This window comes from Martes martes (genome assembly GCF_963455335.1).
Source record: "Martes martes genome assembly, chromosome: 12".
In the NCBI taxonomy this organism is placed as follows: domain Eukaryota; kingdom Metazoa; phylum Chordata; class Mammalia; order Carnivora; family Mustelidae; genus Martes; species Martes martes.
The window spans coordinates 35,039,631-35,159,739 of NC_137900.1; the positions used below are offsets into that span (position 1 = coordinate 35,039,631).

At 37.2% G+C, this 120,109-nt stretch overlaps 1 protein-coding gene across 4 annotated transcripts; it reads left to right on the top strand.

Moving 5' to 3' along the window:
• The first annotated feature begins 27,448 nt into the window (after positions 1 to 27,448).
• Positions 27,449 to 112,322, top strand: UHRF2 (ubiquitin like with PHD and ring finger domains 2). 4 transcript variants are annotated; one of them, XM_080819598.1, is made up of 16 exons: positions 27,449 to 27,592; positions 33,941 to 34,174; positions 46,372 to 46,631; positions 64,119 to 64,337; positions 78,108 to 78,217; positions 81,108 to 81,294; positions 91,948 to 92,071; positions 92,382 to 92,489; positions 94,800 to 94,904; positions 100,879 to 100,985; positions 104,260 to 104,422; positions 105,092 to 105,232; positions 106,954 to 107,050; positions 107,371 to 107,528; positions 110,252 to 110,350; positions 111,299 to 112,322. In XM_080819598.1, exons 4-16 carry the CDS (start codon positions 64,219 to 64,221, stop codon positions 111,443 to 111,445), a joined length of 1,665 nt encoding a protein of 554 aa, XP_080675724.1. In that variant the 5' UTR covers positions 27,449 to 27,592; positions 33,941 to 34,174; positions 46,372 to 46,631; positions 64,119 to 64,218; the 3' UTR covers positions 111,446 to 112,322. The 4 variants fall into 4 exon arrangements, with proteins under 4 accessions (XP_080675724.1, XP_080675721.1, XP_080675722.1 ...); XM_080819595.1 differs by lacking the exon at positions 27,449 to 27,592 and adding an exon at positions 28,073 to 28,562; XM_080819596.1 differs by lacking the exon at positions 27,449 to 27,592 and adding an exon at positions 28,073 to 28,562 and having other exon boundaries at positions 107,371 to 107,523; positions 111,299 to 112,321.
• Positions 112,323 to 120,109: the final 7,787 nt, after the last annotated feature.

Genomic DNA, 120,109 nt, shown 5'->3' on the forward strand with positions numbered 1-120,109 from the left:
CTGCCTCCCAAATTGCAGAAGTCCCGCTGCCACTGTAAAACATTAGTCACTGTTACCAAGGAACATTTTTATAACATAAGCATCAGGGGCACTTGGGTGGCTGTCAGTTAAGCGTCTGCATTTGGCTCAGGTCATGATCTAGGGTCCTGAGATAGAGCCCTGCATCAGGCCTCCTGCTCAGCAGAGAGTCTGCTTCTCCCTCTCTCCCTCTGTCCATCCCCCCCACTCATGTGTGTGCATACTCTCTCTCTCTCTCTCAAATAAATAAATAAGTCTTTTTTAAAAAGTAGTGCAAGCATCATATATAAAGCATTCCCAATGGTTTTCTCTGTATGAAGGAGGGCACTTACCAGAGGAAGTGTTCTTGAATATTAATTGTCAAAAACAAATCCTTAAAATTTATCTATACTTTTTGTGCAATAGATTATCTTTAAGCAAGTATTTTTTAGAAGTAGAATAAGAATAATGCAATCTGCATAAAAATAGGCATGATATGTGACAGGGATATAGGTGCCCTGGTTGGGACCTGGCAAACAGAGGGGGACAGGTATGCACATGTACACGCACCTTGGGAAAGTAGCCCTGCTACCATCAGAGAGAGAGAGAGAGAAGCATAGTGTGTGCTAGTCCCTTTTCCAACCTTGTACAGAGGCTTGTTAATGTTGAAACCCTCAAGCCTGATCAGCTGAGCTAGCTTATTACATAATCCTCTCTTGAGGCTGTGGCTAAATTGTGGTGGAAGTTTGGATCATCCCAAACTCATTTCCTTCAGGATAGCCCATAAGATCTAGAGGTGTCAGTTCTTCCTCCTAGCAGATAAGCAATACCTGTCAGTTCTTGTGGGTGGACCTTGCTTGCGCCCCTCTGGACATGGCTTTTGGGTTTCAGGAGCAGAGCTATCACTCTCCACATCTTTTACAATGCAGTATGTTAGAAATGAAATCAGTTTGCACCCAGCACCACCCCCCTCCTCCAATTTCCAACCAAAACTTTGATATTCAATGAATCATTATGACTGATTAATTTCAGGGAATTCTGTTGAATTGCCTCTACATTTCTCTGGATGGGTAAATAGGGATGGACCTAGCTACAGTAGCTGCTAACCCCAGTATGTAAAAGCAGGGTCTGTATCTGCATCCCAAACTCCACTGACTGGGTGGACCCAGTAGGAACCTGTCCTTGGGGCTCTGAATTTTCCTTCGGTAATGTCATATTCTCCAAGCCCAGGGACTAAAGAAAAGCAGAGCCATTGCCTTGTTGCCAGGGTGTTCTGAATCTGGGGGTTCATAACAAAATGTTTAATCTCTCCTTGCTGGGAAGCAGAGGTTGTTCTAGCTAGGGCAGAAGTTAGATAGCAAGTGGTCAGAACTGGAACAGTGTTTGCCATGTGGCATCAGGAGGTCAGACAGGCCAGCTAAGTCAGAAGCCATTAGGGAAAGCTTACATTGGAAAGCTGGCAAGACAAAGAGCTAATACTTAACCCAAAGGCCAAAGGCTGGGATTGCAGAACCAGGATTTGAGATTCAGGCAAACTGGGGTTAAGTTTACAGGAAGGCAGAAAGAAGAGAAAGGTCTAAGGACAATGCTATAAATAACATCAGGGTGTTTTTAAGTAAGATCAAGACAACATGAAATGTAAACATTCTGTTTCCTACCCAGCTCTTAAGTGAGTTAAAATAAATCTTGTCTCTAGTTCCAGGCCCTGGTGTATACATGGGGAATTATAGTATGAAAAAGCTCTTTTTTCTGTGCTATGATATTACCTTGGCTCCATCAGAATATGTTGATATACTTTTACCTCTCCTTCACCACAGACTAGCTAAAATCTCAAGCCCTTTCTTTCAGTCTCCTGTCCCAAAGTTTTGAAGATAAGCCTCAGACAAGGTCCTGATCAGATCTTACTTAAGGCTTTGCAGACCTAATGTAGTCTGACTGGCAAACAAGCATACCAGTAAAACAAAAATCTAAATGCCTTGTCATGATCTTCAAAGCTTATCTGATCAATCTCATCCTATTACCATGGCGCCTCATGTTTACCTCCTTCCAGATTCACCAGTCTTTTTGTTCCTTGATCATGCCAACTTTCCATATCACTCGTAGACCCAGGCCCTGCCTCAAACCCTGTACTTTAAAGGGGCCCATCTAGCCTTCCTTCATCCATGCTCCTCCCTGTAGAATGAGGTCCACAAGTCAAGAGACTTGCCTACCAAGACCCAGTACCTCCCACCCTTCTAAATCACACATGGAATTGCTGGGACCACAGAAAGCTTTGTCCAAAGAGCATCCAGCTTTCTCCTAGAGTCTGCAAGGATCTCTCTCCCAGGTCTACCCTCCTGAGGCAGTGACTCCCACTGGTATGTACATCTGTAGAGCCTATGATACACAGCATATCCCTGAGTACAATGACATTGAAAATAATTATTAAGTAACATGTTTGGTTAGGTCTGCCCAGGGCGAAAAAAAGGTTAAATTAAAAGCAGTGCTTTTGAAACTGTGCCCTGAAGGTCTAACTATTAAGGCTTTGTTAAACCAGAAATGAAGGGAACCTCAGAGCTCAAGTTCCCCTCAAGACACATTTATTCTTGTTTCTTTGATGAAACTTCAGGAACTTGCTCCTAGTCTTCTAATAAACTCAGTGCCTATGAGGATTAAATCTAGCACTTCATAAGTCCCCTGCAAACTAATGCTACAACACAACCTTTACTGCTGATGGTCAAAACCATTTCCTTAAAATATTTTCCAAATCAGAATGTCAATCATACTTGGATTCTGGTGCAGAGATTAGAATATTCAGTACTTGCAATCTTAAAAGAGTTGCTCATAGACACTGGCTTGCTGACACAAACTAAATGATAAAGATAAATAAAAATGATCAGATGCTATGTGGCTATTCAGGTCTATAGCTCCAAGGGATATTAATTTTATTAATGAATAGTAAATTAATTTATAGTCTAAGCTGACCAGTTATTAAAGAGGTAAATAGAATTTATATTTCTGTTGTGCAAATATTTTTTAAAGACTTATTTATTTTAGAGAATGAGAGTAGGGGAGTGGGGTGGGGGTGCAGAAGGAGAGGGAGACAGAAAATCTCAAGCCATCTTCCCACTGAGTTCAGAAGCCAACACAGGGCTTGATCTTAGAACTCTGAGATCATGACCTGAGTCAAAATCGAGAGTCAGTCACTTAGACTGAGCCACTCAAGCACTCCTTTATTGTGCAAATATTTTTAAATGTAATCTGTAGTTAATTTTTAAACAACGTATTTGCCTTTTACTTCATCTTCTCCATTGATTTTCATAGAAATAATGCAGAGCAGCTGTCTTTCAAAACTAATATGCGCTTATCTACACATTTATGTTTCCCTTTCTAAGTTCAACCAGTTGGTATTAGGTTAAGTAGGGTGTGGAGGGCTGTTTTATTAGCTCAGATTCTTAGGAAACAACATGAAGCAAAACTCTGCTAATTCTTCCTTGGAGATTCAGTCCCAGAGAGGCAAGAACAAAGGGAAAATGTAAATGAGGCAAGGAAGGACAAAAAGGTAATACAATCTTGTGTATTTACTGAGCTGGGCATATTTATAAAAGAGACTTAACGAGTTCTTTGGTAATGGGGGATATCTCCAGAAAGGCATTTTGGAGTTACTGCATCTTGGAATCTTTGGAGGGCAGGCAATTTATCTTTCAGTTTTTTTCACCTCCCCTTTCCCATAAGTAAAAGTTTGCCCCATTAAGGCATTAACTCAATCCTACCCTATAAAGGCAAACAGATTTTGATACTCCCTACAGATGAGGATTGGAAGACAAGCATTCACTACACCAATACCCACACGACAAATGCCAGAGGATAAATTAATGTGCTTCTGTAAAGATAACCATATCCTGCCCACAAGCCATGACTAAGATTGTCGCTACTGAATGTATGGTGGTCCACCACCATCCACCACCATCCCTTGATTTTGAGAGAATAAAGAGGTGAGGTGAAAGGAATTACAATGGGGACCACAACCCCCCACATCTTTCAAGACTGATGGTAGTGCAAATCATTGCAATCCCTTCTGGGATAAGCCATTATTTATAATTTACATTTTTTACTCAGGGGTAGTCAGTTTCTGGCACTCTCACTTGGCCTTTCTGAAAATAATGGCCCTCAATCTACACAGTACAGGAAACCCATGTAAAAGTTCTGATACCCATTTTAGCTGATAACTATTCCATTTATATATTCAAGGACTAACAGGACAGGTCTCCTGACTCACTGATACTATTGTGAATTGGACTTCCGCTAATATTCAATTTATCATCTGGCTATCATAACTCCCATTCTAACTGGAAGACAGGATGGTATTCTGGGCCTCTTACTATTAATGTCAATGCCAGCTCAGACTTCATATCTAACAGATTTGGAAAGCCTGGTAATTGCCCTTTCCCCTGGCACACTTATAAGTGACCAAAGGTCCTCTTAGGGAAGAATCAAAAGAATATTTATTCTATATACTCTAGTGGCATTGCTAGGTTCTTCCTCAAAGAAATTTGGGTCTCCCCTTTAGTTAATGCCACTGGTCTCTGTCATTCTGGAATCCTATTGTCCTCATTTATATTAGATGGCCTAATTTCCATGCCACATCTTCAGTCATCGCCTGCAGAAAAGAGACAGCACTAAGCTTTCTAAAGAAACTGGCATACCCAGCACTAGTATATTCCCTATTGCCTTACAGATAGGAGTGAGATCTGAGTCCTTCAGGGACCTTATAATCAGAATCAGTGATAGGTCCTCAGTTTGTACATAGCAAATCCATTCTAGCATTCCTGCTTCCCTGATCCATATGTCTTCATTACTCAATATAACCCCAAGACAACTGTCAACTTCACCTCACATACTCTAGGCCATTGTCATGAACAAATTTCAAGGAACCAAATCGATAGTGTATTTAGAGCAACTCTAGGTCCTGGAAGGCAGCTATGCTCACCACTATACCACCAACGCATCTCTAGGTCCTGGAACATTGAATCCTGAGTCATAGAAGATATCCCCATACCTTTGACTTCTCCTCTATCCAGACTATCCTGATCTGATATCCTCAAAATCCACTTCTATACATATTCCCTTGTTGTCTGCTCATAAATAATGGCCAGATTCTGCCATTTGTTTAATAGGTAGTCTATTTCTTCCCTAAGCAGGAACTGTACCTTTCCTCTCAGGCTGTGCTAAAATATGATCCTGGTTATTGACCCAAAGGCAATGAGTTGTTATAGAGGCAGCTTTTAAAATAACAAGCATCATCTTATTAGCACCAGCTTTGGGTGAGGCCATTGTACAGATTCTAGGAAAAGGGAGGGTGTTTTCCTCTGGCAAAGAAAACAAGTGGATTCCACTGGCCCAGGAATATTCCAGGGAATTTTTTAGTTCAGTATCTTAGGTTTACCCATTCAAATATCCTCATCACAGCTCTTTTGTGCCCTCTTCCCCATCTGGGTCCTGGTTTTAATATAGTTTATATACATAGAATTTACAAATTTAATTTCCATTACATCTCTACTGTCCTTATAATTAGAACCTGGATCTGATTTTCAAACCAGTCTACCCTGAGACTGGACTGCCATTGACACCTCTGGTTTTCAGAGGATCCCTTAAGTATGCCATTAGCTGCCCTGAGTATATAATTTTCCCTTCTTTTCTTTTTTAGAGAGAGGGAGAGTGGGGAGGGGAGAGGGGGAGAGGGAGAGAATCTTAAGCAGGCTCCATGCCCAGCACAGAGCCCAACTTAGGGCTCAAACCCATGACCTGAGCCAAAATCAAGAGTTGGTGCTCAACTGACTGAGCCACCCAGGCACCCCACCTTTTCTTAAGAGTTCAGCTATTTTTTTAAATTCTATTTATTTATTTATTTGAGAAAGAGAGAGAGACAGACAGACAGTGTGCACAAGTGGAGGGAAGGCCAGTGGGAGAAGCAGACTCCCTGCCAAGCAGGACGCTGGGATCATGACCTGAGCTGAAGGCAGATCCTTAACCAAGAAAGCCACCCAAGTGCCCAAGAGTTTAGCTATTTATTGAACAGTTTACAGAAGAGGTTTAGTCAAAAAGACCAAAGCCTGTGTCATCATCAGACTCTTCCGATTCTTCTTTCTTTGCTTCTACTTTCTTCTCCTAAGCCGGGGCAGCAGTGGTGGAGCAGGACCTCCTGCTAGGGTAGCACCAGCTGATGGGGCAAGTCCACCAGCCCCTACATTGCAGATGAGGCTTCTAATGTTGACATTGACCTGGACCTTTGCAAATAAGCCTGACTGGAAAGGTTCGACATTTACACCTTCATTGATCTTAACCTCCATAACTGTCACTTCATCATCATGCACAATGAGGGCCAAGGAGATGTAGGTGAGCTCCTAGATGGAGGCCATGGTGCAGGCAAACGCTGAGTGGTCACTGCTGGGTTCAGTGCTAGTTGCTGGATTAAGTAAGGTCCTGACCCCAATGCCAACTTAGCTTCCTCAGAAGGACTGAGCACCTTAGTGGCAGCTGAGGAAAGTATCATTTTCTGTATATAAGATTTCCACTGCCATCAAAGGCAGTCACACCATGTGATAAGTCTTATAATTATTATTTTCTACATAATGATCTCAGAATGCCTTGCCTTATACCTTGCATCGCTGCCCAACTAACCACAGGAAAAACTTCATTGTGATTTCACTGTCAGGGGTCATTATCCTCCCACTTACCACCAGAAGAGGAGTCTCTATTGCCTTTAGTCAAGTAGGTAACCCAACTCCAAAATTCCATCCTGACAGCTTTCTTTTTAGGGCTATCCTGGAATCCATTTTCTTAGCCTCAATTAAAAAACAAAAACAATCTTGCCATTTGCGACGATGTGGATGGAACTAGAGGGTATTATGCTTAGCGAAATAAGTCAATTGGAGAAAGACAACTATCATATGATCTCCCTGATATGAGGAAGTGGAGATGCAATGTGGGGAGGTTGGGAGGGGTAGGAAAAGAGAAAATGAAAGAAGATGGGATTGGGAGGGAGACAAACCATAAAAGACTCAATCTCAAAAAACAGACTGAGGGATGCTGGGGGGAGGGGAGACGGGAGAGGGTGGTGGTGATATGGACATTGGGGAGGGTATGTGCTATGATGAGTGCTGTGAAATGTGTAAACCTGGCAATTCACAGACCTGTACCCCTGGGGATAAAAATACATCGTATGTTTATTAAAATAAATAAATTAATTTAAAAAAACAAAAACAAAAACAAACAGAGCCTGAGGCAAAGCTTTTGTGTTAATGTGTAATGTTAATGTTAATGTGTTATTGGGGAATATAATCTCAGAAATGCAAGAGTGAAAAATAAAAGAGAATTCATTCAGGTAAGGAGAGAAGGCAAACACAATAATGAATTACTAAACTGGTCATAGCAATAGACTGCTCAGTGTCACAGGACCCCTTAGAAAAAGGCCAAATGGAGCCACTCTGTCTTGAAATCTTCTGTTAGAAAGGGTGGGCAATTTATCTGCTGATTCCTTCATTTCCTATCTCTCTTTAGTCATGTTTGCCTATATAATATCAATGCCCCTGTAATTCCTCATTCCCTCTGGACATCCACTGGTTCCAGTGGGATCAGACAAGACCCTAGAGTTACTCTGATAAACAATCAAGAGCCATGGAACCTGAGGGATTGAATGGATCAGTGGAGCCCTGGACTTTCAGCCCGATGCTCACATATATTTATTTACTCCCCCACTTCTCTGAGCAAACTGAAGACTTTAATACTTCCTGCATGACTCACAAATGAAAGGCTCAAGCACCTTTAAATAAGACTCCTGCTTCAGCTTTCTAGAGCCACAGATAGCCTCTTCAAATTTCAACTCTTCCTTACCCTCTGACAATCTCTTCCTGATATCCATTGACTCCATCAGGCCAGCTGTGGCTCTTCAGGATCTCAGTGTCCTAGGGCCCTAAGTTGGCAAGAAAAGTTCAGAAAAAATTTCTTCCAGTATGAGAATCATCTTTCTTTGCAAACTCTCAAGCCTGAAAAATCTAAAAAATCTGATAAAAATCCCTGCATGACTCCCTTTTCTGCAAGACACTAGGTAGCTAAACTGTAATTTAGTTAAGATTAATGAAGCCCCTAAACATTTAAAAGTGTTAATAAATTAACTGTGGTTTTCTATTGTCAAAAAATTTTTCAATATTTTTTGTTGCTGTTGTTTTAGGTGATAATGGACATTAACTTCTTATTATAAATTCAGGTTGTATAATGATACTGGAATTTTAAAATTAATAAATAAAAATTTTAAATAAAAAATAAAAAATTTAAAAAAATTCAAGTTTTAGTATCATTGACTTACTAAAGGCATGGTTTTTAGAGAAAAAATTCCTTCATTACCTGGCTGTAGGTTTATTTAAATTCCATTTAATGGCAAAGTGACTTGGTAAAAACTAAGGTGAGATTGTCCCTATGAAGCTGTTTAATATATAGGCGAGAATCTGAGTTATCATGTTTGTCACATGGCTAAAATAAAAAGACAAGAAATAGCAAGTGTTGGAGAGGATGTGGAGAAAAAAGAACACTCATGCACTATTGGTGGGAGTGTAAATAGACACAGTCGCTGTGAAAAACAGTAGGGGGTTCCTCAAAAAGTTAAAAATAGAAATACTATATGATCCAATAATTCCATTACTGAGTATTTACCTAAAGAAAACAAAAACAATAATTTGAAAAGATATGCATACCCCTATGTTCACTGCAATATTACTTACAATAGACAAGATATAGATGCAACCTAAGTGTCCATTGATAGGTGAATGGATAAAGAAGATGTAATATGAGACAAAGTATTACACAGTCCTGAAAAAGGATGAGATCATGCTATTTGTGACAATATGGATGGACCTAGAGGGTATTATGCTAAGCAAAATAAGTCAGACTGAGAAATACAAATGTCATATGAATTCATTAAATAATGAAATCTAAGAAACAAAACAAATGACTAAACAAACAAAAAGCAGACTCAGATTTATAAATACAGAGGACAAACTGATGGTTGCCAGAGAGGGGGAGGATGGGGTGATGAACAAATTGGGTGAAGAGGTCAGAGATACAGTCTTCCAGTTATGGAATGAATAAATGACAGCATAGAGAATATAGTCTATGATATTGTAATAGCAGTGTATGGTGACAGCTATACTTATGATGAGCACAGCATAACATATAGAGAACTTGAATCACTATGCTCTACACCTGAAACTAATATAATATTGTATGTCAACTATACTCAAATTTAAAAATAAAAAAAAAAAAGCTGAGTTCCATCTGAATTATAATCCAACTCTCAAAAATCCTATATGGTGTGCTTTAGAGGGTCTACCCCCTTCTGCTAAGATGCATTTAGACTTTTTAAATATCTAGTTTTGATTTCTCAAAAATAAATCTGAATATTTAGATTGTCAAAATCTCTGTCATAGAAAAGCTGGATGGACCAAGAGAATTCTTTTCCTGAAAGTTATTTCTCTAGAATGAATAGGTTGGATCAAAGAGGTGAAATTACTTAAATGGATAATATTGTTACCTTAACCAAATTTTGTTAGAAGATTCTCTGTGGATTAATGAGAATCATAGAATCTCATCCTTCAATTAAATATTTTGACATGATCACCTTGGTTGACATTTTGCAGATTCTTGGGACTTGCCCCAAATCAAAATCTGTTAGAATGGTGTGTCAAGAATCTGCATTTTTAACAGGTTGTCTAAGTGATTCTTACTTTTTTTTTAAAAGATTTTTATTTATTTATTTGACACAGAGAGAAAGCACAAAGAGGGGGAACAGGAGAAAAAGCAGGCTCCCCACTGATCAGGGAGCCCAATGAAGGGCTCAATCCTACGACCCTGGGATCATGAGCTGAGCCGAAGACAGACACTTAACAAACTGAGCCACCCAGGCACCCCTGTCCAAGTTATTCTTATGACCACTAAAGTTTGAGAGCCAGAATGGACGGAGACACTCTCATATACTACGTATACTGCTGGAAGAGAGTAAGTCAATGGTACTTTCCTGAAAGGCAATTTAGTAGAAACTCTCTCAACCAACCCTGAATTAACTAAATTATTAAACTGACACTTTATTGATTCTATAAAACACACAGCTGGCCGGGACCCATTGAGTCCTTTACACCTTTACACCAGTAGTCTACTCTCTGATCTGCTCTTGACATTTTGGGTTTTTTGCTTATCAAGAGTCAGTGGTTTGGTTTCTTAAAAAATACATTTATGTCAACTATACTTGTTTTATAATTATGTTATTTAATCAGTATTACATAAAGAAAAGAAAAAAGATATGTTTCAGGAAAAACTAATTTGAATGCTTTGGATAGATTCTAAAGGCAGATCACACACATACAAATGCCAAATCAGTAGCAAAAGATTGGAGGAGGATTTTACACTTTTTCAGTTCTTGCTCCACCTTAAAAAAAGGGAAACTAAAAAGCCTAAACAATTCATTGCAGATGTCGTTCTTCCAAGAAGATTATGTGGAATTTAATCATGGGTCTCATTGTCAACAACAACAACAATAAATTCCTTAGTCCTAAAAAGAAATTTTAAAATTTCATCTAAATTAATGAATGAATATGCATTTATATTTTTAAGTAAAAATAAAATGCTTAAGATATATGTAAATGTTTACATATATTTTATACATATGTATGTGTGTGTTTATATATACATATATCATATTTTTATGATTTCCCTCTTTAGCCACTTATTTTGATTAATAGGGCATTTACCAGTTTTTATTTCTTTGGTTAAGAGGGCTTTTATCTGTCAAAATATGTAAGCTCTTTCATCCAGTAAATACATATCTAGGAATTTATTCCAAAGAAATACCATTTATCACCTATCATAAAGATAGGTATAGATATATAAATATATAGATACAGCTATATAAATGTGTGTGTGCATATGTGTGTGTTCACATAGGCATTGATTATACTAGCAAAACTTAGAAACTTCCCAAATATCCATCAATGGGAGTTTGTTATATATGTTATCCACTCAATGGAATATTATGCAGAACCATCAAAAATACCAAAATCTACATATAGTAACAAGGAAATGTTGTTCAGTTTATTCTGTTAAGTGCTAAGTAAAAGTTACATACACATGGAAAAATATCTAGAGTATTTATATTTTAAAAATCCACAGTGGTTTTCTCTAGAAGACAGAAGAAATTCAAGTAAGTTTCCCTAATGTCTACAATGTGTATGTATTACCTAGGTATTAAAGATAATAAAAGACAAATGGAAAAGTTTGAGACTCAAAAGATAATTTTTGTTGTTTTAAAATTCGCCAATTCTGATTCTTTGACCACTTAAAACCATATTTATCTTTGTGGATGTCAATAGAAATTACAAAAATGTTCCCTAAATTTTCTCCTAACAAGCAAGATACCACAATCTTCAGAAAGCAACTTATCATAATGGGGTTTCTGTGGGCATAGCAATAGATTCTTATCACTGCTTTATATCACTGAATGGTATTTACTTACCAATGTCAAAGGGAAAAGACTTTCTTTTTTATTTTCAGATGCCATTCTAGAAACTATTAAAGTTAGGCATACCATTATGTAAACATTTCTTTTCTCTCAGAAAACATCACTAAGCAGCTTAAACAAAAACATCTTACCTGGACTTTCAAGGAAGATTAAGATATTTACAGTGAATAAAACTTGTGGTTACAAGTACTTGAGAAAAGAAACAGATTGTAAATTTTTCTAACTTTAATTTTAAAAGTAAATTAAAATGTCCTTTATAACTATAACTTTATGTGACCATAATATCATATTTTAAGGGTTTAGAGTTTCAAAATAGGAAGAATTTCTCTGAGAACAAGTACATCAAAACTTGCTAACACACAGGATCCACTCCAGATCAGCAGAAAAACCACAGGTTTCCTTACTTGCATCCACACCATGTTCATTTTAAAAGTAGGAAAGCCAAGGGGCACCTGGGTAGCTCAGTGGGTTAAGCCTCTGCCTTCCACCCAGGTTATGATCTCAGCGTCCTGAGATGGACCTCTCTGCTCAGCGGGGAGCCTGCTTCCCCCTCTCTCTCTGCCTGCTGCTTGCCTACTTGTGATCTCTTTCTCTCTGTCAAATAAATAAATAAAATCTTAAAAAAAAATAGGAAAGCCAAATCAGAACAACAATCATCTTTCAAAATGATTTACCTCAGTACTCTTCCCTCTTTTTCTAAAAGGAATAACTATTCTTAAGACAAAACATACAGATCACTTCTATCTCTTACGGTTATATATACACAAAGCTCTCTTTCTTTTCTCACTACATATTTTTAGAACTTATTAATTTACATTTTTGGGTTCTTTGCTTTTTTAAGGAAAAAGTTGCATCTTAAATATTTAGCTTTAGAAAGCAAAGCTCTTTACCTTGACTATTTTAGGATTTAACATGATTCATTAAAAGGAAAAAGCCCTGTGGTTTCCACCTGGGTGGCTCAGTTGGTTAAGTGGCTAACTCTTGATTTTGGATCAGGTCATGCATGATGTTTGGGTCATGAGATTGAGCTCTGGGACAGGCTCTGCACTTAGTGGGAATTATGCTTAGGGATTCTCTTCCTCTGGCCCTCCCTGCTGGCTCACTCACTCCCTCTCAAATAAATAAATAAATCTTTTTTCTTTTTAAAGGGAAAAATATTGGAGGGTATTATGCTAAGTGAAATAAGTCAATGAGAGAAACACAATTATATCGTTTCACTCATGTGTGTAATATAAGCAATAGCCCAGAGAACCATGTGGGAAGAGAGGGAAAACTGAATGGGAAGAAATCAGAGAGGAAGACAAACCGGGAGAGACTCTGGATTCCAGAAAACAAACTGAAGATTACAGAAGGGAGGGGTGTGGAGGGATGGGGTGACTGGGTGATGGGTTTTAAGGAGGGCATGTGTTGTGATGAGCACTGGGTGTTATACACAATTAATGAATAATTGAACACTACATCAAAAACTAATGCTGTACTATATGTTGACTATTTGAACCTAACAAAAAAATGAATTAAAAATTAAAAGATTAAAAAAGGGAAAAGCTCTGAAAAAAACTCATCTAGAGTTTTCTTAAGTCTGCAAACGAAAAAAGATTATTGTATTATTTCTCACAGTTGTTATTTATTTGCCAATGAATTTACTAACATCTTAGATAACTGAATTTTCTAAGATTAATATTCAACATGTACTTATAATCATTTAGCTCTTAACGAGGCTAAGAGCTAAATGATTATAAGCTAAACGAGGCTCTACCTGGCTGAAGTAAATTTTAAAATCCCTAAATTAGTTTCAAGGGTTTTTCCAATAGCAATTCATCCTTTACTTAGGGTATTATGTTGTTTACAATTACCAGTAAGTTGTAATCTTAAAACAAAAGTGGGTAATGATAGAATTTCAAGTTCATGAGTATGGCCATCTGCCATGTACTGAATTGTATCCCCCTCCCCCCAGATTTAAATGTTGAAGTCCTAACCCCCAATATGATTGTATTTGGAGATAGGGCCTTTATTAAAGAAGTAATTAAGGTAAAATAGGTCATATGGGTGGGACCCTAATTCAATATGACTGATATTCTTCTAAGACGGAAAGACACCAGGAAAGCTCATGCACAGAAGAAAGACCATGTGAATAAAAAACAACTAGGTGGCCATCTGCAAGCCATGAAGAGAGGCCTCAGGAGAAATGAAACCTGCTGACACCTTGATCTTGGACTTCGAGCCAACAAACTGAGAAAATAAATTTCTGTTGTTTAAGCCACCAGTTTGTGGTACTTTGTTATGGAAACCATAGCAAACTAATACAATATCTGAAATATTCACCAAGTATTTTTAAGCTACAAATAAATGCCTACCAATGAGAATAGAAAAAAAAAAAACCACTTTAGGAATCTTGCAAATAATTTAAGAGAAAATAATAAACTGGTTCTATACACAACTGCAAATACAATGACCATGCAGGTTTGGATGCTTTAATGACTGATTACACCATGGTTAAATTGACTGCTCCAAAACTGGGCCACATTCAGGGTTACCATCTTAATCACTATATATGGACTGGGACTGAGTCCTGAAAAGATACAGGGAAATCATACTACTTCTAGTATTGGTCTGATTAGACTTTCTGATTCCAAGGAGACATTCAGAGGCATATATTCTATTTCTACTTACATTCCAAGACCATGGGACATATAAAGTTTTTCTTGTAATATTTTGAGTTGCTTTGTTGAAGTTGCTGAATACAAAATCTGACAAGTGCACATCCCTGCCTCAATTACATTTACTCTCCTTGGGTTTCTTTGACGTTTTTGACAATTAAAAAGTAGTTAGCCTCTCTGCTGACTTTGGATAAAACTGCTGAAGATACACACAATTTCAACTACATTTGTTTCTAATCCATGATTTTTTCCCACTGATCTATGAATAATTCAGAATAATTGAAATCCTCAAGGAATATATTTTAAGTATTATCCCACTTTTAAAAATTTGTATCTCGTTTCAATTTGTTCCCATACTTTCATATCAGGAAGCGAAATACAAATGTATTTTTGGCTTTTTTTTTTCTTAAAGATTTTATTTATTTATTTGAGAGTGAGAGAGAGAGCATGAGTAGGGGGAGGGGCAGAAGGAGAGAGGGACAGAGGGAAAGGGAGAGAGGCAGATGGAAAGGGAGAGAGATAGAGGGAGAGGGGCAGAGGGAGAAGCAGACTCCCCACTGGGCAGGGAGCCCGATGCAGGGGCTTTGACCTGAGCCAAAGGCAGACACTTAACCTATGAAGGCACCCAGACACACGCCTATTTTGGCCTTCTAAATTGTACAAATGGGGTATTTCAACACATTGTAAAAAATCCAATAGGTCTCTTTTGGACAGGTCACAACAGGACATGTGAATATCTCATTCACATGTCATTCCAATATTCTTTATCAAAGATCCTAAACCATACTGTGAGCCAAGTGTCTGCTCATTCTTACCCCCATTTCCCACCCCTGCCTTACTTTAGTGGGGTGGTCTCCCATCCCCTCCTGCATTTGTCCATGTTGCAGCAGCTTCTCTATTGTCACATAGTGGGGTTTTGTTCATTTCACTCCTGGTGGCCTCGTGAATTCTAGGATCACTGTCCTCCCTCTCTATACCTTATGGTTCCAGTTACATTAGTCTCAGGGAGAGGTGAGATGGTAAGGCCGCTCTTCCATTTACTGCTTTGTCTCTTAATCCCCTGCCTACTGTCCCAACACCACCAACATAAGGCAGCAGAATAGGTACTATGTTTTTCTGAAGAACTGAGAGAAAGCTAGAGAGAATAACAATGTAGGAAAAAAACAAAGAACTGGATGCTATAGGTCCAAAGAACAGAAATAAGATTCCTTTTGGGGGAGTAGCATAGTTCCTAGACTTGCTTCACCCTCCCTCAAAGGTCACTTCACCCCAGAGCGCCTCTCCTTCTATCAGTGAGATTCTAATACTACTTTATAAATATCATACTCCCTAACACAGGAGTGGTATACTAGTCCTAGGCTCTGTGCCTTGCGCCCACTTTCACCTAGAGCTATTCACTTGAGGTTAAATATTTCTCCAAGTCTGCATTGTTATATCTAGAATAATAGTACTTAGGATCTTCGCAAAATTTTGGGACTTAACTCAAAGCATACACCCTTTCATGAAACCTTTGATATTTTAGAGGAAAGCTATGCCTCCAAGCTCCTCCGAGGAGAATTCAGTAGAAAACAAAATGCACATACATACACAGTCATGGGCACAATGTGTGCACATTGTGCAGCATATGCACACATGGTCACACACATGCCTGTGTATTTATACACATGTGCATGTACACACACTATCATACCTTTCCCCAAAATATAGAACAACCAACCTCTCTCATCTAAGATCCTTAATTGCAGAGGTGCCAGGGTGGCTCAGTGGGTTAAGCCTCTGCCTTCAGCTCAGGTCATGATCTCACAGTCCTGGGATTGAGCCCTGTGTCAGGCTCTCTGCTCAGTGGGGAGCCTGCTTTCCCCACCACCCCCCTGCCTGCTTCTCTGCCTACTTGTGATTTCTGTCTGTCAAATAAATAAATAAAATCTTTTAAAAAATGATCCTTAATTGCAGAACCTGCAGAAGCTTTTAAATTTCATTTTTCTTTATCTTTGACCAGATCAGATTCTTATACTGGACTTTCTCCCTAATTAATCTCTGAAAAAGGAGGGAGAAATGTAGAAGGTTAATTTCTCTATACAGATCAATGCTAAAGCTAGGATTTATATTTTCATTTATATCACCCACAGATAGAAATAAAAAGTCCACTTTTTCTAAGAAGCTTATCAATATAACTGTATGAGTGTAGGTATGTATAAACATTCAATATACATAAAATGAACACCTCATAAGTAAAATTTTCCATATATAAACTCTCCTGTGACCACCATCCAAATCATAATTAGAATATTACTATCACGGGACGCCTGGGTGGCTCAGTTGGTTAAGCGGCTGCCTTCGGCTCAGGTCATGATCCCAGCGTCCTGGGATCGAGTCCCACATCGGGCTCCTTGCTCGGCAGGGACCCTGCTTCTCCCTCTGCCTCTGCCTACCACTCTGTCTCCCTGTGCTCGCTCGCTCGCTCTCTAACAAATAAATAAATTTTAAAAAAAAATTAAAAAAAAAAAAGAATATTACTATCACCCAGAAGTTTCTCTTGTACTCTCTTGGTCAACACTGCCAATTCCTTCATCCTCCAAAGTTTTGACTTCTAACATTATGGATTAAATTCACTTTTCTTGAAATTTATATAAGAAATCATACAATATATGTTTTTTGTGCCTGGCTTCATTTGCTCAACATAATGATTCTGAGATTCATTCATGTTGTGGCATATATTTGTAGCCCATTCTTTTTTATTTCTGTGTAGTATTCCATGGTATTAAATATACTACAATTTGTTCATTCATTCTCCTGTTTATATTTAGGTGGTTTCCAACTTGAAGCTATTATAATAAAGCTACTACACACATTCTTATATATATTTTATTGAACGTATGCATTAATTTCTATTGCATATATAACTGTGAGTAGAATTGCTCCTAGGGTAGATATGTAGAAACTCCCTAGGTTTCAAATTTGATTGAATCAATCTGTGCTCCCATTCTGCAAGGTATGAAACTCCCAGTTACTCTTTATTCTTGCTAACATTCAACATCGTCAGTCTTTGTCTTTAGTCTATTCTCCTGAGACTTGTGGTAAGTTTTAAGAAACTAAACATTGCTGTGATATTCTTAAAAACATTTTTACTGTTATGGATATAAAACAAAACAATAATTCCTAACCTCTTTCAGATAGTACCATGATATATTCTGGGGGGTTACTCAAGAAAGTATATAATTTGCCCTAGCTGGGATTAGATCAAATGATATTGGACCACAAATTTGAGGTAGATCAAAGTTTAGCAACACCAACTGGTCATGTGACAAAAAATTCAGGCCAAACCAGCAAATACACGAAGCACACTTATAGTAGCAATTTGTGGTTAGATTGAGAGATTGGTGGATTATGAGAAATGGAGTAACAAGCTTACCAATATTATAAAAGATTACCAATGGATAATCTATTATATCTAGGATTAATAGGAGATGGTGTTTTAGATTAATTAAAAAATTAATCTAAATATTATTTAGATTATATATTTATATATAATTATCATTATATTTATATATAATCACCATATAATTATTAATATATAATCATTTATATAATTATATATGAGTATTAAATTTTTAAAAATTTATACATTTTATTATTTATTGTATATTAATTTTATATGGTTATACATAATTTATAGTTATAATTAAGAATTTTCTGTTCATTATATATTTATTATATATTTATATTATATTTATTAAAATATAAAATATATTTATATATTATATAAATAATTATGGAGGACCATAATTATTTCCCTCCCTACCCCTTGACAATGAGTCTTTGCAGTTCCTCCTATCAAGAGGGGGAGTCAATTCTCCCTCTCCTTGAATTTGGGCTGGCTGTGTACTTGATTTGTTCAATAAAATCTGATAAATTGGCATTGTGCCAATTCTACGCCTAGGCCTCAAGAGGTCTTGGAGGTTTCCACTGGCTTTCTTAGAACCCTGCATATCTATCATGTGAATAAGCACAGGCTAGACGTGTATGGTTCAGTAATAGATCATTTCAGGTGAGGCCATTCTAAACCAGCCAGCTATCACCTGAAATTTGAAGAACCACTCAGTTGAGCCTAGTCCAAATTGTTAACCCATAGAATAATGAATTAAGTAAATGGCTGTTGTTTTAAGCCATTTGAGGTGGTTTGTTATGCAGCAAAATCTAACAAATACAGGAAGTATATCATAAGTACCTGGTGAAAAAAATTCTTAATTATCATTATGAAAAACTCCAACACAAGCTGCTTCTGAGTCGGCCGATAGTTGCTGCTACTGACAATGGTACTCAACATTCACTGAATGGTATGTTAAGTACATATATATGATATCTCATTTATTCTTACCATAAATCTATTAGGTAAATAATAGATAACAGTGGAGAAAACTGAGGTTTGCCTCACAGAATTGAATCCAGAGTAAAGCTTAAGCTATCAGCCTCCTTACCAGCTAATCACTAGTGGTTTATTCTAACCCAATACTACTTTTCCTGCTCATTACTATTTTAGAGATAGATAATCAATAGCCAAGAAAAACTATGATTTGCTCAAAGCAGTCCCAGCTAACTCCTCCTCTTTTGCTAAAATTTTGTGAGGTTTATGAGTTATATTAATGTTCATGATAAAAAATCTCCATGGTAGTTTATAAGGAAAATATGTAGGCTAAATATCCTCTAAAAATTCTCTTTCAACGACCTAAAAGGGATAACAAAACTTCCTCATTGTATGGAAACTTTATAAAATGCAATTTTAATAGTACAGTTTTATAGGGAGTACACAGATATATTTGGTTTATTTGCACAGTGTAAATATTTTAAATACCAGGAAGAAAATGAGAAAATGGGACTACTATATCACCATAAATATTTGTGTAATTGTATTGTGATGATTTTTCTTTTGGTTTTACAGAATTATTTTTTAGATTTTAAACTCGGAGTCTGGGAGTGAGCAGAGAGAAGTTAAATAGTAGATCTTTCTAAGTTTTGAAAATCCTCTGTGGTTTCATTAGAAGATAGAAAGCTTCTTAAAGTGCCTTATAAACATTATGATTCACTTGTTGAACTAACTAAACACAAAAATAATTTAGATATATGCCAATTTGCCAAGCAGAAGTTAGCACTTCATAATTCATCTCCATCTTAAGCTGACTGGAACCCTATCAGAAAGAGCTTTTTCAAGCTCATAAACCCAAATGGACTAAAAATGACAACACAGCTTTCCATTCCAAATTCTTTATTGTCTCAAATCACCAAAAGAATCATTTGAAAACCAGAATAAATTCTTTTGACAGAATGCACTCAGATATTGTGACAAAAACAGAAGAAAGTAACCATTATCAAGTGCCTGTGCAAAGAGATTTTGCCTCATTTGGTTCTTGTGGCACTCTATTTCAGATACAGAAATCAAGGCTTGGATGGGGTGCCTGGTGGCTCAGTCAGTTAAGCAGCTGCCTTCAGCTCAGATCATGACCTCAGGGTCCTGGGATAGAGCCCCTGCTCATGGGGAGTCTGCTCCTCTCTCCTTCTGCCATTTGCCCCTGCTCTATGCAGTCTCTCTCTCTCTCTCTAATGAATAAATACAATCTTAAAAAAGAAAGAAAAAGAAATCAAGGTTTGGAGAAATTAAGCAAGTTGCCCAATGCTGTGACAGGCAATTAGCAGACTGCAGAGTCAAATTGAGGTCTCTCCAATTCTAGAGCCCATATTCTTTCCATCATGCTACACACTTTCATGAAACCTTCATTAAACAAACTAATTACTAAACGGATATAGATCAGTTATAAAGGATTTCTTGCTCATGCAAATCAGCAAAATAATGTCAACATGTGTTTTCAATTGGAAAATGGGGGGAACCTTTCTATAGAATGTATTTATGTTAATAACCTTTCCTCGTTCACAGGCAGTAATTCTCACAGCAAACTAATTATATTAGTGAGATTGAAACACTATTTTCTTCTCTGTACTAGTCTAGACAAAAGTCTATTTTTTATTACCTCAATTTTCTTATCCTTCTTCATAAAGAGCAGTTAGTTTTAAAGACATTCAATCTCTTACAACCTGGAAATTTAGATCATAAGAAAATGTAAAGTTTTTTCCACACAAAAATTATCATTATCTGTATAACTACCTCCCTGCAAAGAGGAGGTAGGAGGGCCTGAAGAAATGCTCTAGGGTGAGGTGGAATAGAATGGTGAGGAAAGTGGTATCTCTACCTTTGGAGGGCTGAAGATTATGCAAATTTTTTTCTTGATCCAATTAGACATCTGAATAGACTCTGGTTCCTCTCTCCCTCCCTTCCATCCTTCAACAACCGCTTATTAAGTATATCTAGGTACCAAGCACTGACTTTTGTGTTGGAAACAAAGGTAAATAGACTAAGTCCTCGTCCTCTAGGGAATCAAAAATTTAATGGTGGAAAGACAGTCATGCAAACAAATTACAGCTCTGAGTTAAATGTTAGATTAGAGACATGAACTAAGTTTGACAATACAGATGAAGCATTTTCTTCAGCTGGGGAGTATCAGGAAAATCAGCCTGGATGAAGTGGCATTTGAGGGAAATCATGACAAAGGAGTTGAAATTTTCTAGGGAGAGAAGGCATGGTAAGAAAGAGCCTGGCCAAGTTCTAAAGAGGGTGGCTACAGGGGTCTAATTATAGGGGATTACTGATCTTTACCGTCAAGAATAAAAGGTGAAAACTAGAGCTCAATGATGCTTTCCACAAATCAAAATTTAGTAAATCTGCCAGTTTCACTCCTACGTCAGTGTTGCTAAAAATTTCTTAAGGTAAAGGAATATGATAAGGATAGGTTGGGGATGGGTTATAACCTAAAGCAACTTTTAAGGAACATGACATATCTGTAGTGTTATAATTTTTATATTAGTTCTGGGGTCAGCAATTGTGCACCCTGCCATGTATTTTCATAAAGTGTTATCAGAACACAGGCACACCATTCATTTACATATTAAGTAGCCACTTCTGTACTACAAGTGTAGGATGGAAAATTACAAGATATCATCTGTTCAGCTTAACATATTCCCATCTGAATCTTTAATACAGTTTGCACTATAGTTTATACATTAATGCAAATAAATCTCAGAAAAATAATATTGAGTTAAAATATGATTCAATATTACGAAGAATCATATTATATAAACTGTAAAAAGACCTCATATTTAGTATTTTTTTAGAGATACATGTATTAAAAGTATAAAGACAGGCATGGCAATAATAAATATTCAATTCAAGACAATGTTTCTCTCTGGAAAAGAGAGAATATAGGCAGAGAGGGATTTTAAATACTTGAAATGCTTTATTTCTAAAGCAAGTTAGTGAATACAAAAGTATTTATTATATTATTCTCTATACTTTTTTATATGACTGATGTATTTCATAATTTAAAAACTCTTTGGTTATACAAAAAAAGAAAGATGGAAAAAATTAGTGAAGAAGTTATATAAGTTTGTTTTCCTAAAATGGCTACAACAATATCGTCCATCCCATATCCTCTTCATCTAATATGACTTTTGACACCCCTCCCATCAGGAGATGGGGTATGTATCCCCTCCCCCTGAAACTGAATGGGCTTTTATAAATGCTTTGGTCAAAAGAGTATGGTACAGGTGATGCTATATGTCTTTCAAACAAAGTCATAAAAAGTGATGCACCTCCAGAGATGCTCACTGGAGTTCTCACCCTTGAAGTTTTCAACTACCATGTAGGAAGCTTGACTACTCTGAGGCAGCCATGTTGTGAGAAAGACCAAACTGGCCCACTGAGAGAGGTCCATGGAGAAGTCCTGAGACTTCCTAGCGAGAGATACCTAGATAGTTTCCAATTGCTCTAGCCTCCATTCTTCCAGTTTCAGCTGCATCTGATTACAATAGCATAATAAATTCTGAGCCAGAACTCGGTTTTCCAACTGAGCCAATTCAGAAATCCTGTGCTACAGAAAATGTGAAAGACAGGAAAGTCACTGTTGTTATTTTAAACCTCTAAAATTTGTTTCACAGAGCAAGCTGTAACTAGAATTGACCCCATCACTAGAAAATAGAGACTTACTTGCCTTCAGTGGGGGAAATCTGAGCTGAATTGATGCAAAGACCCTTAGAGAGGAGGACCAATTCTAAAAGACAGGAGGGGTGCCTGGCTGGCTCAGTTGGTAGAGCATGTGATTCTTGATCTCAGTGTTGTGAGTTTGAGCCCCATGTTGGGTGTAGAGATCACTTAAAAATAAAATACTTAAAAAAATTTTTTTTAAGATTTTATTTATTTCTTGAACAGACAGAGATCACAAGTAGGCAGAGGGGCAGGCAAAGAGAGAGAGAGAGAGAGAGAGAGGAGGAAGCAGGCTCCCTGCTGAGCAGAGAGCCTGATGCAAGGCTCGATCCCAGGACCCTGAAATCATGACCTGAGCTGAAGGCAGAGGCTTTAACCCACTGAGCCACCCAGGCGCCCTAAAAAAAATTTTTTTTTTAGGTGGGAGAAAGCATGTGACTGAAAACATGGATAAACTGTAAGTTTTTAGTGAGAATCCCAGGTTCCCACTTCTATCTGAGTCATCAAAGAACCAGAAGAACACACTGCAAGAAGGACAAGGATTATTCTCTCGACAAAGTGAATGGAGAAGCCTGAGAGAAAAAAAAAAGAGGGACAGCTGAAGGGTAAAGAACATTGGCAAAAGAGGAATGACACAGGGGTCTAAGCTCTGACACTGTTGTTCATTGATTACATGTCCTGTACAAATCATTTTCTTATTTGTTAAAGTGAAGATAGACTGGAATTATCTCTAAAGCAGATGTCCAAAGTAAAAATCTGTGATTCTATTAAAAAGGAACATAACCTTTAAATATAGCTAATGTAAGTAATGAGCCATAATAAAAAGTATTTTTTACCAATGGAATTTTAGTTCACATCTCATAACATGTAGTTCTTTTAGAAATAGCACTAGAGATTATAACAAAACCTTTGATTAAGGTACTTTGATGACACTCCCCACCCCCAACACACGCACATGCAAGGGATCAATGGAAAGGGTATGGGCCACGGTACAGAAAACTGAAGAAATATGTATGAATCTAGGACTGTAGAACTGTTACAATGTGTAGACCCAGAGCAATAAGAAAAAGGAAAGGTTATCAAAATATGAAAGTGGGTCATGTAGAGTAGGCTACTTTAAGAGTAGTAGTGACTTCCCAGGAAGGCAACAGAAGCTAGAGGTGAACTTTCAGGGGGAAACCCAGTGGAATAAATATACAGACCTCTTTGTTTTAGTTTTCTGTTTGTGCTTCCTTCCCTCTGGCCAGATTCAACTGGAAGCCTGAGAGTACTGATTCCATTGATGTACTCCTTGCCCTTGGACCCCAGGACAGCAAGCTGGTAGAGTGATTCTGGTGTACCAAAAGGAAGACCACCAAGTGGTCTTCGAAAAGGTGATAATCATAGCTTCAGAGAGCAAATTGAAATTAGCTTTTTTAATATATATGAAAGTTCTTGACTTTGGGACATTAAGTGGGAAAGTGGGGATATTCTGTGGTAGGAGGAGTCTGGAATAATTAGTTCAAAAATCAATTTTTTTCTGTTTTACCTGTTTTGACTTTAATAAATTTTGAGACATGACTGATGGCATAAATTTCAGTATTAGCTCTTTATCTATATAAATAATTCCTCTTTTCTTTGCCTGGTCACATCCAAGTTGTTTCAGCTACTCATGTGATAATAAAGCATGTTATGTCAGAACTGTCTGATATTTTGGTTTTTATCAAAGAACTTCTATCTTGCTTTTTCAACTGGGCAACTTCCTAAGTAAGCAAAAGCATATATGGAAAAAGGGGAAACCTTTTGTACTGTGTGGAGAAACGTGGAAGGGTGTATTTTGTTACATATAGAATTACTATTTGCAATCACTTATTTATATCCTAAGTAACTTACTACACACATAAGCTTATGTTTCAAAAAGTAATTAATTTGGTTTCCACAGGACAGCGTATCTTTTTGGATCTCACACCTTTAAGTCCTTATCCTTTGGGATCTATATTGACTAGATTAACACAAATCCTATATAGTCCAAGTAGATACCAACTTTGGCGGTTTTCTCCCAAAAGTTCACCCAAAAGAATATTCTTTTGAATATCCTTTCTCCCAAAAGAATAAATCCCCTCATGGGGGACAGTACAGAAAGTCTTGACTAGTTCCTCTTTCATAACTTTTCTACTTCCCTTCAAAACTTTGGGCTTATATTTCCAGTGGTCAGTTATACATCTCCACCTACTTCAGTTAAGAGCATCAACATCTATCCAAGACATTCATTTTTCTCCTAAACTAGAAACCCAGGAATTAGTCTCAGCATTTCACATTTCTACATCCCTCATATTCACACATTTTACAAGTCTGGTAGGCTTGAAGTTCTAGAATATTCTGGAATCTGCTCTTTCTTCTCTTATCAACTGCCACAAAATTTCACTGAAATTGACACAATTACCTCTTCACTAAACTTTCCGACTGGTCCCTTAGTTTTTCCCTAAGGCATCCTTCAAAATTCCTTCTGTTATCTTTCCAAATGCATATTTAATGCATCAGTGGACTCCTTAAAGTTTTAGTTTCTCCCTAGGGCCTGCAAAATCTCCTGCTTTGAATGCTAATCTTCACACTCTGCCCTTCTCTATCTAGTAAATCTTTCTCTGATACACAATATCTCCTGACCTGTAAAAATGCAAATCTTCTGTCTGTGTGTAAGCATTCTCTTCTCTTTGGGCATTCTCTGCTTATCTAAATCCTCTCCATAATAATACCATGAAAATACCTTATTGTGTACTACCAAGGGATGGGCGCTATGCTATACTACACTATACATTCATTAAATGTTATAAACACCATTTTACACTGAGGAAATTAAAACAAATTATTGGCCCAAGATCATATTTGAAGTAAACATCAAAACTGGGATTATATTCTCTTACACCATACATAAAGATAAACTCGAAATAGATAAAAAACCTCAGTGAGGCAGGAATCCATCAGAATCCTAGAGGAGAACATAGGCAGTAACCTCTTCAACATTGTCCACAGCAACTTCTTTCAAGATATGTCTCCAAAGGCGAAGGAAACAAAAGCGAAAATGAATTTTTGGGACTCCATCAAGATCAAAAGCTTCTGCACAGCAAAGGAAGCAGTCAACAAAACAAAGAGGCAATCCCCAGAATGGGAGAAGATATTCTCAAATGACACTACAAAGGGCTGATATCCAGGATCTATAAAGAACTCCTCAAACTCAACACACACAAAACAGATAACCATGTCAAAAAATGGGCAGAAAACATGAACAGACACTTCTTCAATGAAGACATCCAAATGGCTAACACACACATGAAAAAATGTTCATCATCACAAGCCATCAGGGAGATTCAAATCAAAACCACATTGAGATACCATCTTACACCAGTTAGAATGGCCAAAATTAACAAGACAGTAAACAACGAGTGTTGGAGAGGATGTGGAGAAAGGGGAACCCACTTACACTGTTGGTGGGAATGCAAGTTGGTGCAAACACTTTGGAAAACAGTGTGTGGTGCCTTAAGAAGTTAAAAGTAGAGCTTCCTTATGACCCTGCAATTGCACTACTGGGTATTTACCCCAAAGATACAGATGTAGTGAAAAGAAGGGCCATCTGTACCCCAATGTTCATAGCAGCAATGGTCACAGTCGCCAGATTGTGGAAAGAACCAAAATGCCCTTCAATGGATGAATGGATAAGGAAGATGTGGTCCATATACACTATGGAGTATTATGTCTCCATCAGAAAGGATGAATACCCAAGTTTTGCATCAACATGGACAGGACTGGAAGAGATTATGCTGAGTGAAATAAATCAAGCAGAGAGAGTCAATTATCATATGGTTTCATTTATTTGCAGAGCATAAGGAATAATACGGAGGACATGGGGAGATGGAGAAGAGAAGGGAGTTGGGGAAAATTGGAGGGGGAGACAAACCATGAGAGACTGTGGACTCTAAAAAGCAGTCTGAGGGTTTTGGAAGGGCGGGGGGTGGGGGTTGGGAGGTTGAGTGAGCCTGGTGGGGGTGTTATGGAGGGCATGTATTGCATGGAGCACTGGGTGTGGTGCATAAACAATGAATTCTGGAACACTGAAAAGAAATTAAAAAATAAATAAAAATTTAAAAAAAAACAAAAACAAAAAACTAGGATTATAATTCAGATATATCTCAATCTATTAGTTGAATATTTAAATGTTCAATTACATTACAATATGCCATCTAACTTAGGTCAAGTTGTACCCCATCCTTACACTTCCAGATCATTCTAGTCCCCCTTGTATCATTATTAATTGTTGTTTAAACTGACAACAAATTACTTAGTACTAAACAATTCTTTAGTATTTTCATCTTTTCTAAATCTTACCTGAACTAGGTAGCTAATTCTCTGTATGCAGGGAATTAAAGAAATTCTTAACATGTCTTCACAAAAGTATAGCACATTTTTATAATAGCAAATAGCTATTCCTTACTGGGGCAGGTTAGAAGTGTGCTTTACATATCTCCATCATCTCATTTACACATGTAACGAATATTCAATATTTGCTGTACTTAAATCAGGAGCAGATCAGATGAATTATATTTAGAGGATATAAGTGAATGTAAATTTTCAGGAAGGGCAGAGACCCAAAATATGTGTATATATTTCTTTTTTTTTTTTTTTCAATCTCTCCCTGTTGGGCCATCCTTCTTTTATGTTTCTTCTGGACTTCACCAGACTTATAATTATTTGAATTGGTTATTGCAAAATTGCTTCTCTACCTTTACGGTAATAATTAGCACCAGTCTGAATATTCAAGTTATGGATTTTGGCAAGTATAAAGTCCAAATTTTGTGATATGTATTATTTTATATTTATATCCCTCTATATGTCTCTTCTTCCATGTGTCCTCTTCCTTCTTATGAAAACATTTTCATTTTAAACAAACCCACTGTTAGGTAATCCTGCGTTGGGCCTATTTCCGAGAATTTATTCCTGGTAGAATCTTTTGAGTTTTTTCTCCTGAGGTGTGTAGTTCTGCATCCTTTATAAGTGTTTTCCATGACCCGTCAATCCCTTAGTCAGAGGCACACTAACAAGGAAGGTCCACAAAAAGAAACGTCCGATTTTGGCGAGCGGCCCTCCTAAATAGCAACACCAAACTTCCGTGGCCAAAGGTCCAGGCCTGAGCGCGTTGGGTCGGAAGGCGATACCAGCGGGACCCACGGCCTGCGGACCTGAAGCCTCCACCTAGGCGCAGCCGCGGGAAACCACAGGAAGCTGGTTTCCGCGCGAAGACAACATTCAGGCTCCGCGGGAAATTCCGGCCGGGTAGGAAGTTCGCGAAGCAGAAGGGTCCTGAGTCCTTTCCGGGCCGCGGGCCCAGCTAGGCCGAGACGGGCCGTGTTGGGCTAAGCGCGGAGGAGCAGCTCACTTCCTTATGTGCGCTCTCAGAAATTTAGGCCGCGCCCGCTTATTTTGGGTGTGTTATTGAGACCACAGAAACCGTATCCGCTTAGGCCTGAGGAGTCGCTAGCCCCCGGGTCCCAAAAGCAGGACTAAAACGGGGGGGGGGGGGCGGTTGTAACCGCGCGAAACCCGAAGACTAGAGGGAGTTTCCAGGTCCCAGGTGCAAGAGAAGCGACAAGTAACGGCTCTCCGCAGCCCCGCCCTATCACCCCGCCCTCCCCGCACCCGCCCATTTTAGATCTCTTTGGTTTCTAGCCTTCTCCTCCCTGCTTCCCCACCCCCGCAGCTTCCTCTTTAAGGCGGAGCCGGGCGTCGATCTCGCGAGATCCGGGTTGGCGCCGTGACCTCCATGTGGGAGCTAGAGCTCTATAAGTAAACACTCCGCGCGGCGCAGACAAGGCTTCTTCCTATTCGTGAGGTGGGGGCTGCGGTAGTGGCGGCCCGACTGGTTCCGGTTTCCTTCCCTTCTCAGCTCCGCTGGGCAGGCGCGCGGATTAGGACTCGCCGCTGCCTGTGGGGTCCCGGCGTCTGGTCGGTTTCCCTCATTTGTGCGCGCGCTGTTCCGCTGCCCGCGGAGAGCCGGAGCTGTTAGGGAAGCGGGCCGGGCCGGGCGGGGCGCGGCGTCCGGAACTCAGGGGGAGACAAAGCCGGGCCAGTCTCCTCCGCTCCCGCCGCCGAGATGTGGATTCAGGTTCGCACCATCGACGGCTCCCAGACTCGCACCATTGAAGACGTGTCTCGCAAAGCCACAATTGAGGAGCTGCGCGAGCGGGTGTGGGCGCTGTTCGACGTGCGGCCCGAGTGCCAGCGCCTCTTCTACCGGGGCAAGCAGGTGAGGCGAGCCCACCGCACCCCTCGGGAATCCTGGGGAGAGGGCTGCAGGGCGCCGCTAGAACGCGTGGGCTGGGCGGGCCCGAGGGCTTGGTGCGCCGCGCGCGTAGAAAGCACCTGGCTCCACTTTGGGTGTGCAGCGCGCGAGGCTCAGAGTGCAGGCCCAGGCCCCGCCGAGGGGGCGCAGCGGGGTCCGTACCAGCCCCAAAGTGCAGGTGCGCCTGGTAGGGTCAGAGGCGGAGGCGCCCAGAGCGCGGAGACCTCAAACCCCCCCCCCCTTTCTCAGCGGGGCGGTAGCCGCTGGCACAGCCCGCCGTAGCGCCTGGGATCCCTAGCTTCCCGCCCTCGGCGGGGTCGGCGCCCCTGGAGGCGGGGAGGGCAGCGGGCTCTGGCGGCCATGCCACAGCGCTGGTGGGGAGGGCCGACGGATCCGGCTCCCAGGAGCGCTAACCCGGCTAACGGCTCGCGTTGCTTTCGTGGCTCCTCTGCGCTCTTGGCTCTCAGACAGCAGGGGGGAAACTTAAAACTCATTTCCTCTTAGGCTTACGAGCCCTAGTTCTGACTCTCCACTGTGAAAGGGTTAGAGCACACTGAAGATCCGAAGGGTTTCCAAAACTTCTGGCTCCCTTCCCTCACCTCTTTTCTGGAATTGGAATCCGTCTTGAAGATTAGAAACTTGGGCTGAAGGGGCGAGCTATTGATGTAATTCGGGATCGGTTTTAAACTCCTAGGTATAGGCAAGAGAGGGTGATTTATTCCCAGAGTGGAAAGGAGTGTGAAAGACTGGTTTGCTCTTTTTGCTTCTCCCCTTCTGATGTAGTCCCCCTCACACAAACTTTTAAAACAGCAACTGGAGCATAGCCAGCGGTACATACTTGAAGGCTGAAAGTGGTTTTGGCAGTGAGGGTGTCTGTGGGTGTCTCTGGTAGTTGTATGGTATGACCGTGCTCTGGCCCATTAAAGATTTTTCTTATCCGACAAGTCTACACCTAGAGACCCAAGTGTACTCAATTTTGTCTTCCCCGCCCCCAACTAAAAAGGTGCATTCTCCGCTTGGTTAGACCACAGTTTGGCTTCATTTCTGTGGTTTGGAATAAATGTAGCTCTTTGATTTAGTGGAAGTACCATTTTCCTATAGCCACAAAGTATTTGAAAGGAATATTTTTCTTCCCTTCATAGGCTTAGCTTCAAAAACTGCCCAGAAACGTCAGTAACAAGATTATACTTTCAGAGAGAAAGAGCCAGGGTTTATTTTAATTTGTTTTTAAATAAATGATAGCATTTTTGATAGGTGTTTGAAGCTGTTTTGTTGATCCTTTACTGTTTGACTTAAAAAAAAAAAAAAAACCAGTGCTCAATTCAGTTGTAAACTTGGCTTTTGAAATCATACATGTTAAACACCACCTAGCTTTATATTGCTATACTTTCAATGACTGATACCTTATTATCTTTTGGTCAAAGATAAAAATTCTATGATCACGTCTTCTGAATTTTGTTTTTTAGCTAAGGATATAATAGTACATGAATTGCTGGGATACTTTGGTGACTTCAGCACAAGAAATAGAAATGAAACATTCTCATGTGTTCCTGGGAAACTCCCAAAGTCTAATTATCAAAAATACTAAAAACATGCACCTGGCTGTCTTGAGGAAAAAGTAGAAATTGGGTTAAATTCAGGTCAACAAAGTAGACTTCCAGTAAACCAGGAAACTCTGTTCCAGGTTAGGGAAAAACTGTTGAGGATAATTACCTTTTTGTACTTATTCTCCCAGGACAGTTGATTACTCACTACTTTGATTTCTGCAGCTCATTGATAAACCAGTATGGACCGTTGGTGCCCCATTGAGTTGAAGACAGAAGGAAGACAGCTTCAGCTGTGTATACTTTGTGAGCTGAGGAGTAGCCATGGCAGTGATTATTATCTCTCTTCTCTTTTACTCTTTGGAGTTCATAGTCTGTGGACAGGGTAGTAGGTCTATAGCAACTACTGGATTTGCATCACAGTGCTGCGCCTAGCTTATAGAATGCCTTTCTGCTTATTGGAAAAAGTCACCCCTTTACTGCTACATAGTGAAAAATGTAAATAAAAACAAATTTACAGCGTCTCTGACGTAAATGGTACCCTTTCCCCCTTATTCCTCACCCCTTTTATGTGAGGTTTGCTGCTGTTAGTTTTTGGTATGTATCAGAATCACTTACAAAGTCCCCAGGTGATCTCTATGCAAATTAAATTTGAAAAGCAGAGTAATTGTGTAATTGACTCCACTTTTGAGGGTCAAAATAGAGGGCAGCAATTCAGGGCTTTTAAAGTTCTGGTTAGAGTAACCTCACTTGGATATTACTCTGGTAGGTTGAGCATGCATCCTGAGGATTAGCTCTTTAAGGAAGAGTTACATTACGAATCTCTAAATATTTTGAGAATCCAGAGCTTTTCCTACTTTGAAAGGATTCTGTCACTTCCCCTCTTGCTTTTGTTTATACCACTATAGGTAGGACATGAATCAGAGCTGAAGGAAAGCTGAATAGTACCCTTTTGCCCCTGGAGTCTTAATTTTTACACGGAATGCAAAGTGAAAGCATTTGCCTATTTAAACAGGGAGAGAGAATGTGTGTCTTATCTATATTATATATATGATGTGAAAGGTACGGGAAGGTTGTTTAAGGGATGCAGGTCGAGGGCATTAAGTTGTCAGTAGCCCCTTCAGAATGACTTCTCTCACTGCCTTCTCAGTCATTGTCAGTTGGTGTTTGCTTCCTAGTTTTATTTTGCATCACTGTTGCAGTTCTTCCTATTACCTGGAATTTCTTACTTCAACCCAATACTAGACGGAAGACTGAAGTCTGGCAAAAATCAAAACACTCTAGGGCCATTTTTGCACCTATAGTATTTTAAATACTGTGCTCCCATCTTTCCTTGGACAGCAGTTCCCAAACATTCTGTCCTGTGAGACATTGATGGAATATTGTTACATGCCTGAAACTCACAGGTGTTTGTGATTTCTAAGTGACTCAGTCCCTTCTCCACTTGGGGTATAAGTGACAGTAACTTCCAACCAACACTTGTGCTAAATTTGGGAAAACTTCACTACTTTTCAAGTAACAATTCATTCCAACATTCTTTACAAAAGCCTAGCTGTGTGGAAGTTAATTATGCAATGGATAGTAATCACTATTTTAGGAAAACTGGAAGAATACCTTTGAATTAGGGAAGAAGTAGATAATTCGGGTAAAAGTGGCTGTCCTAGCAAGCATGAATAATTGAAGGAAATGTTGCATGTTAATGTGGGCCTAACTTCACCATTAGGGCCTCATGCCTTGATATGCAGTGTTTTCTGACTTAAGACATTGCTTTTCCTTTCAAACCAAATAACCATTTGAAGCAGCTCATGTGATTTTGACCAGTCACTTAGAAACTCATCAGAGGGATTGAGTATAAGAATGTCCCTGCGGTCACTCTGATTCTTGTGCCTCAGATTTCAAAGGAAAATTATTTGTGGAAGCACTTTGAATTTCCAGTTATTTTACCACCTTAACAGCTTGCTTCATTTTGGGAAATGTCTTTCCTGTTAATTTGCATAGTGTATTACTGGGGGTTTTTTTGTTTTGCATGTTCTCTACTGTTAAGAATTTGTTTTTATCTTGTACTTGGACACTCATAATGTGCAACAGTTGTGTGTTTAATCAAGCTGTGCTTTTTCAACAGTTCCAGACTAGTATGTTCTTACCTTTTGGGGGCAAAGGGGTATTGGAGAATGTCAAAAATGAAGGTGTGAATGTATAGGTTTTTGGCTCCTTGAACTTTTCTCCAGGAGTTCAGGATTAGGTGGGAGTTGTGTTGTTGTTTTTTTAATAAAGTAAGCAATGATGATCTCTAATCCCTATAAGGGTTTATCTGCTTATTGACTTGGGAAACTCCTTTGGGCTTATTTGGAATAAGCATGTGAACCAGCCTGTGAGATAGTGTCTGATTTCCCTACTGGGAAATTTGTGAATTGTTTGATCCTTTATTGTAGTTAAAACTGTGAATATGTATAATGTGTAGGATTGTGCTAGATGTGTTTTGGGACAACTTGAATTAAAATGATTTAGTATATTAGTAAGTTTATCATTTAATGACAAACTCATTCTTCCCTTTGGTGGACTTCGGAAATACCTTATTGTGTTTAGGGAGTTGAGAATGAGGATGGTTATTACATACAAAGAAGGGGAAAATGAACAGTGATTAAATTGGTAATGTTTCTAGGGAAATGCTAGTTTTGATCTTCAATGGAGTTTGGTTTTCTTACTGTATTATGGTAAAAAGGCCAACGGAATTTTATAAAGAAACAAAATGGGAGACTATTAGTTTTCAAGGATTTCTGTAAAAAAAAGGGGGGGGGGCACCAAAACCTAGGTGGCTTAAAACAGAAATTTATTGTCTCCTGTTTCCAGAGGCTGTGAGTCTGAATGCAAAGTATCAGTAGTGCCATGTTCTCTCTGATGGCTCTAGTAGAGAATCCTTCCTTGTTTCCTTCAGCTTCTAGTGTTGCTAGCAATCCTTTGTAAATTCCTTGGTTGTAGATAATTGCTTTAGTCACGTGGCTGCCTTCTCATCTTTGTGGTCAAATTTACACTTTTCATAAGGATGTCAATTACAGTGGATTAGGGCCCACCCAATATGACCTAATTTTAACTTGATTACTACTACTGTAAAGACCCTGTTTCCAAATACTCACATACTGAGATATTTGGGATTAGGACTTTAGTATAATGGGGCGGTGGGGTGGTCACAATTTAACCCATTGCAGAGACCTTGCCAAAATATGGGTAAGTTGCAAGATAATTTATTCATTATTCATCCTGGAAGACTTTTCATGATACAACTTGACTACCTTTACAAATGAATAGAATTAGAGAACTTTAGGCAAGTGGAATAGCATGAACAAGACGTGGAATTCCTGCTTGATTAAAAAAAAAATTGCAGTGCTTTAGAAACATAAAATTGTTAACTTAAATACGAACATAAAACCACTCACCTTCAAAATTCACCTTTCTTAACAGTGGATTCAGGTACTGTTAATTTAAATAAAACTTGGTGAGAAACCTAGGGTTTTTCTGCCTACATGTTGAAGTCACGTAAGCAATGATATGTTTTTGGTTTTGGTGGCTGTCTGCATTCCGGATAGCTAATGTGGAATGATTCTCAAGAATTTATTGAGGTTCTGAGATGCTGCTGCCATCAAAAGAGGCCATAAAGTAGTAAGAATGGTTTAAGTATCACTAAATTGCTTTGCTATTTTAATAATTGGGCTAGGACATTTGGGTGACTAAAGATGTGGAAAGATCAAGTTTTGAGAGAAGCATTTTAATCTTTTAATGTTTTTTATCCTTTTTTTCCAGTTGGAAAATGGATATACTTTATTTGACTATGATGTTGGACTGAATGACATTATTCAGCTACTAGTTCGCCCAGACCCAGATCTTCCTAGCACATCTAAACAGATTGATGTACAGGCCAAACCCTGTTCTAATAGCCCACCTAAAGTAAAGAAAACCCCAAGGGTGGGACCTTCTAGTCAGCCGTCTACATCAACTTGTGATTTTCTTATTGATCCTGGCATTGGGCTATATAAGGTATGTTGTCTTCTTTAGACTTGATAGTTGTGAAAATACAGATGTCTCTTCTCTTAAGGATGTTGCAAAAAAGTGAAGATTGATTGTCATTTGAAAGTAAAGACTGAGCTGTTAATACTTTAACTTTTAAAAGTCTTACAGAATTGTGCAATATGTACTTTAAATGTATAAAATGTGTACGTACAGCCTAAAAAATACAAAACAAATACCGGTGTAATTCCACTGAAGCTAAGTAGAATAATGCCAATTCCTTTTTAAAGCCACTATCAGAACATATCTTCCTTTCTCCTTAAGGAGTAAACTACTTACTCTGAGTATTCTGATCTTTTTTGTTGTAGTGTTATTACTTTTGTTACCTCTAAAAAAATGTTTTGCTTGTATTTGAAGTTTATATAACAATTCTTTTTCTCAGCTTTGATTCTCATTTTATTAACATACCATAACATATTTAATCAAGGATGAATAGATAAATTTGGGCTTTTCCCAGTTTTCACCTGTTTTGAACCTCCTTTATGTGTCCTGGTGCACTATTCTAGAATATCTTTAGGAATTTTTACCTAGAAATGGGAGTGCTTGTTCACTCCCAGGATACTGCCAAATTGCTCTCTACAGTGTTCTTTTGGTCTGCTTGTATATCACTGTGCTTGCTATTCTAAGTACTGTAGCCTAGTATACTGTTATCTCCCTATCCCATATCTCCCAAATCTAATCCTATTTAAGGGTGTTTTGGTGTTTGGCTTTTAAAACTTGCATGTAAAAATTTTAGAATTAGCTTGTCAAACTCTACAGATAAGTAATACAGGATTTGATGGGGATTGTGTCTGTAGAATAGCTTGGAGAATTGACAAGTCTACAATGTTGAGTCCTTCATTCATGGACATGATAGATGTCTCCACTAACTTAGATCTTTGATAGCTTTATCAGTTAGTTTTCTCTGCATATCTTATTTCTAGTGCCTGCGTTTTTAGTGCTATTATAAATGGTTATCTATTAAAATTGTGATTTGTTTGCCTACATATAGAAAGGCAATTGATACGTTTATTGACCCTTGTATCTACCAACTTTTTCAAATGCTAATAAATTTTGTAGAAATAATTGAATGACAGTTTTGCTTCATCCTGTCCTATCCTTAAGACTGTTTTTTCTTAATTCTTACCAGTTGGCACAAATTGGGACCAAGACTCAATTTTTCAGAGCATTTTTAAGGCTAAAATTAAAAATTAGCTGAAGTAATTACTTAGGAAAATGCAGATAGAGGTAATTTTTGATCTAAGGAAAAATGGAAACAAATCCATATATGTAGAATCAAAAAAATTGGCCAAGAGCTATATGTCAAAAGTACCTGGCCTAGATGGCTACAGTGATGAATTACCTTAAACCTCTAAAGAATAGATAATTATGTGGAAGTAGATGAATTTTTTTAAACCATACCAGCATCGTGCTTAATGGTGGGGAAAAGCCAGAAGCATTCCCATTAAAAGACAGGAGCCAGACAAGAAAGCAGCCACTTATTGCTGTTACTTAACATCTTTCTACATGATGGAGATAGACAGGACAACAACAAAGTAGAATTATTGGAGAAGGCAAAATTATTATTTGAGAGCACAAGTGAGCACAAGCAGGAAGGAGAAGTAGGCTCCCCACTGAGCTGGGAGCCCAACTCAGGGCTTCATCCCAGGACCCCAGAATCGTGACCTGAGCCAAGGTAGACACCTAACTGAGCCACCCAGGTGCCCCCAAATTTAGAATTCTTAATATTGAAAGCCCACTTTCCATATTGTCTACATTGATACTACCCCTTTGAGTAACCAGTATTTTCTGTGTTGTTTTCTTCTTCTTCTTCTTCTTTTTTAAGATTTTATTTATTTGAGAGAGAGAGAGTATAACAGTGGATTGAGGGGCAGAGGGAGAAGTAGACTCCCTGCTGAGCAGGGTGCCCAGTGTGGGGCTCGATCCCAAGACTCCAGGATCATGACCTGAGGTGAAGGCAAACACTTAATGGACTGAGCCACCCAGGTGCCCCTCTGTTTTCTAAATAAATTTGTTTTAGAACAATTTGAAGTTTATAGCATAATTGGGAAGATACTACAGAGTTTCCATATATCCAACTTGTGGTTTGCCCTGTTAACCAATACTTTACATTAATATGATACATTAGTTATAAATGAACCATATCTTCTTAGATTTTATCTAACATCCTTTTTCTATTCCAGAATCCCATCTAGGATACCACATTATATTACATTAGTGCTATACTAAATAGTTGTTGAATCTCCTTAGGTTCCTCTTGGCTGTGACAGTTTTTCAGACTGACTTTGTTTTTGAAGACCTTGACAGTTTCGAGGAGTACTGGTCAGATATTTTGTAAAATACCCTTCTATTAGGATTCATCTTGTTTTCCTCATCATTAGACTGGATTTACATATTTTTTGGAGGAAGACCACAGAGGTAAAGTGCTGTTTTTATCACATTCTACCTAGGGTACAAACTACCAACATTCTATGTGCTAATTATACCTTAGGTTTTTACATCAGTAGTAACTTGCTGTACTGTTGATGTGACCCTTAATCACCTGGCTGATGAAGTAGCATTCGTCAAGTTTCTTCATTGTGAAGTTACTCCTCCTCTACCCCTTTTTCATATTATATTCTTTGAGATGAAGTGCCCATATGCAGCCCACACATAAGGAGGTGGCTTGGTTACAACTCTACTTCTTGAGGGCAGATTATCTACAAAATGTACTGGGAATTCTACATGGGAGACTTGTCTCTTTGCCCTCATTTATTCAGTTAGTCATTCACATCAGTAGGGATATTTTCCCCTGTGTCCCTTTGATATACCTCCATTATTGTGGGAGATTTTTGTTGCTTTTGTTAAAGCACTTTCAGGCACTAGAAGATGCATCAGGATCATCTTAGTTATTTCTTACCCCAGCCCTAGAATGGTATTAGAAACCAAGATCTAGGGTCTAGGTATGTTCCTTACTACTAGAGATTCTTATATATCCCTGTATCTCCAGTATATAGCCATCTGTATATTAAACTTACATTATTTTAACTTTCTGGTTAAGGGCAATAGTTCAGAAGCTGCTGCTTTTGACTTAATATGTTTTAGGCAGTGCAGGCATGAATTTATTTTCAAAGAGGGCCAGCTTATATATGTATCTGTAGGTCTGGGCTGAAGGTTAAGCAGTTCTAGTCAACCTAAATTCTTTCTCTTTAGCACGGGTGCCTGGGTGGTCAGTCATTTAAGCAGTGTGACTTTTCGTTTCATCTCAGGGTCATGGTCTCAGGCTGTGTGTTGGGCTCTGCACTCAGCACAGAATCTGCATGAGATTCTCTCCCTCTCCCCCACCTCCTGCTGACACGCTTGAGCTCTCTCTCTCAAATCTATTAAAAAAAAAAAAAAAACTGTTGAGCAGATTTCTCCATACCCTGCCATCTCCACCCTAATTCAAAAAAAGCATTATGAGAAACTACGACTCTCAGCAGATCTATGCTTTTTTTTAATCATTAGCACTTTGACTATCAACTACTTCGAGTACCTAACTTGTTAAATATGTTAGTTTTTGTTTTTTAAAAGATTTTTGAGAGAGAGCATGCAGGAGCAGGGGGAGGGGCAGAGGGAGAAGCAGATTGAGTGCTGAGCAGGGAGCTTGACACAGGGCTTGATCCCAGGACCCTGCACTACCGAAGTCAAAGGCAGACTGTGTTACCCAGGTACTCCTGTTTTTGTTTCATTTTAAAGCGGATTTTGGGGCGCTTGGGTGGCTCAGTGGGTTAAAGCCTCTGCCTTCGGCTCGGGTCATGGTCCCAGGATCCTGGGATCGAGTCCCGCATCGGGCTCTCTGCTCAGCAGGGAGCCTGCTTCCACCTCCCTCTCTCTCTCTGCCTGCTTCTCTGCCTACTTGTGATCTCTGCCTGTCAAACGAATAAATAAAATCTTTACCAAAAAATAAATAAATAAAGCGGATTTTATTGGGCCGCCTGGGTGGCTCAGTTAGTTAAGCGACTGCCTTCAGCTCCGGTCATGATCCTGGAGTTTGAGGATCGAGTCCTGCATCAGTTTCCCTGCTCAGCAGAGTCTGCTTCTCCCTCTGACCCTCTTTCCCTTCACCTCATGCTCTCTCTCGGATAAATATAATCTTTAAAATAAATAAGTATTCTATTTCTAGGATGACACAGGAGTGGTTTTTTTGTTTTGTTGTTGGGTGGTTTTGGGTTTTTTTTTTAAAGTAGGCTCCACGCCCAGCATGGAGCTCAACAAGCCTGAACTCACTACCTTGCGATCAAAACCCAAGCTGGATCAAGAGTCAGGTGCTTAACCTACTGAGCCACTCAGGTACCCCTGTTTTACTTTGTTTTTAAAGTAATCTCTATATCCATTGTGGGGCTTGAACTCAAAACCCCAAGATCAAGAGTCACATGCTTCTGACTTGTTGGCCAATCACCTGATACCTCACTTTTTAAAGAACCTTTATATTTCATATTAATAGCACAGAGGTTAAGAAATTTAGCTTTGTCATCAGGCATGCTTTCTTTTTTTTTTTTTTTTAAGATTTTATTTATTTATTTGACAGACAGAGATCACAAGTAGGCAGAGAGGCAGGCAGAGAGAGAGGAAGAAGCAGGCTCCTGGCCGAGCAGAGAGCCTGATGTGGGGCTCCATCCCAGGACCCTGGGACCATGACCTGACTTGAAGGCAGAGGCTTTAACCCACTGAGCCACCCAGGTGCCCCATCAGACATGCTTTCAAATTCCAATTCAGCTTCTTCCCATTTGTACAAATGTATTACGTTTTATGTTGTTTTCTCTTCCTCATTTAGAAACATGCCTATCTGGAACTTAAACTCTGAAAAGGCTATACTGTTGTTTGTAATGTTTAATCAGAGCTGCATTTAACTTACTAGTTGAAGAGGCTGTCAGATTTATTTGCTTTTTTTTTATGAAGCTCAGTAATTGTCATAGGTATTTGAAATTTTCACTGATTTTTATTTTTTGAGAGCATGAGCGTGCAAGAGTGTGCATGGTTGTGCATGAGAGCACAGAGAAGAAGCACACTCCCCCACTGAGAAGGGAGCCCAGCTAGGGCTCAATCCCAGGACTCTTGAGATCATGACCTGAGCCAAAGGCAGATGCTTAACCATTGAGCCACCCAGGTGACCTGATTTTTTTTTTTTTTTTTAACATAGAAGTGCTTATTTCTGGATAATTCATCCATTGGATGAATATTTGGTTATCTTTTATATATTTGTACTAGATATTAGAGATGGGAGGATAAACAAATGATATTGCCCCCTGCTTTCACAGAATCTTACTAGCTATTAAAACTTACCTTTGGCTAACCTGAAAACACTCAGAAACTGCTACTTTTAAGTTTATTTGTTGTGAATGTTTTCCTTTGAGCAAGTCTGTGACTACTATATCAAAATTTAATTTGTTCATAGATCACTAATATTGGGACGTTTTGTTTTTCTGTTTGGTTTGGGGTTTTTTGTTGTGTTTTGTTTTGTTTTGCCTTTATCTTGAATTCCTGCTTATGTCATTTGTGCTACGTAAAGATTTTCCTTTTATAGATATAGGGCTTTCTATAATTAAAATTGCTTTATGGATGAGCAAACAGATTTGGAGCTTTTCCTTTTTGCCTAAAATTTTCCTTGGCCCTCATGTAAGTGGATACAGAAAGTGAATTTTCAAGTCAGTATTTCTCAAAACTGGCATAGGTAAACATTTAAACATTAAAAAGATCTATTTTTTTAAATAATTCTCTTATTTAAAAAATAGAATTTTAAACTGAAGTTCTTGTCCACCATAATTCTTGTTTTGTGCTATTTGAGGTCTAAAATGGACCAAATGTTGCTCAGTTATCTTTTCATATGTTGTAAGAAACCGGGTATGTCGTTAATCACACTCAGAGAGCCTGTGGAAGATTGTGCAGAGGCTGGGTACATCCCTTTCCGTGATCTCTGGGAGGTAATTTTCTCAAACAAGGTGGACTTTTGATATCTAAATAGTTCAATTCTGGTTTTTGGATGTGGAAACTTTGAATGACTCACAGCAGATCCTACTGTTGAAATGACTGTCATCTTGGCCTAAATTCTAGAATGAAGATAAATAAGGCTGTAGAGTTTAGATAAGTTAACTTTTTTAGATAAACTTTTTACATGTATTCTGATGTTCATTATAGGAAATAAAGGGGAAACCTCTCAATTACTAAGTGAAAGTCATGGATTTTTTTTTTTTTTTTAAGATTTTACTTATTTATTTGACAGGCAGAGATCACAAGTAGGCAGAAAGGCAGGCAGAGAGAGAGGAGGAAGCAGGCTCCCTGCTGAGCAGAGAGCCTGATTATGGGGCTCGATCCCAGGACCCTGGGATCATGACCTGAGCTGAAGACAGAGGCTTTAACCCACTGAGCCACCCAGGCGCCCCAGTCATGAATATTTTAATATCTCCTATCTTTTATAACACAGTGCAGCTGTGCTTCTTGATTTGGTACCTTTTTGATTATGAAACATAATAGACAATACAAAAAAATAGAGTTTAGTGAAATGGGAAGTCAGTGTCTGTAAATACCACCAAATTAGGAAATATAAAACAGTATCCCAGGAACTTCCCATGGGCCCCCTCTTGACTATTACTCCTTTCTCCCTAGTTATAACTAATATCCAAAATTCTGAGTAGTTATTTCTTCACTTTTTATTAGCTTGATCCTGTCATTACCTCTTAATAACCTTTAATCTATGTGTGCATCCTTTATTTTCTTTCTTAACTTTATGTAAATGGAACCACATTGTATTTTGATTTGTAAGTTTTAGAAAAAACATGAAATGAGAGTCATGTTCTAATTCAGAAATCTTTATCAGCTTAGTTCCCACTTACAGGTGTGTATCCCCTGAGGCCTCTAGTTTGTTTTGTAACTCATTGGAAAATAAGGACTTCGTATTTTAGTTATTAAAGGAGGTAATGTACATAATAGTAAATTGCTAATATTGTTACTAAGGAGACTATGGTATTAAGACTATACTGAGACTTAATGGGTCTTAAATTTGTACATATGTCTCTTTAGTGGAAGGAGACAGTTGTTTTCATCTGTGCCTATGCTTGCTAGGTTGACACATCATGTGGATTTAGTTACCTAATCTCTTAATACACAGTAAAGTATGTTATTGTGTAAAGAAGTTGAGGCTGAGACAGGTTAAATAATTTCTTCAAGGTTATACCTAGTAGATGATAAACGCAAACTTAAACCTAGGTTATCTGCAGAGCTGGTGTAGGGTTTTTGTTGTGTGTGTATGTGTGTGTACCTAAGTTTGGAGCTGGTTCTTAAATGAGAGAGCTGGTGTATCTTAAATGGAACATATAAAGTACTTGGAAAGTATACCTGATATAGTAAGTTCTCCAGTATTTGTTGGTATTTCATTTTTTAATGATTTCTCCTTGTCTCCCATACTTTTTTTTTTTTTTTTAAACTCTCACCTACTTGGATATGGAAGATTCTTCTCTAAATGTGGCTGTATTTTTTATATGAATAAATCCAACGCTTCAGCTAACATTTATGTGATTCGGTTTTTAACTTTTATCTCATAACTTCAGCTCAAATACTCCAACCCCATTAATTTTTTTTCCTGTATCTTTTATGATTTGACATCTTTGGGGGAGGTATTTTCTGGCGAAGGATGGACAACTTCTTTCTAGAGACAGTAAACAACTTGTCCGAGCCCTCCTCTGCCCTGTGGGGGGAGGATGGTTTTATTTAAGAATTCAATTTATTTATTAAATGTAGAGAGATTTACATTTTTCTATTAAAGTTTTTATTTTATTTCCAGTATAGTTAACACAGTTATATTAGCTTCAGGTGTGCAATAAGTCTGTTTCATGGTTTCTCTTTTTCTGTTGATTTTCTAACTGGCTTATTTCACTTAGCATAATACACGCTGGCTCCATCCATGTTGTTGCAAATGGCAAGATTTCGGTCTTTTTATGGCTGAATAATATTCCTATGCACACATGCATGCGTGTGTGTGTGTGTATGTACCTCTCTACACATTGATTATTAAGGAACACTTGAGCTGCTTCTGTAATTGTCTATTGTAAAACTGCTATAAACATAGGGGTGAATGAAACCTTTCAAATTAGTGTTTTGGTATTGTTCAGGTAAATATCCATTAGTGTGAATAGTTGATCATAGGGTAGTTCTATTTTTAATTTTTTGAGGAAACTTGTACTGTTTTCCACAGCGGTTGCACCAGTTTGCATTCCCACCAACAGTGCAAGAGGGTTCCTTTTTCTCCACATTCTCACCAACACTTTGGTGCTTCTTGTGGTTTTGATTTCAGCCATTCTGAGAGGTGTGAGGTGGTATCTTCTTACAGTTTTGATTTACATTTCCCTAATGATGAGTGATGTTCGGCATCTTTTCATGGTCTGTTAGCCATCTGTACGTCTTTGCAGAGATGTCTATTCATGTCTTCTGCCCATTTTTTTTTTTTTAGATTTTTTTTTTTTTTTTTTTTTTTTTTTTTTTTGACAGAGATCACAAGTAGGCAGAGAGGCAGACAGAGAGGAGGAAGCAGGCTCCCCGCTGAGCAGAGAGCCTGATGCAGGGCTCGATCCCAGGACTCTGGGATCATGACCTGAGCCGAAGGCAGAGGCTTTAACCCACCGAGCCACCCAGGCGCCCCTTCTGCCCATTTTTTAACTGGGTTATTAGGGTTTTGGATATTGCATTGTATCAGTTCTTTATATATTTGGATACTAACCCTTTATGGATAATGTTATTTGCAAATATCTTCTCCCATTTAGTAGGTTGCCTTTGAGTTGTTTCCTTTGCAGAAACTTTATTTTGATGTAGTCCCAATAGTTTGTTTTTGCTTTTGTTTCCCTTAGGAGGCATATCTGGAAAGAGGTTGCAATAGCTGATGTCAGGCACGTTACTGCGTGTGCTCTTCTCTAGGTTTTTGATAGCTTTAGGTCTCACATTTAGGTCTTTAATTCATTTTAATTTTTTTATTGCGTATGGTGAGAGAAAGTGGTCTAGTTTTATTCTCCATGTGGCTGTCCAAATCTTCAACACTATTTGTTGAAGAGACCATCTTTTTCCATTGGCTATTTATTCCTCCTCTGTTGAGCATTGACCATGTAATTGTGGATTTACTTCTGGTTTTTTGCTTCTATTCCATTGATCTGTGTGTCTGTTTTTGTGTCAGTACCATACTGTTTTAATTACTGCCACTTTGTGGTAGAACTTGTAATTTGGAATAGTGATACCTCCAACTTTGTTTTTTTTCCTTTTCAAGATTGCTTTGCCTATTCGAGGTCTTTTGTGGTTCCATTCAAATTTTAGGATTGTTCTAGCTCTGTGAAAAATGATGTTGGTATTTTGATAGGGATTACATTGAATGCATGGATTGCCTTGAGTAGTACAGACATTTTAACAATATTCTTCCAATCCATGAGCATGGAATGTCTTCCCATTTCTTGTGTCATCTTTTTTTCTTATATCAGGGTGTTACGGTTTTCATAGTACATGTCTTTTATCTTTTTGTCTAAGTTTATTCCTAGCTAATTTTACTGTTTTTGATGCAGTTGTAAATGGGATTATTTTAATTTTTCTGCTATTTCATTATTAGTGTATAGAAATGCAACATTCCGTACATGGATTTTTGTATCTTGCGACTTTACTGTGAATTCATTTATTGCTTCTAACAGTTATTTGGTGGAGTCTTTCAGGTTTTCTAAATATAGTATGTCTTCAAATAATGAGAGTTTTGCTTCTTTCTTACCAATTTGGATGACTTTTAATTTTGTCTAATTGCTGTGGTTAGGTCTTCCAGTGCTAAGTTGAATGAAAGTGGACATTCTTGTCTTGTTCCTGACCTTAGGGGAAAAGTTCTCAGTTTTTCACCATTAAGTAACATGTTAGCTGTGGGTTTTTCCATATAAGACCTTTATTATGTTGATATGTTCCCTCTAGACCTACTTTACAGAGTTGTTTTTTTTTATCATAGCATATCATAACTTTATATCATATCAATGCAGTTCTTAATTTTCAACTGGATTACTATGAGATTAAAGAAATTACCATGGCAGTATCCTGTTCTCATGTTATTCATGTAAGTTGAACTATCCTTTTCTCCATATTCAAAACCCAGGCTTTACAAAGGATCTTTAATCTCTTGCATGCATTTTGACTCATTCAAATTTGACGTAATTCAGTATGTCTGTGTAATGTGGAGAATCCTTTTTTAAATTTAGAAGCATTTTTTTCCCACCCAGTTTATATGCATTGTCATGAATGGTCAACTAGAGAATTTGCAATTCTTGTTTACAGTTGTTAAGTCCAAGGTTGTTTTACTCAATGCCCTAACTTTAATGAGATAGGAAGTTCTCTTTTGAATCTGCAATGGAGTATTTTCAGATTGCCTTATGTTTCTGTTACCTATTTCAGTATCAACTGTATGCCCTCTATTCTCTGCTATAATGAGTGCAAAGTGCTACAGAAAACCTTACATTTTGATTTGCTGTGAAAGAGTAGTCTGTTTATTCTCCCAAGTATGATCAGCCTTCACATTGATTATTTTTTGTTTTAGCTAATGTTGCCTGTAAGAAAGTGTCTTTAGGGGTGCCTGGGTGGCTCAGTGGGTTAGGCCTCTGCCTTCAGTTCGGGCTGGGGTCTCAGGGTCCTGGGTTCAAGCCCCACATCGGGCTCTCTGCTCAGTGAAGAGCCTGCTTCCCCCTTTCTCTCTCTGCCTGCCTCTCTGCCTGCTTGTGATCTCTGTCAAATAAATAAATAAAATCTTAAGTTTAAAGATACTTTTTTTATCAGTGACTGTTAGGAAGAAAAGCGCTTGTGTCCACTTAATGCATAGATTAATGTATGTAATATATACTGTGTTTCATCTCTGATTTTTATCTTTTAATACCTTATTTCATCACTTAACTTTTGAAGTTCCTATTTACCTATCCTGTCATCTTCTCATCAGTCTTCCTAACACAGTGGCAAGAACATAAACCTCAAGGTTGATGTCTGCAAATTCTAGCTTTACATTTCATGAGCTTTCACTTGGAGCAAGTTAACTTGTCAGAGCTTTTAATTTCTTATCTTGTAAAAGAGGAATTATTAAGCTTGTTAGAGTTCAACAAGCTTAAAGAGAGACTTGCATAATATATGGATATTTAACTTTGAGTATAAACTCCACCCTGGCCCCAGGCTATACAATCCGTCAGAATTCTGTTGGATAACTTCAGTGGTCTCTAATACCCTCAGGAAGAACTAGCTTGATTGGATGATCATCTTGTATTAATGAGGTCTTTTTTCTTTTTTTCTTTTTAAGGGCTTTAAAAAATGAAAAAAGCTGAAGGGGGTGGTCTCTAGGTCTCCTGGTTATTGCTCTTGAAAGAGCCTCACCTTTAGACCAATTGTCTGATTTTTTTCTGGAGAGATTTTGTGTGTGTTTGTGTGTTTTATTTAACCAGCTTCCACATTGTAACTCCTGATACACATGGTTTCTAATGCACTGTTTTCCTTTTGTCAGATTGCATGTTTTAGTTCTGGATTATCCACTAGACTTGAATACATCTGTTTTGCATCTTTGCAGCTCTGTTCTCTTTATTTTCTCCTTTGAGGTATTAAATAATGCATTTGCTAGTGAGTTATTAACTGGTGATAGAACTTACCCCATTTTTTATAGATGGGTTTGCTAGATTCTTCCCTTTATAAATGTTTATAATTCCCCCATGTTCAAGTTTTTTCTGCTACTTAACTGTTTTCTGTTAGACTGACTATAAGTTATCTTTAGGATTCTGAAGAAATTAAGCAAATCAGTAACAGCCACAATACTAGGAAGTCCTGGATTTTCACTAAGTGACATTCTTATTTAATGACTTGCTAGAACACTTAGGTACACAAGAATGATATTTCTAAAAGTCTAATGTAGACCCAGGCAAGGAGTAAAGAAAATACCTATTTCATTGAATGAAATTAGAAGGAAAGTTAATTTTCATAATAGTAAATAACAGATTTGACAGTATAATCCAAAAAGAATAGTTTTGATCTAATCTTTCTAATTACTTTAAACAGGAATAGCTGCAAATGTTGGTAACCATGATAACTCTCAAAATAACTTGAGTTATAGTATGGTTTTTGAAGCAATAGATGAAATTAAGCTTCATTAACTAATTTTAAACTCTTTTTAGGTAAATGAATTGGTGGATGCCAGAGATGTCGGCCTTGGTGCTTGGTTTGAAGCCCGTATACGTAGTGTTACTAGAGCTTCTGATGGACATTCACGTGGCAAAACTCCACTGAAGAATGGCAGTTCTTGTAAAAGGACTAATGGAAATGTAAATCATAATTCCAAAGAGAACACAAATAAATTGGACAGTGTACCCTCTACGTCTAATTCAGACTCTGTTGCTGCTGATGAAGACGTTATTTATCATATCGAGTATGATGAGTAAGTGCTCATGCTGTTGAGGACTTCATTCATATTTTTGTTTATAGACGCAAAGCCTTCCATTTCAAGATTGTTTTCAAATAATAGTCTTTCTGAAGAAATCTTTTAGGGGTCATATTCAGTCTGTTACCCTTTTAGTGGTTGTAACAAGGGCTTCTTAATGCTCAGTCATCTCTGGCTCCTAAGTGGTTTGTTTTTGACATCCTAATGTCTGGCTTAAGTTAGTGTGTAAGGGTTTCTTTGTCTCTTCCTATATGATCTAGTTTTGGGGGGGGTGTTTTGGTTTGGTTTTCTTGGTATTTAATAACGTAGAGTATAGCTATTAGGATGAGGTTGAAATGCTTTTTAAATAGCTTATTGAGAAAATTCACATACACAGTTTACTAATTTAAAGGGTACAATTCACTGTTACTAGTGTGTTCACAGGATTGTACATTACCACAAACCAATTTTAGAACATTTTTATCCCCTCCCCCACAAAAAAACCCATACCCAGCAGTCACTCCCTTTCCTGTCCTCTCAATGAAATGTTTTTAGATGTTCTTTTTTAAAATTTATTTTATTTTTTAAAGATTTTATTTATTTGACAGAGGGAGAGAGTGAGCGAACGCACATGAGCAGGGGCAGAGGGAGTGGGACAAGCAGGCTCCCTGCTGAGCAAGGAGCCTGATGCGGGACTCAATCTCAGGACCCTGGGATCATGACCTTAGCCGAAGGCAGCTGCTTAACCGACTGAGCCACCTAGGCGTCCCAAAATTTATTTTTTTAAGATTTTATTCATTTGTCAGAGGGAGTGCACACAAGTGGAGAGGCAGGCAGAGGGAGAAGCAGGCTCCTCTCTGAGCAGGGTGCCAGATGCCGATGCCAGACTCAGTGCTGGGATCCTGGGATCATGACCTGAGCCACCCAGGTGTCCCGTTTTTAAATGTTCTTATGAAAACAGTATTAAGAACTTGCCTTGAGGACTGAAATTTCAAAATTGATTTTTTTTTTTTTAAACCTGTTTTCAAAATTCTAGTATAAATGTTACCATTGGGGCAGATTTAGTATTTATTCAGCACACTAAACGAACTTGTTATCACGCAAATGATAACCTTAATATGAATGGAAAATATTAGGCGACCAAATCTTTTTCAAATATAAGAGCTCAAGATCCTTAAATGGTTTTAATTCCCCCCCCCCCATAAAATCGTGTAAAAGACTTTGGTGTTAACCGAGATTTCCAGGATGCCTAGAAAGGGGTCAAAGGTAGATCTCATTAGTCATTACTTTTCTGATACTTCCTGTGGTGTGGCTAACTTGCCAACATGGTTTATTTCAAATGAGACCTCATAAAATGAATAGAGTATCATGTAACCAACATGTTGAATGAATATTAAGATCCAGAATTGGCCAGAACTGGCAATATTGGTAAATTGAGTCTGGGATAGAAAGGGATTAGAGTTGGTGTGTTGACAGTAATCCGTCTCTGAGTTTGTGAATGTGTCACAAAGACTATTGAGGACTGTAGCTATCTGTATATCTGGTATCAACAAGTAGAGTTCTTGATTTGCTTTGAATTTTATTTCTTAGAGAATAGAAGAAGAGTTATTTGGCGAAAAAAAAATTTTATGAAATATCACTGTGAGAAATAGTGTAATCTTTAAACGGTAAGTGAACTAAGGCTTATTAAATTTTTAACAATTTTAGTGGACTCGGTTTTGGAGTGAGACTTTCAAGGGATAGGCCTGAGTTTGGTGTAATATTAGGGCACAAATCACTATACCTTAGCATGTATTTGGCTGTTTTTTTGTGGGTTTGTTTGTTTTTGTTTTTGGAAGGAGAAATTTGTCTTGGTTAGAATAAAGGTTAATAAAAGAGTCTAAATCCAACGTGCATGAGAAGACTAAAATTATTTTTCCTAAATACTTTTATGTGATAGTATTAAATGTTTCACTGCTGGCAACTTAATGATAGCTGAACTGTCTTTGAGAAATAAAAGATGACAAAAGCTTAAGTGGTAGGTGAATGTCATTCACATCTTCAAAAAGAGAAAAAGACTATATAAAACAAAGTGTAAAGTAAAATAGATGAGCTTTTGGATAAGAGTCTCAAGGAACAGAACACTGAAAAGAATCATGACTTAGAAAGAATCATGACCCAATATGGATATAACAAATCTTTCAAAGGTTTGTTCCTTATGGTTTTTGGAAAGTAAGTTAAAAACTGTAGTAAAGTGCCTGTTGTTGTCAATAAGTTAATAAACAAGTTCTTGATTCCTTTGATGGAGGCTGCATTGAGGAGTGCTGTTGGACTGTGGGGGTTTTGTTGTTTTTTGTTCTTGTTTTTGTAAGCTCCAAGTGAGTCAATAGAATGTGGCTATTAAGTAGTTATGTTGTAAGGATGTTTTATCAAAAGATAGCTGGAATAATCAGGGTAATGTTAACGGTTGTACTGAGCTGGTTATTCCCTACGTGGAATATTATTTAAAAATACCAGCAGGACCTGATGTATCTTCAGAGTAGAACCCAAAATGTAAAATTATGATGAAAGAACTAAGTATTTAGTTTAAAAAGACATGGATCATGATAGCTTTCACATTTTAAAAGTTCTGTGTAGGAGAAAGTTCTTTACAACATAGGTGGTAAATTTAGGATAACCTAAACTTCAAAACAGTCAAATCTCTGAAGAGAGAATCATCTGCCCTGAACAGTGAGCAATAAACAAGCATTGGCCCTCTTCAGTCATATAGTTAGTGAGATTAGTTAGAGACACTACATTGCAAAGAGAACTTATAAAGTTTAAGTGGTTGGATTAAGTGAACCCTTATTAATTTTTACTTCTGCAACAGAAGTTCTCAGTTTTTTTGGACTTAAGCTTACTTAAATAGGCCTTAAGTACTTAAAAGCTACCATCCCATTCTCTTTTTGTACTGATTAAGTCTTGTCATTTCCCTCAGTGAACTAACCTCATTTCTCTCCTGTTAGAGTAAACTGAAAGTAATCTGCTTAATTAATAATCATATCTCCAAACATCTGAGTATAATAATATAATTTGAGCAGGCTGTCATTTAGCCAGGGCAGAGAGGTATATGGGACCAAGGAACCCCAAAAAGCCAAATAAAATCTTGTGGTAGACATGGTTCTAAAACATAAATTTGTTTTCCTAATCTTTATTTTTCCTTCAAAAATTAAAGATTAAAACCTTGTAAATTCATAAACAGATTGAGATTTATCTGAAATATTTTAAGATTTAAGAGTTTTACTGTTTGTAAGGGTTTTTTTGTTATTGTTTTAAATTTATTTGAGAGCACGTGCAGCACTAGTAGGGCGAGGAGCAGAGGGAAAGGGAGAAGCAGACTTCCAGCTGAGCAGGGAGCCCAACTCAAGGCTTGATCCCAGGACTCCGGAATGACCTGAGCTAAAGGCGGACACTTAACCAGCTGAGCCACCCATGTGCCCTTTAAAGGTCCCTTTTCTGTAGATTCTTTGATGGACATAGACTGAATTGTTGAAGGTTTCTAGTGAAGATCTTGTACTTCATCATTCATAAGGCCTAGATTAGGCTTGTCAGTTTTATGGTTCACATCTACTGCAAATAATAGAAAGCGGATATGTGGTGGTAGCATCAAAGTGCCTGGTACAAAATAGTAGTTGTGGGGGTTTTCTTTTCATAATTGCTGTTTGATACCACTTATCCTTTACCCTTGTCTTAACAAGGGCTTTGTATTTTTAGAACTCAACCAACGTCATAAGTACTTAAGAAAAGAGTTGGTAGTAGGAATGTTAAATTTATACCTAAGAGATTTAGATTCTAAGAAATTCTGAAATCTTTAAGGTTTTGTTTTGTTTTTTTAAGATTTATTTATTTATTTATTTGACAGACATCACAAGTGGCAGAGAGGCAGGCAGAGAGGAGGAAGCAGGCTCCCTGCTGAGCAGAGAGCCCTATGCAGGGCTCTATCCCACGATCCTGGGATCATGACCTGAGCTAAAGGCAGAGGCTTTAACCCACTGAGCCACCCAGGTGCCCCCTCCTTAAGGTTTTTAAAACATACCTGGTTAATGAGAATGTACAGCATGGCTGTGAGGAGAGCTGCCATTTTTCCTCCCAAAGCCATGATTACCTGGGAGAGACTATGCCTGATGAAAGTGTATTTTTAGTGGTATTTGGGGCCAAAAAAAAGGGGAAAGGGATTCAGAAGTGAGCAAACATCAGGGTAATACAGGCAAGTATAAATCGTGAAATGGTTAAGCAGTCAAGAGAAAGAACATGAAGTTTTTTCCCTTATTTCATAGTAAGTTTGTGCTATATACTTCCATAGCTTTCTAAAAGTTGTATTTATTTCCATTAACTGCTCTCTCTATAGGTAAGGTATTTAAAGTTTAACACTAACAGTCCTGAACATCTAAATCCATAAGGATGTGACTGTCATCTTCTACGAGTAAACACCCTGATGATGACTGAAGGGTAAAAAGTAGACTTGGAAAGGACAGTAATTTCTTAAGTGTTTCTGGTAGGTTAATATCAAGGTAGTATGTGTATGGCATAGCTTACGACGATTTAGATTATGTTAAATCTTAGGTGCCAGATTCTGATGTACCTTCTTACATGGATGCCCTGTGATCTTTAGCCCCAGTGTTAGTTTCATTAACTCCGAAATGATACCAAGGTTTAATTATGTAATTTGCCAAAGGCAAAATCTATTAAATGTTCTGACTCCAGAGCCAAGAGTTAACCAATATGTAGTGTTACCACTACAAGCCTAAACTTGGTACATGGGATTGGTACTTGGTACATGGGATTGATGGTAACGTATGTTCCTGTTGTCTTCAAAGGTCAACCATTTTGTATGACCCTAAAGACTGACTTAGACTTTACCTGGGATTTAAAGCAGGCAGCGTACATCCAGCTTCTGTTGAGTTTAACCCTAGGTATGTAAGCAGCTGAGGCCACCATACTGAATTTAATCTTGACTCCTTATTTGGCTGCTTTTATCAGCAGATAAGGGCTAAAAATCTTACCCTGGTTTTGTATTAAGCAACATCTGTTCTCAGTAGATTTGGTTTAGATTTCTTTTAATTAGCCTGATTAGTGTGTTTCAACTCTGGGTACCCATTAGTTTTCTAGGACTTCCCTCCAGAACTTCTAGTATGATTGTTCTGTGGGACTCCCAAGCGGTGGTGTTTATAGAAGTTTCCCTGTGATTCTAACATGCAGCTGTGGTTGAGAACAGCTGCCCTCAGACTAGTGTAGTTCTCTGTATAATCCTTGGGCAGCAGCATCAGCATCACTTGTTAGAAGTGTAAATTTTGGGGCTTACTCCAGATGTAATGAATCAATCTTGGAGTGGCCCAGCAATCTGTTTTAATAAGTCCTCTGGGTGATTTCTGCTGCACATTCATATTTGCAGACCACTCATTGATAACAGCTAGTAAGGCTGGGCCAGAGGCAATTGACAGACACCTGCTACTAAACAATAATATGGGAGAAGGGGTTGTAGAGAGGCTAAAGGTGATATGTAATATCTGAGGAATCTGTTTGTCCTTATTTTGTACATGTCTAGGTGGTTTGTGGCTTGTTTTTTCCCCATTTTGTTTTCATATAGACAAAATTATTAGAAATAAGTTTCTTTCTAAAAGAGATATTTCAGTCTAGCTAAATTATCTGTATGTAAGTTTGAATGAGGGACTGTTTTCTACTATACAGTCATTATCTGTACTAGCTTTGCATAGAAAGCAAAGTTAATATGTGTTTATGGAAAATTGATGTATTATGAGGTGTTGGTAAATTCGTGAGTGGGGGAAAAATACTCTGTAATGGTCAAATATTTGTTCTGAGACTAATCCTGGTTTTCCTCTTAAATTAAGCTCTAATTTAACTCTGTTAGGCTCTAATCTAATAAACTGTAATTATACAGTTGGTCCTTCTAAGAACTTTCTGAATTTGACCTAGGGTTAAACTAGATCTCAGTCTTCCTTTATGCCTTCTTGCATTTAAAGTTCACAGTGCACCTTTAGTTAGTCTTTTTCTTTTTTTTTTTTTTTTTTTTAAGTTTTTATTTATTTATTTTGAGAGGGGGAGAGAGAGAATGAGAGAGAGCGTGAGAGGGGAGAGGTCAGAGGGAGAAGCAGACTCCCCTCTGAGCAGGGAGCCCAACATGGGACTCCATCCTGGGACTCCAGGATCATTACCGGAGCTGAAGGCAGTTGCTTAACCAACTGAGCCACCTAGGTGTCCCCTTTAGTTAGTCTTATAGCATCGTGAGGGAGGGTTTATGCTATGGTGAGTGCTATGAAGTGTGTAAGCCTGACGATTCACAGACCTGTTCCCCTGGGGCTAATAATACATTATATGTTAATTTTTTTAAAAAGTCTTTTTTTTTTTTTTAAGATTTTATTTATTGTATTTATTTGTCAGAGTGATAGAGTACAGGCAGGCAGAGAGGCAGGCAGAGGCAGAGGGAGAAGTCTGATGTGGGACTCGATCCCAGGATGCTGGGATCATGACCTGAGCTGAAGGCAGCCGCTTAACTGACTGAGCCACCCAGCCACCCCCCCCAAAGAAAAGAAGTCTTGTAGTCTTAAATCCCATACAAGGTCAAACAAGTGAATTTAGGAATACTATTCTTGTTGGTAATTTTTTTCTTTATTTCTTTTCTTTACTTTTTTTACGATTTTATTAGTGAAGAGAGAGTGAAAGCACGCCCAAGAACCTAAGCAGGGAAGGGCAGAGGGGGAGGGAGAAAGAATCTGAATCTGAAGCGGACTCCACACTGAGCACAGAGCCTTACTTGGGGCTTGATTCCACAACTGTGAAATCATGACCTGAGCGAAAACCAAGGATCTGACATTTAACCAACTTAGCCACCCAGGTGTCCCAAGTGATTTGCTTTCTTTACTGCTTTATTAAACTTAGCAGTCTAACGTAGAGATCTTGATTTCTAAATTTTAGCTGATTTCTGTAAATAGAAAAGTAAGCTAGAAAACACCTGATTTGGTAAGGAAGTATATATGTAAAGAAGGAAAATGGTTTTGGAGGTTTTTTGTTTGTTTGTTTGTTTGAACGATTTTATTCTTAAGGAATCTTCTACACCCAACATGGGGCTGGAACTCACAGTCCCAGGATTAAGAGTCGCATGTCCCACCAACTGAGCAGCAAGGCACCCCTTATTTCTATATTGTATGTTAGGTGAAGTTGAAATCTTTAAACCTGAGTAAATGTTAGCTAAGAGTCTTTGTAATCATATGCTCTGTAGTGTTCCTATTAAAATAGAAAAGTCAGTTTACCTCAGATACACATGTTTTTACTTTTTAGTAGATTATTCCAACATATTCTAAAAGTGGCACCTGGGTAGCTTAGATGGTTAAGCGTCTGCCTTTGGCTCAGGTTATGATCTCTAGGTCCTAGGATCAAGCTCCTCATTGGGCTCCCAGCTCAGCAGGGAGTCTGTTTCTCCCTGTCTCAGTCTCTCTCTCTTTCTCCTTCTCTCTCGCACTCTCAAATGAATAAATAAAAATCTTTTAAAAAGTACTTTTTAAAGTATAGTAGCTTAATTTAATAACTAGTGCCCGACAGTGTTATTTTAGCAAGTACTTTACCTGGACTGTTTTTGTAATCCTCATAAAAACTCAGTGAATTGTATTTTTATGTGTTAAGTGGAGATAACTGAGATTTAGAGAGGTTTTAACTTGCCTGATGGACAGCTAATAAGTGGTAGACCCCAGTTCACAAAAGCACATACTTGCAACCATTCTACCATACTATAATTTTGAGAGAAGCATGGTTATAAAATAAAATAAAACATCTATATGTAGCATATAGGGTTGTTTACATAATTAAAAAATTTTGTCTCTCCAATTATGATGTTTTTGTGGAACAGATACCTTGAACCAAAGGTTCTTTTTGTCCATAAGTGCCTGTGTGCCTTTTTTCTGTGGGGAGAATCCATAGCTCATTAGTGGTATATGACTTTTTAAATCAAATGGGTTAAACTGCTGCTTTTAACACAGTGTCAAGGCTCTACCATGGGATTGAGTCAAATGGAAATGTCATAGCATCACTTAGGACTTAGAGTGTAACTTATGCTAAACTATAATTAAAAGCTCCTCTGGCAAGTATCTTAGTATAATGTTGTCATTGCTTTCAGCATTCAAGATTTTTCAAGCTATTCTCGGCCTGTGTTGTATGTCTTTGAGTAGCCTTAATTATTGCATATAGAAGTCATTGAGCCAGTTCTGAATAAAACAAGTGGTATTTTTAGATAAAAGTTCTTTTTTCTATAAAGTAACAAAACTAATTTTCTTGACCGTATTGATGTACTGATCTGTTTCTGAAGGAGTCCCCAAAATTTTTTTTAAAGATTTTATTGTCAGAGAGAGAGAGAAAGTGTGTGTATGAGCTCAAGTAGGGGGAAGAGACCACAAGCAGGGGGAGTGGCAGGCAGAGGGAGAATCAGGCTCCCCGCTGAGCAAGGACCCTGATGCAGGACTCTATCCCAGGACCCTAGGGTCATGGCCTGAGCTGAAGGCAGATGATTAACAGACTTAGCCACCCAAGTGTCCCGAGGAGTCCGAAAAATATTTTAAGCAATGTCTGAATGTAATGATTTCTGGATTTTGATGGGAGAGAAAGAGTAGCAGATTTTTTTTTTAATCAAGTCAGTGTTCTGTTGATTGTTGAGTATAGACAACAAGAATGAGGTTTAATTTCAGAACCCACATGCAGTAACCAGTCTGCCCCATTGTTACTTGAATGTTACTAATGTATTTACCAAAGACTTCAAATATTTCTTCCAGCTTTCTCTGACGTGCCACATTCTGAATAGATCATAATCAAAAGGAAGGCGGAAGAAGTTAAGACTGTGGCTTTGTCATTATTCTTCTATTGTGTTATAAGATCACTTAGTGCCTAAAAGAATGACTTTACGGATTTCACCTTTTCAAATTTATACATCCTCCCTTTACATTCGTGTTTCCAAAAAGGTTGGACAGCAGCGCTATAGATTCATGGGGAAAGATGTTTAAAATGTAGATTCCAGAGGGACCCCAAAACCCTTGGTACTCCCAGAGGGGGGTACTCCTGTATTGGGTTGGGCCTGGGGTAAGGCCCAACAATCTGCTTTTCAAATAAGTACCCCCAGAGATTTGTTAAGAATTCAGAGTAGTAGGCATTAGAATCAGAATTTGGTTTGTTTATTGGGAAGTTTTTTGTTTTGTTTGAACTCTTGCAGCTTTGATTTCCTCATCTGTAAATATCTACTTGACCTGTTTTTTTCCCTAATAATCTTGAAAAATACCTAGTAATAATAGAATCAAACTTTCTGTGTTTCATTGATTAATAAAGCCAGGTTGGTAAATACTCTTAAATATAGTTTCAACTTTGGCATAGGTATTTTGTAACATAAATATGTTGTTTACATTACTAAAGCAGTTATCTACCATTGTTAATGTGTTATAGGAATGAGATTTATTTCCATGCCTACTACAAGCAGTTACAAATTAATTGTCTGAGTATGCTTTACATTTAAGGTGTGAAACTTAGTAGTGTTATCTATTAGAATAAGTGCTTTTTGCATGTGGTATGACATTAAAGATTTGCTAAACTAGAACATGCCTCCAGGTGAATGGTGTTCTTAAGCATGTTAACTCCAGGAAGCCATATTTTGAAGGAAGGTTTCGGTAATACTATTTTGCTTAATACAGTTTGAGTCTAAAATTAGTATTAGCCTACAAGCCACCTAAGGAAACGTAGTTTACTATTTATAATCTATTTTTGAGGAATAATGCTTAGTTTCCCTGAGATTTAACTCCCTAGGCTTAATCAAGGATTGTTTTGTCAGTTGAAAACAGAGTCGGCTTTGGCTGAGATGTCACATAGTTAAGATTAATCAAAAGCATGTACTCCAAAAGATAGCTGTAAAAGCTATCCAGATATTTGGACCAATGAAAATGTTACTGAAAAACTTAAGCTTAGGGATTTTTAAAAATTTTAATTCCAGTATAAGTAAAATGTTATTAGCTTCAAGTGCACAATATAGTGATTCAGCAATAAGCTTAGGGATATTTAAGGGTTATCTGATACTGTCTAAACTCTAAAGGATGCAAAGTAGCTAATTTTAATAACTTAGAGTAACCTTGACATTAGGTTCTGAGAACAGGAAGTCATAGTATAAGAGAAGGAAGAACCCTAGTTTCATACTTGCATAGGTTATAGGATTGGCCCTCAGCACCATGTAGTAAAGTTGGCCTTGATAGATTCCTACCTCTCTGTATTTCAATCTTTGAGGATATCTTGAGCCCGATTTTGGAAGTTGTTCAAGGTTCTAACACTTTCCAAAATATTTCAAAAACAAAACAAAAAAAACAAAAATATTTCAAATAGTCTCCTACATAGTTTTGCTCAGTGCAAATGCTGAAAGAAGTTAGTTGCTTGGACCAATTTGCAGAGGTTGTCTTCCACTGTACATTAGACCTCATGGGACAGGGAGAATGCTGTGTTGGGGACTGCCTGTACTTAAATTGAATACTGGCATAATTAACAGTTGAACTGACTACAGGTTTTTTGTTTTTAACATCAAAAGCAATCTTTAAAAAGCCTTTATTAGGTCTTCATTGGATTCTGTGGTCCTACTTAACTAGTTAAAGGACGAAGAGGAGACATAGCAAAATCAACAGGATCTTTTCAAACTAACAGTGGTCATAGTTTATTATAGTTAAGAGCCTTAGTTATTTAAAAGCTGACTTTTCTATTTAATAAGTTGCATGCCTTCAAACATTTGTAGTCTTGATATATCCCAAATACATCAAAGTTTGAACATGGTACCTACTCAATGAAAACTTGCTTTTTTACTGTTTTAGAAATATGTACCCCTAGTTTCTAGAGTACCTAGGGCTCCGAGAATACAAGGTAGAGGAAATAACTTCCGTGTTCCTGAAGGAGAATAACAAAGTACCAAGGATAAAGAAGTAGGAAATAACGGTTACCTGAGGGTACATTATTGTGGCTGGAATGTAGTAGGTACATGGTATGTAGTAAGAAGTGAAACTAAAAGGCTTTCATTTAAACATGGATGAGGAAGATGTCTGTTTATCTCCAGTCCTTCTTAAACCTTCCTAGAAGACCATAAAAGAATCAATGCATAAACCCCACCAAGGATTAAAAAATGTGCTAGGAGACACACAAAAGACAGAAGAAAAGACACAGAAAAGAAAGCAGGAAACTTTTAGAAGGTAAGAAGCTAATGGGTAAATGGTACCTAACTTAACAAGTCAGAGAAAACTGGAACCTAGGAATGAGAAGCCAACAACAAGCAACTAAACTGGCATTGAACAACCTTTGAAAGGCTCAGGCCTTGGATTTACCAAGTACCTTGGAGGTAGGCATATGAAATAAAACTGAGAACAAAAGGATTGGTTAATTTATATGAAAGACCGTTATAGCCACTCCCACCCCGTTCAGGGTTTAAACCAAGAAAGAAGACAGTGGTATTCAAGGAAACAGGAAATAATGAAAGGAGATCCCAGCATAAAGCTGTGGAACAAGTCTAGGCCTTACAGAGCAAGCTGTCCTGATTAGACTACAACAAGTTCTCTAAAAGATATTTTGAAGCCAAAAAGATTGGTTGAGTGCCTGAAATGTTACGATGTACAGGACTTTAACAATCATGGCAGAATGGAGATAAAATAATGATGCAGAACAGTTAAGCATTCAGTGGAAACAAAAACTGTGGAAGAAAGGATAGGTGTTAAAGCATACTTCTTTATTTATCTGTGATTTCTACTTAACATGTTTAAAAAACTATAAAACATTTAAAAATTTTTAAAAATCATAAAAAATACTGAGTTTACAAAGTTTGTATAGTGTACTTAAGAGCAAGAAAAAGTTCATCCGTCCTTGCAGAAATATGGGTTTAGACCCAGATAATCAGAGTTTGAATCCTGTCTGCTGCTTGTTCGTCTGCAAAAGAACCCTCTGTGTTTCATCTTTAATACATGGTGGGGTGGTAGGGTTGGGGGAGGGAGTAGAATGGCACTTATATCCCAAGAATTGTAAATATGTGAACACTTAAAGCAGGGCCATGTGTTAACCAATTACAAGGAAGAGGAGAATGGAGACAAATGAACTGTGCACGAGGAATGGGTAGAATAATAGTTTAAAGTAAAAAGCAAAGTATGAACATGTTATTTAAAAATATAGATGTAAAGAAAAAGCTGAGGATTAAAAATAGTTGCATCTGGGGAATATAAGGTAGGAATATGGTGGGCTGGGCAGGAGACTACTTGTCTTCATTGTAAGGCTTGAGTGTTGACTTTGAATTTTGTACATATATGGGGAAACTGAAGAAGGATGAGCCTTTTGTTTGGATTTTAACTTAACCACAAAGCACTGTATTACTTATTATAGAAATCTTTAAATTTATTCAGAGGTTGAGAGGACGGTATAATGAACCCATCCCCTAGCTTCAACCATTATGAACTCTTGGCCAGTCTTTTTTAATCTAAACTAGCATCCCTAAGCACTGCTGGATTATTTTGTAGCAAGTCCCAAACCCTACCTCCTTTCAACCAGTAAATGGCCTTAGTACTATGGTGGGTGCACTGCTCCTCACTTCAAGAAAAAAAAAATTGACCAGCTTCAAGAAATAAATGCAGTTAGCTGAAAACTTCTAGCAACACCACTTTGGAGACCTGCTACAGTGTTTGAGCCAAGACCACACTCTCCCGGCAGCACCCTCCAACCAGTGAGCAAGTGTGGTCTGTACCATAGCTTACCATTGGACTGGTCAAGACTTTATCAGAGTTCTAACACATTCTCATGCTTTTCTTGCTGAATCTTCCTTTCAAAGTGACCTAACATGGTCTTTTGCTACCTAGACCTAACTCTTTCTCCCTGTCTTTTATAGGTTCACCTTCATCTTAACATCTCAGAGCATTCAACGGGCAAAATAGCTGAAAGCATTCTTTTTAAAGTGTGTAAGAAAAGAACGTACCAGATCTCAAACTGATTTTCTTTAAAAGGTGTTGGTGCAGTGGACCTTAGGCTGGTGTTTGAGAACTTAGCTTTCAGGAGGATTCTCATCATTCCCTGGCTTTAAAAAAATAAAAAACAAAACAATAATTCACTGTGCCTAACCTGCAGACAGTATTGGTTTGTGCTGAACACCAGCTTCTCAGAGTGCTTATGTGATCAGCCCCTGATAAAAATCATGTATTCTTTTCTGAACATCCCTGATAGATAATGTTTCACATGTGTTATAATTTGTTGCTGGAGGATTTAAGCACATTTTGCGTGACTCCACTGGAAGAGGATTCTGAGTTTGTACTTGGTTTCCTTTGATTTTACCCTACGTGCCTTTTTCCTTTGCTTTTTGCTTTGTATCCTTTCACTGTAGTAAATCATAGCTATGGAAACAACCATATGCTACCCTATGAAAAAGAGTCCTGTGAGTTTCCCTAATAAATCATGGAACCTAAAGATGGTTTGGAAACCCTGACAAACCAACAAATCCCACATGAAATTTGTAATGATTCATAAATATGAAATAACCAATCAGTAGTCTTGTCTTTTCCAAAAATATGTTTAGGTTGTCCAAGTAAGGATCAAAACCAAGATCTAAGTTGAGACTTAACCTATTTTTTCCTCCTTGCTAATTTATTTGTGACAGTTCATTCAGTTCAGTTCATTCAGTTTTCCCAGAGTCTGGGCCTTACTGATTACATCCCTGTAGTGGTATTTTAACTTGTGTTTCCTGAAAGCTTATACTTCTATCTAGAGATTTGATTGGATTCAAATTCTTTACCTGATAAGACTAGTTGAGAGATGGTGTTTACTCACTTATATAGTATGGGGATGCACATAATACCTGCTTCTTTCCTTTGGGGAGGGGGGGGGCCCTTAAGATTCAGTGTTGTGGTTCTGATCCATTTATTGTGAAATTTGCTATTAGCTTTTAATGGTTTAGCAGCCATTAATCTTTACCTAAATCCACTATTTTGTTGTGTTGCAAAAAGAATGCCACCTTCCATCTTTCCTTCATTTATTAGCTATAATTCTTTCATAAAAGAAAAAGGCATTATTAGAGGAATTGGGGATAATTCCTAAGTTTCTGGGAGTATAAATAGTTTCCTCTAGAGAATACTGAACATCAGATTATGGGATGGGGAATTCCATCTTGGATGCCTTGAATTTGAGGTGCTTCTAAATTATCTATTAGAGGGACGCCTGAGTGGCTCAGTTGGTTAAGCGGCTGCCTTCGGCTCAGGTCATGATCCCAGCGTCCTGGGATCGAGTCCCACATCAGGCTCCTTGCTCGGCGGGGAGCCTGCTTCTCCATCTGCCTCTGCCTGCCGCTCTGTCTGCCTGTGCTCGCTCTCTCACTCTCTCTCTCTCTCTCTGACAAATAAAAAATTATAAATTATCTATTAGAGAAATGTAGTTGGATATAAATCTGAAGAAAAAGGAGTTATAGTGGAGCTTATGTGTCCCCATTCTGTGTGTGTTAGGATGTCTGTAGATGAAGATATGCAGGAATAGAGTAGTATTAGAGTAATATTTGAGCACTTGGCATGTTCTTGACTTTAATAAGAGTAGTTTTAGGGGCACCTGGGTGGCTCGGTTGAGCATCTGCTTTTGGCTCAGATAATGATCTTGGAGTCCTGGGATTGAGCCCCCACATCGGGCTCCCTGCTCCAGTGAGGAGCCTGCTTCTCCCTCTGCCACCTCCTTCTCCCACTCTGCCTACTTGTGATCTTTCTGTCAAATAAATAAATAAAATCTTTTTTAAAAAAAAGTTGTTCTGGGGCTCCTGGGTGGCTCAGTGGGTTAAAGCCTCTGCCTTCGGCCCAGGTCATGATCCCAGGGTCCTGGGATCAAGCCCCGCATCAGGCTCTCTGCTCGGCAGGGAGCCTACCTCCTCCTCTCTCTGCCTGCTTGTGATCTGTCAAATAAATAAATAAAATCTTAAAAAAAAAAAATTGTTCTATGTGTCCCTTCCATGTCTGTTTTTATACAGAGCATGGACTTAATTAACATCTCTTTGGCTGGAATTAGAAAAAGTGTACTTCATTTTCATGAGTTACCTTTTACAGACTAGTGTATACATGTAGAATATATGTACATATAATTCTGTTATGAAATTGTACAAATTTCCAGGGCAAGTATAGCTCAAATTCCCTTGCTCTGATGTATGGGATGATTTATTTTGCTTTATCTCTGGTAAACATGATTTCATATAATATTTTGAAACTTGGGTCAAGATTTCTAATTTGTTTAAAATATTTCTTAATATCTACTTAGGCAAACTTTGACAAACTTGGACAAGTGGAGAATTTTTTTGCCATTGAAATATGCTTTCTTACTGTATTAAACTGTATATGCTTTCTTACTGTACTAAACTGTATTAAACATATATAATGTGAAAATTATATTTTGGCATCATGACATTACAGCTGAGAAAAGAATTTTAATAGTTTTCTATCCTATGGTCTTAAGGATATTGAAGCAGGAAACAAGTTCAAAAACTTCCAAATTAGAGAAGTCCTTAAATAATCTAATTTAACTTCACTTTACGGATTGGGAGAGTTGTTGGTTATTTTTGTGACCAAACCAATGTGAAGCAACATGAGTGAATAAACACAAGTGTTCGGCTAGAGACCTCTAAATTTAGGTTTGACCAATAAAAAATGGGATTGAAATGGGAGAAAAGCAGAACCATAGACATGATTGTATTTGTCAGTTTCTTTGTGATTATTTCTGTGGGATAATGACAGAATATTAACTGACATTTACTTAACCCATTATATGCTGTTTTAAGCACTTTACAAGTCTTATTTTAGTTCTGGAAACAACCACATGTGATACAATTAGTTAACATTAAGCTACATTTTATATATGGCAAGGTTTAATATGGATACAGAGTTTTCCCAAGGATATCCAGTAGTAAAAAGCTAAAATGGGAATTTAAATCCAGCCAGTGAAGACACCAGGATGATAAGGGACTCAAAATACAAGTTTTATATACATTGAAGGAAATCCACTTAAAATATTTTTACTTAAAAGAGAACATTGAGGGTGGCAAGGACATTTAGACTGTCCAGTATTACGTCTTTTATGGACAGTGTATAAGTTTCCTCTTGGGACTTAGGTATAAGCTTATGTTTGATCCAGTATCAAGTATTTTCTCTTCCCTATGTCAGAGCTATATGAAGATAGAAGGGCTTTTCTGAGCATTAAAACTGTCCCGTTGTCACTTACTGTCCAAGCAGAGATTGCATGCTTAATAGGAAGGCTTGTGGTAGAAGGGAGTTACGGCACTAAGACGGTAAATGGACCAGATCTACGCTGAGGCCCTTTGCTAATCGTGAGATTTTTTTTCTTTTTCAGTTAACTAAAATATGAAGAGACTTTGTTAAATTGGATGATTAACTAAAGATATCACCCAGGATTTATGCCCGTTTACTCTAAATGAGTTAGGTATACTATGAGAGTCCTAGGCTTGCAATAGTACTTGGTTTCTTCAGAAGAGCCAAGGCTTTCCTGCTAGAACTGCTTCCAACTTTGGACCCACGGTTAAGGGTTAATGGTCTTGTCTGTTTGTTTCTACCTTGTTAATACTGTCACAGTAGGGTATGATACTTTTTAACTACTGACAGGATTTGTGAAAATTGATTGCTGGGCCTTATTCCCAGATGATCTGACTCATCCAAAGTGGAGCCGAAGAGTTTGCATTCGTAACATGTTCCCAGATGGTGTTGATTCTGCTGGTGTGGGGCTCATATTTTGAGAAACACCATTATAATAGTTTGGCCTACCCCAGCAGATTGAGCTTTCCAAGAGTAGGAACCAGAGTTACTTATTTCTTTGACTCCCCTACTACCAAGCGATACAGGTCTTAATTTTGTAGCTATTGTTACTGTTACATTGCTCTCTTTGGCTTGTTAATGCCAGAACTTAGGCTTAAATTTTAGGAAACTTCTAAAGCTTTAGGTTTAGATCAAGTTTCAGTTTAAGTTAAGCTTACCTTTAGAAGCACAGAACCAATATTCTGCTAGAATTATTTCACATGGGTCCTTTTTTTTTTTTTTTTTAAACCGTTATGAGACTACATGGCTACATGTTAGAACTAGAATTTTGCCTCTCCTGGAAAAATGGAGGTTTTTTAAATGTACTAAGTTCATTCTTACTGTGTGTAAAGCAAATAGCAGATCTCAGTGAACTGTTCAAGAACAGGTCATGTGGTCCTATTAAAGTAATCTTTAAGCTTAGGTTAAGAAAATGTGGAGCAAGAAGAGCTTGTGTTTTTACCTACTCCTACCCCTTAAGCTAGCAAAGAATGTCTTACTAAAATGTTACCAAAAACTATTTATTCTGGCAGTTACAATCATGAAAAAAATACCATTTAAGTGGAATTAAGAGTGATTAGGTTTTTTATATGTGTTGAATATACTTTTAGTCTTTGATAGTAATCATAAGCAGCATTTTGTGATTCTTCTCTTTTTCTCTCCTCAGATATCCAGAAAGTGGTACGGTAGAAATAAATGTCAAGGATCTTCGACCACGAGCTAGAACCAATTTGAAGTGGAATGAACTAAATGTCGGTGATGTGGTAATGGTTAATTACTCTGTAGAAAATCCTGGTAATAGAGGATTTTGGTTTGATGCAGAAATCACCGCACTGAAAACAATCTCAAGGACCAAAAAAGAACTTCGTGTGAATATTATCTTAGGGTAAGATTACTTACACTGATGCCCTTTAGCTACTGAAGTAATCAAGGATGTAATTTTTAGATATTACACACATGTTCCTTAGTTTAAAAAAAAAATGGTATCTGTGAAAGTTAGAAATTTACGTACTAAAGGAGAACTTTTTAATATAAATTCTTGAGATTTTTTTTTTTATTAAGGATGGCCCTTAAATGTCCATCACTGCTTTAAGGCTGTGGAGATATTATTTGAAAGCATCTTGGAAATAACTGAATATTTTATTCAAGAAATCCTTGCTTACCTCACAGGATTCTTACAGGTAATATACAAAAGCATTTCAATAGCTGTGGTTGTTATGAGGATTTATGTTGATATAATAGCAGTGAATATCAGCCTGACCACCTATCTGCTGTACTTGTAAGGCTAGCTGAAATTTTTCTTTATAGTAATTTTCTTCATTTTACAGAATTTAACAAGCTTGATAAAGAGAATTCGAAATATAAAATGTGACCCAAAATGCCAAATTGCTCCACTATTTCTATCATTAATTCTTTAAGAAATAATTTGGTTTGGGGTGCCTGGGTGGCTAAGTCACTTGAGTGTCTGCCTTGGGCTCAGGTCATGATCTCAGGGTCCAGGGATGCAGTCTCGTATCAGGCTCCTTGCTCAGCAGGGAGACTGCTTCTCCCTCTGCCTGCCACTCCCCCTGCTTGTGCATGTGTGTGCGCACGCGTGCTCGCTTGCTCTCTCTGCAAATAAATAAATAAAATTTTAAAAAAGTAATTTGGTGTTTTACTCAAGTGGTAAAATACAATGCATTGTTTCACAGCTACTTTATTACACATAGGAAAATATTAATCACCATCTTTCTGTGTCCGAGTCTTTTAAGTAGAATTTATTGGATGAACAGTAACTAATTTATTTTTTTTGAAGTCTGTTAAACTCTCTCTAGTTTTTATAGTATTTAAGTAAATAATCTCATATATGTATTTTGTGCTTTGCTTTTTTTTTTTAAAGAATGAATTTTTATAAATACATTTTTGTTGAGCATTGGGGATTCTAGAATGTCCCTGGCAGTTGTGTATGTGTGTGTGTGTTTGTAGGAAGCAGCCACACCAAGATTCTTGTCAAGTTCTATTTAACAGGATTATTGTATGTAACATATATATATGTTGGATAGATATATAATATGGAGTATATGTTAAATATAATGGATGTATTATACCAAATCTGAGATTAAGCATCTGCTTACAATTAATAATACAAAGAAGGGGGTCAGTAAATTACAGCCTACTGGTTATGAAAATACTTAACTGGAACATAATAATGCCCTCCATTTACATATTATCTATGGCTGTTTTTGTATTCAGCATTGTTCAGTGATGCAACTGAGACTACCTGGCTTGCATACCTAAACTCTTTACTCTCTGGCCCTTCATGGAAAAAGTTCGCTGACTCCTAAGATAAAAAGAATGTTGTAGGGTGCTGAAAATAGCTTATATTTTAGAAAACAGTTTCAGAACTTTCTACAAACACTAGTGTGATTCTGTTGCCAGGTAAGGATGTAACTCAGACTTCTGAACAAATTCAGATTTGTATAAGGGTACAAATCATGAAGAAAAGGAAAAGGCCTGTACATAAATGGGTTAGATAGGGAATCATATAATGTACTTGAGTGTAAGAAGTACAAAACAGCATGTGTATACAATAGGAGGAGATAAAAGTACTCACAGAGTTAAAAAAAAAAAAAAAAAAAGGAAAAATAGCTTGCTATTTAAAAGATTTTCCCTGAGGGATTCTGAAGTATAGTTAGAGTGGAGCATCCTGGCTTTAGGGACTAGAACTAAGATTGAGTGGAAATTATAGATAGGCAGATAATGACTCACTAGAGAAAACATGTGATAGATATCCCAACAGTAAAACACACTGTCCTGTAAAATATTATGCTCTGTGTCATTTAAGTTTTTACTAGATGTATTAGGAACGTAAGAGCTTAAAAAGGAGTCAATGCAGCATGTGGTATGGATAGGATTTTTTTCCCCCATGGTTAGAAATCTTTTTCTTTACTGGAAATAGTGGATAAATAATCGAAATGAAAGTCTAAATGTATTCTGCTATTGACAGTTTTGGGCTTTTACAGACGATGCTGTCATGACATCATACCCATGTTCTGGTGCTTGTGTGCATTAGTTTTTGTAGGGTGCATCTTGCCCAAAAGTAGAATTTTGGGGTTGTAGAATCTGTACATCTTGTTTGTATAGATAGGACCAAATATTTAAGTAGCTGTATCAGATTGCATTTCTTCAGCAGTATTAGAGGTCCCATTGCTCTGCATTCTCACTCACAGTTAATTTTGTCACACTTGAATTTTTGCTAATCAGAGGGGTATATAATACAATAGTATATCATTATGGTTTTGATTTGCATTTCCTTGACTAATGAGATTGATAACCTTATGTTTGTTGTCAATTTAGATACCTTTTGTGACGACCCTGTTCCAAACATTAATGTTTTGTTGTTAGTCTGTATTACTGATTTTTTAAGGAGTTCTAATTATGAAGACTTGACCATTTCAGTTATGTAAAGGGTAAATATTTTCACTTTTATAGTTTTTCTTATATTTTAAAGCTCTTAAAAGTTATAGTCACAAAAAGAAATTATAACTATCTGAGGTGATGGAAGCTAACTTTTTGTGGTAAACATTTGTCAGTATATACATCTACCAAATCATTAGGTTGTATACCTTAAACTTAGTGTATGTCTGTTATAGCTCAGTAAAACATGGAGTGTGCAGGAGAGAAACTTTTCCTACCCAAAATGCGTTAAGATATTATTTAAAAAGCTTTGTGTTTTTGCCTTTCTTTGGTAGGTCTATTTAATCCATTCGATGTAGGTTTTGAGATAAGGGTTTGACTTACCTTGATATATATAGATAATGATTTTTCCTGGCATTGCTTATTAAAAAGCCCATTTTTCCCTCACTGGTCTTCAGTATCACCTCATATCAAGTATGTAATTTGATGCATCCATCTGATTTCCATTCCGTACCGTTGGTCTATTTTTGTGTATCCTGTCAGTTCCACATTTTGATGATACGACAGAACAGGTCTTTCTACCTTGCTCTTCAGTAGTTCTCTGTTTTCTTAGGTCTTTGTGCTTTCATTTGAGTTTTCCAAGTCATCTTGGTAATTTAAACATAAAAACCATTGGGAATTTAATACATACTGTGTTGACTCTAATCCAGGAATGTGCTTTTTCTCAATTTGTTTAGGTCTTTAATGTGTTTTTCTCCTATTAGCTTGAACCATATAATGTGTTTTTATAGGTTCAAAATAAATCAGTGATGGCAGTTATATTGTAGAACTTATTCAATACTCTCCAGACATCGGATCTTATCCTTATTTAACTTTAGGTACTATTTACTGTTCCTATAAATGCTTTTGCCCCGGGGCGGGGGGGGACAGGGGGGGCAGTCACTGGTATATAAGTAACCTTTAATCTTGGATCTAGTAGCTTTACCGAATTTCCTAGTTTTAATTGACACAGATTTTGGGGGGAATTTTTATGATTATAATTATCTCTGAATTATGACGTTTTTGTCTTTTAATCTTTTTTATTCACCAGCTGCCCTTTAGTACATTATTAAAACAATGTGGTGATAACAGACATCTTTTTTCTCTCTTATCTCTAAGAAAAACTTTTCAAAATTCCACCAACAACTATAGTATTTGTCATAAGCATTTTGTGGATAAATACTGTCCTGGATTTGCATTGACAATATTTTGTGTGGAATTTTTGCATTTGTGTTACTGAGTAAAATTTGCATGTTAATTTTCCTGTCTAGCTATCCTTCACAAATTATTCGGTTTTATAAAATAATTAGAATATTATTTGTCTTATAGTGAAGTTTTGTGTTCTTTTCTTGACTGTTTGGTAGAACTTCTCAGTAAAGCCCTCTGGGGCTGAGCTTTCTTTGTGGAAGGATTTTTTTGATTGGCTCAATTTCTGTAATGATGGGGAGACTCTGATTTTCTATTTCTTGAATTAAAAAAAATTTTTTTTAATTTTATTTATTTGCCAGAAGGAGACACAGTGAGAGGGGGAACACAAGCAGAGGGAGTGGAAGAGAGAGAAGCAGGCTTCCCACTGAGCAGGGAGCCTGATGCAGGGCTCGATCCCAGGACCCTAGGATCATGACCTGAGCTGAAGGCAGACGCTTAACTACTGAGCTACCCAGGCACCCCTAAAATTTTATTTTTTTAGGAACTTGATTTTGCCTAAATTTTATTTATTGTCACAAGTTTATTTAATGTCATTTTTTAATGTGTAGTCTTTATTGTGATGTTCCCTTTTTTACTCCTGAGTTTAGTTTGTGACTTTTTAATCTGTCCCACCAGAGGCTTATGAATTTTATTACGTTTTTGCAGATAATAAGCCTACAGTTTTGATACACTCTATATTATTATATTGAAGGTACAAAAGGAGAAATATAGGACATCATTTTTAATCTATTTTGGATATTTGACAAGGAAACTTAGAATTAAAGTCCATGCTTGTTTCTGTTTTTATTGTTGTTTTGTTTTGTTTTTAAGATTTCATCTGTTTATTTGTCAGAGAGGGCAGGAGCACAAGCAGGGGGAGCAGCAGGCAGCGGGAGAAGTGGGCTCCTTACTCAGCAGGGAGCCCGATGTGGGACTCAATCCCAGGACCCTGGGATCATGACCTGAGCCGAAGGCAGATGCTTAACCGACTGAGCCACCCAGGTGTCCATCTGTTTTAAATTTCTGAGTACCAAAAAGTGAATATGCTTAAACTTCTAGTGATCAAATTCTATTTTTAGTGTCATTTTCTGTTTCTGTTTTAGCATTGAAGAAAATTCAGAACAAAAGTTTGTGTAGTTTAAATCTGTTTTTTATAATACTTTGTTCAGTTACTGTTATGCATATTGTATTTAATACCACATGAAGTTATATTAGTGTAGGTATTTATGAGTGGAATTTGAATTCTATAACAAGAAAATAATTTATCTAAAGCTAAAACTAAACTATGGGTGACTTTATTTTCAGTGCCATTTTTTTTAGAGCTTTATTTACTAAATTTTATCCATACTCTTTTATCATCAAATCTCTTTAGTGATATTTTTAACATTCTTATACAGTACAACTTTGGTGTCCATTTTGAAGTTATAAATCAAAACTCACTATTTTAACCACATGGGCCTCCTTGTGGTGCTTAATCATATATGTAAGCGTGTTACTGCTTCAGAGCCTTTGCACTTGCTGTTCCCTTTGCCTGTTCTGCTCTGCACAGATACTTGCTCTGTCTCTTGTCACAGGTGTTTGTTCAGATGTCACTTCAGAAGACATCTTTCTTGATTGTGTTGTATAAAATTGTATATGCACATGCCAGGCATAGATTCCTTGAATTCTTTCCTTACTCTTATTTTTCTTTGTAATATTGATTATCATCTGACATTTGTCTTTCTTGGCCTACTTGTGGTAGTGTTCCTATTCTTACTGCAATAAATTACCACAAACTTGGTGGCTTAAATAGTATAACTCAACCATTTTACAAGTTCTGTAAGTCAGAAGTCTTATATGGATTTCACTGGGCTAAAGGTGTCAGCAAAGATGTGTTACTTTTGGGGGACTCTAAAAGAGAATCTATTTCCTTGTCTTTTTCAGATTTTAGAGGCCCCACACCCCCCAATTCCTTGGCCCACTGCCCACTTCCTCCCTTTTTAACATTACATTTCTGACTCTCCTACTTTTAAGTTTCCCTGTAATTAAGTTGGGCCTACCTGCATAATCCTATTTCAAGGTCATTACTTAATCCTGTCTACAAAGTCCCTTTCGCCATGTAACATATTCATATGTTCCCACACTTAGGATCTTGAGATCTTTGGCACTTATTTATTCTGCCTGTCATACTACTGAAACATTAATGCCCGTTTGGTGGCTGCTGTGTGCCAGGCCCTGTTCTAGGTACAAGTTATAATGAATATTCATTCAGTTAATAGAGTATTTCACAGAATCTGAGATCAGCAGTTTTTGTTTTGTTTTGTTTTGTTTTGTTTTGTTTTTAACATCTCAAAATGTATCTTAAAATTTCTATTGGAACACAGTTGGGTTCTTTTCAGAGATTTGAGTTTGCTTCTGCTAGGCACCTTAGAGTACCATCTAACTTAACATTCTCTGAGCTTTAGACCACACAGATAGTATGAATTTGTATCTGCAAAACAGCATGAATCATACCTTTTGTGGTTCAGTTCTTGGGATACTTTTTCTCCTTTTACTCAGTGATAACATCGAAATAATCCTGTTTATTTTCTGTCTCTACCTGCAAGGTGGCTTATTTACCATTTATCTTAAACTGTGAGAAGAACCGTTATCCTAGCTTTACTTGAGGGTCCTTCTTAGACACCTCATCTCAAACTTTTTTCTTTCTTATAATTTCATGAAATAGTGTGTCTTGGAGTTGGTTGGTTTCCATCTAGAGTACCAACTTTGGGGGTGGTTCTTAGACTACCCCATTGCAGGCCAATTTCTTTTTTGGTAGTATGTAAAATGATGTATTTTACATTTGTTGGCTTATTAGATTGAAATGAAATGTAGTATTGAAGGAATATTCATGATTTTTGGTGTGATTTATGCTTCATCAACTTTGTGCAAAAGAAATGGGTATCGTAAGCCTCCAACTAAAATGATAAAAGAGTGAAAAAATGATTCTTGTTTTGAAACTGTTTTTGTGATATTTATTGAAGCATCTATTGAAATATATGGAAGGTTTCTGTTTCCAGGTAGGATGGACAAGCTAGCAGTAACTAGCATTTTTACCTAAAACAACTAGAAGATCCAGATCAAATACCATTATCATCTGAAGGCAACAGGCAACAAGAACTATCAGGGCTTAGGACTCTGGAATGGGAAGAACTTTAGAAGGCAGTTGGTTTTTGTAGTTGCTTTTGGCCCTGGGAGCTTTGCTAATTACAGATGCAGAGCATATCTAATGGAAAGCAGTTGGGGGCATGGTGGAGACAGAAATCAGAGCTTTAGGCAGATAATGGGGATGGCCTGTTTTCCTGACACAACTTTTGCTAAATACTGAAGTTTTGCTGGGCAGGAGGCTAAAAATGTAAGCAAACAACATGGTGGAATTTTCAGCAGTCTGAAACATAGACAAACAAGTTTGTCTAGAGACAAACATGGATTTTGGGATCACTAGTGGAATGGTCCCACAGAGTATACAAAAGGCTCTTAGTGGATGGCTAAGACAAGTATGTAGCCTAAATTTTGACTAAGACTATAAACAAGACTTGCCTCATCATAGTTGCTGAATAAAATGTTAAAACACCAGAGTATCTCCCAGCAGAAGAAAGATTGCTCCCTCCTTATGGTATAGAAACACCTAAGCCTCCTCTAATGTTTTATATGTATACTATTGAATTCTTAGGTTTGGTTTGATAACATCTTTATCTTGGCTTCTTTTTTTGTAACCTATTTTTCATTAGAAATGTATTTCTTTTTTCTTTTTTTTTTTTTTAGAAATGTATTTCTAAATTGAGTATTTTTTCATCTGTGTTTTCAGATGCTGTTCTGTATTCTGGCTTACACTGTATCTGATGAAAACTCAGCTTATATTCCCTCTGTTTTTATCTTTAGTTTTCAGTAACATTATTGCAATAAGCCACTGTATTTTCTTTATATTTATCCTGCCATGAAGTCAAAAACACTACCAAAAGACAGGGCCACGTAATGAAAAACCAGCAATAAAAATGAAGCTGATCTTGAGACACCTGGGTGGCTCAGTTGGTTAAGCTTCGGCATTCTACTCAGGTCATGATCCCAGGGTCCTGGAATCGTGGCCCACGACCGGCTCTCTGCTCAGCTCTCCTCTCTCTGCCCACTTGTGTGCTCCCACATGCTCACTCGCTCTCAAATAAATAAAACCTATTAAAAAAACGCTGATACTGATAATTCAAGTTCTCAGGGATTTTAGAGTAATTATGATTTAAATGCTCAAGAAAATGAGAAGATGGAGAATTTCAACTGAGAATTCGAATCTGTAATCACATTGAATCTATGAAATCACTCTAGAACTGAAAAATACAGAATCTGAAACTAAGACTTCATTAGATTGACTTAATAGCAGAAGATAGGAGTGTTGAACTCAAAGGCAAGTCAGTGAAGAATTTGGATAAATTGAAACATGGAAAGAAATAGGAGAAACAATACAGAAAAGACTTTTGGACATATGGGACCTGGTAAAAGGTATGCATTACATCTACTTGTAGTTCCTGAAAAAGAGAAAGGTGAAAACAATATTTGAAAATATAATCACTAAAATTTTAAAAAGTGAGAAGATCCAAGCCCAGGTTAAGGCCTGTGAACACTAAGCAGGATAAATATAAAGAAAGCACAGTGGTGCTGGTGAAATTTAAAGGTAAAAACAAGGAATATGAGCTGAGTTTTCATCAGAAATAATAAAAGCTCTAGAACACAATGGAACAGCATCTGAAAACACTGCTAAAAGAATTCTCAACTTAGAAGTGAAAATAGTTTACAAAAAAATGAAGCCAAGATAGTGATGTTATCAAACCAAACCCAAGAATTCAGTACCAATAGACTATTACTACTAAAGAATTCTCTTAAGCAGAGGGAATGTAATCTCAGAAACAAGGAAAAACAGAAAGGAATTAAAGAACAGAGGAAGGATAACTGTACAAGTAAGTACAAACAGACTGTTCACTAGTGAAGTTTATATGTAGAATAAAATGGATGACAACAGTGTAAAAAATGGGGGTTGATAAGTGAAGCTGTGAAATTCTGACATGATCAAGGAAGTAGTGAAGTAAAACTTAAGATTGATTTCTTAGGTTTATTTACATGGTATTATTACATGGTATATTCTCTAAGAACCACCGAATTAAAATATTTTCATAAAGTTATTAAATATATATGATTTAATATATAATTGTAATGTAGCTAAATAGAATTTTAATGATTAAATATAATTAAAATATTAGCATATTAATAGGTGAAATGAAATAATTATTAGAATGAATCAGAAGGCAATCAAGAGTAAAACACAAAAAGGTAGATAAAATGGAAAACAGTAAAATGATAGAAACAAACCCAAATATTTCAGCCATTTATATTAACTAAATGTGAGCTAGATATTACAGTTAAAGATGAACAGGATTAAAACAAAAAATCCATATGCTACTTATAAGAAAGATTCCTTAAATATGAAGTCACACAAGTTGACATTACAAAGATGGATGGGATTCCAGGTAGATGATAACAGCGTAGATTTTTAATCTCCCTAGATATTCTTATACAAACATATAGAACAACTAAAATATCTAATCCAGAATTCATGGGCAGCTTGTATAACCGTTCAGGGTGTTGTGGTATCCCCTAAAAAAGAAAAAAAAGAAAAAAGCTGGTGGGATAAATAACTTAAAGCTACAAGACCAGTGTGTTATCGGTAGCTGTGCAAGAGGTAGGAAGGGGTAACTGTAGGATATATGATGGACCCAAGAACTCTGAAATAATAAACTAACTTAGCAAGCTGTTTTGAGAAAAGCAGGTTATCATGGCCATTTCTCAAAATGATCCCCAGTATTTCCTGCTTCCTGGTATTCACACCTTGCATTTTCCCTCCCATATTTTACTTAGGGTTACTCTTGTGACCAATAGGATATGACAGAAGTGATGGTTTACTACTTGGAAGATTCGGTTATAAAAACAGTGAAGCTTCCATTTTGGGCTCTGTCAGATAACTTCCTTTGGGGGAAGCCAGCTCCTGTGTTATGAGGATTTCATACATCCTGGTGGTCTTGCCCTAGTTGAGCCTTTAGATGAGACTGCAACTCTGGTCAACAGCTTGACTGAAACTTTGTGCAAGATCTTGAGCCAGAACTACCCAGCTATGCTGCTTCCCAAATCCTGATTCGCAGAAACTGTGAGGTAATTTTTGTCTTAAGCTGCTAGTTTTAAGGTGATTTGTTAATGTGACAACAGGACTAAGGCAGCAACTGAAGCTAGAAGGGGTATGCACACCAGTTTAGATGAGTACAAGCAATTTGCAATAAAATTTTGAAGGGATTAGCAACCAGCAAGCTCTTAAAATTATCTAGCTAAAACTGTTCCAGGACAAAGCCCCATTGAGAAAAACTACTGGGAATTCAGTCCACACTGAGTAGGATAGGGACAATAAAGACAAAAATAAAAAAGATTCAGTTAAACATAGGGAAAGAGAATAGAGCCAGGAGATTTAAGAACGTAAGCTTCCATAGTACCTTTTTAAAATAATTTGGAGGCATAATTTACATACAACAATATTATATATATTTATATATATATAATACTATATATAATGTATAATATATATAATATAAATAAATACTATATATTTTAAGTGAATATTGGTAACTACATACACCCATGCCACCACTGTAATCAAGATCTAGAACATTTTCATCACCCTAAAAAGTTCTTTTGGGGTCCCTTAGATATCTCCACTACCCTCAGCCTTGGCCCCAGACAACTATTCATCTGCTTTTTGTCAGATTAGATTTTAGTTTCTATAGTAGTAATGCATCTCCAAAAAATAATTAAATGAATTCTATGGAACTCTATAGCTGTGAGCTAATAAAGCTAAGTGAAATTATGCCCTCCAGGGATTCAGTACATTTAATTTTTTTTTAAAGGCATTGATGTCAAATTACATACTAAATTAGAAGAAAAAGGAGAAAAAATGTGAGGATGTTATCCTCATTCATTTTAAGGAAAGTATCCCAGAAAGACATTCAAGAGTCAAGAAAAGATGAACCAAGGGTTTTAAGTCTAGCCAAAATGGCCTTCAGAATAAAGGCTGGAGACAAACTGCCATTACTTTGGAAGAACTGGGGTAGCTATTCTCATGAATACTTCTAGAGAACTAGCTTCAGGCCATCAAGGTGACTGAAGAAAATTTGACATAAAGTGCAGTGATAAACATTAAAAATATTTTTACGTTTAGGGACAGCTGGGTGGCTCAGTAGGTTAAGCGTCTGTCTTTGGCTCAGGTCATGATCCCAGGGTCCTGGAATCGAGTCCCACATCGGGCTCCTTGCTCAGTGGGTAGCCTGCTTCTCCATCTGCCTGCCACTTGCCCGCTTGTGCACGCTCACTCTCTCTCTCTCTCTCTCACACAAGTTAAAAAAGATCTTAAAATATTTTTACATTTAGAAGTTAGGACTAAAGTAGGTACAAAGAAGAAAGTATAGCATGTAATGATTATTATGATCTGATATCATAGATCTAACTGTAGGATGTGGGTGGAAATAACACAAAAGATTTTAAAACTTTTCAGTAATCATGATGACAACTAGTAAGAATGTCTTGCGTGTAATGTGGGATACAGCAAAGCAGTATATATGTAACACTAATTTAGACATCCCTGGTATCTTTGATAACTAGTATTTTCTGATTAGGGAAGAAGGAGAAATGGACACGTAATTTTTAAAAAAGTAAATTTACCCTTTAGTTCTGACTTTGAGCAAAGCATTTGTGTGAACTTAGGAAGTATCTTGTATGTGTATTCATGTGTATGCTTAAATTTTGTAGCTCTGTCCACTGGAGAAGCCTTGAAACAGTGATCAGTCTTGTTGCAGTAAGCTTTTCTAGTGCCTGAAGTATGGCTTTGAAGTATTTCCACCCAAAAGAAATTGGGCTTCCTTACAGATAGGACCCCAGGGTAGAGATAGAAAATGTGCAAGATGAACTTGAAACATCTTGCCTTAGGGATGACAAGGAAAGCCACAAAGACTGCTAACTTCTCATCAGAAAAATTTGGGAGTCAACTGGAAGTTCCTATTGGCCAAAGATAGTTTGAATATCAACAAGGAAAATAGTTAAAATGGATTGAAACACCTCAAATATGTATGTGAATTCGTAGTAATACAGAAGCTCATTGGTCACCTATATAGGACATTAGGGAACTATTTCTTAAAGTTGCCAAAGAAAATACTTAATCCATATTTTTTACATGATGTATCACTGAGTCACCAAATAATTGATGAGGTTAGCTTTCTTTCTACTGAAGTCTAGCAAATAAATTAGAAAGGAATGCTAGAACTGGAACATCAACACTTTCTAAACCCCAGTGAATTAATCTTAGCATTGAGTATCGACGGCTGCTATCATTATAGGAAAAGAAAACTAAATAAACTGGGTGCTTCCTAAGAGAATAGACCTATAAATAGTTTTACCAAAACATGAACCTAGGTTTGATTAAGCATTTCTAAATGCAAGGATTGACTTTGTGTGTGTGTGTATATATGTGTATGTAAAGGGCCAGCCCTTAATACCCAAATGGTCTCCACCATCACAGCTACTCAACTCTGCCACTGTAGCACAAAACCAACCATAGAGAATGCATAAATGAGTAGATGTAGCTGTATTCCAGTGAAACTTTATTTACAAAGCAGGCAGCAGACCAGGGTTTTTGACCTCTGCTCTGGATCCAGCTACCAACTTACTGGAAAGTAACAGAAAAAATCTATTTAAACTACACATTGGGAATGCAGATACCAGAATCAAGATACTGGACAACTCTATAGGACAAATGGTGGTGGTTCTTCAACAAATTATAAAGAAAGTTCTACAACAAATGTGGGAATTGATGGATTAGAGCCTTTAAAACACAGGCAAAACTGTATGATATGCTTAGGAAGACAGGTGATAAGACTGAAGAAAATTAAGGTAAATACAACTCTTGGAAGAGAATAAAAGAGATTGAGATTGGGAGGGAGCATGCCAAGGGCTTCTGAGGTAAACTGTTCTGCCTCCTGTCATGGTCAGTGACTACAGGATGTATACCTTATAACTGATTAAACTGTACATTTATGCAGTTTTCTGCATTTATGAATATCTGACATTAAAAGTTTTAAACGTGTTGCATGTGAAAATGTGGGAAAAGTCATCAAATTCTAACCAAAAAAAAGTACACTTTTGGTATAGAATGCATTACTAGAGATACAGAGACATTTCATAAGATAATTTAAGAATTCTAAATCTGTATGTGCCCAATAATACTGCTTCAAAATATAAACCAGTGCTGGGGCGCCTGGGTGGCTCAGTGGGTTAAGCCGCTGCCTTCGGCTCAGGTCATGATCTCAGGGTCCTGGGATCGAGTCCCGCATCGGGCTCTCTGCTCGGCAGGGAGCCTGCTTCCCTCTCTCTCTCTCCCTGCCTCTCTGTCTACTGTGATCTCTCTCTGTCAAATAAATAAATAAAATCTTTAAAAAAAAAAAAAAACAAAAAACAAAATATAAACCAGTGTTGACAGAGTAAAAGGAAAAGTCTATATGTAAATCCATAATAATAGGAAACTTTGAAGAAGCATGTGTAAACAGGTATAAATTGTGTCTTTGAAGAATATGGCTTAGAATCTGAAAGACTTTTCTTTTTAATAAGTCATCTTTTTACCCAGAGACTTACTGTATTTACTGGAAATATGTTTAAATCTTTTATTTTGATTCATAGAGTACCATTCGACCTAGTGTTTATAACCTAGGTGAAGTCTAACTTTTTTTCCTGATATTGCACTAAAGTTAACTTTAGTTTGAATAGTAACTAATCACTGTTGGACTTTTCCTGCCGTTGGAAACAATAGCTCAAGGTGATTAGAATAGCTAGAATCCCAGTTTTAAATCAGTAAAGTCAGTGGGTTTCTGAAATGACTCTTAATTGTTTATGGTTTAGATTTTGGTGGCAAAAGTTAACTTTTCTTCTTTTTTTTAAACAGGGGTTCTGAAGGAAAATTAAATGACTGCCAGATAAGATTTGTAAATGAAATCTTTAAGATCGAGAAACCTGGAGCTCATCCCCTGTCATTGGCAGATGGAAAGTTTTTAAGTATGGATTTTTCTTATGGGTTTAGACTACGTGTGTTGTACTTGATTGGTATTTTAACCACCCAGGAAATAACTTCTGAGAAAGTATAAAAGTGTAGATCATACAAACATATGTGAAACAATTTTGATCATTTTGGTTTAGTGGATTTAATGGATTTTTCTCAGATGACAAAATTTGTTTTCAAAAAAATTTTTTCTTGGCATTTTATTGCCATTTTGTTTTCTTGACTATAGTTTCTGTCCAAATAACCCACTCAGTAATTTTGTGGCCACCCCAGATTGATTTTTAATAGTGACACTTATTTTTATATGAGTAGAGTCTGACAATGCCAGTTGAGCCACGAGTTTATGAGAGGTGATAAATGAGGTATAAACAATTGTAAGAATTGTACATATTTCACTGTACATATTGTATTTGCTTAATATACAGCTAGTTGGTAACAGAGATAGGAGTAGATTTTGGGTCTTTTAATTCATGGCTCACTCACTATCTTTCCAAATAGATTACTGTCTCATGCTCTCTTCATTCTGGATTTTTTGGGGAAAGTAGTTTATTGACTTTATGCTACATGTATTTTTTTTTTAAGATTTTAAGATTTTATTTTTATTTATTTATTTATTTTATTTTTAAGTAATCTCTACGGCCAACATGGGACTCAAACTTAAAACCCTGAGATCAAAAGTTGCCTGCTCTACCTGGTGAGCCAGCCAGGAGCCTCAGTATCTAGAATTGTTTTAGAAAAATACTCCCAACTAAAGGCTTCTGCTTAACTTATTCTTACCGCAATTGTGCAAGATAATAATAAGACAGTACCTTTAACAGATCAGTAAATAGACTTTCATGTTACTAGTCTAAGCCATTCTCATTCTTTGAGACTGCAATGCTGATATATCTAGATTTGAATTAATAGCCTTCAGGCATACTCTGTATGATTACTAGTATGGTTATATCCTAGGAGTAAAAGTAACTTGAATAAACCTGTTTCTTTCTTTTTTTTTTTCCCCCAGAGATTTATTTATTTTATTTTAGAGGCATGAGGAGGGGGCACGGACAAGGGCAGAGGGGGAGAAAAAAAGAATCTTAAGCAGACTCCCTGCTGAGTGTGGAGCCTGATGCAGGGCTCAGTCTCACAACCCAGAGATCATGATATGAGCTAAAATCAAGAGTCAGATGCTTAACCAACTGAGCCACCCAGGTGCCCCTGAGTAAACCTATTTAATGTGAGTTAGTCATTCTCAGTAAAACACAATACAAATCCAAGATAGATGAGGATTTTTTTGTCTTTCTGTTATCCCTTAGTACATCTGTTTCTGTTCTCTCTCATTCTCCATATCTCTCCTCTGCCGAATACTAATCACCTTAGGGCTACAACTTTAAACTTGTATGTAAAGAAATCATTTCACAGCAACAACCGGATAGCCTTTGATCACGTCACTCTCTATACCAAAAATCTAAACATGTCAAAGGCATGTTTTTAGGTCTGTTTTACAGCCATTAGTTACGTGTTGTCACAGCTCTCTCAGTGGAAGTGAAACAGAATTTTATCTGCCATTCATTAGCAGGAATAGGTTGTGACCAGTCAGACAGTACTGAAATTAGTGCCTTTTCCCTTACCCCTCTCTCATTTTTCCAGTATGGTTCCCCATTTCCCTCATATTGCTAGATCAGTTCTGATATGGTAAATTTCCCACAAATGTATTGTGTACATTTGTCAGAAATTCAAAATCCAGAACGATATTAATTTTAATATAGGGGGTGCCTGGGTGGCTCAGTTGGTTAGGCGACTGCCTTCATCTTAGGTCATGATCCTGGAGTCCCAGGATCCAGTCCCGCATCGGGCTCCTGCTCAGCAGGAAGTCGTCTTCTCCCTCCGACCCTCTCCCCTCTCATTCTCTCTCCTTCAAAATAATCATTTTTAAAATGTAAATATAGGACTCCCAGGAAGTAATCATTCTAACATTGTATATCATTCTAGACATCTTCCACTATCTACATAATTCATCTTTGTGTTTCAAAAATAAAATTCTGCAGTTTCCCTTTGTGTTTCATATACCTGATTACGTCTGTGTTATGGTTCTTGTAAACTTAACCTATTTTTAATAAAATCTTTCCAATCATTTCTCTTTTAACATTTAAATTTTTGTATTATGAACATTAAGTTTTTTTGTGTGCATATGTATATCTTACAATTTCAAGGAAACACTTTGGCAAAAGCTGTTTGGATTTAGATAGGGTGGGGGGGGGGGACAATAAATGCTACACCTCTTACATGCCAGAGTTCTGAATCAATTGACAAATAAGATAAAAATCAACTGAGTTAGAAATACTAATTTCTATTATTGATAAAAAGTATTTGGGGGGCATAGCTTGAATGGGAACCAAAACGGGCTTGCTAACTCTTAAAATCAGCCCTCCCCTCTTAGTTTAGCCCACTCAAGGAAAGATTTAGGTCTACAGAGTACATGGTATTTAATAGTTCCATTTATTAAGGAGTTAGATCCAGATAACTTTGTGCAACAGAATGTTGTATTCCCTTGAAGTCTGAAGATACCTTATGGTACCCTGGTGAGTTCTTTGCATTGCCCCTGGAACTCTCAGTCTGGTCAACACAAATTTTAAAGGCAAGAGTAAAAAAGAAAAAATTAAAGGCAAGAGTATACATTATCCTCTTGCAGGTAGAGATGGTTGCTCTGCATGGGCTTCATCCCTATTATTTTGATGGTATAGAATGAAGCTTAGGCATTTATTCATAAAGTCCCACACTTAATTATTCTTTGTATTTTTTTCTATTAAAAAAGCTGTATGCTATTTTCATGTGTTTTTCTTTGTAAGATTCATAGATATAAAAATGATCCTAACACTGGGCTTGTTATAAATTTATTCTTAATAGGGAAAAATGATCCTGAGTGTGACATTTGTGGTGGAGATCCAAATAAGAAATGTCGTTCTTGCTCCTGTCATATATGTGGTGGAAAACAGGAACCTAACATGCAGCTTCTATGTGATGAATGTAACATGGCCTATCATATTTACTGCCTGAATCCACCTTTGGATAAGGTCCCTGAAGAGGAGTACTGGTATGATTATCAAGGTTTTTTGTTACTGTTACTGTGTTAAGAATTGAATGTGAAATATGTATTTGAACCACCAAAAGAAGATTTTTGAAGATATATAATGTGTATTAAAGTGCTTAAAAATTTTATAGCCAATGTTTACTTGCCATTGATAACCTTATTTGGTTATTGTAATGGTTTGGGAACCGGTCTCTAGCTCCATTTTTTAATCCTTGCAGTCCTTCTTCTAATATGGTGTCTGTGTTCTTTCAAAAATACAAACCAGATTGCGTTAACTCCTTTATGTCCCCCTACAGGGCCCTAGAGGGCCTTCCACAATACTATTTTAATTGATTTCTCCAGGTGTATTTCTTATTTTTCTTTCATCTTCCCAAAGACTCTGTACCCTAGCCAGATTAAATATCTTTCAGCTCCTTAAGTAAGTCGTCATCTTTCTCTCCTCTGGGCTTTTACACTGGACACATTTTCTCTTAGAAGCATTTTCATCTTTGCTTAACATTCAGGATGATATTTATTCTTCAGGTTTTCACTTAACTATGACTTTACCGGGGAAAGCCTTTATGGGTGGTCCCCTCTATCCCCATTATTTTATTACTTTTTTTACATTTTTTTGTGCTCTTTTAAAAATTTTTTTAAAACTTTTTTCATTTAAATTCAATTAATGATTAGTTATTTTTATTATTATTAATTATTTTTAGTATTTATTTTATCTATTATTTTATTAATTATTTATTATTGTTATTATTTATTATTATTAATATTATTTATTATTATTAGTTTCAGAGGTAAAGTTCAGTGATTCATCATTCTTACATAATACCCAGTACTCCTTACATCACATGCCCTCCTTAATGTCCATCACCCAGTTACCCAATCCCCAACCATCCCCTCCCCTCCAGCAGCACTCATTTTGTTTCCTTTGATTAAGAATCTCTTACGGTTTATCTCCCTCTCTGATTTTGTCTTATTTTTTCCTCCCTTCCCCTATATGTTCCTCTGTTTTGTTTCTTAAATTCCACATATGAGTGAAATCATCTGTTGTCTTCTCTGATTAAATTATTTTGCTTAGCATAGTGTCCTCCAGTTCTATCCACGTTGTTGTAAATGGCAAGATTTCTTTTCTTTTCTTTTTTTTTTTAAATGGCTGAGTAGTATTTAATTGTATATAGATACCACATCTTTATCCATTCATCTGTTGATGGACATCTGGTTCTTTCCTAGATTGGCTATTGTGGACATTGCTGCTATAAACACTGGGGTGCATGCCCCTTCAGACCACTACTTTGTATCTTTGGGGTAAATCCCTAGTAGTGCAATTGCTGGATCATAGGGTAGTTCTATTTTTAACTTTAAGGAACCTCCGTACTGTTTCCAGAGTGATGCACCAGCTTGCATTCCCACCAACAGTGTAGGAGGGTTCCCTTTTCTCTGCATACTTGCCAACATCTGTCATTTCCTGACTTGTTAATTTTAGCCAATCGGACTGGTGTGAGGTAATATCCCATTGTGGTTTTGATTTGTATTTCCCTGATAGAACAGGTGATGTGGAGCATTTTTTCATATGTTTTTTGGCCATTTGGATGTCTTTGGAGAAATGTCTGTTCCCGTCTTCTGCCCATTTCTTGACTGGATTATTTGTTCTTTGGGTATTGAGTTTGATAAGTTCTTTATAGATTTTGGATACTAGCCTTTTATCTGATAAGACATTTGCAGATATTTTCTCCCATTCTGTTGGTTGTCTTTTGGTTTTGTCGACTGTTTCTCTTGCTGTGCAAAAGCTTTTTATCTTGATGAAGTCCTAGTAGTTCATTTTTGCTTTTGTTTCCCTTGCCTTTGGAGATGTGTCTAGCAAGCAGTTGTGCAACTGAGGTCATAGGGGTTGCTGCCTATGTTCTCTAGGATTTGGGGTTTTTTTAAGATTGTAATTTATTTATTTGCCAGAGACAGAGAGAGAGTGAGTGAGCACAGGTGGGAAAATGGCAGGCAAAGGGAGAACTAGGCTACCCACTGAGCAAGGAGTCTGATGCAGGACTCAATTCCAGAATCCTGGGATCATGATCTGAGCTGAAGGCAGATGCTTAACTGGCTAAGCCATCCAGGCATCCCTCTCCTCTAGGGTTTTGATGGATTCCTGTTTAACATTTCTGTCTTTCATCCATTTTGAGTCTATTTTTGTGTATGTTGTAAGAAAATGGTCAGTTTCATTCTTCTATATGTGGCTGTCCAATTTTCTCAACACCATTTGTTGAAAAGACTGTCTTTTTTCCATTGGATATTCTTTCCTGCTTCATCAGAGATTAGTTCACCAATAGAGTTAAGGTTCTATTTCTAACTTCTCTGTTCTGTTCCATTGATCTGTGTGTCTATTTTTGTGCCTGTACCACACTGTCTTGATAATCACAGCTTTGTAATAGAGTTTGAAGTTCAGGATTGTGATGCCTGATGCTTTTGTTTTCTTTTTCAACATTCCTTTGGCTATTTGGGGTTTTTTCTGCTTCCATACAAATTTTAGGATTATTTGTTCCAGCTCTGTGAAAAAATGTTGATGGTATTTTGATAAGGATTGTATTGAATGTATAGATTGCTTTAGGTGGCATAGACATTTTCACGATATTTGTTCATCCAGTCCATGAGTATGGAACATTTTTCCATTTCTTTGTCTTCCTCAATTCCTTTCATGAGTGTTCTATAGTTTTCTGAGTACCAATCCTTTGCCTCTGGCTAGGTTTATTCCTAGGTATCTTGGGTTTTTGGGTCAGTTGTAAATGGGATTAACTACTTAATTTCTCTTTCTCCTATGTCATTGTTAGTATATAGAAATGCATCCGGTTTGTGTGCATTGATTTTTATATCCTGCCACTTTACTGAATTCCTGTATGAGTTCTAGCAATTTGGGGGTTGAGTCTTTTGGGTTTTCCCCAGAGTATCATCTATGAAGAGTGGGAGTTTGACTACTTCTTTGCCGGTTTGGATGCCTTCTGTTTCTTTTGTTGTCTGATTGCTGAGGCCAGGACTTCTAGTCCTATGTTGAATAGCCGTTGTGAAAGTAGACATCCCAGTTATGTTCCTGACCTTAGAGGAAAAGCTCTCAGTTTTTCCCTATTGAGAATGATATTTGCTGTGGGCTTTTCATAGATGGCTTTTATGATATTGAGGTATATACCCTCTATCCCTACACTGTGGAGTGTTTTCATCAAGAAAGGATGCTGTACTTTGTCAGATGCTTTTTCTGCATCTGTTGAGGATCAGATGGTTCTTGTCCTTTCTTATATTAATGTGATGTGTCACATTGATTGATTTGCAGATATTGAACCAACCTAGCAGCCCAAGAATAAATCCACCTTGGTTGTGGTGAATAATCCTTTTAATGTACTATTGGAATCCTATTGGCTAATATCTTGGTGAGAATTTCTGCTTCCATGTTCATCAGGGATATTAGTCTGTAATTCTTTTCGGTGGGATCTTTGTCTGGTTTTGGGATAAATGTAATGCTGACCTCATATAAAGAGTTTGGATGTCTTCCTTCCATTTCTATTTTTTGGAACAGTTTAAAAAGAATTAGAATTCCCCTGGGGAGCCATCTGGCCCTGGGCTCTTGTTTGTTGGGAGATTTTTTATTACTGCTTCAATTTCCTTGCTGGCTGTGGGTCTGTTCAGGTTTTCTATTCTTCTTGTTTGAGTTTTGGTAGTTTATACAATTCTAGGAATGCATTCATTTCTTCCAGATTGCCTGACTTGTTGGCATATAGTTACTCCTAATAGGTTTTTATAATTGTATTTCTGCAGTGTTGGTTGTGATATCTCCTCTTTTATTCATGATTTTATTTATTTCAGTCCTTTTTCTTTTCTTTTTGATAAGTCTGGCCAGGGACTCCCCAGTTATTTTAGATGTGCCTGTAATAGTACTTAATGATTATTAAATGCTTAATATATGTAGACACTGATGAACTGCTTTATATGGATTATTGTATTTAATCCTTTGAAGTTAATAAGTAGAACCAGGCACTAGGGTAAAATATACTGCCTGAAACCTATACTACTTCTATTAAATAGTCTTAGCTACAAAACAAAATCATTAGAAAAAAGACTGGGAAGAACATACCTAAAATAATAATAAACTTTTTCATGTCGTACTAAGAAGCTTTTTCTTCTTAAGCTGTGGAGTGTTGCTGGCGTGCAGAGTTAAGTTAAGGAATATCACACTCAGAAATACAGGCATACTTCAGATATAGTACAGGTTCCAGACCATTACATTAAGTAAATACCACAATAAGGCAAGTCAGATGAATTTTTTTGCTTCCCAGTGCATGTAAAAGTTATGTTTACACATGATGTTGTAGTCTATTAAGTGTGCAGTAACATTGTTTCTAAAAAAATACATATGATACTTTTAAAATACTTAATTGCTACAAATAATAGCCATCATCTGAGCTTTCAGCAAGTCTTAATCACTGATTGCAGATCACCTTAACAATATAATAATGAAAAAGTGTGAAATACTGCAAGAGTTACCAAAATGTGACACAGAGACAGAAAGTGAGCAAATGCTGTTGGAAAAATCGCACCAATGGACATGCTCAACACTGTGTTGCCATAGTTTTCAATTTGTAAAAAAACACAGTATCTGAAGTGCCATAAAGTGAGGTGTGCCTGTAATAACATCACAGTTGGGTAGCTGGTATTATTGTGAAAAATAGATTGTTTTCCATTCCTTTGGCTTCTCCCCACCTGTTGAGAAGGTTGTTATTGTATTACCACAGAAACTAAGAATGGGAGAAGCAAAGGGATCTGACTTCTTCCTTTTACCCCCTCCTTCTCCCTCGCATGGTCACAAGCTGTATTTTACCATCTATAAACAGTAATTATATTTCCTCTAAAGTCTCATTTATTTCGTCTCATATATTTTTCTTCCCTTTTGTTTCTGTGGAGGATAGTTCCTATTTCTCTAAAATGCAGACCCTTCTACCTGTCCTCACAGTTCCAAAACTCTTTGCCTTTTCAGGAACTTCACTCCTATAGGTAATTCTCACATTGCCAGTACTGGGTCATTTCATTAGTATCCTGGAATCTGTTCAGTCTTCCAAACAGACGCACCCCTTCCTTTGATCCCGTTTCTTTGCTTCCTTTATAGCAAAGCTTCTGAAGAGCTATCTTCATTGATGATTTCTGTTTTCTCTTATTTGCTTTAGCTCTCCAGTTGGACTTTAGTTCCCACAACTCCACTACATTTATGTTAGGCTCAAAGACACTTTTCATGTTGCAAAATCCAATGGTCACTTCTAAGTCCTCTCCTTACTTGTACTTCTCAGCTCTCTGTTTTTATAGATTGTGTGATACCATATGACCTAATTTTCATTGTACCTCACTTGGCCTTTCCATATCTATCAGATTTAAGAGTTTTCCAAAGCACTGCTCACTTGCTTTTTTTGTCTTCATGGTTGCTTCTTAGATGACCTCATCCGATCATGAGACTTTAAATACCAAGCTAATGGTTCTAAATTTTCTCAATATCTTTCTATCTAATCTTCCCTGGGTTGTATATTCCTGTATTCATTCAACTGTTTACTTGATGGACATCACAAAATTATGCCAAATGGAGATCTTGATTTCCATAAACATACCCCCTAAAATCCTGCTCCTTCCCCAGTCTTCAGTAAATGCTATAACTCATCTACTTGTTCAGGCTGAAAAGCTAAACTTCCTCTTTGCCGTCCTCACATATTCTACATCCAGTAATACATGAGCAGGTCTTGTTAGTCCTCCATAATCTTTCTCTGCTCTCAACCCTTCAGTGCAAACTAATGTCGTTTCCCTGAACTGTATAATAAAACACCTAACTGGTCTCCTTGCTTTCACATTGCTTACCAGCTGTCCTTTCTCCCACAGCAGCAGAATGATTTTACTAAGTCCTGGATTGGTTTACTCATCTGTTTAAAGTCCCCTAGTGTTGTCTTGTTGGACTTAGATGACATGAGCTTAAGTTTTATTCTGACATGGCCCTGCCTGCTCTATAACCTCATTGCTTATCTCTGTGCAGTTTATTTTGCTAAACTTCAGATCTACCCACTTTTATGTTTTTCAAGGCATACTACTTCTTATGCCTTAGGACTTTTATACTTAATGTGTTTTTGCCCAGAATGCATTCCCTGGCTTCTTCATAGGACTGACCCCTTTGGTCTCAGCTGGACTATCACTAGAAAATAACTCTATCGAGAAATCACAACCAACACCAAAGAAATACAGAAAATTATAAGAACATATTACAAGCAACTATGTGCCGTCAAAATTGACAGTCTGGAAGAAATGGATGCATTCCTAGAGACATATAAACTACCGCAACTGAACCAGGAAGAAATAGAAAACCTGAACAGACCTATAACCATTAAGGAGATTGAAGCAGTCATCAAAAATCTCCCAACAAACAAGAGCCCAGGGCCAGACGGCTTCCCAGGGGAATTCTACCAAACATTTAAAGAAGAATTAATTCCTATTCTCCTGAAACTGTTCCAAAAAATAGAAATGGAAGGAAAACTTCCAAACTCATGTTATAAGGCCAGCATTACCTTGATCCCCAAACCAGACAAGGATCCCATCAAAAAAGAGAATTACAGACCAATATCTTTGATGAACACAGATGCGAAAATTCTCACCAAAATACTAGCCAGTAGGATCCAACAGTACATTTAAAAGATTATTCACCACGACCAAGTAGGATTTATTCCAGGGCTGCAAGGTTGGTTCAACATCCACAAATCAATCAGTGTGATACAATACATTAATAAAAGAAAGAACAAGAACCATATGATACTCTCAAAGATGCTGAAAAAGCATTTGACAGAGTACAGCATCCTTTCCTGATCAAAATTCTTCAAAGTGTAGAGATAGAGGGCACATACCTCAATATCATCAAAGCCATCTGTGAAAAACCCACAGCGAATATCATCCTCAATGGAGAAAAACTGAGAGCTTTTCCACTAAGGTCAGGAACACGGCAGGGATGTCCATTATCACCACTGCTATTCAACATTGTACTAGAAGTCCTAGCCTCAGCAGTCAGACAACAAAAAGAAATTAAAGGCATCCAAATCGGCAAAGAAGTCAAACTCTCACTCTTTTGCAGATGATATGATACTATATGTGGAAAACCCAAAAGACTGCAAATCTGCTAGAACTTGTGCAGGAATTCAGTAAAGTGTCAGGATATAAAATCAATGCACAGAAATCAGTTCCATTTCTTTACACCAACAACAAAATAGAAGAAAGAGAAATTAAGGAGTCAGTCCCATTTACAATTGCACCCAAAACCATAAGATACCTAGGAATAAACCTGACCAAAGAGGCAAGGAATATATGCTCAGAAAACTATAACGTACTTGTGAACGAAATCGAGGAAGACACAAAGAAATGGAAAAATGTTCCATGCTCATGGATTGAAAGAACAAATACTGTGAAAATGTCTATGCTACTTAAAGCAATCTACACATTTAATGCAATCCCTATGAAAATATCATCCTTTTTTTTTTTTCAAAGAAATGGAACAAATAATCCTAAAATTTATATGGAACCAGAAAAGACCTCGAATAGCCAGAGGAATATTGAAAAAGAAAGCCAAAGTTGGTGGCATCACAATTCCAGACTTCAAGCTCTATTACAAAGCTGACATCATCAAGACAGTATGATACTGGCACAAAAACAGACACATAGATCAGTGGAACAGAATAGAGAGCCCAGAAATAGACCCTCAACTCTATGGTCAACTAATCTTCGACAAAGCAGGAAAGAATGTCCAATGGAAAAAAAAGACAGTCTCTTCAACAAATGGTTTTGGGAAAATTGGACAGGCACATGCAGAAAAATGAAACTGGACTATTTCCTTACACCACACACGAAAATAGACTCAAAATGGATGAAGGACATCAATGTGAGAAAGGAATCCATCAAAATCCTTGAGGAGAACACAGACAGCAACCTCTTCGACTTCAGCCGCAGCAACTTTTTCCTAGGAACATTGCCAAAGGCAAGGGAAGCAAGGGCAAAAATGAACTATTGGGACTTCATCAATATCAAAAGCTTTTGCACAGCAAAGGAAACAGTTAACAAAACCAAAAGACAACTGACAGAATGGGAGAAGGTATTTGCAAACGACATATCAGACAAAGGGCTAGTATCCAAAATCTATAAAGAGCTTATCAGACTCAACACCCAAAGAATAAATAATCCAATCAAGAAATGGGCAGAGGACATGAACAGACATTTCTGCAAAGAAGACATCCAGATGGCCAACAGACACATGAAAAAGTGTTCCACATCACTCAGCATCAGGGAAATACAAATCAAAACCACAGTGAGATACCACCTCACACCAGTCAGAATGGCTAAAATTAACAAGTCAGGAAATGACAGATGCTGGCGAGGATGCAGAAAAAGGGGAACCCTCCTGCACTGTTGGTGGGAATGCAGGCTGGTGCAACCACTCTGGAAAACAGCATGGAGGTTCCTCAAAAAGTTGAAAATAGAGCTACCCTACGACCTAGCAATTGCACTACTGGGTATTTACCCTAAAGATACAAATGCAGTGATCAGAAGGGGCACGTGCACCTGAATGTTTATAGCAGCAATGTCCACAATAGCCAAACTATGGGAAGAACCTAGATGTCCATCAACAGATGAATGGATGAAGAAGTTGTGGTGTATATATATACAATGGAATACTATGCAGCCATCAAAAGAAATGAAATCTTGCCATTTGCGACGACGTGGATGGAGCTAGAGGGTATTATGCTTAGTGAAATAAGTCAGAGAAAGACAACTATCATGTGATCTCCCTGATATGAGGAAGGGGAGATGCAACATGGGTGTTTGGGGGTAGGAAAAGAATAAATGAAACAAGATGGGATCGGGAGGGAGACAAAGCATAAGAGACTCTTAATCTCCCAAAACAAACTGAGGGTTGCCAGGGGGAGGGAGCTAGGGAGAGGGTGGGGAGGGTATGTGCTATGGTTAGTGCTGTGAAGTGTGTAAATCTGGCGATTCACAGACCTGTACCCCTGGGGCTAATAATACATTATGTGTTAATTTAAAAAACACACAAAAAGAAAACAAAATAACTCTATCTAAAGACACATACCACTTCTAATCACTCTTAACACCCACATAACCTTGAGGTATTTCCTTTATAGAACTTCCTGACTTCCTGAAATTATTTTGTTGTATGTAGTAGTTTTTACTCTGTACAAACGTTTTGATTATATTTATCCCCAGCACCAGAATAGTGCCTGGTATATCTTTTCTATTTCTCCAAATCATGTTGTTCACATATTTAACCTCTGAAATCATTTTCTCACCGTAAATAGTATCTGCTTTGCCCCTAAGATCTCTGAAAAAATATAGTTTTAAAGGTTATCACGTTGGGTAAAATCTGGTCTTAGAAGAAATTAATTTTTGGAAGCCTCCTCATTTCCCAATAGGAAGGGATTTTACTTGATAGTATTTATTGCTTTCGCCTACATTTTAATTTTTGCCTTGATTTTGCATGTGTATATCACAACCTAACTGATTTTCTCAGAATCAGGGACTAAATTACATTTTTCTTTCCTCTAATACTAAACAAAATATCTCATCATTAAGCACTCAGAATTAACTGGTGGGCATGGATGGTTTTGTGCTCTATAGACTGTATGGAGTAATTATGAAATGGAAAGTATATAGGCACATTTAATATTAACGGAGGCAGGGGCCAGTTGATCTTTATTAGGACATCCCTCGAGTTCGCATTCCTTGGTAATAGAGGAACAGGCTTATCTGATTCTATAGACATATTTATACTTTGCTTTTTAAGAATGATTTAAGGTAGCTTATAATGATATGCAAGTTACATAGTAGGTTGACCAACTACAAACAGGCTAAAGGACAAAAAGTATAGACAATTAAAACAGAACCTAGGGATAAGGCTAATATAAAAAAGCATCTTTGGATCCTGTGTATTAGCTGTGATGGAGTATACATTTTTGACTTTGAGAGTTTTAATAACCAGTTTAGATGGGGATGTAACCAATTCAGTTGCATAGTTGAACATTCAGTCTAGGATTATCTATTCTTGCTACTTTTATTTTAATAATAAGAATTTCAAATGAATAATTCCATTCTCTAGGTTAGTGATAAGATTAGAGTTCATGGGTGGCTACTTGTTAAGCATCTGCCTTCGGCTTAGGTCATAATCTCAGGGTCCTGGGATCAAGTCCCACATCGGGTTCCCTGCTCAATGGAGAGTCTGCCCCCCCCCCACCCCACCCCCCGCTTATGCTCACTCACTCTCTTTCTCTAGCAAAAATAAGTAAATAAAATCTTTAAAAAAAAATCAGTTCATGGTGCTATTTGAATTGGACAGCTTTGGCTTTTGAACTGAATTTGAGATTTTATGATATTATAATGCTTTACGTTCTTTAAAGAAGTGATAAGTTTTGGGTTTTTTTTGTTGTTGTTGTTTCTCCGGCTAGCTTATCCATGTAAATATTTTCAAAAGCTTAATATTTAAATGCCAGCTGAAGATCTATAATATACACTACGTATTATCTCTTAAAACTTGTTCTGACCTAGAAAGGTCATTCTGTTACTGGCTTTAATATGGTATTATCAAAATTCCTTTTTCTTTTAAAGGTACTGTCCTTCCTGTAAAACTGATTCCAGTGAAGTTGTAAAGGCTGGTGAAAGACTCAAGATGAGTAAAAAGAAAGCAAAGATGCCATCAGCTAGTACAGAAAGCCGGAGAGACTGGGGCAGGGTAAAGAAGAAAGTCTCTTTTCTTCCTAGCTATAACATTTATGACTGTAATGCAAGTTACAGCATTTCAATACCAGCAGCAGTGGTGACATAAATTATATTTCCATATCAGAAACATTAACAAATAACTTTATTGTTTAAGTATGTAGTTGTTAATTTGCTATAACTGTTAGCTATATGTTAATGAAATCATATAAATTACATATTGTTAATCATATAGTTAGTTTCTATTTTATTCTCATTTTTGGGAATTAAAGCCTTTGAGATTTGACATAACCAGTTTTTCAAATAGCTTGTTTGTTGACTTGTAGGGAATGGCCTGTGTTGGTCGCACTAGAGAATGTACTATTGTTCCTTCTAATCATTATGGACCTATTCCTGGGATTCCTGTTGGATCAACATGGAGATTTAGAGTTCAGGTATGTTTTAAATTGGCTTTGTTGAAAGGGTAAAGTCGGATATAGTTAAAATTGCACCAGTGTCCGTTTCTTTTGATTATAAGTGGACTAACCTAGGTTTCATCACATGTCATTCAGTTTCTAGAATGAAAAATTGCTATAGGATTGATAAACTCTTCCCCATAGCTTAAGACAGAGAACCATACATCATGGAATTAGGCATCAGCTATGCCTTTTCATCATTTTGTTTTACTCTTCTAATAGTTGACATTATTGTTAAGCCTTTTAAGAGAATTTTTCTGGCTGATAATTTAATATTTGAAATATTTAATTTGTCTTTAAAATAATGTCATTAAAGTCCAAGAAAGTTCATTCAGGTGTTTTGTTTGGGGCTTATCCTCCTGAATGAGCATTAAAGTTGTTGATCAGAGGAAGTGCCCAGATAACCCAAGGATAAAGTAACTTCTTTTTTCCTCTTGAAGGTTCTATTGTATTCATTTCTAACTTCCTTTTTAGAATGGTAATTTTATCATTATAGAGAACTTAAAAGTTATTCATCTTTGTTTTCTGTTTCTCAGAGACAACTACTTTAAAGTTTTAGTTGTTTCTTCTAGATTTACCTTATTTCTAAACAGCATGTTTCTATTGCTTTTGTCTTCATATTTTAGTTCATTAACTTCTTTCTGTAGAAGGTGAACACATGGTTTAACACACTCTGTGTCTTCCCATCCTTGCAATGGTTATATTATAATTTTGACTAAATCCATATGTACGTTTTATGACTTAAGATCTTTAAATACAGTAAAAAAAAATACTACAAATAAATACAATATAACATTATAAATACAATGAAAAGTACACTTAGTTATTTTTAATTGCCTTGGTTTTTTCCTTTTTCTTTGCTCCTGTTCCCCTAGCACCCCTCAGTATACCTATCACTAATTTATTCCCAAATTCTAAAAGTCCTCTTAATATGAACTCAGAAGAGTTTGAGGTTGTTGGCCTGAGCAACTACAGGGATGGATTTGCCATTTAGGAAGTGGGGACGAGTCAAATTTATTTTCATCAGGATTGGTGAGGTTGGGAATCAAGTGGTCCTGTCTTCTGGAGTACCTGGTGTTTTCAAGACCTGAACTCAGGTTCTGATGCTTTTGTTAGCTTCTCATCACTTCTAATATGTATCTTTTCCTACTCCGCTATTCAGACTTGGATTTCAGCTTCTTTCTCTCTAAGAATAATTACATGAGAGAACAAATGAATTCTAATACTTCTCTCAGGGAGTTTGAAGTCCACAAAGTGACACTGTTCCAGTGAGCCAAAATTGAAGATACATGGGAAGAAGCATTGAAGTAGTAGAATACCATGAGTAAATTTAACAAATCGGGAAGCATGTTTGGGTAACGTTGAGTAGTTTTGGCTCAGACATACATGCTCTATGAAGAAAAAGTTGAAGGAGATAAGAGTTAAAGTGGGGAAAGTAGATAGGAGCCAGATTGAGAGAGGGTAATATATAATACGTGGGGCTTGATATATAATATGACCATTTAATGTATGTTGAATATTAAAAGCAGATTTGTTCTTAAAAGTATTGTTTGTGATGGGTAGATTGGGGTTTGAAGAGAAAAACTGGAGGCAGTGAAAAAAGATGTTTATAGCATTCATGACTCAAACTAAGATTATAGCAATTGAAGTAGAAAAAGATGTATTTGAGAGATTTAGGAGATCGATCAGCAATATTTATGACCAAAATGGGTTTAAAAAATAGAGGAGAAGAATGAGGCTAAAATGTCTCCTACCTAAGGTGCCTGGGCTCCTCATTCGTTAAGCATCCTACTCCTGATTTTGGCTCAGGTCATGATCTCAGGGTCATGAGATTGAGCCCCTGCTAAGATTCTCTCTCTCCCTAACCCCCTCCACCCACTTGTACACACCCTCTCTCAAAAAAAAAGAATAAATGACTCTTGCCTTTCTGATGTGGCTAGGGAGCAGCACAGTAATTGAAGAGAAGAAATAAGATAGGAAGGGATCTGGACAACTGATAAACAAATTCTGTTTTACCCAAGTTGAGCTGTAATGACAAGTAGACATAAAATGGTATTTAATAATTATTTTGAAACTCAGAATTCTAGGTCTGAGCAGTTTTAAGGTTACCAACTTGTACCTAAGGGATACATAGTTGGGAAGAAATAAAGTTGGTGAGCAAAAGATAGAACTCTGGGTGACATTCAGTTCTTAGTTAGAAGCTTTTAAGATTCAATAATACCTGTGAAAGCATTTTGTAAATATAACTTGACTATTCAAAGGTATTTTGAGACTCTCTTTATTTTATAGGTGAGCGAAGCAGGTGTCCATAGGCCCCATGTTGGTGGAATTCATGGTCGAAGTAATGATGGGGCTTATTCTCTTGTCCTTGCTGGTGGATTTGCTGATGAAGTAGTAAGTCATGATACAACTTTGTTCTTTATGAACCTGGCTTGATCATTCAGAAAAATACAGAAGATTTTTCTAGCGTATATCAAATCCCATTTTTTTTTAGCGGTTTTTGTGTTTAAGTGGTCACTTCTGTACAAATTACAAGTCAGTTGGCAGTCTTCAATCTTCACATGTACAGATTTTTGTATATATGTATTAACTGATTACTGCAATGAAAATACATTCTCTGTAGAACTCTTTTTTAAAAAATTAAACTTATTATTTTGGGGTGTTGTAGATTGACATGTAGCCTCAGAAATACTGTAGATATCTCTGTGCCCTTTACCCATTTCCCCCTCAGTGGTAACCTCTTACAAAACTATAGGACAGTGTCAACAGCCAGGATATTGATATTAATACATTCAGGTCACTGAACATTTCCCTACCACAAGTATCCCTCATGTTGCCCTTTGATAGCCACACCTACTATATCTGCCCTCCCTCAACTCCTCCCTAACCCCTGACAACCACTAATCTGTTAATCCATTTCTATAATTCTGTTGTTTCAAAATTTTTAGAAGTGGAGGGGCACCTACGTAGTTCAGTCAGTTAAGCATCCGACTCTTAGTTTCCACTTGGGTCATGATCTCAGAGTCATGGGATGGAGTCCTCAGTCTGTGGGGCTCCACACTCAACGGGATGTCCACTTGAGCTTCTCAATTTCTGTCTCCCTCTGCCCCTCCCCTCACATGCTCATGCACTCTCCTTCCCTCTCTTTCTCTAAAAATCTTTTTAAAAAATTTTTATAGGTGAACTCATAATAGTCTTTGACCTTTGGGAAAGGCATTTTTTACTCAGCATAGTTCTCAAATTGTGCCATGTATTAATAGTTTATTCCTTTTTATTGCTTAGTAGTATTCCATGCTATAGGTATGCCACAGTTTAACCGTTCACCCATTGAAGAATGTTTGGATTGTTCCAGTTTCTGACTTTTACAAATAACTGCAATAAACATTTGAGTACAGGTTTTTTTAAATAAATATAAGTCTTCATTCTTCTGTGATAAGTGCCTAGAAGTGCATTGTTGGGTTATATGGTAGTTGCATGTTTAGTTTTTTAAGAAACTACCAAACTGTTTTCCAGAGTGACTATACCACTTTACATTTCTAAGTGTGTAAATAAGTGATCCAGTTTCTCTGCATTCTTGCCAGCATGCAGTGTTGTTGCTTTGTTTTACTTTAGCCATTCTGATAGGTATCTCCCTAATGGCCGATGATGATATATCTTCAGGTCATTTGCCCATTTTCTAACTGAGTCATAGTTGGGGTTTTTTGCTGTTGATTGAGTATGTAGTTTGCAGGTATTTTCTCCCAGTCTGTTTCTTTGGTTTGTTTTAGCTATGTATGTTTTTAGACAAAGGTAGAACAGCTTGCCATTTTTCTATCAGGCAGATTTGGCAGTACATTTACACTAGTATGGCAAAGGAAGCTGAAGATGGAAATATGCAGGGTAATTATTTGAGTACTCATTTTAACATGCCTATTTTTAAGCTGTATTTTTCAGAAATACAAAGGATGTTGTATAGTTTACTATAGTTGGCACTTAGTTTTTTTTTTTTTTTTTTTTAAGGCTCTGTAAGAAAACAAGCCAGCTAAAAGTAGAACCTCTTTAACATTTTTTTAGCATCTAGCCCGTTGTATTTGATTTGGACTCTGACATTTGTGTGTGAGATCTTGGCCTAATTATTTTACTTCAGCAAATCTCAGTTTCCCCATGAGTAAAATAGAAAAAAATAGTACCACCATTTTATATCAAAATTATTGATTTTTTTTTAAGATTTTATTTATTTACTTGACAGAGATCACAAGTAGGCAGAGAGGCAGGCTGAGAGAGGAAGGGAAGCAGGCTCCTTGCTGAGCAAAGAGCCCGATGCGCGGCTTGATCCCAGGACTCTGGGACCATGACCTAAGCTGAAGGCAGAGGCTTTTTTAACCCACTGAGCCACCCAGGTGCCCCAAAATTATTGATTTTAAATGAGGTCATTTATGTAGTCTTAGTATATAACAGGGATTGTTAACATATAACATATTGTATTATCTATAGCAGAGTTTATCTTAAATATAAAGAACGTAAACATGTAGAGGTGAAAACAAGTAACCAAGTTGTAGTGGGATGGTTATTACTACTTCCCCTTTTCCTCTTCTTTTGAATATACTTACCAGTCAAACATTAAACATTTGTAGAGAAAAGTACTGATCAGCCATTAATTATGTGTCTTAAGCAACTAACTCTCAGTCTATTAAATAATGTAAGGAATAATTCATTTTGGAGCTAAAACACATAGGCTTAGAGCAACAGCTAAGATATATTTGGAGATGTTAATATATTTTATAAACCTTTTTAATCTTTTGATCTCTAATTGCAGGCAGGTCGTATCTACAGAAATAGGTGGAAGAAACCTGAATAAACTTTCCTCATTTGAGAAAAAAATTTGTTTTGAAACCTTTAAGTATAACATTCATGGAGTGCATAATCTTTGTTATGTCCAGATGAATGGACATGAAACTACTGAATACCTATTGATAAACTAGTTAATATTTTAGTCTAGTAACCTGAGACTCAAATGCTAGTTTTCATGCCCTCTGTTAGGGTAACCCCACTTGAGGAATAAGAACTCAGAAAGATGATGCTCAGTGACCAGGAACAGATTTTGGAACCAAACTGGGTTTGTGTCTGGTGCCATCTCTTAGTAGTTAAGTGACCTTAGGCGAGTTAATGAACCTCTGCCTCATCTATAAAGTAAGGCTTTAAAAAAATATTTCCTAGGGTTCATGTGAGCGTTAAAAGAATCACATGTAAAATGCTTAGTCTAACTTTCTCTCTCTCTCTCTCTCACACACACACACACACACACACAGTAAATGCTAGGTAAGTGTTATCAGCAATAAAGTGGCAGGTAGTACCCAGTTTTACAAACATGTAAGGGGTATTTTGAGAGAAACTGGCAGAGATTGAAGCTGTATACTAGACAGCTTTGAATTAAGGAATCATTAAAGGTGTCTGGGAAAAATTTAATCTTAACTATGCTTTAGGATATTTATCTGATAGTCTTTACAGGGGGCAGTGAGGAGATTGAGATGATGGTCTTGTCTGATAAAGGTGATGGCAGGAATGGGAGCATCCAGCTTATTGTGTTAGGCAGCTACTTTACCACTTGAGAGAAAAGTCAAGATTGGGAAATTGAGTCACTCTAGGGCAGTAGTATGTCCCCTATATAGATGATGGCTTCTTACATGAGGTGTTCCCAGACAGCAGACTTCTTTAGGCTGCTGACCCACAAGGGTACAGCTTTGTGAAGCATGGACTAGAATGTGTAACAAATTTGGGTGGATCATTTTTCCTTAGGAAGATTAGTCTGAACTAATATATTGACTAAGTTTTGACAGTCCAACAATTCTTTTTTCCCCTAATAATAGTTAAAAGTTTCCATTGGTGTGATGATTAAAGTATAGATGAGCTTGGGGCACCTGGGTGGCTCAGTGGCTTAAGCCTCTGCCTTCGGCTCAGGTCATGATCTCAGGGTCCTGGGATCGAGCCCCGCATCGGGCTCTCTGCTCAGCGGGGAGCCTGCTTCTTCCTCTCTCTCTGCCTGCCTCTCTGCCTACTTATGATCTCTCTCTCTGTCCAATAAATAAATAAGTAAAATCTATAAAGTATAGATGAGCTAATGACATAGAATTTTAATTGTTCTTGATTATTTGCTGTTTGAGGAATGATCAGAAATGTTTTTGTTCTTCTTTTTTTTTTTTTTAAGATTTTATTTATTTATTTGACAGACAGAGATCACAAGTAGGCAGAGAGGCAGGCAGAGAGAGAGGAGGAAGCAGGCTCCCCGCTGAGCAGAGAGCCCCATGCGGGGCTCTATCCCAGGACCCTGAGATCATGACCTGAGCCAAAGGCAGAGGCTTTAACCCACTGAGCCACCCAGGCGCCCCTGTTCTTTCATTTTAAACACTACGGAGTTTAAGTTGCCCCTATTATGGTCTCATAGTCAGCACTACTTTTTCCTTTCTACACCACAACTGTAACTTTAGAAGTTGACAGGAGGGGGGCGCCTGGGTGGCTCAGTGGGTTAAAGCCTCTGCCTTCTGCTCAGGTCATGATCCCAGGGTCCTGGGATGGAGCCCCGTGTAGTCGGGCTCTCTGCTCAGCAGGGAGCCTGCTTCCCTTCCTCTCTCTCTGCCTGCTGCTCTGCTCTGCCTACTTGTGATCCCTCTCTCTCTCTCAAATAAATAAATAAATAATCTTAAAAAAAAAAAAAAGTTGACAGGAGGGCTACAGGGCTCAGCTGGTTAAGCATCTCCTTTCCGCTCATGTCATGACCCCAGGATCCTGGGGTCAAGCCCCGCCTCAGGCTCCCTGCTCAATGGGGAGCTTGCTTCTCCCTCTGCCTGCTGCTCCCCCGGGTTGTGTGAGCTCTCTCTCTCTCTCTCTGATGAATAAATAAAATCTTAAAAAAAAAAAATTGAGAGAGTTTTGAATATAAGCATTGTGTAGTCAATCCAGATACCATTTGGAAGACTGTTTAAGGAGCGTTCTGGGCTGCTCTAGATATAGTTGTTTACTTGATTTCCTTCAAATGAAATACACGCTAACGATGAAATTCCTTTATGCCTAAGTCTTTAAAATACAGACTTCAATATTAGATCAACAAAAAGTGAAGTCATTTTGGATCAACAAAAGCACTTCTAAAACCATGAGATTTTAGTTATGACTTAATCCAAGACAAGGTGCAAAATAATTGACCTTTATTACAAATGGGTGATTTAGTAGAGAAAACATCCTTATCTTAAGTTTAATTTAAACTAATTAAAATCTTACAATAGAGAAGCAGCACTGTTGGGTGGGGGAAGGAACAAAAATGGGTGAAGAGGAGTGGGAAATACAATCTTTCAGTTATGGAATGAGTAAGTCACAGGACTAAAAGGCGCAGCAGAAGAAATACAGTCAGTGGTATTGTAATAGCATTGTATGGTGACAGATGGTAGCTACACGTGTGGTGAGCCCAGCATAATGTATAAACTTGTATCACTATGTTATGTACCTGAGACTAACATTGTGTGTCAACTAATCAAAAAAAAAAGAACCACCACTCTTGGTAATGTTAGTCTAGTTAATTTGTATACTGATACTCTTCTCAACTGATTTTTGAGTACTGAATCAGAGATTTAGTAATATCAATATAAATTTGTAGCTAGTACAGAGATACTTAGAGTCCTAGTTTATGTAACATCTCCTTCCTTTGGCGTGGTTTTTTTTCCACATTTAGTAGACACTTTATACAGATTATAGTTTTCAAATTCTTTTCCAGTGTTTCTTTTAATGATGGGCAATTATTTCACCTATATGTAATTTAAATGAACCTATATATACAGTGTGAAATTTGAGTGAACACAGTAAGTGAACTTATTGTGCTGTTAGGATTTTAATTTTGAAATTTAACAGCAAATTTGGGTATGGTGTTGATTGCTGATGGGAAATCAGACCTGAAATATTTACTAAAATGGTATTCTATAAAAACCTACAAGATAATATTGATGTTTATTTTAATACCATTGAATTACATGAAACAATATTTCCAGGGCATAAAATCTTTTTTTATAATATTCTAGAGATTATATATATCATATATATATATATTATATAGAGAGAGATTATATATAGAGAGAGTTATATATATAGCATGAGAATAGCCACATTTGGAGGTATTGGAAGCTCTAACTTTAAAATGATCAAGTGATGTAACTTGATATAACTTGAAGATGTACTATATGCACAGCTGCATTTGAGATATTTTGGCAGATATCTCTCAAGATATCTTGAGAGAGAACATATAAATTCATAACATTCTAATCAGATGTTCTGACTATAAATTGAGAATTGGCGAGATTATGCTTGGGTTTATGTATCTTAATGCTGAAAATCTTTTTTCCTGTAGGACCGAGGTGATGAATTCACATACACTGGGAGTGGTGGCAAAAATCTTGCTGGTAATAAAAGAATTGGTGCACCATCGGCTGATCAAACATTAACAAACATGAACAGGTACTCTTTATTGTTAGAATTTGTAAAAACTATCTATTTGGGCTTGTATAAAAGTTTGATTATAGTAATATAATTTGTAACTTAGACCGTAGGGGAGAATCTTTAATTGAGAGTTAAAAGATCTAAATTAAAAATCCCATTACCTGATCATATAATTGTTTGTAAGCATTCTTATTTCTTCATACTGTTTTTTAAATGATGTAATTCTGAGTCTTAATACATGTGTTTTGCATTTGAAAACATGTTGAAACATTTGAAGGAAGGGAACCTATATAAGTGAAATTGAGGACAAGGTGGCTGTCTGCTATCCCATAGGTCAAAGTTATGTTTTACTTGACACAAATTTATCTTTTAAATTAACAAACTTCTTTTTAAGAAACTCACCAATGTGAGATAAATTTTAGTTTGGGAGCCACATTTGTGGGCATAAGTGAAGCATCAGATAAACTTAATCGAAACTACACTCAAGATGTTTTTAGAATTTATAATAATGTCTCAAGTGTTACAAAAGAGAATGTTTAGTTACAAAAGTGACCTTTTCTAAGTAAATACTTATAAAGCATTACAAAAGAGCCACCTTGTGCTGACCTTTGTCCTATAGATGTATTAATGATATTCCAGGTTCCATGGGAACAAAAAATGACTGCAAAATGTTTTATTTCATACGTGCATGCTAATAGCAATAATAAAAAAGTGACCCAAACCAACAGATAGCACCGACCACATTATAACTTGTCATAGTGATAATTTTTTGATCAATTTCATAAAGTTGAAATTTTTATATCCTATTATTAAGGGTGTTTTATGGATTATTGAGTAAAAATGAGTATTTTTCTTTCTTGAGTCTAAATCACTCGGTTTTAAGTAGTGTGCCCTTAATTTCTGATTACCGTGTGAAGTAAAGAATATACCAGTATGATTTCAAGAATTTGTTGCATACCAAATTACGTAGAGTCTGTTTTTATGTCTTCCTTCTATATTATTTCTGACAGTAGGATTATTTAACTGAACCAGCAGAGGAGACAGGTCAGATTTGCTGGTGAAAACATTCCTGAGGCAGGAGTCCAGTCCCTAGCTAGTTTTTCTCTAGCAAAATAGCATCTCTTTAGGAGGAATGATCTTAAAAGGAGTTAGAAATATTTTGATGTGTTTTTGTCAGTGAGAGTGTATCTTGAATTTGCAAAAGGGCTTTTTCACATTTTCAAATCTGAAAATTACATTTATCTTAATAACAGTAGATTATTTTGCTTGAATGAAATTTGTTTCCTAACTTCCTACACTTGTAATATACATGGTAAATATTTTCCAAGCTTTTAAAGAATCTAATAGGTATAACCCAATATGCCATATGTTATAATCTTATTAGAAAATAATTAACAAGTAGTAAAAATGTATTGAAAGGAAGGTAGTGAATATAGAATATTAACTCGAAACCATATAGGATTGACTTACCATAGGGACTCTGACATCCATTCAGTTAATTTATACATTAAGCTTTGAGTACACATTGTGATTGTAAAGACCTCTGGGCAAAGATACCTATATATTTTATAAACATGAAAACAGAGGTGAAAGACCCTTAGCTCTGCCCCACATTGTACTCTTTCTTGACAAGTATATAGTCCAGTTCATTTTTGCTTCTCCACTAAGAGGTAGTTTGGCACCTGCTTCTTGCTTTGAGAAGTTTTTTTTTTCCTTTTTCTCAGTTCTTTCATTTTATGAAACTGAAGAGGGCAGGAAGATAACCTGGCCTTCCTTTACCAGGGCAGTTAGAAGCCATTGATTGAGCTGCAGAGTAATGTAAAAGCCTCTTTTCACGTAGTTTGATCTTAGATTCTTTTCACATACTTGAACAACCTACATACTTACGTGACACTAGAAGTGAGTTAATAATGCCAGTTAGTGGTGGAAATCATTCTGAATGAAGGTGCCTATAAGCACCAAAGCATTCCACTCATTAATGTGAAAATAGTATTTGTCCTTCTCCTAGTTCTTTAAGATGAAGTATGTATATCTCAATAGGTATTACATAAATAAGATAGAATACTAGCCCTAGAAGGTTGGCTACGTTTTCTTCTACCTCCCGGAGATTTAATGCATCTCCCTTTGAGATAAAAAAGATAACTTGGTAAACTTTATTTGACCACATTTATAAACTTTTTTTTTAACAAAACACTTTGAGTTTATTTACTTTAACAATATAACTGATTAAGAAATCTGGGTAGATTAGACATTTCATCATAAGTTCATTTTTTTTTTAATTTATTTGAGCCTACATAAAATTAAACCCTGAAAAAGTATTTTGTATCATATCTGAATTTACCAAATTGGGTATGTATGTGTTTTAACCTTACATGTTCTCGATGGTGTATTTTCACTTAAGTTAGGAAGTAGGTATCTGAGAAGAAGAATACTAATTTTAAATAGATTCTAGTTTGGTGGGGTTTTTGTGGGGGAGTTGTTTTGGTTTTTTGTTTTTGTTTTTTGGCAGGACTAAGTTCTCCCAGGAAAGGTCTTCTTACATAACCTTACTGATTAATTACTGCTAAGTGAGTACACATACTAAGGGACCTTCAGCTAAATCAGGTGCTACTTCTCACTCATTGTTCCTCCTTGTTCACATGTCATAGTAAAAATAGTGATCTGGAGGAGCCAAAAATCTCTATTGTTATGATTTAACACAGGCATTTGAATGCTTCAGTTTTATTTAAACTTTTTACTCAAAGTCTTAAAACGATATTCTCCTATGAAACTTGTTCTTTAATAGCTTCTAAACGTTAAGGATTCTCTATTGTCTGGAATGTGGAAAGTAGACCTAGAAAGGTCATTTGTACCTTGCTGACAAATTTATTTTCCTGGATTTCTTTCTACATTATTCCAGCAATTTACCTCACTCCCTTATCAAAAATAAATACTACAACAATCACTTGCTTTAGTTTTCCAACTTTCTCCCTTCCCTCAACAAACGTTATTTTATAAAAAATTCCATGTATTTCTAGTTGTTTTCTATTATACGTGGCACAGATGTTATTACTTTCAGAAGAACCCTACAGGCTATCTGAGAACCAATCCCCTGGCTTGGGGGTCACATCAGAAAACTGATTTGTCTTCTCTGCTGGTGGGGGAAAGCATAATCCTATTATCTGGAATAATATGGAAAGAATCATAGAATCTTAACCATCAGGTAAGGCATAATTCACCTTTTAATCAAGCTAATAATGCGATTATATACTTAAAAATTACTTGGTATAAAGACTTTATTTTATTTTTTTAGGGCATTGGCCCTAAACTGTGATGCTCCATTGGATGATAAAATTGGAGCAGAGTCTCGGAATTGGAGAGCTGGTAAGCCAGTCAGAGTGATACGCAGTTTTAAAGGGAGGAAGATCAGCAAATATGCTCCTGAAGAAGGCAACAGATATGATGGCATTTATAAGGTGCTCTATCTGGCATGACATCTTGTTAGTCACTCTTCCTGGGCTTTCAAGACAGGGCTGCCAAAGGGAACTACTCTGTTGGGGTGGGCTAAAGGAAACAGTAGATCACCTTAGTTGGTAGTTCTACTTTTTCTGGAAATGTAACAGATATGTAAAGTGAGATCCTAACTTTGATACTTTCTCTTAATGCTTATTTGAAGTCCATAAGGGCAGAGTTATATTATATTTTGAGTTAAACTTTTTATAAGTATATATTCTCTGTGATAAAGCTATTTAAATAATGTGACCATTGTAGATACTGATTCTTATATCTTTACAAATATTTTAATTGTAATAGATTTTCAAAGCCAAGCACGTAATAATTTGTAAAATAGGTCGTTTTATTTTTTAAAAAAATGGAAATGTTTACTGCCACCATTTTTATCTATTATGCAGGAATTTATTTGTGACCATAATCTTGTTAATATTTCAAATTTGTAGCAATGTGTACTTATATGGGAACTAACTTGGGAAATAAAGTCAAAACGATTAGTGAATATTTTTTATTTACTGTTTCTGTGACAAAGCAAGTATCTTTTGAAGTTGCATTTAGTTCACTCAAGTGTACTTAAACTAGTAATATAAGTTTAAGGATTAAATCTCAAACTACTACAAAATATTATGATTTAGGTGGTGAAATACTGGCCAGAAATTTCATCAAGCCATGGATTCTTGGTTTGGCGCTACCTTTTAAGAAGAGATGATGTTGAACCTGCTCCTTGGACCTCAGAAGGAATAGAACGGTCAAGGAGATTATGTCTACGTTTACAGGTTAGATCACATTTGTTTAGGCTACTTGTATGTTCATAAAAATGCATACCTCTGTAGTATCTTTGTGCCTTAACACTGGATACAACTCTTGGCAATTGATCAGTGGACTTTAAGGGGTGAGGAATGAAATCATGGAAGTTTACAGAAGGAAAACAAGTAAAAAGGTAGCATTCTAGGTGTCAGACTGCCCTAAGACCAAGAATTATGCCTGGGAAAAGCCAGGCCTTCAATGAAAAGTAAAATATTTCCAATTCAATTTGGAAGTGACTTGAAGAATGAGGGAGAGGGATACATAAAATTTACATAAAGGAGGCCTTAAGAAGGGAAGTTTATCCTAGAGGGCACAGGGGGTATGTCTCTGGTAGGGGAAGGGGGAGGTGGCTTGTAAGAGTGGTCTGCTTCCTACCCTTCTCACTTTTCCTCACCCCTTTTTTCTCTTCCCCCTCAAAGCTGCTTCCCTGTCCTGTCACCACCTTTAGTGCTTTGCCTTTTTTTTTCCCCCTTTGCCCATGTTCAGCTGTTAACCCATATAAGACTGTTGGTTTTGTGTGCATAATGGATGGTATGGCTACATTCCCCGTCCACTGCCTATGCACCCTAGACTTTGTCCCTGACACTGACTTCAGAGCATGGTTTGAGTTCATCCTCCATCATTCCCCATTGTTGTGCTTCCTGTAAAGACTACCAGCTTTTCATTTCCCCTGGCTCTGCCCACACTGCATGTGTAGGGGCTGAAATATGGGCAAGTGTCTGACCACCCAGGCAGGTGAGTGTGTGTTTTCTAGTGCAAGTCTGTGTCTGTTTTTGTTTTCTTTTAAAACTTGTAGAATTAATTGTTTCGTTAATTAAATGAAACATCAGCTGTTAAAATAACTGCCAAACATAAAATAACTGCCAAAATAATTCCTTTTATAATAATAATAAAAAAAATAACTTGTTAAATCCATTTTTTAAAGATTTTTTCAGATTCATTGTTCAGCAGAGCAGTGTTCTAGATAGGGTAGATTTGAAACTGTAAACAAAAGCATATAAGCCTATCTACTGTGGTAACTTACTATATTGATGGGGCCTAAAACATGTTGAGCTTTTAATTATCAGTGTTATCAACAAAGCATGTCCCCCAAAAAAGTGTAGTCAGGAAAACACAAATAGGTAGACTTTATTCCTTAAAGTTTTTAGCTGATAAAGAATTCAGTAATTTAGTGGCTTTAGGTCTTCCAAAAACCCCATCTCCCCACCCCCACTTATTTTGGGAGATAAGAAATTTAGTCCATAATGTTGGGGGGGTGGGAGTTGTTTTGTATGGTTTTTTAAAGATTGGCTCCACAATTGAGTGTAATACCATCTATATGAGTACTGTACTGTCCTCTGTGGTAGATCTTCACTTACCTTCATATCTAGATTGTTCTCTTCCTTAAACTTTTTAACCCACCTAGTCAAATCTCCTCAAAACTTGTCTTTCCTCTTTTAGATCTGAAACTAAGATCATTATTTTGTAAGATAGAAATATCTTATAACTACATGGTTTTACACTGAATTGGGGATTTTAATAGTCTTTCTGTCCTTTAAGTGTTTGTTTCCTTTATAGAAGTCTCTCAGTTTAGGAAAAATATAGACTCTTCACCTCCCCCTTTTTAAATTTCTCAGCAGCATCTAGAAACCGCCCCCGCCCCCACTTCTTTGTGAAGCTTAAATCTATATTGTGCTTTTTCCCCCATCAGTATCCAGTAGGTTACCCTTCAGATAAGGAAGGGAAGAAGACTAAAGGACAGTCAAAGAAGCAGGCCAGTGGAGCCTCAAAAAGGCCGACTGCAGATGGTAGGTAATGATTGCAGACATAAGTCCTAAAAACATAGTTACTAATAAAAATATTAAGAGAATAAATTGAGAAACTCGTAAGAAATTAAATGGCGATATTTGGGAGTGGTGGAGAGACATGGGACTTATTGTATATTTTAGTAGTGTCAGAGCCCAAACAGTAGCAGATGGAGTATTCTGAACTCAAGGAAAGTTAAATGCTGCCTTATGATGCAGGTTATCTTCATGCTAAACATTACTGGTGCCAGTTAACTCTTTGATCTCATAGTTCTGCTTGGAATCACTCATAAGTCTGCTTATATATTTTTAAATAAATCTAGATGATTGTCCAAGTGCCTCCAAAGTGTTAAAAACACCAGATTCAGCAGAAGCAGTTGAGGCTTTCCAACTAACCCCTCAACAACAACATCTAATTAGAGAAGATCACCAAAACCAGAAGCTGTGGGATGAAGTGCTTGCATCTCTTGCGGAAGGTCCAGTATGTAAAGGTTTTTTTAATAATAATGTTCTAGTATTAACAAATAGTGAAAAATAATATTCTCTGCAAATCAGTCAAAACTTGATGTTTTTATGTAATCCTCTCAGCCAGTGCCACTACCTTTCAGAAGTAATCTAAAGTAATACCTGAATGCATTTAAATTGATTTTAGGAAAAAATAAATAAATAAATAAATAAATAAATAAAAATAAATTGATTTTAGGACTCTTAGTTACTGGTTTTGACTTCTCTGTGCCTGAACTTACTCATTTATGTTGAAGGCACTGTACATGGGAAGAATTTTCAGTTTGTATAACACAATTTAAAACCCATTGGGAAATTTTTTGCTGTAGTTCAAGATTATCTGATGGTGTAAATTTTAATCAATTCAGCACATGTTTAACCTAGTGGTTAAAAAATTTTTTTTATTTATGGGGCGCCTGGGTGGCTCAGTGGGTTAAAGCCTCTGCCTTCAACTCAGGTCATGATCCCGGAGCCCTGGGATTGAGCCCCGCATCTGGCTCTCTGCTCAGCAGGGAGCCTGCTTCCCTCTCTCTCTGCCTGCCTCTCTGCCTACTTGTGATCTCTGTCTGTCAAATAAATAAATAAAATCTTTTTTTAAAAAAATTTTATTTCAATACTTTAGATTTCTTCCCATTTTTTAATAATCATGAATTTTTTTTAATAATCATGAAATTTTAAAGTGAAAAGAAATTACAACTGATGGGTTGATTTTGTGTTAAGCTGTATTTTGCAAATGAAGCTTTCTTATCCAATTCCAGAAGCTGGAATTTTCAAATTTGAATTGTCTATTCCTTCTTTGTTCACTTGCTTTTATTATGTCTTTAATTTTGCTTAAAATTAGAATATCCCATTTTATTAGATAGTAACCCCTTATTAAGTGTAATACAGTTACTTTTCTGGGTTTTTCCCTCCGTGCAGCTATTATGGATGAGCTTTAGTATCCTCTCTTGAATTTTTATCCTGTCATCTTCTAGTAATTTCTTCCTTCCAGTGTTCCCTTTATTTCTGTCCATTTGTTAGCCAGAACTTGTCATGTGTCTGAAAGGGGGTTAGTTTTCTGTCTAAATTTAGAGAGCACTCTCAGTTTTTGTGTTGCTTTTTATTTGAGAAACAGTCATCAATATTAAGGAAGAATCTTCCCTGGTACAATTTTTAAACATCCATTTATTTATTTATATATTCATTTATATGTGTTTATATATATTTTATGATTTTATTTTTAAGTAATTTCCACTCCCAGTATGGGACTCAAACTCAGGACCCTGAGATCAAGAGTCACATGCTCTACTGACTGAGCTAGAGCCAACCGGGCATCCCTGTTTATTCATTTTATTTTTTTGCATAATCTCTACCCCCAATGTGGGGCTCAAACTCACAACACTGGGATCAAGAGGCTCATGCTTTACAGACTGAGGTAGCCAGGTGCCCCTAATTCTTAAACTTTTAGAAATGGGTGAGATTTATCAAATACTTTTTTTTTATTTTTTGGAGAGGTGCTATGGGTGTGGTGGGTTGTTGGGGGAGGATAGAGAGCCAGAATCTTAAGCAGGCTTCACATGCAGTGAGGGGAGCCCGATGAGGGGCTTAATCTTTTGATGAGTATAAGAGAGCCCATTTGATCATCTTTGCTTAAGATGGCTCTACTTTTCTTTTTTTTTTTTTTTTTTAGATTTATTTAAGAGTGAAAGAGAATGTGTGAGAGCACAGGGAAGGGCAGAGGGAGAGAGAAACTTCAGCAGACTCCTCACTGAGCTCAGCCTGATATGGGGTTTGATCTCACGACCTGAGCAGAAACCAAGAGTTGACGCTTAACTAACTGTACTAGCCAAGAACCCCAAGATGGCTCTGTCTTTTATGATTTAGTCCCAATTTGAGTAAACACTGGCATCAAGGAAATAGGGATTTTTAGATTGAAGTAAAATACCACAGAAAATAATCCTAGGAAAATAAATGTGTTGATTCTTCAGAGTATTAAATACTAGAGAGTATTAGTGCTTTTATTTTTTTGGCTCAAAAATATTGAGGTTTCACAACAGCAGAAGATTGAATAAATGATACGTTTTCATATACTGACATATCACCCAGCTTTTTTGAAAAAAATCTGTATGTAATGACTGAGAACAAGCTGTCCATGATATTTTTTTCTTTCAAGTTTTTATTTAAATCCCAGTTTGTTAGGGTGCCTGATTGGCTCAGTGGGTTAAAGCCTCTGCCTTCGGCTCAGGTCATGATCCCAGGGTCCTGGGATCGAGCCCTGCATCCAGCTCTTTGCTCGGCAGGGAGCCTGCTTCCTCCTCTCTCTCTGCCTGCCTCTCTGCCTACTTGTGATCTCTCTCTCTGTCAAATAAATAAATAAAATCTTAAGGAAAAAAAAAAAATCCCAGTTTGTTAACATATGTCCATGATGGTTTTAAAGGGAAAAACAGTAATCTCTGGAATATGAGGTTTAATGGGAACGTTCACTTTTTAACACCACATATTTTGATTTTGCACCTCTCCCAGTCCAGTTCTAGGATTTAAAATTAATGTGTATATCTTAATGGAATGGAGTTTCTTTAGTTTTATGTTTGTTTATGGTTATCATCACTTTTAATACAAAATGTGTTATAGTGACAGACATTTTTTCCCTAATTACTTAGAATCTTAATTATATTTTATGAAATGCTAACCTTTTTTTCTTTCCCTTGGGTACCATTCTAGAATTTTCTGAAAAAATTGGAACAATCTTTTATGTGTGTCTGCTGCCAGGAGCTAGTTTACCAGCCTGTGACAACAGATTGCCTCCATAATGTCTGTAAAGTAAGTAGATTTCTTTTCTCATTTTCCCTTGTTGAGGACAAGAGGGTACACTAACCTCTAGACATGTTTTTAGCATGTAAAGCATTTTTCCATGCAGCAGAACAGTGTGGAACCTTTTAAGTTAAGAAACATTTCATTACATTTTGGCGGTAATGCGTGTTTTAATTCTAGAGTAATAGTTAAATACATATAGTTGAGGTATTCTGTCATGTTTGGAATTACTGAAGAGAGGTTGAAATGGATAAGAAAGTAAGGTGGTGTTGATGTTTTCTATGTTAGAGCTTATGTATGTTTCATATATTATAGTGCAAATTGAATTCTATCCACATAATGGAATCTAAAACAGATTCTGTCTGGCAGCATGCCCAGAGGAGCTGATTATTAGTGTGGTGTAAAGGGAAAAACTGAGTTTTGTCACACCAAGGTGATCCTGCTCTACTGCTCAGTGGTTGTGCGCCCTGACCTAACTTCTGAACTTCAGTTTCTTTTGTAAAATGGAAGTAAACCTTCTGCATATGTTTGTGCCTGACCTATATATTTCTGGAAGACACATTCTACATTTAAGTGATTTGATGAAATCAAATCTAGTTCTAACCAGGGGAGTCCTAAGTGTTTTTTTAGGTATTCTGCCATGAAAGAACAGGATTAAAATCTAACCTAGAAGATGAGTCTAGTGGAAACTATCCATAAATTCTGACACTCTCATTTTATTGGATGAGGAAATTAAAAGTCACAAAAGTAATTTACCTTAAGTCTCACAATATGTGCTAGAAGTGGAACTTGAAGCCATGTCTGTAGACTAGTTTTCATAGTGCAGATTCAGGCTTTTACAGTTGTTCATCTTAAGTTTCTAGTTCCTATTTAAAAGCATAAGTTGTTGACTTTTCTGCATATTACTACTCTTATGAAATTGGGTATGTTTTTGTTTGTTTTTTGGTTTTGCCTTAGGATTGCTTACAGCGCTCCTTTAAGGCTCAAGTTTTCTCCTGCCCTGCTTGCCGGCATGATCTTGGCCAGAATTATCTCATGATTCCCAATGAGATTCTGCAGACTCTACTTGAGCTTTTCTTCCCGGGCTACAGCAAAGGACGATGATTTGTCTACTTCTACTGTGTTGCTCTTGATGGCTTTTTGGACAATAAAGAATCTAAAATGGTTGGGGGGAGGGGGCGGGGAGGGTGGAAGCGCAATGGTGGACCATATCTCTCACGTTCTGAAGCAGCTAATCCTCTTTCCTACATAGCCATTATCTTGTGTGTGTAGTAAGAGGCCCATTTCTCAACTGTCTTTTAAATATCAAAAGGTAGTTCCTGTCAGTAACAACTAGTTTTAAATGAGTAAAAAGTCAAAGCCTCAGCTCTAGTTGATATCCAAGTTATGATTTATTTTGCAACTACCTCAGGACAGAAAAGACTTATGGGGATTTTTTAAATCATTGAGTAATTAGTTAAATGAAATTTTAGCTACGCACTGCCTCCCAAATATTAGTTGTGCCTGGTTTGTGTAATTTGATTTTACAGAGGAAATGACACTCAAGATCTTTGGAACGCAGCTTCTGTATTGTGCATAATACATTTTTAATGTCTTCTTCCATTACAATGTGTTTTGCAAGGACAGGTTCATTTTTTAGCCCATTTTGTGAGCTCCATTGTGCTTTTTTCTGGTGTTTTATGCAAGTTGACTACTAATGACTAATGAAAACAATATGAATGCATTGTTGCTGCATTAGTGTAATGTGGTGTGGTTTTGCACTTAAGAGGTATTCAGATGCTCTAGTTGTAAATGTTCATGAAAAGCCTCTTCTGTACTAGTCAAACTGCTTTTAGTAAGTCTCACCAGTGGTTTTACATCTGCAGAGCATTGAGGGCTGGGCTGACTTTTGAGAGGACTGAAATTGCTTCATATTGTGATCCTAAATTTTATATTCACTATATTCCCCAAAGTATACCTTAATAAATATTTTATGACCAGAAAAATAGCTCATCTTGCTTCACTTTTTTGCATTTGTCTGGCTTATAGTACATATTTTTAAGAATTAATCATTTCCAGAGTATTTCATTGTATATTTTAAAACAGACATTTTCTATAATTCTCTGTCCTTGATTTTTGGTAATACAAATTAGTGTGAAATCTTAAACACTAAGGACAGGTTTCACCCTGGGTTTGATTTTTTTTTTTTTTTAAACTTTTCCTAAATTGGAAAAATTTTCAAAATAAGTACCCAGTGACTGTTCTTTTATCTATAATAACTTCAGTCTTGCATTCAGTTTTAGTGTTGTTAGTGCTACTTGTTTCACAGCCATTAGAAAACGTCTTTCTAGTCTCTGAAAGTATAGTTATATTTTCATCAGCGTGAAGTTTTAATGTTTGTTATATTTTCATCAGAGTAAAGTTTTAATATAAAAAGTTAAATGAGAAAACATCTTTCTAGCATCTGAAAGTATATTGTTACATTTTCATCAAAGATTTAACATCAGTTTTCCTGCTTCTGAATTCAGAGCAACATATAGCGCCAATATTTATTGAATATTGCTTTGCACTAGTCACCTGTATGTTTCTATGTGTATTCATTTCATCCTCCTGACAACCTTTAGAGGCAGGTACTATTATCCCCATCTTATGGATGAACATCAGAGGTACAGAAATGTTAGGAAACTTGCCAAAGCTCGTATGTCAAGGAAGCGGCACAGCTGTGCTAGACAATCTGAGCCCACAGACGCTGGCAGTCTTTTACGTCCGGGCTATATAAGCTCTCAGATTTGAATATAAGCCAAGCTAGTTTGGGTGCTTTTCCTGCCTTCAATTGAATTCAAAATCAGGTCCTGGGGGTCACTTAACAGCATAGTGATTGGAACTGTTTTTACTTAGGGCAAGTTAGGGACATTGGAATCATTTTCATTTTGAAGAATCAAATAGAACCTTTTTAGATTGAAATGAAGCATTAAATTGTATCATCTAGTGTTGTATTTCCTTTGGCATTGGCCATCTCTCTGTGTGAAGGTGGGGAACAAATATCCCCTAGTTCAGCTACTTGAACTGGTTTAGTTCTGCTTTTATTAGCAAAATAAGTGATTCCCACAGTTAGGCTATGTTTTATCTTAACTTTGCTATAATATTATGGACTAGGAAAGAAAGTGGATACTAGCTTAACATGTTCAGGAGCCAAGAATGGCCCAAAACTAAGCAATTTTATATTGGTTTTAAACTTTTTCAAAAGACCTCAGGGGTGTTTTGTTTTGGTTTGGTTTGTTTTTCATAAATATTTTGGTTTGATATAAAAGATACAGACTTTTAGGAAATAACCACAATACCTTTGCCACACATGTGAAAAAAAAAATTAACAGTTATTGTATTGTCAGATATCTAGTAAATGTTTAAATTTCCATTGTCTAAAATGTCATGTATAGATATTTTAGGTTTGTTTTTGTCAGGATCCAATAAGGACCTTACGTTGTTATTAATTGCTATCACTTACATATCTTTTAATCTGTACATATCCCTTCAATTTTCTTTACTTTTTGCAATTCGTGTGTTTAAATTATTCTGGAGGCTTTCTGACAGAGTAAGATTTTGCTGATTATAACCATGTGGTATGGTTTAACCTGTTTCTCTTTATTCTATGTAAATTGGTAATTGGAATTCAAGTGTGACCAGATTCAGGTTTGATACAGCCCCCACACCCCCCACACCCCCGGCAAACACTTCTTCATAGGTGGTGTGGTTATCCTTTCAGGTGGCATATAGTATCTGGTTGACTCTTAGGCTCAAGTTTGAAAGAGCAGCTTCTCACTGGATTCTTTTATATGTAGTAGGTGACAGTGATTGCTGTTAAGTACTCAGCCATTTTCATATGGGTAGAACTTTTTTTTAATTAGCGTATGCAGTGCCTCTAGTTGTAGAACTCATTTCTAAATGAGTTGAACAAATATGGACATGCTAGTATGTTTAAGAATATTAGGTAAACTTTGGGGAGCTGGTAGTCTGAAACACCCTAAGCTCTCTCATAAGCTTGTTATGACAGTTTGGCTAACAGAAAGGGGACCTGCCTGTATTATAGCTTTGGATTTTAGTATAAAGCCTATATACGAACTGGATAAGAGATCTGCTCTGACTTGCCCACTGTGTACTATTTCTTTTCTGCTTGTTAGGGACCAAACCTTTTCCCATTCTTCAGGACACCCTGAAACACAGAGCTCATGACTCTTCCTGATTTTAGGGAACTGAGCTTGATGATTCCATGCTTATCTACTGTATGCTGACTGGTCCACATACCAGACGTTTGAATCTCTGAAAGAACTAATTATTTAGTAACCTGGATTAATCAGACAGTACAAAGAAGGAAATACAACACCAAACACAAAACATCAAGAACTAGCTAGAGGGACCAGGCAGGCAGACCAAGTGACAACTATTAAAAAAAAGAATGAAAGAATGAATTTTATACTATATCCTCAAGTATAAAACTACATTGCATTATTAAACAATAAGGTACTGTATGAAAAGTATTTTGAGATTAAAATTCTTGGAAGTACATGATTGAAGACAAAATGTAACAAAACAGTGGACAAAGTCTGAATGAATTAGTGGGTATTCCATTATATATGGATATTCCACAGTTTGTTTTTTCATCTGGTGATGGATATTTGAGTTTCCAGGATTTTGCTATTATAAATAGCTGCTATGAACCTTCATCTGTAAGTCTTTGGGAAATAGCTTGAAAGTTTCCTATGAAATATGTTCTTACCATATACCTGTCAATTTCATTAGTATTTACTCAAATGAAGAGATGCTCTAAGTGGTTTATACCATTTTATACTCCTTTCAGTCGCGTATGACAGTTCTCACTAACACTTTGTTTTGGTCCTCTTCACTGTAACCATTCTGGAGGATGTGTAGTTTCTGTAGGACACAAGAATGGGTTGAATAGGGGCACCTGGGTGGCTCAATGGGTTAAGGCCTCTGCCTTCAGCTCGCGTCATGATCCCAGGGTCCTGGGATCAAGCCCTGCGTCATGCTCTCTGCTCGGTGGGGAGCCTGCTTCCCTTCCTCTCTCTCAGCCTGCCTCTCTGCCTACTTGTGATCTCTGTCAAATAAATAAATAAAAATCTTTAAAAAAAAAAAAAAAAAAAGAACAGGTTGAATATTTAGTGACCAGAATGATGGGTAGTCATCAGTACTGTTCTGGTATTTCTGGCTCTCAAGTGCATGTGTTAGGATTGTACATCTTAACCTCCTTGTGGTTGGCTAGGGTCATATGACCAGTTAATCAGTGAGTTATTTAATAAATGCTGTGTGTCATGTCTAGGCAGAGTGTTTCATCACCCTCTAGAGCTGGTTGGGTTGTTTTTGTTTGTTTTAAGATTTTATTTGTCAGAATGTGAGCACAAGTAGGGGGAGCAGCAGGCAGAGGGAGAAGCAGGCTCCTTGCCGAGGAAGGAGCCTGATGCGGGACTCAGTCCCAGTATCCTGGGATCATGACCTGAGCCAAAGGCAGATGCTTAGCCAACGGAGCCACCCAGGCATCCCAAGAAGGAGAGTCTTAAGCAGACTCTGTGCTGAGCATGGAGCCCATTGTGGGGCTCAGTCTCATGACACTGAAATCATGACCTGAGCTGAAACCAAGAGTTGGATGCTTTAACTGACTGTGTTGCCCAGGCACCCCTGAACTTATTTTTGTAATAAATAGGATGTCACTTCCAAAGTTAGGTTAAAACTAATGTGGCTTCCACTTTGGGTACCCTCTCTTTTACTTAGCTATCTCCTGTGTTTTGAGCTGCCTTATGGAGAGGCCCATGTGGCAAGAAACTTGTCTCCAACCAGTAGCTAAAACGGTCCTACCTAAGCCATAGGAGTGAGCTTGGAAGTGGATTCTTCCCCAGTTGAGCCTTGAGGTGACTTCACTGTTCATTCCAACCGAGACACCCTGAGCCAGAGGTGCCAGCTCAGCTGTTGCTGGATTCCAGACCCACAGAAACTGTGATAAGGAATGTTGTTTTAATCACTAAACTTTGGGGTAATCTGTTGTGTAGCAATACATGACTTATACAGATAGGGTAGCCTTAAGTTTCAGTTTGCCCAGGACAAACCCAACTTGTATTTGTTGTTCCAGCGTGATTATGAATACAATTCACTTTTCCTCTTGTAAAGTGCCCCAGCAATCCCTCTCAAAATAATACCAGCATTTTTCACAGAACTGGAACAAACAATTCTGAAATTTCTATGGAACCAGAAAAGACCCTGAATAGGCAGAGGAATGTTGAAAAAGAAAACCAAAGCTGGTGGCATCACAATCTCGGACTTCAAGCTCTATTACAAAGCTGTAATCATCAAGACAGTATGGTACTGGCACAAAAACAGACTCAGTGAAACAGAATAGAGAGCCCAGAAATTGACCCTCAATAGTATAGTCAACTAATCTTCGACAGAGCAGGAAAGAATATTCAAAGGAAAAAAAACCATCTCTTTAACAAATAGTGTTGGGAAAATTGGACAGTCATATACAAAAAATACTGGACCACTTTTTTTTTTTTAAGATTTTCTTTGGGGCACCTGGGTGGCTCAGTTGTTTAAGTGTCTGCCTTTGACTCAGGTCATGATCTGAAGGTCTTAGGATTGAGCCCTACATCAGACTCCCTGCGAAGTGGTTCCTCTCCCCTCTGCAACCCCACTTATGGGTACATGTGTGCTCTCTCTTTCAAATAAAATCTTTATTGTTTTTTTAAAGATATTATTTATTTGAGAGAGAGTGGGGGAAGGGGCAGAGGGAGAGAGAATCTGAAGCAGATTCCCTGCTGAGCAGGAAGCTCTGTGTGGGGCTTGATCCCGGGACCCTGAGATCATGACCTGAGGCGAAGTCAGATGCTTAACTGACTGAGCCACTCAGTCACCCCGTGACCATTTTCTTACACCATTCACCATACACAAAAATAACTTCAAATGTGAGACAGCAATCCATCAAAATCCTACAGGAGAACACAGGCAAGAGCCTCTTTGACCTTGACTGCAGCAACTTCTTGACACATCTCCAGAGGCAAGGGAAACAAGCAAAAATGAACTATTGGGACTTCATCAAGATTAAAAGCTTTTGGAAAGCAAAGGAAATGGTTGACAAAACCAAAAGATGACTGAAAGAATGGGAGAAGATATTTGCAAATGTCTTAGCAGATAAAGGGCTACTATCCAATATCTGTAAAGAACTTCTCAAACTCAACACCTTAAAAAAAAAAAAATACACAGTCAAGAAATGGGTAGAAGAGTGCTCACTTCTGCAGCACATATACTTAAAAAGGCAGAAGACATGAACAGACATTTCTCCAAAGACATACAAATGGCTAACATACTCATGAAAAACTCAACATCACTGGTTCCCAGGAAAATCCAAATAAAAACTACAATCAGATGTCACCACACACCTGTCAGAATGGCTAAAATCAACAGCACAAGAAACAACAGGTGTTGGTGAGGATGTGGAAAAGGAAAACCCTCATTCACTATTGGTGGGAATACAAACTGGTGCAGCCACTCTGGAAAACAGTATGGAGGTTCCTCAAAGTTAAAAATAGAGCTACCCTGTGATCAAGCAATTGCACTACTAGGGATTTACCCAAAGGCTACAAAAACAGTGATTCAGAGGAGCACATGCACCCCAAAGTGTATAGCCCCAATGTCCATAATAGCCAAGACATGGGAGGAACACAGATGAATGGATAAAGAAGATTTATATATCCACACACACCACACAGGAATATTACTCAGCCATCAAAAAGAATGAGATCTTGTTATTTGTAACAACATGGATAGAACTAGAGGGTATTAAGCTAAGCAAAATAAGTTCCTGTGGAACTTAAGAAACAAGATGAACATAGGGGAAGGAAAGGGAAAATAAGATCAAAACAGGCAAACCATAAGAGACTCTTAACTCTAGGAAACAAACTGAGTGTTGCTGGAGGGGAGGTGTGTGGGGGATGGGGTAACTGGGTGATGTGCATGAAGGAGGGCACTTGTAATCAGCACTGGATGTTGCATATGCAACTGATGAATCACTAAATACTACCCCTGAAACTACACTATATGTTAACTAGAATTTAAATCTAAAAATATATAAAGTTCCCCAGTTTAGGTGTCCCTGGCTGGCTCAGTCGGTTAAGTATCTGACTTTTGATTTCTGCTCAGGTCGTGATCTCAGGGTCATGGAATTGAGCCCCACGGGCTCCACACTCAGCAGGGAGTCTGCTTGAGATTCTCTCCCTGTGCCCCTTACCCACTCACATGCTTGTTCCTGAACTCTCTAAACAAAATCTTTTTTTTTTAAGATTTTATTTCTTTATTTGACAGTACAAGAAAGGGGAACTGCAGGGAGAGGGAGAAGCAGGCTCCCCACAGAGCAGGGAGCCTGAATTAGGGCTCGATCCCAGGACCCTGAGATCATGACCTGAGCCGAAGGCAGATGCTCAACTGAATGAGCCACCCAGGCACCCCCAAATAAAATCTTTTTAAAAAATAAAGTGCCCCAGTTTAGGTAATTGATAGACTCAGGTAAGGTCTCTAATGACTGGTGTGGGATCAAGCTCCAAGTCAGTCTCCATGCTCAGCATGGAATCTCTTTGTATTTCCCTCTGCCTCTCCTCTCTCTCTATCTCTCTCTCTCTCTTCTCAAATACATAAGCCTTGAAAAAAATCTCTAATGACTGGAACACCTGGGTGGCTCAGTCAGTTGAGCATTGGTCTCAATCTCAGCTCAGGTCTTGATCTCATGGTCATGAATTCAAGCCCCACACTGGGCTCTGTATTGGGTGTGAAGCTTACTTTAAAAAAAGAAAAAAAGATCTCTAATGGCCTAACCCTGAATTCACTTTGTTTCTGAAAGTATTCTTTCCCTCGTACCCAAGAATTTAAATCAATAGCATTCTCTCCTTGAGAAAATACAGGTATTTTAAAAATATCTGGTGAAGTGCCATAGATGAGAAATGATACTGGTGGAAAGCATAGCAAATTTCTCTTTGGAGGACACCTGGGTAGCTCCGTAGGTTAAGCGTCTGCCTTCAGCTTGGGTCGTGATCCCAGGGTCCTGGGATTGAGTCCCATGTCAGGCTCCCAGCTCAGTGGGGAGCCTACTTCTCCATCTACCTAGTGCTCTCCCTTACTTGTGCTCTCTCACTCACTCTCAAATAAAATCTTTTTAAAAATAAAATTTCGTTTGGGTCTTCTGTATTATCTCTTGTTCAAATTTGGGTTTTCCTGGTCTTGATATGATGAGTAATTATGCATTGTATCCTGGACATTTTGAGTATTATGAAACTCTTGTTCCTATTTAAATCTTCTATTTTATATGGCAGTCAAACCACTTCGGTTCAGAATGCATATTCTGTTCCACTTATGTGGGTCCTTGTCAATTTAATTTTCTAAGCTTTTGCTTTGCTATTCTGGTCTGCATCCACTTGGGTCTTACCCAGAACCCAATCTGAAACCTGGGCAATAGTCCACACAGTTCATTTTGCTGTGTTGATTATGGTTTATTTCATGCATGGTCTGCTTGAGGAACTCCCCAGGACTTCATATACAGATTTAAAGGAACCCTTTCTCCAGCTCCCTTCTTAATCCTCCCTCAGTCTCCAGTAGAGATAATTAAGATGCTTCCTCTTTGCAACTGGTCACTTAGGGATGGTCTGCAAGGCTCCTCCCCATAGGCCTGGCCACATCAGTGAGTAGGGAGATGGGTGTTCACCAGGAGTGGGGCAGGTAAAATCAACTGGGTTTTTC

Coding starts and splice junctions, on each gene's coding strand:
- UHRF2 (XM_080819595.1), top strand. CDS start 28,410: ATGTGGATTCAGGTTCGCACCATCGACGGCTCCCAGACTCGCACCATT. Junction 107,529..110,251: donor CATCTCTTGCGGAAGGTCCA/GTATGTAAAGGT, acceptor GTACCATTCTAG/AATTTTCTGAAAAAATTGGA. Junction 110,351..111,298: donor GCCTCCATAATGTCTGTAAA/GTAAGTAGATTT, acceptor GTTTTGCCTTAG/GATTGCTTACAGCGCTCCTT.